At 41.0% G+C, this 144,179-nt stretch overlaps 3 protein-coding genes and 1 non-coding gene across 6 annotated transcripts in view; 1 reads left to right on the plus strand and 3 right to left on the minus strand.

The window, feature by feature from the left end:
* The first annotated feature begins 24,088 nt into the window (after positions 1-24,088).
* Positions 24,089-37,751, plus strand: MARVELD3 (MARVEL domain containing 3). 2 transcript variants are annotated; one of them, XM_029211510.1, is made up of 3 exons: positions 24,089-24,530; positions 27,020-27,147; positions 36,145-37,751. In XM_029211510.1, the coding sequence occupies exons 1-3, from the start codon at positions 24,142-24,144 to the stop codon at positions 36,780-36,782; spliced, it is 1,155 nt and encodes a 384-aa protein (XP_029067343.1). In that variant the 5' UTR covers positions 24,089-24,141; the 3' UTR covers positions 36,783-37,751. The 2 variants fall into 2 exon arrangements, with proteins under 2 accessions (XP_029067343.1, XP_029067334.1); XM_029211501.1 differs by lacking the exon at positions 36,145-37,751 and adding an exon at positions 30,929-31,539 and having other exon boundaries at positions 24,113-24,530.
* A 2,132-nt stretch (positions 37,752-39,883) lies between these two features.
* Positions 39,884-112,734, minus strand: PHLPP2 (PH domain and leucine rich repeat protein phosphatase 2). Its single transcript, XM_029211522.1, has 19 exons — positions 112,671-112,734; positions 104,934-105,211; positions 94,149-94,282; positions 80,727-80,917; positions 74,899-75,024; positions 73,071-73,225; positions 71,160-71,306; positions 70,553-70,783; positions 69,103-69,305; positions 64,103-64,163; positions 60,314-60,409; positions 58,848-59,003; positions 56,324-56,524; positions 51,285-51,447; positions 50,948-51,078; positions 49,460-49,570; positions 48,427-48,621; positions 46,769-47,000; positions 39,884-44,601 (listed from the first exon to the last, which is right to left on the minus strand). Exons 2-19 carry the CDS (start codon positions 105,203-105,205, stop codon positions 43,447-43,449), a joined length of 3,960 nt encoding a protein of 1,319 aa, XP_029067355.1. The 5' UTR covers positions 105,206-105,211; positions 112,671-112,734; the 3' UTR covers positions 39,884-43,446.
* A 4,065-nt stretch (positions 112,735-116,799) lies between these two features.
* AP1G1 (adaptor related protein complex 1 subunit gamma 1) overlaps positions 116,800-144,179 on the minus strand; it is an 80,124-nt gene continuing 52,744 nt past the window's right edge. For both annotated transcript variants that reach the window (XM_029242555.1, XM_029242546.1), the window contains 14 exons: positions 141,556-141,611; positions 140,362-140,475; positions 137,848-137,988; positions 137,056-137,110; positions 132,232-132,354; positions 131,971-132,060; positions 131,230-131,357; positions 130,120-130,224; positions 129,065-129,206; positions 128,746-128,872; positions 124,872-124,979; positions 124,591-124,751; positions 121,849-121,947; positions 116,800-120,985 (listed from right to left, as the gene is read on the minus strand). In XM_029242555.1, the coding sequence (XP_029098388.1) occupies positions 120,884-120,985; positions 121,849-121,947; positions 124,591-124,751; positions 124,872-124,979; positions 128,746-128,872; positions 129,065-129,206; positions 130,120-130,224; positions 131,230-131,357; positions 131,971-132,060; positions 132,232-132,354; positions 137,056-137,110; positions 137,848-137,988; positions 140,362-140,475; positions 141,556-141,611 (1,551 nt within the window). In that variant the 3' untranslated portion in view covers positions 116,800-120,883. The remainder of the gene's footprint in view (positions 120,986-121,848; positions 121,948-124,590; positions 124,752-124,871; positions 124,980-128,745; positions 128,873-129,064; positions 129,207-130,119; positions 130,225-131,229; positions 131,358-131,970; positions 132,061-132,231; positions 132,355-137,055; positions 137,111-137,847; positions 137,989-140,361; positions 140,476-141,555; positions 141,612-144,179) is intronic.
* LOC114890066 lies at positions 140,004-140,089 on the minus strand. The gene has a single exon (XR_003792206.1). It is a non-coding gene; the product is annotated as a small nucleolar RNA SNORD71 (small nucleolar RNA).

Below are 144,179 nucleotides of genomic sequence, written 5' to 3' on the forward strand. Positions count from 1 at the left end.
CCTGGGCATTTGGTTTTCCCCATGTCCTGCTCCAAATCACGTCAGTCCCCTCTGGCAAGGTAGCTGTTACTTTATAGCTTAGCTCACTCTGGTGGAATTACCAGCCAAAAGAATTGGGTGCCAGGGTGGGAGTTGTCCCAGACAAGAAAGTCATAAACTCTCATTGCTCATACCTGATGCCGACTAGTTTTTCCTGAATAAGCATTTCTCAATTTGTTGTTCACCTTTGGTCAACTTTCAGAATCCTTAAGTGGATTGTTTTTTTGTTTTTTAATTTTATTTATTTATTTATTTATTTATGGCTGTGTTGGGTCTTCGTTTCTGTGCGAGGGCTTTCTCTAGTTGCGGCGAGTGGGGGCCACTCTTCATCGCGGTGCGCGGGACTCTCACTATCGCAGCCTCTCTTGTTGTGGAGCACGGGCTCCAGACGCGCAGGCTCAGTAGTTGTGGCTCAGGGGTCCAGCTGCTCCGCGGCATGTGGGATCTTCCCAGACCGGGGCTCGAACCTGTGTCGCCTGCATTGGCAGGCAGATTCTCAACCACTGCACCACCAGGGAAGCCCCAAGTGGATTGTTTTTGACAATTTTCTCAGTTTTATTATTCCTTTGGGGGAAGAGGATTTGCCATGCTCCTCACTCTGCCATTCCAGAAGTCCTGCTCCCCTCACTCTCAGATATCATCAACCGCCCAGTCCTATAGCAAATTTGCTTGTCATATCTCTCTGGTATCCATTCCCTTCTCTTTATCTCCACCACCTCCTCCTAGCCCTAGTTACCATCATCTCTCTCTTTTTTTTTTTTAACATTTTTATTGGAGTATAATTGCTTTACAATGGTGTGTTAGTTTCTGCTTTATAACAAAGTGAATCAGCTATACATATACATATGTCCCCATCTCCTCCCTCTTGCAACTCCCTCCCACCCTCTCTATCCCACCCCTCTAGGTGGTCACAAAGCACCGAGCTGATCTCCCTGTGCTATGCGGCTGCTTCCCACTAGCTAGCTATTTTACATTTGGTAGTGTATATATATCCATGCCACTCTCTCACTTCGTCCCAGCTTACCCTTACCATCATCTCTTGACCTAACTATTTGTAATCACCTCTTTGGAAATCTACCCTCATTTAAAACAATTTTTTTTTAACTGGACCATTTTTAAAGTCTTTACTGAATTTGTTACCATATTGCTTCTGTTTTATGTTTTGGTTTTTTGGCCACAAGGCATGTGAGATCTTAGCTCCCTGACCAAGTATCAAACCCTCACCCCCTGCATTGGAAGGCGAAGCCTTAACCACTGGACTGCCAGGGAAGTCCCTACCCTCATTTTAATCTCTTCTCCATATTGTAGCCACTCATACTGTCCAAAGGTATTTTCTAATCATGTCACACTCATCTCCTTCACCCTTTGCTTAAAATCTTTGACTGACTCCCCATTGCTCTTAAGATAAAGAGAAAAAAATCCCTAACACTCTCTCAGAAGACCTGAGTTGTCTGACTGCCCACTGTAGAGCTTCTTTTTCTAGACTCCACTGGTCGTCCGATCATTCTGGGATTGTCCCATTCTCCTTTTTACCTTAGGGACTTTGCACGTGCTTTTTCTTCTGCCTTGAACTCCCCAGTCCTTCTTCATCAAACTAAGCCTCACTCTTATCCCACAGACCTCAGTGCAAACATCACTTCCTTGGGGAAATCTTCCCTGACATCTCCTATGTCAGCTCCCACTATGGTTTACTTCTTGGCACTAACTGTAAGCGCAATATCACATTCATGGTGTGATTATTCCTTTGATTTCCATTGTCTCCTCCACTGAATTGTATGCTCATGAAGGTAGGAACCATGTTTTACCTCTGCATCTCCAACACTTAGCTCATAGTATGTGCTCAACAAGAATGAATGCATTCTTAGCTCAATAAGAATGAATGCATGCATGCATCACCCAAAATACACTGCTTCATGACAATTCAATTTAATATCAAAGGAGATATAAAAGCAAAGTTCTAAACCTTACATTATTGAGAAAAAAAGATTTAAAATATATATTCTAAAGGAAACTTGTAGAGAAAAAAGACTTGGTGAACAAAAAATCCAACTATTTTTATCACACAAAAATTACTCCTGATATATTTTTAATAGACTATATTTTTTAGAGTCATTCTAGATTCACAGCAAAATTGAGCATAAGGTATGGAGATTTTTCATATATCCTCTGTCCCTACATATGCATAGCCTCCTCCATTATCAACATCACTCACCAGAGTGGCACATTTTTTTTCTTTTACCAAGAATGAACCTACATTGACACATCATAATCACCCAGAGTCCATAGTTTACATTATGGTTCATTTTTGGTGCTGTATATTCTATGGGTTTGGACAAATATATAATGACATGCATCCATTATAGTATCATAAAGAGTAGTTTCATTGTCCTAAAAATTCCCTGTGCTCCACTTATTCATCCCTCTCTGCCTAACCCCTGGCAACCACTGATCTTTTTACTGTTTCCATAGTTTTGCCTTTTCCAGAATGCCATATAGTCAGAATCATACAGAAAGTAGCCTTTTCAGGTTAGCTTCTTTCACTTACTAATATGCATTTATGTTTCCTTTCTGTCTTTTCATGGCTTGATAGCACATTTCTTTTTAGCAATGAATAAAATGCCATTGTCTGAATATATCCCCCAGTTTATTTATCCATTCACCTACTGAAGGACATCTTGGTTGCTTGCAGTTTTGTGAATTATGAATAAAATTGCTATAAACATCACTGTGCAGGTTTTGCTGCGACATAAGTTTTCAGCTTGAGTAAACACCGAGGACAGTGATTGATTGCTGGATCATATGATAAAAGTAAGTTTGGTCTTGTAAGAAACTGCCAAAAACTGTCTTCCAAAGTGGCTTACCAGGTTTCCCTGGTGGCGCAGTGGTTGAGCATCCGCCTGCTGATGCAGGGGACACGGGTTCGTGTCCCGGTCCTGGAAGATCCCACATGCCGCGGAGCGGCTGGGCTCATGAGCCATGGCCGCTGAGCCTGCGCGTCCGGAGCCTGTGCTCCGCAACGGGAGAGGCCGCAACAATGAGAGGCCCGCGTACCGCAAAAACACAAAACAAAAACAAAACCAAAGTGGCTCACCATTTTTCATTCTCTTCAGCAATGCATGAGATTCCTGTTGCTCCACATCCTCAGCAGCGGCTGGTGTTCAGTGTTCTGCATTCTGGCCATTATGGTAGGGATGGCCTGGAGCTACCTCACTGTTGTTTGAAGTTCCATTTTCCTGATGACATGATATGGAGCACTTTTTCATGTGCTTATTTGCCATCTGTATATCTTCTTTCATGAGATATCTGTTAAGGTCTTTGGCCCATTTTTAAATCAGGTTGTTCATTTTCTTATTGTTGAGTTTTGAGAGTTCTTTGTATGTTTTGGATAACAATACCTTGTCATATGCATTTTTTGCAACTATTTTATCCCAGTCTGTGGCTTGTCTTCTCATTCTCTTGATACTATATTTCTCAGAGCAAAAGTTTTAAACTGTAATGAGGTCCAACTATCAATTATTTCTTTCATGGATCATGCCTCTGATGATAAAAAGTCATCACCATACCCAAAGTCATCTAGGTTTTCTCCTGTTATCTACTAAGAGTTTTATAGTTTTGAACTTTGCATTTAGGTCTGTGATCCATTTCGATTTAATTTTTGTGAAGGGTGTAAGTACTGGGTCTTTTCATTTTTGCCTGTGTGTGGATGTCCAGTTGTTCCAGGACTGACAGTTTGACAGTGTTGACTCTTCCTACCCATGAACATGGAATATCTCTCCATTTATTTAGTTCTTCTTTGATATTATCATCAGAGTTTTGTATTTTCTTCATATAAATCTTGTACATACTTTATTAAATTTATGTCTGCTTCATTTTTCTGCAGTACTGACTTAAATGGTATTATGTTTAAATTTCAAATTCCACTTATTCACTACTAGTGTATAGGAAGGCAGTTGATTTTTGTATATTAACCTTGTATCCTGCAACCTTGCTATAACTGCTTATCAATTCCAGGAGTTTTTTGTTTGATTCTTTTGTATTGTCTACATAAATAATCATGTCATCTGTGAAAAAAAAGACAGTTTAATTTCTTCCTTCCCAATATGTATACCTTTTATTTCTTTTCCTGTCTTGTTGCATTAGCTAGAATTTTCAGTATAATTTTTTTTCTTTTAATTTTTGGTTGCGTTGGGTCTTTGTTGCTGGGCACGGGCTTTCTCTAGTTGCGGTGAGTGGGCTTCTCATTGCAGTGGCTTCTTTTGTTGTGGAGCGTGGGCTTCAGTAGTTGTGGCACACGGGCTCAGTAGTTGTGGCTCACGGGCTCTAGAGCTCAGGCTCAGTAGTTGTGGCACACAGGCTTGGTTGCTCTGCGGCATGTGGGATCTTCCCAGACCAGGGATCAAACCCGTGTCCTCTGCACTGGCAGGCAGATTCTTAACCACTGCGCCACCAGGGAAGTCCCAGAATTTTCAGTATGATACTGAAAAGCAGTGGTGAGAGGGAAAATCCTTGCCTTGGTTCTAATCTGTAGGAGTACAGAAAAGTAGTGGTAAGAAGGGACTTAGTGGGAATGCTTCAAGTTTCTCACTATTAAGTATGATATGAGCTGTAATTTTTTAATACATATGCTCTAAGTTGAGGAAGTTCCCCTCTAGCCTAGTTTACTGAGAGTTTTTACAATAAATGGGTGTTGCAGTTTCTCAAATGCTTTTTCTACATCTATGGATATGATCACGTGGTTTTTCTTCTTTAGCCTATTGATGTGATGGATTACATTAATTGATTTTCCAAATGTCGAACCAGCCTTGCATACCTGAGATAAATCCCACTTGGTCATGGTTTATAATTCTTTTTATATAATTGTTGGGTTCAATTTGCTAATATTTTGTTGAGGATTTTTACATCTGTGTCCATGAAAGATATTGGTCTGTAGTTTTCTTGTAATCTCTTTATCAGAGTTTGGTATTAGAGTAATGTTCATCTCATAGAATGAGTGAGGAAGTATTCCCTCTGCTTCCACCTTCTGAAAACAATTGGAGAGACTCGATACAATTTTCTTCCATAAACGTTTTGTAGAATTCACCATTGAACCCATCTGGGCCTGGCACTTTCTGTTTTGGAAGGTTATAAATTGTTGGGTCCATTTCTTTAGTAGATAGAGCCCCATTCAGATTGTCTATCTTCTTCTTGGCAGATTGCATCCTTCAAGGAATTGCTCTATTTCACCTAGGTTATCAAATTTTTGGGTACAGAGTTGTTCATAGTATACCTTTATTGTCCTTTTAATGTCACGGAATCTGTAGTGATATTGACATGAGTCATATTAGATTACAGGCCCACTTTGCTTCAGTAACTTAACAAATTACATCTGTAATGAACCTATTCTGAATAAAGTCACATCCTATGGAACTGGGGGTTAGGGTTTCAGTGTATTACATTTGAGGTGATATCATTCAACCCATAACAGGGAGCAATCAGCAGTGTTGGTGTGACAAGATGGAAAGATACCACAGAATTTGGGTTCCAGTCTTAGTCTGTCAACATTGTGCTGCTGACCTTGAGCAAACTGGGCCTGTCTCCTCACCTGCAAAAGAAGGGAGTTCCTACAGAAGGTATCAGAGTTTCTGTGCTAGTCCTGTTCTCAAAATAGCACTGCTGTGAGAAGACTTAAAACATAAAGCTTTAAGTTAGATTTTGGATTTTAAGAAAAGCATCAACTCAAAATTGAGGACTTTTGAGAGGATTGCGGTATGAAGAGGCCCAGAAGGTGCAGTGGTCTTGGGACTGATTTGTGAGAAGGGCTGCCCTCATGTATGCGTTGTCACAGGATCATTGCCTTCAGACTGTTATCATTCCCAACTTTTTTGGAGTTGCAACACCCAACATGTCATGGTTGTTTACCTGGTTTTGTGACACTTCCCATCACCCTCCACCTCCTACAGCTTCCTTCTTCCCCCGAGCCCCAGCCCCAGCCCAGAGGAACTGCCAAACATGGATTTATTAGGTCTTGCAAATTTCATTACACCCTAAGATAATTCTACCCCTCTGTCAAGGATGTAAACAAAAGCAGATCACCAATGGGCACAGGAATGGCTGGAGGAAAGAATACTTGGGACCACCCTAATCAGCATTTTTAGGAAATTATGAATTATTATTATTTTTAAATACCACCTTACACTTTAAAAAAAGCACTTTAAAAACACTTTCACAATAGCAAGTATATAGGATTGGATGTCAAAGGGAAATAACGGCAAAGTCTCATTCAGCTCTATGTATCAGATAGTGTTACAAATGCTTTAGATATGTTAATTCATTCAATCCTCACAACACCCCTATGATGTATCATTATCCTCATTTTGTAGATAAGGAAATTGAGGTATAACAAAGTTAAGTTATTTTCTCGAGGTCACATGGGTAATAAATGGTGGAATCAGGCTTTGAACCCAGGCAATCTGGCTCCAGAGACCATACACTTAACCTTGTCACCATACTGCAAAACTTGAAGTTATGATTCCAACAATACTGAAATATGCAAAAAATATTTTTGTAGATGGAGCCTTAATAAAATATGCAAAAGCAAAAGAAGTTTATAGTCAGGAGAGGGATTATTTTTTATGTGACATTACTTTTACAGTTAACATATGCACATGCTTTTATAGAGTTTTTCTAGAAACAGAGACTGCTGTGAAAAAGCCTTCACAATCTGGGAAAATTCTTAAGGATACCATACACCAAACAATGAGTGATGAAAACCATTAGGATAGCCAGTCTCCAAGATGGCCCCAGTGATGCTTGCCTTCTGGTATCCAAGCCTTGGTATGGTCCTTCCACATTCAATAAGGGCAGACTTGTGTGACCAACAGAATACTGTGGAAGTTATAATGTATGACTTCCAAGGCAAAGGTCAAAAAAGGCAATGCAGCTTCCACCCTCATCTCTTGGATCTCTTGCTCTGGGAGAAGCCAGCCGCCCTGTCATGGTGACACCCAAGCAGCCCTATGGAGAGCCCCACTTGAAGAGGAACTGATGCCTCCTGACAGCAGCAGCAACTTGTCACCACCTGAGTAAATGACCTTTGGAGCAGATGGACTAAGGCCTTGTGGGAGACCCATGAGCCATCCAGCCCAGCCACTCCTGAATTTCTGACCCACAGTGTGGTAAACAGAATAATGGCCCCCCCAAAAATGTCCACATCCTACTCCCTGGAACCTGTGCATATGTCACCTTACATGGCAAAAGTGACTTTGGAGATATGATTAAAGATCTTAAAATAAGGAAACTATCCTGGATTATTTGGGTAGGCCCAGTCTTTTGGACTTGAACTCTAACCTGCCTGAGTTTAAAGCCATTGCAGCCTTTGGAAATGGTGGATATTATGGGAGGGATACATCTTTTTTTTTTTTAATATTTATTTATTTATTTTGGCTGCGCCAGGTCTTAGTTGCTGTACTTGGGAACTTAGATGCAGCATGCGGGGTCTTTAGTTGCGTCATGCAGACTTCTTAGTTGTGGCATGCACATGGGATCTTGCTTCCCAACCAGAAATCGAACCCAGGCCCCCTGCATTAGGAGCGCAGAAGCTTACCCACTGGACCACCAGTGAAGTCCTGGGGAGGGATAAATCTTAATTATGCCAGTGGATGGCTTACACCAAGAGGAGTCCCCCAGGCTCAAAGGACCGAGCTTGCCCTTGACAACTTCTCTTTCCTCTAGAGAAATGGGTATTTGTGGATGAGGTGTAGAAAAATTATTCAACACTTGGATGTAAGGGGGAAAATAACTGTATGTCTTCAATGTCACACAGAGCACTAACAGGCTGGCCAAAAACTATTGATTCTCTAGGGTAGTGCACCTTTGTTTGATTTATCACTTGCTCTTGATTCAGGCTCAGGCTCTGTAAAGTTGGATGCTCTTTTAGATTTGCCAATTATAAGTGCTTTCTAAAAAAAATTTTTTTTAATTGAAGTATAGTCAGTTTATAATGTCGTGTTAGTTTCAAGTGTACAGTTGCGTCAGGTCTTAATTGCAGCACACAGGATCTTTTGTTGCAGCGTGCCTGCACTTTGTTGTAGCGCATGGGGTTCTCTCTAGTTGCGGTGTATGGGGGTCTCTCTAGTTGTGGCACACAGGCTCCAGAGCACGTGGGCTCTGTAGCTGCGGTACGTGGGCTTAGCTGCCCTGCGGCATGTGGGATCTTAGTTCCCCGACCAGGGATCGAACCTGTGTTCCTCTGCATTGGAAGATGGATTCTTTACCACTGGACCACCAGGGAAGTCCCTACAATTATTTTTTGTAAAGTAAAGATGCAAATGATTTCTTATCTAGTAGGAAGAATAACTTCAAAATTTATAACTTATTACCATGTGTGTTGGGTGACCAACAGTTGCCATTTGCCCAGGATTGAGAAGTTTCCTAGGATGTGGGACTTCAAGTGCTAAAACTAGGACCATCTTGGGCAAACAGGGGCAGTTGTTTACTCTACCTGCATGACTTAGGCAGTTTGGGAACTGACTTGGCCATCTTCTTTCAACATTCTGTCTTGCATTGGCCAGAATTGCTTTGGTCTCTCCCATATGCCTCTGAACCAGTTTTCTCATCTTCCTGTTCTATCATTAATGAGCTAAATAAATCTTTGACAAATATAAAGACTCACTTCATATTGGTATAAGACATGTTTTTAATGGTTTCAAATGAGTATTTTCAACTCAACAATGAGAAAAAGACAGTCTCTTCAGCAAGTGGTGTCAGGGAAGTCAGACAGCCGCATGTAAATCGATGAAGTTAGAACACACCCTCTCACCATACACAAAAATAAACGGAAAATGGCTTAAAGACTTAAACATAAGACATGACACCATAAAACTCATAGAAGAGATCATAGGCAAAACATTCTCTGATATAAATTGTAGCAATGCTTTCTTAGGTCAGTCTCCCAAGGCAATAGAAATAAAAACAAAAATAAACAAATGGGACCTAATCAAACTGACAAGATTTTATATAGCAAAGGAAACCATAAAAAAAAAAGACAACCTACAAAATGGAAAAAAAATTTGCGAATGATGAGATTCACAAGGGATTAATTTCCAAGATATAAAAACAGCTCACACAACCCAACAACAAAAAAACAAACAATCCAATCAGAGGGAGACCTTCAAGATGGCAGAAGAGTAAGACGTGGCGATCACCTTCCTCCCCATAAATACATCAAAAATACATGTACATGTGGAACAACTCCTACAGAACACCTACTGAACGCTGGCAGAAGACCTCAGACTTCCAAAAAGGCAAGAAACTCCCCACGTTCCTGGGTAGGGCAAAAGAAAAAAGAAAAAACAGAGACAAAAGACGAGGGACGGGACCTGAACCTCTGGGAGGGAGCTGTGAAGGAGGAAAAGTTTCCACACACTAGGAAGGCCCTTCACTGGTGAAGATGGTGGGTGGGTGGGGAGGGAAGCTTCGGAGCCACGGAGGAGAGCACAGCAACAGGGGTGCAGAGGGCAAAGCGGAGAGATTTCCACATAGAGGATCAGTGCTGACCAGCATTCACCAGCCTGAGAGGCTTGTCTGCTCACCCACCAGTGCGGGTTGGGGCTGGGAGCTGAGGCTTGGGCTTTGGAGATCAGACCCCAGGGAGAGGACTGGGGTTGGCTGCGTGAACACAGCCTGAAGGGGGCTAGTGCACCACAGCTAGCTGGGAGGGAGTCCAGGAAAGAGTCTGGACCTGCCTAAGAGGCAAGAGACCATTGTTTCGGGGTGCGCAAGGAGAGGGGATTCAGAACACTGCCTAAACAAACTCCAGAGACGGGTGTGAGCCTATCAGCGTGGACACCAGAGATGGGCATGAAACGCTAAGGCTGCTGCTGCAGCCACCAAGAAGCCTGTGTGCAAGCACAGGTCAGTATCCACACCTCCCCTCCCTGAAGCCTGTGCAGCCTGCCACTGCCAGGGTCCCGTGATCCAGGGACAACCTCCCCAGGAGAACACATGGTGCCTCTCAGGTTGTTGAACGTCACACCAGCCTCTGCCACTGCAGGCTCACCCTGCATTCTGTACCCCTCCCTCCCCCTGGCCTGAGTGAACCAGAGCCTCCTAATCCGCTGCTCCTTTAACCCACTCCTGTCTGAGTGAAGAACAGACACCAGAGGGCGACCTACATGCAGAGGCGGGGCCAAATCCAAAGCTGAACCCCAGGAGCTTGCAAAGAAGGAAGAGAAAGGGAAACCTCTCCCAGCAGCCTCAGGAGCAGCAGATTAAATCTCCACAATCAACTTGATGTACCTGCATCTGTGGAATACCTGAATAGACGATGAATCATCCCAAAATTGAGGCAGTAGACTTTGGGAGCAACTGTAGGCTTGGGGTTTGCTGTATGCAACAGACTAGTTTCTGATTTTTATGTTTATCTTAGTATAGTTTTTAGCGCTTCTTATCGTTGATGGATTTGTTTATTGGTTTTGTTGCTCTCTTCTTTTTTTTATTACTTTTTTTTACATTCCTGAATAATCTAATGAATTCTAACATGGTAAATTTTCATTACTCAGTTTCAGTACTATTTTTACCAGTAAAATGGGGAAAATGCAGTTAAATATTTAGTGATAGTTATAACCATCATATAGTTATATCACACAAAACAGACTTCAAGGGACTTTCCTGGAGGTCCAGTGGTTAAGACTTCGCTTTCCAGTGCAAGGGGTGCAGGTTCAATCCCTGGTCAGGGAGCTAAGATCCCATATGCCTCGTGGCCAAAAAACATAAAACAGAAGCAATATTGTCACAAATTCAATAAAGACTTTAAAAATGGACCACATTTAAAAAAATCTTTAAAAGAAAAAAACAGACTTCAAAATAACACTGTTACAAGAGACGAAGAAGGACACTACATAATGACCAAGGGATCAATCCAAGAAGAAGATATAACAATTGTAAATATTTATGCACCCAACATAGGAGCACCTCAATACATAAGACAAATGATAACAACCATAAAAGGGGAAATCGACAGTAACACAATCATAGTAGGGGACTGTAACACCCCACTTTCACCAATGGACAGATCATCCAAAATGAAAATAAATATGGAAACACAAGCTTTAAATGACACATTAAACAAGATGGACTTAATTGATATTTATAGGACATTCCATCCAAAAACAGCAGATTACACTTTCTTCTCAAGTGCCATGAACATTCTTCAGGATAGATCATATCTTGGGTCACAAATCAAGCCATGGTAAATTTAAGAAAATTGAAATCATATCTTTTGAAAGATACGATTGAAAAGTATCTTTTCTGACCACAACGCTATGAGACTAGATATCGATTACAGGAAAAAAACTGTAAAAAATACAAACACATGGAGGCTAAACAATACGCTACTAAATAACCAAGAGATCACTGAAGAAATCAAAGAGGATATAAAAAGATACCTAGAAACAAACGTCAATGAAAACACGACGACCCAAAACCTACGGGATGCAGCAAAAGCAGCTCTAAGAGCGAAGTTTATAGCAATACAATCCTACCTCAAGAAACAAGAAAAATCTCAAATAAACAACCTAAGTTTACATCTGAAGCAATTAGAGAAAGAAGAAGAACAACAACAAAAAACCCCAAAGTTAGCAGAAGGAAGGAAATCATAAAGATCAGATCAGAAATAAATGAAAAAGAAACGAAGGAAACGATTGCAAAGATCAATAAAACTAAAAGGTGGTTCTTTGAGAAGATAAACAAAATTGATAAACCGTTAGACAGACTCACCAAGAAAACAAGGGAGAAGACTCAAATCAACAGAATTAGAGATGAAAAAGGAGAAGTAACAACTGACACTGCAGAAATACAAAGGATCATGAGAGATTATTACAAGCAACTACATGCCAATAAAATGGACAACCTGGAAGAAATGGACAAATGCTTAGAAAAGCACAACCTTCCGAGACTGAACCAGGAAGAAATAGAAAATTTAAACAGGGCAATCACAAGCACTGAAATTGAAACTGTGATGAAAAATCTTCCAACAAACAAAAGCCCAGGACCAGATGACTTCACAGGCGAATTCTATCAAACATATAGAGAAGAACTAAATCTTATCCTTCCCAAACTCTTCCAAAATATATCAGAGAGGGAGGAACACTCCCAAACTCATTCTACGAGGCCACCATCACCCTGATGCCAAAACCAGACAAAGATGTCACAAAGAAAGAAAACTATAGACCAATATCACTGATGAACATAGATGCAAAAATCCTCAATAAAATAGTAGAAAACAGAATCCAACAGCACATTAAAAGGATCATACACCATGATCAAGTGGGGTTTATTCCAGGAATGCAAGGATTCTTCAGTATACACAAATCAATCAATGTGATAAACCATATTAACAAATTGAAGGATAAAAACCATATGATATCTCAATAGGTGCAGAAAAAGCTTCTGACAAAATTCAACACCCGTTTATGATAAAAAAAAAAAACCCTCCTGAAAGTAGGCATAGAGGGAACTGACCTCAGCATAATAAAGGCCATATATGACAAACCCACAGCCAACATGGTTCTCAATGGTGAAAAACTGAAACCATTTCCACTAAGATCAGGAACAAGACAAGGTTGCCGACTCTCACCACTATTATTCAACAGAGTTGTGGAATTTTTAGCCACAGCAATCAGAGAAGAAAAAGAAATAAAAGGAATACAAATTAGAAAAGAAGAAGTAAAACTGTCACTGATTGCAGATGACATGATACTATACATAGAGAATCCTAAAGACACTACCAGAAAACTACTAGAGCTAACCAATGAATTTGGTAAACTTGCAGGGTACAAAATTAATGCACAGAAATCTCTCTATTTTTGGGGGGGGGGTATGCGGTCCTCTCACTGTTGTGGCCTCTCCCGTTGCGGAACACAGGCTCCGGACACACAGGCTCAGCGGCCATGGTTCACGGGCCCAGCCGCTCTGCGGCATGTGGGACCTTCCCGGACCGGGGCATGAACCGTGTCCCTTGCATCAGCAGGCAGACTCTCAACCACTGCGCCACCAGGGAAGCCCAGAAATCTCTTGCATACACTAATGATGAAAAATCTGAAAGAGAAATTAAGGAAACACTCCCATTTATCACTGCAACAAAAAGAATAAAATACCTAGGATTAAACCTACCTATGGAGGAAAAAGACCTGTATGTAGAAAATTATAAGACACTGATGAAAGAAATAAAGATGATACAAATAGATAGAGAGATATACCATGTTCTTGGACTGGAAGAATCAACATTGTGGAAATGACTCTACTACCCAAAGCAATCTACAGATTCAATGCAATCCCTATCAAACTACCACTGGCCTTTTTCACAGAACTAGAACAAAAAATTTCACAATTTGTATGGAAACACAAAAGACTCTGAATAGCCAAAGGAATCTTGAGAAAGAAAAACGGAGCTGGAGGAATCAGGCTCCCTGACTTCAGACTATACTACAAAGCTACAGTAATCGAGACAGTATGGTACTGGCGCAGAAACAGAAAAGAGATCAGTGGAACAGGATAGAAAGCCCAGAGATAAACCCACATATATATGGTCATCTTATCTTTGATAAAGGAGGCAAGAATATACAGTGGAGAAAAGATAGCCTTTTCAATAAGTGGTGCTGGGAAAACTGGACAGCTATATGTAAAAGAATGAAATGAGAACACTCCCTAACACCATACACAAAAATAAACTCAAAATGGATTAAAGACCTAAATGTAAGGCCAGACACCATCAAACTCTTAGAGGAAAACACAGGCAGAACACTCTATGACAGAAATCACAGCAGGATCCTTTTTGACCCACCTCCTAGAGAAATGGAAATAAAAACAAAAATAAACAAATGGGACCTAATGAAACTTAAAAGTTTTGCACAGCAAAGGAAACCATAAAAACGACAAAAAGACAACCCTCAGAATGGGAGAAAATATTTGCAAACAAAGCAACTGACAAAGGATTAATCTCCAAAATTTACAAGCAGCTCATGCAGCTCAATATTAAAAAAACAAAGAACCCAATCCAAAAATGGGCAGAAGACCTAAATAGACATTTCTCCAAAGAAGATATACAGACTGCCAACGAACACATGAGAGGATGCTCAACCTCACTAATCATTAGAGAAATGCAAATCAAAACTACAATGAGATATGATCTCACACCAGTCAGAATAGCCATCATCAAAAAATCTACAAACAATAAATGCTGGAGAGGGTGTGGAGAAAAGGGAACCCTCCTGCACTGTTGGTGGGAATGTAAATTGATACAGCCACTATGCAGAACAGTATGGACGTTCCTTAAAAAACTACAAATAGGGCTTCCTGGTGGCGCAGTGGTTGAGAGTCTGCCTGCCGATGCAGGGGACACGGGTTCGTGCCCCGGTCCGGGAAGATCCCACATGCCACGGAGCGGCTGGGCCCGTGAGCCATGGCCGCTGAGCCTGCACGTCCGGAGGCTGTGCTCCGCGACGGGAGAGACCACAACAGTGAGAGGCCCGTGTACCGCAAAAAAAACCAACAACAACAACAAAAAAAAAACAATACTACAAATAGAACTACCATATGACCCAGCAATCCCATTACTGGGCATATACCCTGAGAAAACTATAATTTAAAAAGAGTCATGTACCAAAATGTTCATTACAGCTCTATTTACATTAGGTAGGACATGGAAGCAACCTAAGTGTCCATGAACAGATGAATGGATAAAGAAGATGTGGCACATATATACAATGGAATATTACTCAGCCATAAAAAGAAACAAAACTGAGTTATTTGTAGTGAGGTGGATGGACCTAGAGTCTGTTATACAGAGTGAAGTAAGTCAGAAAGAGAAAAACAAATACCATATGCTAACACATATATATGGAATCTAAAAAAAAAAAAAAAATTGGTCATGAAGAACCTAGGGGCAAGATGGGAATAAAGATGCAGACCTACTAGAGAATGGACTTGAGGATACGGGGAGGGGGAAGGGTAAGCTGGGACAAAGTGAGAGAGTGGCATAGACATATATATACTACCAAACGTAAAATAGATAGCTAGTGGGAAACAGCCGCATAGCACAGGGAGATCAGCTCGGTGCTGTGTGACCACCTAGAGTGGTTGGATAGGGAGGATGGGAGGGAGACACAAGAGGGAGGGGATATGGGGATATATGTATACATATAGCTGATTCCCTTCGTTATAAAGTAGAAACTAACACACCATTGTAAAGCAATTATACTCCATTAAAGGTGTTAAAAAATTTTACAAACATATGAGAAGAAAAAAAAACCCAATCGAAAACTGGACATAAGACCTAAATAGATATTTTTCCAAAGAGGAAATACTTATGGCCAATAAGCATATAAAAAGCTGCTCAACATCATTAATTATTAGAGAAATGCAAATCAAAACTACAGTGAGGTACCACCTCACACCGTCAGAATGGCCATCATCAAAATCTCTACAGGGGCTTCCCTGGTGGTGCAGTGGTTGAGAGTCCGCCAGCCGATGCAGAGGACGCGGGTTCGTGCCCCGGTCCGGGAGGATCCTGCATGCTGCGGAGCGGCTGGGCCCGTGGGCCATGGCTGCTGGGCCTGCACGTTCGGAGACTGTGCTCCGCGGCGGGAGAGGCCACAGCAGTGAGAGGCCCGCGTACCGCAAAAAAAAAAAAACTCTACAAATAACAAATTCTGGAGAGGTTGTGGAGAATAGTGAACCCTCCTACACTGCTGGTGGGAATGTAAATTGGTACAGCCAGTATGGAAAACAGTATGGAAGCTCCTCAGAAAATTAAAAATAGAATTACCATATGATCCAGCAGTCTCACTCCTGGGCATATAGCTAGACAAAACTCTAATCCAAAAAGATACATGCACTCCTATGTGCATAGCAGCACTATTCACAATAGCCAAGACATGGAAACGACCTAAGTGTCCATCAACAGATGAATGGATAAAGAAGATGTGATACATATATACAATGGAATACTACTGAGCCACATAAAAAGAACAAAATAATGCCATTTACAGCAACATGGATGCAATTAGAGATTGTCATATTGAGTGAAATAAGACAGAAAGAGAAAGACAAATAACATATAATATCACTTATATGTGGAATCTAAAATATGACACAAATGAACCTATCTACAAAACAGAAACAGACTCATGGACATAGAGAACAGACTTGTGGTTGCCAAGTGGGAAGGGGTTGGGTGAGGGATGGAGTGGGAGGTTGGGGTGAGCAGATGCAAGCTTTTATATATAGAATGGACAAACAACAAGGTCGTGCTGTATAGCACAGAGAACTATATTCAGTATCCTATGATAAACCACAATGGAAAAGAATATTTAAAAAAAAGAATGTATGTATATATGTATATATATATATATATAATGGAATCACTTGGCTGTACAGCAGAAATTAACACATTGTAAATCAACTATCCTTCAATTTAAAAAAATCAAAAAAAGATGAGTATTTTTGACAAGACAAGGGATTTCTCTGGTGAGGGGGCAAGTGGGGAGGTGCTGCTGGGAGAACAGGCCCTGAAGATCTGTACCAGAGATGCCGTTTCTACTTTTCATGCCTTTATTGATCCCCTTCCTCTTGAGCCTATAAATATGATTCAGTCTCATCCTTCCCGAAAAATAGCCTCCCTTCCTTCTGGCCGTGGCCTGCCTCCTACTCTTCTCATCCAAGAGTGCAATCTGGTTCCTTGTTAGCAACTTCATGATCTAGCCAAACTCACTGACACCGTCCAAATACAATGGACACTTTCCAATCTTGAAATCACTTAACTTCTCTATGATGAAAAATGTTTATAGCTACCAATATCTGACTTTCATTGAGCACTTGACATTCTTTGAGTATTTGTCTTTCATTGAGTATTTAACATTCAGTGACCATGCTCTCGGCCACTTGGCACTACTTACTGATCTGTTGCCCCTTCTTTTTTATAAACAATATACTTCCTTAATATTGCCTAAATCCACTTCCTCTCCATCCCCAATGCCAAGGCCTTGGCTTGAACCAGCTTTCCCTCCCAAACATCCTGGAAGGTTATTTCTATAACAAATTTGACTGAGGTACTTTCCTGATAAAAAGCCATCTCTGATGGTTCCACGCAGCCTGTAGTCACAAACCTAGCATGCACGCCAATATGCAAATATTTATTTATAAATTATATCCGTGTACCACTGTACTAATATATTGCTTATATTTACATATCATAAATCAGATATGGAAAAAGAAATTCCCAAAGAAATGGCATTTACAAATTAAATAGACGTTCTAATTTCTTTCCCTACACTGTAGTGGAGGTTGTATGCGCTTTGCTCAGAAACCACAGACCCACAGTGGCTAAGTCCAAATACATATGGCTGACTTTCAAGGATTCTCATGATCTGGCCCCTGCCTATCTCTTCTCTCTTCTCCCTTTGCTTCCTCTCTTGCTCCTAATGCTTTGGTCCTAATGGAAGGATTTGAACTTAAAGCTCCCCAAATCTGCCTGCTTTCTATTTGTTGCCCTCTTTGTTTAGAAGGCTGTCCCCTGCCTTGGCTCCCGAAGCCCCAAGCCCCTCTGTCTTATTTATTCCTAAAAGCTCTCATCCGGCACTCCTTCCTCTAGGAAGCTGTTTTTTGGTTACTTCTGCCTCACACCCCACCTACACCCCATGCACATCTTTTCTTTTGCAGTAAAACACAATGTTTACTTCTCTGCCTTTTTCATTAAGCTGTGAGCTCTGTAACAAACTGTCTAGCTCACTTAGGAGTCCAGAGTGACTGATAAACAATAACAATGACAATAATAACAGCTAATACTTATTTTTTATTTTTTTGCGGTACGCGGGCCTCTCACCGCTGTGGCCTCTCCCACTGTGGAGCAACAGGCTCCGGACGCGCAGGCTCAGCGGCCATGGCTCACGGGCCCAGCCGCTACACGGCATGTGGGATATTCCCGGACCGGGTCACGAACATGTGTCCCCTGCATTGACAGGCGGACTCTCAACCACTGCGCCACCAGGGAAGCCCAACAGCTAATACTTCTATAGTGTTAATATATGCCAACTACTGAGTCAAGTTTGTTGTAGACATATTTGCTTTATTTAATCTTATGATATGGGTATAATTATCTCTGTTGTGCAAATTAGGACACTTGGGCACAGAGAGGCTAAGTAATCTCCCGAGGTCATTTATGTAGTATGCAAAGTTCAGAAAGTACTGAACTAAACTGAACTGCATCCTTTCCATCCACCTGTGATGAAAGAAGTAGAGTCACCCAGGCCCAGGAGAGGGTGTATAGTGTGGGCTGCCCCAGCCTGAGCCTGCGCTGCCCCCTGCTGGCCAGCTCTGCCGTCTCTGCAGGCTTAACCAGCTCAGAAGTGCCCCCTGCCACCTGAGCTTGAGGGAGAGAGGGAGCCAGAAGGTCACGTGGAGAATATACAGGGATTTCCCCTGATCTACACACCTGAAGGCCATCTCCCTGACAGGGATGCTGAATGAAACCTCTCAGAGTTACAACTGGGAAAGTAAACTCTCTGCCACCAAATGCCATAGAATTTACCCAAAACCAATACAAATGTTTATTTTTTAAGGAAAAAATTAGGTAACTATTTGGATTATTCTTACATTAGGCTCTTCTTTAGGATAAAAAATTGAATGCTAACTTATATTAACAGATTGGTTCGCATATGGATTGCCCCATGGAATGAGTGAAAAATGCAGACGCCCAGGCTCCACCTCAAGCCTGGTAAGCCAGAAGCACCAGTGCTTTACTATTTCTCCTCATGTCACATTTTTCCAAACCCCCAAATCTCTAAGACCATTTAACATCCCACTTTTCCAGTTTAAGCAAAGGCAATGCCTTTCCATTTGTGCTTCAGTAGAAAAGGATGCTAGTTTTTCAACTCTGTAAATTGCAGGTAATTGATAAGGGATGAAAAGAAAATTCTTGCCTGTAGACACACAAATTCTACCCTGTCTGATAAAGGTTCACTTGACTTTCCTTTCCCTCTTTGGAAGAAATCAGTTTTGCCTCCTTTGTACGTTGATTTCCTTATTCCTGATTTATGATGAGTCTATCTTCAGGTTCTCTTCTGAACCTGCTGTAACATTTGCCTGATTCCCTCACTGATTATTGAGTTAAATAAAATCTTTAGCATGTGTTCATTTTACATCTGAATGACAGTTGTCATTTTACCTTTTTTTGGAAAATTATCTTTAATACACAAATGGCAAGTATTTTCCTTTTCCCTCCTCTTCATTCATCTGCTACTTGTGCTCTTTGCTTTAGTTGAAAACTCAAAGGGTTTCCTCAGAAAAGAGCCGCTACTCTTATAACCTTCTACCATCTGCATAAGGTCTAACCAAGCATTCCTGGAATAATAGTGGAATGACCAAAAGATGTTACATTTTTCAGGGCAAAAGTGAGGTCAGAGCATTGGTTCCTAACCTCCTACAAAAACTAAAATAAAAGGACATAAACTTTAAATTAAATAAAAACACCATATTTTCATTGGTCTCTAACTCTGAAATATCTTATTTACTTATTTCCTCCTTACCTGTGTTGTTGATGGATTTATTAAAAATTACACACATTAGGATTGTTTTACTTTTAATGCATTTTATGCCATCTTGTACCTTATTCAAGATGTTACGGAAAATATAAGGTCCCTGTCATCTTCCTGAGTACACAGATTCATCTAAGAACTAATGTTATTCACTCAACAATTACTTATTAAGCAGCAACTGTGTGCCATGTATAATGGCAAAGACATCGTCCCAGGGGGCTGACAGACTAGAGAGAGGAAGAGACAACACAAATAAATGTAAAATTTCAAAGTTTGAGACCCACAGATGAAATGCATGTTTTCCATTCTTCCCCTCACTCTCACAGCTTTATGCCCAAATTTTTAGTTGGGTACCTTTGCAGTTACCTATGGTCATGTGACTATCTTCTGGCCAACAAGATGTGAGCAGAAGTGATGTCTCCAACTTGTTGGTCTCGCTCTTAAAGAAATGAGGAGAGCCCTTACCAATCCCTAATTTTCTTCCCTTCCTATGGGCTGAAATGTCAACACAGTGTTGACATTTTGGACCTTGTAGATGAGGGCAGCATCTGAAGAGTGACAGAACAACAACATAGAAGGGGCCTGGACTTCCAAGAACTTCAGAGAGCAGAGCCACCAAATGGGCTTGGGCTTTTCCAAGAGAGAAATAACTTTCTATCGTGCTTAAGATACTGTTGTGTTGGGTCACTGGCTCATCCAGCCCATCTTATAACCTAACTCTGACAAGCCTCAAAGGAACAGGGGATACTCTGAATATGGAAGTTAACAGAACATTCCTATGTGGGGCTCAGGAGCGAGCATTCTCCAAATGAGGGAGCATCAAGGGAAGTGAGATCTTCAGGGAAGAGGCAGTTCAGGCCATGAGGCACAAGATGAAACCACAAAGACTGATGAGCATATCAGCATGTTTCTCCTGGCGTCAAAAGCATGTCAGAGGCAGCTTGAAGGGACTCCCACTGGCCAAATTCAGGAAATTTTAAGTATCAAAAAAATTAATAGATTATAACACATTATTAGGGAAAAATTAATATCTATCAAGTTAATATAATAGTTTGACTCCGTTTTCGACATCTGACTGCTGACATCTTTCAAGCCCCATCACTCCCCTTCCCCTTCTGTCCCACGTCTGCGCAAGCTGATAAGAAAGCCCAGGTACGCCCTTGACAATGGCAGGAAGTTCACACCATGCAAGTTCTAGCCCACACATAAGAACCTTCACCCCAGTCCTATTCCCAAATTACAGTAAAACCCCAAAGCTAGTCACCTCTTCCTGCTTTCTCAAGCCATTTTCAAACCAACCTGGGAAACTGTTCTGCTCTCACCAGAAAGCCTCATCATGTGAGCAACAAACATACCCCATTGGTGCAGTTTTGACATCATGAGTCTTGACATTGGAACCAAATTGGGGGTCGGGTGTACAAACTGCTTCTGCAGGATGATCACAAAAGATGGAAGGGAAAGTTCTTCATTATAGAAGAATGCCAATAAATCAATAAATATAGAAAGATTGATAGAGTTAGAAACTACACCTCTGCAACCACCATTGTAATAATTCATTCAGGCAAGAAAGGTTAAGAAGGAACATACAGTCTCAAAGTTATTAAATACAAATGGGAGGGGTTTCCTTTAAAATGGAGAAGCTGATGGACACCACCTTATCCAAGTGATCAAATGTAACATCACCAATAATGGGACAAACTGACATCTGTGCCTCCTGATAGAACATACAAAGAAGGATATAACATCACCTATTTTAATATTCCTGCCAAAAGTAGTAAACTAGAATTTAATCATAAGGAAATGATCAGACAAATTCAAATTGAGTAAGTAAGTATTCAGTGGGGAGAGTCATGTGTCTGGAACTTACACTCCAATGTTTCATCAAAAAAAGTTTATAGCTATATAGAGAAAGATAGAACAAATGTGGCAAAATACAATGTTTATCAAGGTAAAGATACAAAATAAAGCAAATGAAACAAAAAGGTAAGCTGGTATAAGGGTTTGTTTACTCAAAAAGAAGGTTCCAGAGGCCCAGAGGGAAGGTCTGAGAGAGAAAGGACCATCCTGTGTCTGCTTGTTCACAGAACTCTTCTCTAGCCATAGTTGTTCCGGGTTCAGAACAGGGTTTTGTGCAAATAAATATTTGTAGAAGGTCCCAGGATTTGGCCCCACCTTCTCCACTCTGAGAAGAAAGCTGTTGGAGCTCACAGGAGTGCTTCTGTGGGATGGGGGTTGGTGTCTGAGCAGACAGGCCTGGTGACCCCACCCACCTGGGTTTCCTCCTGTCTCACTCCTCACTTCTTAATCCTCTTGCTTTTTAGCTCTAAATGTTAGTTTTCCCTGGGCCTCTATCCTAACTCCGTCTCTCCTTAAAAGAATAACATAGCTGTTGAGGATATGACAAAAACTAGTTAGACCCTACTAGGCCCAAGATGGCAGAAGATTCGACTTCCAGTAGACCTTGAGCCTCATTATATGCTTATTGTAATATGTTAGCATACGCTAAATGACACACTCACAGGCGCCATGACAGTCCTCAGACCAACCATAAAAGGCCAAAAAGTGGGCAGCGGCCCAATTCCTGGAAATCCCCACCTCTTCCCCCCAAATAGTTCAAATAATCCTCCCACTCGTTAGCCTATGAAATCACCCAGCCCATAAAAACTAACCGCCCCATATTTCGGGGCTGCTCTCTCCTTCTGAGATGGACTACATTCTGCCTATAGAATAAACCTGCTTTCACTTTACCATGGCTTGCTCTTGAATTCTTTCCTGCAAGAAGCCAAGGATCCTTACTTGGTGGCCTGTCCCAGGAACTCGCCTGAGACCTGGGACATGACCATCCTCTCCCATTTTCCTGCAACATCTTTATACAAAGGACGAGGAAGAAGGTAGTCTTCTCTCCCTCCCTGCTTTTGCTTTGATTATAAATATGTAGCCCACTTAGTTCTCGAGGCAGAGCCCTCTTGCCTGCTCGCCTGTATCCTTCACAAGCATCCTATATTAACAAATCTACATCTTACCTACCGCTTTGCCTCTCGCTGAATTCCTCCTGTGCCGAGACATAAAGAACCTGAGCTTCATTAAGTCATGGGACGAAGTCGTGTGGTTTCAACACATCCAACACGGAACTCTCCAAGTTTCCCCAAACCTCGTTCTCTCCAGTCTTCCCATCTCAGTAAATGGTACCTCCATCCACCCATCCTTTAAGTTATTCCTCCAAACTTCAACCCAGATCTGTCCACTTCTCACCGTCGACTCAGCCACCATCACCCCTCACCTGGATTTCTTCAGTAGCTTCCTAAGTCATCTCTTGACTGTGCTCTCAGGCCCAAGCAGTCCATCTTCCTCACAGAAGCCAGAGTAATCTTTATTTTTTAAAAACGTAAATCAGAGCAAGCCACTCAGTGTTTCAAAACACTTCAATATTTCCCTGTTGCTCTTTGAAAATGAAGATTCTTCACCATGAAGACCCTACACCATCTCCTGCTCCACTTCTCAGCCTCATCTCATGCCCCCTCACTCTGCTCGCAGTGACATTCTCTTTTTTTTTCATTTAAAAACTTTTGGAGCATAGTTGATTGCAGTGACCTTCTTGCACAGCTCTCTGCGTAAGTCAGGGTTTCTCTCTTTCTGGAACATTCTCTCAGCTCTCCTCAAGGCTGCCTCCTTCTCTTCTAGGACTCAACTCAAATGTCCCCTTCCCAGATCTATATAAAGAAACCTGCTTCGTCAAAATTTAGACGTCAAATTGTCTTCTCTGTTTCTTGCCAGTTCTCCTTTTCCACACACAGTAGAATGGACGCACGGTACAAGGAGAGTTCATTGCTGGATCTCCCGCGCCTGCTAGGCTAGGGGCTCACACATATTCGTTGAAAGAATTCATTAATAGATGGCAATTTTGTATGTTTTTAAATATCCTTCCTTGGCAAAAGAAAAGGCTGCCAATTCTGTGTGGTTCATCATTTTTAAAAAAAAACATTTATGAATCCAGGACTCTTGGATGAACTGGCCTCAAGTCCCCCAAACATAGTTGTTGTAAGGATAGCAGGAGAGGGAGGAAGAGACGGACAGTGGCTGGGGGGCCAGCTGGGTGGCTGTGGACGGATGGGTGAGAGAGCGGATGGGTGAACACTCTGGGGAAGCATACCCAAGGTGCTAAGTTGAGAGCACAGTTCCCTAGGCAGCCCATCTTGAGGGGTCGCGAAGCGGATACTTCAGGGCCGACGGGGCACGGCGGGAGGGCGGGAGTCCCCTCCTCTGTGTGTGAAGCAGCAAGCCCCTCCAGGCTCGCACCCCATCCAGGCGCACGCGCGCCCAGACCCCGGGCCGCGCTCAGCAGCGTCCCCTGCCGGCGCGCGCGCTCAAGTGAACGCTCTCCTGGCCCGCAGCAGGGTTAGTGCGCGTGCGCGCAGGTGAGCGTCCCGTCCCGCCCCGCCCCGCCCTGCCCCGCCCCCGGGCTTGGCCACCTGCCGGGGAAACTTGTGGATTGTTGCCCTCGGGTCGCTCAGGGGCGGGGACGCGGAACAGAGCCATGGAACAACATACGTCGGGGAATCGCGAGTCCCGGGCCCGGCCGAGAGAGCGGGACCCAGACCGGCACCCCCGCCCGGACCGAGAACGCCACCCCGAGAGACAGCGGGACAGAGCCGGGGACCGGCGCAGGGAGAGAAACGGGGGCGGGCGGAGGGACGAGGACCGGGATAGGGGGAGGGACCGGGAACCCCGCCAGGACAGACACAGGGCCGGGGACCATCGTGGCGGTGAACAAAGAGTTTGGGAACAATCCCGCCAGAGTCGGACGCGGGACGGACCCCGGCGGCCCACCTGGGACGCGGCCCCGCCCCTCTGGCCCGCGCCTTGGGAAACCGCGGAGCCACCGCCCCTGCGGAAGGAGCGCCTCGGACGCCGAGGACCAGAAAGGTGAGGTGGGGCAGCGAGGGCCCTCTACCTCGCCCCGGAGGAAGCCTGGGTCTGAGGCCATTCTGCGCGGTTCTGCTGTCCCGGCTACTTGTCCTGGGAAGCTGGTTTAAAGGAAGTGCCATTCTTCCCTTTTGAGCTCTTAGAGGTGACCTGGGAGGGAAGGAAGACCTTACAGTGCCCCCCCCACACACACACACACTCCTTGACCTGAACCTGATGAACAACGCAGAGACCTACCCCCCACCTCCCTCCACCCTCCACCCCCCTGCCCCCCACTCCCCCTTTAGCAGTGGAAGGACCGGGGACCAGGTAAAGAGGAAGAGAGGACTTCAGGACTAGAAAGGGAAGGGGTGGGAAGGAGATTGGGTGGGTTGGCTTAATCTGAGGCCCCTCTCTGACCCCCACCCATGTGGTCACAGGACTGCCCCTTGGGGCTTCAGACCCTTGTCCTGTGCTCCACAACCAGCCCTCCCCAAAAGTCCCGTTCCCTGGAGGCCCGGGCCTAATAAAAGACCAATGAAAAGCTAATAGCTTAATGTGTAATCCCTTCCAGGGGTATATGCATTTCAAAACCAGACAGCTGGGAGAAGATACACTTTTAGCCAAAGAACTGAGTGTACCTAAAACTCTGCACAAAAGGGCAGAGATTTTTTTCCCCCCTTTGTCAGTGAGGTCTTTCTGGGCAGCCTCATTCAAACCCCATGATTGTTTCAGACCCCACCCTCCTGAATGAACAAACTTTGCCATCACTACCTTGTAGAACAGAGTTCCCATAAGGCCTGTGGGGTGAGAGCATCATGACGTTCTGGAAGACTGTGAGCTGGGAGAGGGTAAGGATGGAAGGAAAGAGAGGTGGTGGTCCTAGACCCCACTCCCCCTCTAGGGAAGTGGTCTTTTTTCCATTGCACATTCCATCCAACTCCACAAATATTACTGAATGCCCAGATTAGATGCCAGGCCAAGAAGGAGACAGGCAGGTACTGGAGTGATGACTGCCTTCTGGTTTTTGCCCTCGTCCCTAGGAGGAGTCCAGGCTCCTCTCTGCTATGGAACTTAGAGGCTTAAGCCCAGTCTCTCTTCTGGTTGTGTCCACACAGCGGGAAAGCTATTATCCTGAGTTTATGTTACATTATCTAGAACTAACTAGCCAAACTGTGACAAAGGGTGTGCCCAGTTACAGTCACAGGCACTGGCTACTGTCTCCCTGCCTAAAGCCACACTGCATTGCAACTGCCAGGCCTGGGAGAATCCAGAGCTTCATGTTTAGGTTTCCTTCTAAACTGGTGTCCTGGCCCCCTGTCCCCACCCCCGCCAAGCCCCAAAGCTAGTGAAGGGAATACTTTTGCTTCTTTTGCTCACAGTTGGTGGTTTAAAACCAAGAGCAATTTATTTCTGTCTCTCCTCCACATAATAAGCATGTATTTAATGGATGGGAGGTAGGGCCAGGAACTACAGAGATCTACTCACGGTGTCCACAGGACACTGACAAGTAAACAGACCAATTTGCAGCACCTGTGAAACGTGCCACTCCAGTGGGGGGACAGACACAAAGAGAACAGAACTGGGGCCCTGACTGGGCTCTGGAATGTTTTCTGGAGGAGATAGCCTCAAAGCTGAGTTCTGGAGAAGGAGCAAGAGGCTGTCTCAAGCAGAGAAGTAGTTTCCACGGTGACCTGGAGGCATGGGAATGCAGGTCATCTTTTGGGGCGGGGAGAGGGGCAGTTCACTATGGCTGGGTCTGTGAACATGAGGTTGTGAGTGGAGAGAGATGAGCACGGGCCCTCCCTTGCTGTGCTTAAAGTTTGGACTTTATGGATTTCAAATGCAAAAAATACATGGTGAGATCTATGTTCTAGAAGGATCCCTGGAGCCCAGCTAGTAGAATGCAGCCCCCACCGTTCACCACTGAATCTTGGACAAAGCCCAGGATGTGCTGGATAAAGTGATAGGGAAGGGTGTGGGGGGGGGGGCAGTGAGGAGAAGGAACAGAATATTCCAGGGCTGGCAGAGGAAAAGGGAGAGATGTGAAGATGTCCAAAGTTGTCTGTACCACCCATAGCCTAGAGAATGATTGTGGATTCAACTCTTTCCAAAGTAACAAGGGAAGGAAGAGAATGCCAGCCTGGGCATCAGTCTTGTGAATGCAAACTAGTTTTGAAGAGGGCCTAGTCCTCACTGAACTGAAAAGCTCCCCCAGGTGGCTCCCAGCTACCTGTTAGATATCCCCCGCAGGCCAAGCCAGCATGGGAGGCGGGGCTCAGAATTACTGAGATAAGTGACGTGCTTAATTAGTAGAACTCAGCCAAGTGTTTGCAGGCCTTGTATAGCCAATAAACCAGAAAATCCTCTGGAATATGAAATCTGTGGCAGATTTTCTGTTCTGTGCATTCTTTAATGTCTGAGCCCAGCGTGAGGTGTCCAGCGTTCTAATGCTGAACAAGCTATTGAATTTGAAGCCCGCTAATGGCCACACATGTGTTTGATTATAGTGAGCCCACTTCAGGGAGAGATCCGCTTTCGACCCCCAGGCCTGGAGTGCAGGAAGTGGAATATTACCAGTCAGAGGCTGAAGGGCTCCTGGAATGCCACAAGTGCAGATACCTGTGCACCGCGAGAGGTGAGCCATTTTGAAGGCAGTTTGACCAATTGCTTACCGTTGCTGGTGGTTCTGGACGGGGTCCGAGATGATGGAGCAAAAATTCAAGCCGACTTCCCTTTTGGTTTCCTCGTATTTTCGTTTTCATACCTGCGTGAAGTTCACACTTTCTAAAGAAGGGTAGGAACATCTGAAAGGGGCGGCTAGGTTTCCCGTGTTTCTCCTCGGATGGGCCCGGATGTGGTGAGGCAGTCATGCCTGCAGTTTTCAGAGCCAGCTCTGAGTTGCCGGCTGTCAGAGGGGGACCCCTCTGGCAAGGCAGGCCGAGTTAAAGAGAGATCACCGGAGATGGCAGCCAGGTTGAGCTCATGCCACAGGACAGGAGATCTGATGCCTAAACCTGCCATCATGGCTTTTAAATGTTGTTGACTGAGACCCACAGTAAGAAATAGGTTTCACATTAAGAACAAGTTCACATGTGCGCGCATGTGCACACACACGTCATGAAACAACACGCCATCACCTACGAAGGGCAGTAACTTCTATTTCATTGAAAACAAACAAAAACAAAAAACCACACTTATTAGAATCCACAGTATGAAGAACACTTAAATAATATCATGTGTCAGCTCCAAGTGTGGTTTCCCAGAGTTCCCATCCTAGCACCAGGCCTGGCCTTGCCAACAATGAAGAAAATCTGGTTTGTCAGGGTGAAGAAAATCTTACCCTTATGGCTCACATGATTGGGTAAGAAATTTTCCTCAGCTACCTATGACTAAGAGGGGAAAACTTCTTGGCCTAAGGGGGAGAAATCATGGAACTTATACCTGAAGATGTCTCTTTTTTATTTATTTATTTTTGGCTGCATTGGGTCTTCATTGCTGCGTGCGGGCTTTCTCTAGTTGCGGCGAGCGGGGTCTGCTCTTCACTGTGGTGTGCAGGCTTCTCATTGCGGTAGCTTCTCTTGTTGTGGAACACAGGCTTTAGGTGTGCAGGCTTCAGTAGTGGCACATGGGCTCAGTAGTTGTGGCTTGTGGGCTCTAGGGCATAGGCTCAGTAGTTGTGGCACACGGGCTTAGTTGCTCTGTGGCATGTGGGATCTTCCCGGACCAGGGCTCGAACCCGTGTCCCCTGCATTGGCAGGGGGATTCTTAACCACTGTGCCACCAGGGAAGCCCCTGAAGATGTCTCTTAGAGTGATTACAATGAGATAAATTATTATGGGATTATGTAGAACTTTCATGGAAGAGCTCTAGGCAATCCAGGTACAAGAATCCTCGCTCTAGTTTACGTATGTTGGCACACCCCGTTGCTTTTAATTCTCTCAATAACTCCTGAGGCTCAGAGAGGTACAGTAAGTTATATAAAGTCACACAGCAGTTAAGTGGAAGAGCTGGAATTGAAAGTTAGAGCCTGACTCTAAGGCCTGAAGTGGTTTACGTGCTTGACCTTCTTTTCTCGATGATATAAAGAATAGGAACAAGCCAGACACTCTTTAACAGGTTTCTCTCTAGAGGTATTCTTCTTCAGCGATTGATTTACCAAGAGGAGAGGGCAGAGCTTGAGGCCCCTGATTTAGCTTTGATTGCTTCTGGCTATTTGGTTGGGCCTAGATGTTGGGTTTCTGAGTCAAGATAGTGAAAGGATAGTTCAGCAGTCAGAAGCTAACAAATGAGGGCTTATAAAGATCTCTGGACACGCAGGGACCCATATAAATACACAATGCTGTGTTGTGTTGAGAGCAACAGCCATTAAACACTGGGAACTTGTCTCAAACAGGAAATTCACACCTGGGTAAAGGTCACCTGAAGATTTTCAGCCTCGTCTTAGAGTAGATCTTTTGTGATTTCTTTTCCTCATCAGTAAAATCATGTCCTCCTCCAGCAAACTGGCAAAAATGGGAGGCAGCTGTGGCTCTCTCTAACTTCCTAGGGAGACCCTGCAGTTTGGGCTGAGTCACCCTTAGGAAGTTCAGTGGAACACTGACAAAAATAGATAAGCCCCGAATTCACGGTTACGGGCAAGACTCCTCAGCTACTAAAATCTTTAAAGGCTGAGGATAAAGATCAGATAAACAGCAAGTACAGACGTCACATGTGCATATCAGATCACTAGGAATCCTGTCATATATAGGTTGTGTTATAGGTTTATTATTTGGAGGGACTGGTGAGGAATTACAAGTTCCCTGGGGAGAAGGTACATGGCCTGCTCCCCTCCTGGCTCCCTCCGATGATTTGCATTTGGAGCAGCTTCCCCTTTCCCTTTTGTCCTTTTCCTCTTTCTTTAGACCTTTGGTGCTCAAATCATGATGGAGAAGATTGTAAAAGGAGAGCTAGGCCAGTGTAACAAGGAAATTGTGAAGAAAAAAGAAAAAGGGTGATGTGTGCATTCAGCTTCATGCAAGGGCTTGATGTTTCCCTTACTTGCAAACCATCCTTAAAAATTTAATTTCATTCTCTCTCCAAACGTTGTAATCTCTATAGTCAGTGGTGCTGTCTCTCACTCAGAGCCTGGAGGTTTAGGTTTTGAGATGGCTTCTCACTGCCAGTGGCATTGACTTGTGACCACACTGAAAAGGTTCAGAGGGCAGTGGTGGGGGTTTTGCCCCCCAACTTGCATTCTCCCTCCCCCTTTTATATGCTTATTTAATACCCTAACTCAGTGCTTATGGGACTGAGCCTATGTCAGCACGTACAACTCCCAGCTCAGAAGCACCCAGCTTTATATTATGCTGAGAGAAAGAAGTAACACACAGAAGAGTACATTAACTGTATGATTCCATTTGCATGAAATTCGAGAAAGACAAACCTAGTTCCTAATGACAGAGAGCAGATCAGTGGTGGCCTGAGGAGGAAGGTGAGGGGTTGACCACAAGGGGTGACTAGGGAACTTTCTGGGGGGATGAAAACAGTCTATATCTTGATTATGATTACATGGCATACACAGTTGTCAAAACTTACTAAGCTGTTTGCTTAACGCGGGTCATTTTGTTGTGTATAAGTTATATAACAGTAAAGCTGACTTTAAGGAAAGTAGCCAGCTTTGGTGGAAGATCTGGGGCTCTTTCATCGTCCAAGATAAAGCAGCCAAGAGTCCTGAAAAACTCCAGCCCTGGTAAAATATCACAGCCCAGATTTGCTCTTTAGGGAAACGAAAACAAAATTAAACTTTAAAACATACTTACTGAATTAAAGTCTAAGAACAGTAAAACCAATTATGTTTCTCTAATTCAGTAAGCCTTATAGGTTTAATTAACTTAACCTTTCCTATCCCTAATATATGTGAACCACGGTTAACATTGTGATGGATAACTTCTATGCTTTTTTTCTAACGTCATTATATTTTTTAAGCACTATAAGTTCCTTCAAATTTGGAGAAATTTCCTCTTTCAAACTGAAGATGGACACAAAACGTATCTAAAGAGGATATAACTATTTTTCAGTCTTCTTGGCAGGGAAGGGCTAGGGCAAAGAATGTTCTTGGCTTCCATAAAGGACACCTTTCTTTCTGCTCACTGGCCTGATTTCTGCCCCCATCGTCCTGCAGCCCACCTGGAGCAGGCTGCTTTGCTCTTTTGAGAGTTACCCTTTGGAGTCCAAAGTATCTCTGACATCATTGGAGACCACAGTTCCCTGCTACCATCTAATGCTAATCATGTAGCTTTGGCTGCTCAGGCCTTCCAGGGGGCAGAATAAAGAGCTGGCTGTGGTGTGAGCTGCCATGGGGAAGATAAGCCTCAAGGTGGAAGTCTCCAAGTGCAAAGTAGCATCTCTCAAAATGGTAACACGCCCTTCTTTTGCAGCCTGCTGCCAAATGCTGGAGGTTCTCCTGAACTTGCTGATCCTGGCCTGCAGCTCTGTGTCTTACAGTTCCACAGGGGGCTACACGGGCATCACCAGCCTGGGGGGCATTTACTACTACCAGTACGGAGGGGCTTACAGTGGTTTCGATGGTGCTGACGGGGAGAAAGCGCAGCAGCTGGACGTCCAGTTCTACCAGCTAAAGCTGCCCATGGTCACCGTGGCAATGGCCTGCAGCGGAGCCCTCATGGCCTTCTGCTGCCTCCTCATCGCCATGGGCGTCCTGCGGGTTCCGTGGCATTGCCCCCTATGGCTGGTGATTGAAGGCTTGTTGGACGTGCTCATTGCCGGGGCATACATCCCAGCCTTGTACTTCTACTTCCACTACCTCTCGGCTGCCTACGCCTCTCCCGTGTGTAAGGAGAGGGAGGCGCTGTACCAGAGGAAAGGATACAGTGGCTTCAGCTGCAATTTCCATGGGGGAGACATAGGTGCTGGAATCTTTGCTGCCCTGGGCATCGGGGTCTTTGCCCTGGGGGCCGTGCTGGCCATAAGGGGTTACCGAAAGGTTAGGAAGCTGAAAGAGAAGCCTGCGGAAATGCTGGAGTTTTAGGCTTTTTAAAACGTTCCAGGGCTTCCCTGGTGGCGCAGTGGTTGAGAGTCCGCCTGCCAATGCAGGCGACGCGGGTTCGTGCCCCGGGTCCGGGAAGATCCCACATGCCGCGGAGCCATGGCCGCTGAGCCTGCGCGTCCGGAGCCTGTGCTCCGCAACGGGAGAGGCCACAACAGTGAGAGGCCCGCGTATTGCAAAAAAAAATAAAAAAGTTCCGAAAAACTTGGGTGATGGAAATTACTCTGAACCACTGTCTTTCGTGTAATATTTTGTTGCAGAACTTGCCAACCCCTGGAAAGTAACAGACCAATTTTAGTTTGCTGGGCCTAGCTCCAGGGTACATAGAGCAGCACTGCCTGATGTAATAAACCCTGGTCCTGGAGCCCTCTGTTGGCGAGGGACCAACCAAAATTACTTTAAAAAACAAAAACAAAACAACAACAAAAAACAACCAAAACTAGAGCCCAAGACCCACAAGGAAAAGGCATATGCTGCAGCAAAATGCACTTCTTGAGTGAATAAAGGGAGATAACCAAGTGAATTTGAAGAAACTTATCCTCAAAGTTCACGAAAAGCCACACAGACATGAAAAAACATTTCAGCCTGAAGTTCTCTAAACACAGCGGTCTTAAGCAGATTAGCCTCGAATTTTTTCCTCACTGAACTCTAGGCCCTTCACTTCCTTAATGCTCTGGATGGCAGGGGATAGGGATGCCTGGGAAACTGCTGCTGTAAGATGTAAGCTGGAGGGAGACGTGGGCTGAGGAAAGAGGAATCAGATTAATTCACTGGGTTGCAAAGGAGGTATTCTAACAAGCCCCTTACAATGGGCTTGAAAGCTCAATAAGTGTTTTGTACCTCTTGTAAATGTACCATTGTACGACGAATTCAACCCGACATCTGGAATTCAGGATCCATCCAAAATTAAAGAAAGTAAAATCTTTCCCAGGATAAGTATGCTACTTCTGGCCAGACAACTTCATGGGTTCTTACTGCATGTTAAATTAGGACTTATGGCCCATTATAATATATTCTTGGTACAAGTGAATATGTTCTTTGCTTTATGTGACTCCAATAAAAATCCAAAGAAAAATTTTAATTTGGAGGTGATGGTTCTCTTTACAATATGTTTATAATATTATTTTCTTGTCACATTTAAAAGATGAGTTCCATTTGGGTTTACAAAAGGAAATACATACTGTTGCTTGTATATGATTAGAAAACTTCTTGAAGAATATATAAGAATGTATTAACAGTATTTGCTTCTGGAGAGGAAATTAAAAATTTTTTTTCATTTTATGTTAAGACTTGACTGCACATGTCTTAGTTTTATTTTAGAAAAATATGTTTTAATTTGATTTGCTTTCCTCAGTTTTTTCACATTTACAGTGAAAAGGCAGATAGTAGATGTTTAGTTAAGCAGAGTATTAAATGATCAGCCACAAAAGCAGCCTCACCCCAAAAGATGCTATTTTACAATAAAAATCTCCTGTCTGTTTCAGTTTCCACTTCCCTCTACAGTTTATCCCTCCATAGGGATAAACCGCTAGCTCTAGTAGCCCACTCTTTTCTTTTCTCCTGATGTCTGTGAATCTTTCTGCACTAACAACATGCTTGGAAATACTTGAACCTGTTCAATGTTTTCAGCAAAGCCAGGTCAGGCCTGGCTGGTGCTCTGATAATATCCAGTGGCCATATTTCTTCATCATTGGCCCCAGCAACAGACCATTATTCCTCTTGATTGTTGCAGTCAGTGGAGTGGTTGACAAGATCTATCAATAGATATATTACATTTCAGCCTGGCAGATATGGGCTGCGTGGGTTATGCCGCTGCTGTTTTGGCAGAATCTTGTCCCAGAAGGAAACATTCAGGTTGCCCACATCTTGTAGTAGCACGGTATCCCTGCTTCCCTTCAGGGGGTGAGAGATTAACTGCATGCAGAAGGAAAACCAAGGCAGAGAAAGGTGTTGGGTGGGGGAGATAGCCACTCCCCGTGAATTAGAATGATGTCTGGGTCAATTAATTTGCGCTGCTTGTAGGGAGAGAGTAGCCAGTAGCTTATGGTGCCTGGGAGGAGAGTGGGCAGTTCTGGTCTGATGTTATTTTCAGATTTAAATTAGAGGAATGTAGCTTCTCAACTGTCAGAGCCCGTAACTGCTGCGTTCCGTGGACCTCCTAGGAATTTGTGTGGGCCCAGCAGGAGATGGAATCAGCAAGCTCAGTAGCTGTTGCCTAAGTACATTAGACATACTGGTCTTTAGCTGCCCAGTTTATAATCGTTGTGGTACCCCCTTGTGTATCAGAGGGTTTTCCTGACTTCTGGGAAACCATGCTTTTCATAAATTTGTCCCTTTTCTTCTTCTTCTTTTTTTTTTTTTTAATATTTATTTATTTTGGCTGCACCGGGTCTTAATTGCGGCATGCGGGATCTAGTTCCCCAACCAGGGATTGAACGCCAGGCCCCCTGCATTGGGAGCGTGGAGTTTTCCCCACTGGACACCAAGGAAGTCCCTGTCCCTTTTCTTCTTAGATCTCTTATTAATCCCCTTTATTATTATTTTTTTTTGGCCGCATTGGGTCTTCATTGCTGCGCACGGGCTTTCTCTAGTTGCGGCGAGCGGGGGCTACTCTTCATTTCAGTGCCCAGGCTTCTCATTGTGATGGCTACTTTTGTTGTGGAGCACAAGCTCTAGGCGCCTGGGCTTCATTAGTTGCAGCATGTGGGCTTAGTAGTTGTGGCATGCGGGCTCAGTAGTTGTGGCATGCGGGCTCAGTAGTTGTGGCATGCAGGCTCTAGAGCACAGGCTCAGTAGTTGTGGCTCACGGGCTTAGTTGCTCTGCGGCATGTGGGATCTTCCTGGACCAGGGATCAAACCCATGTCCCCTGCATTGGCACGTGGATTCTTGACCACTGCACGAGCAGGGAAGTCCCCTCCCTTCCATTTTATATATGTTACTGGGTAGCATCACCGTCCACTTGTATAACATTTTATAATTTTCCAGGTATTTTCACATACTTGCTTTCATTTGGGCCTCATCCCAGCCCTGTGGGATAAGACAGGGAGGCATTACCTTCATTTGTCAGATGAAGTGTCTGAGGCTTAGAGTCAGTGACTTGGGCACGGTCACAAGGCAGTAAAGAGCGGGGATGCGAGCCTGGCATTCCCACTCTAGGTTCATATGCTTTTCTCTTCATTCTCATCTCTGACCCCTGAGAGAACAACAGGAGACCTTCTCCCAGGAAGACGCCTAACGAGAGGCTGGGGCCCCTGTCAGTGACAAATGAAAGGTGACTTTGGACAAGTCGACATTCATCTCCATTCACCTCTTGGCTTCCACTGCCTCATGGCATTTGCGGGTTCCTTAAACTTGTAAGAACCCCCCCAAGTGAAGAGGCCAAGTATCCAGCAGGAGGATCCTGGCTGAATAGACTGGTCCACCCACACAGCGGGCTTGGAGGCCACGTAACAGAGCATGTGGACACTGTAGGAGCTGATCTGAAAACATCTCCAGGAAGAGTAAAGCACAATGCAGAGCAGTGTGTGTGGTGTCCTCCCTGTGACACAAGCAGGGAAAGGGGGGATGAGATTCAGATTTGAGTGCTTTTACTTGCATAAACGAACGCTGGAAAGTTGTATCAGAAAATAATGAAAGTGGTTGGGGGTAGAGAACAGGGTGGACAGGGACATGGGTGATTTTTCTCAGTTTATGCCCTTTTATGTCATTTTGATTTTTTTTAAACTTTAAAATTTGAAATAATTATAGATTCACAAAACGTTGCTAATATAGAACAGAGATCCTGTGTATCCTTAACCTGGTTTTCCCCAGTGGTGACTACAGTACAAAATCACAACCAGGAAATTGACACTCTCCAGAGCTTAGTTAGATTTTACCAGTATTACATGCACTCATGTCTGTGTGAGTGTAGGTCTGTGCGGTTTTATCACCTGTGTAGATTCGTGTGACCACTGCCACAATCAGCTACAGAACTGTTCCATCACTGGAACTTCCCTACGCTCCCCATTTATAGTCACACCCATCCCCCTCCCGCTCCCCCCAATCCCACTCCTCCCTGACAACCACTAATCTGTTCTCATTTTGAGACTGTTATGTAAATGGAATCATACAGTATGTAACCTTTTGAGACTGGCTTCTTTCACTCATCATGAATCCCTTGAGATCCATCCGAGTTGTTCCGAGTATCAGCTGCTCATACCTTTTCATTGCTGAGTAGAGTTTCCCCCGGGGATGGCTGTACCAGATTGTTGAACCATTCGCCTGTTGGAGGGCATTAGGGTTTACTGTGACATCTGTGTACATGTTTTTGTGTAGACCGAAGTTTTCATTTCTTTAGGATGAATGCTCAGGGGTACAGTTGCAAGGTCACATGGTAAATGTATGTATAGTTTTTAAAGTAACGGCCAAAAGTTTTTCCACAGTGGCATTTTGATTTTCAAACATGAGTATTAAAAAACAAAAACCAAGGATGTTAATGTTGAGTCTGACCATGTCCTCACAATCAGGTGGTATTTCTCTTGCCTGACCTAGAGAGCTTTCCTGGGTAAGTGACGTCAGTGTTAAATTCCCACTCTCTCTCCTCCTAGGTGTGATACAGATAGTGGAGGTGATATTGAATGGGATGGTTCTCATGTGTATTGTGGCCTCCTACTTTGTCCTTGCTGGATTCAGTGCCAGCTTTGCCAGCGGCGGTGGCTTTGGGAACGGCTATTACTCACCGTTTGAGGGCACTGAGCTGGAGCAGGTTCGGCAGCTGGACCAGCAGTACACGATCCTCCGGGCGCCCCTGATATACAGCGGCGTGGCTGTTTCTCTGGGGCTGGGTGTCCTCACCTTGGGTGTTTTACTCCAAGGAGCCAAGAGTCTAAACAAACTGCCGGGGAAGTGGCTCCTCTTTGAGGCCGCCTTCAGCCTCCTCGCGGCATTGGGCTACTGCGTAGGCATCGGCCTTTACCTCCACGCGGCCTTGCGGATCAATGCCACAGACACCTGCAGGACAAGAGAGAGGGTCTATGCCCGCAGGGGTCTCACCTGGATGAACTGCCAGCTGGCAGGCACTGATGGAGCAGCAGCCACCTTTGCTTGTCTTCTGGTGGTGATGTATGGCGCCAGCGTGGTGCTGGCCCTGCGGAGCTACCGAGAACAGAAGCACTACAAGGACAGCCAAGAACAGCACAGCAATTATAATGATGCACCAGAATACCTGTGGTCTGGGATACTCTGAGATCTACTACTGGAACCTAAAAGTCAACCCAGCTTCCTTATTTCTCTCAAAAACCACATTACATAAATGTGGTTTTCATGTACTTGATTTTACAAATGTTCCCTTTGGCACCAATGCAAAGCTAGATGATCATCCCATTTTTCTATCAATGTCTTTGTTGGCTGAGAGCTAGAAAAAAAATACCTCCACCTTCGCTACAAAGATCAACATTGGAAGTTTGCATATACGCTTATGGTTTGACTCTCTTACCAAATGGTAAGGTAATAATACTAAGTAGCCAGAGAAATTCTGAAAGATGAGAACAACACATCAGGGGTAGCAGGCCCAGTGTTACAGTGGAAATAGCTTGCCTGACCAAACTAAAGTCACTAAGAAAAACATGCCGTTTCCCCCTGTATTTGATCCCAGGGGAATGATTATAAAGCATTTGTGTGATTAGATTCCAAATGAGTAATTACATTCTGGCTCTCTCCTGGAAGAAAACTCTCCTGCCCATTCGACAGTATACCATGACTGTATGGGTCCCAGAGGTTGGATCCCTGAAACCTGAAGACAGGTAGGTGCTTTTAGCATGCATGTTCCTCCTCGGGATTCCTGGGGTATGGCTCAGATAAAATGGTTTTTGCCACCTTTCCAAGCTAGTTGCTTTCTTGTTTCAAGTCATTTGATTGGAATTCACTTTCCTGAAATATTTTATAATTTCCTGAAATATGACGCCTCCAAATAGTGAGAAATAAAATTCATAAACTTCTTAAACGTGTTATTCAGCTGAGTACAAAGATAAAGCAGTTGATTTTACTAGACTATACAGGCATTTTGGAGCCTTCTTTATTTCTGCATCCCTTCCAGCGCCCTACAGAGTAGGCCTTCAAAGGTCGATTGTAATCTCTCACAATTCTGAATTGTTTCCATAATGTAACAGATCATTAACACTGAATCTCAAAAATAAAGTTCTTTCAGTAATTTTAACCTAAAGTTTTATAGCTGTGCTTATACTTTACAACTAGTCTCAGATATTCCGTTCATGTAAGATGCAACTAGAAATATACATGTTCTTATTATAAAGGGTAGTTTTTCTAGTTGCCATCTTTTTTTATAACATTGTTTTATTTTCATATTACAAATGAGATTAAACTATTAATAAGTTCAAACCAAATTTTTAGTACACTTCTAAAAACAGCAATTTTGACAGAAATCTCAGACTGTCTATACAGTTAGTAAGAAATCAGCAAACGTAAGCCCGTTTCAATGTATGCCAAAGTGGCTATTAAAAAAATTCAGTCAATGTCATTTTCCTCTGATGTGTGTTGGCCGTTTTTACCCCTGCATGTTTGCTGACTCTTTTCTCTGGAATATATTACCTTTCCTCTCTCCTCTTAAATCCTTCCTATTGCTAGTTCTTATAGAACCTATCCAAGGTGAAGGATCAAAACTAAACCTCAAACAGAAATGAGAAAATATCTAGATTCTACTTTTACAAAAAGTAAAGCTTGGAGGAAAACAACAACTAGAAGTCTACACGCTAGCTTAAAATACAAACACCAGTGCCACAGAAAGCCGCTTCTGCTCCACCACCTTAGCCCGAGGCAGTGGCTGGAGTCCCGCAGAGTTTTCACTGAGTGGTAAGACAAGTCTAACAGCAGCAAAAATCAAACAACCCATTTCCCACCCGAACCCCCCCAAAAAACTTCCCAACACCCACTATTCCCACCTAGGATTTATTCCCTGAAACATACCCTGAGTAGAGCTTTGCCCGTGTCTGGGTCCGGGGCTTGGAAAAATGAGGACTTTGGCCACTGCGACCCCTGTGTGGTGCACTGGTCCAGCTCAGCTCCTCTCAAATCACTGTAGCGACATTCAAAGTGCCTTAGCAAAACTTGCCTTAGTTACTACCACTTGGCAGGTTGGCAGGTCAAGATTTCTTACTCACATTTTACAGATGAAATGAAGGTTCAAGAAGGCTAAGTGGCTCGCCCAATGGTTGACATTTCATTGAGTGCTCACTGTGCCGGTTCCAGTACTGAGCTAAGGAAGCATTTGTTGACATCATCTCATTTTAGCTCACAGCTGTTGAGAGAGAGACTATTATCTCCATTTAACAATCGAGAAAAAAACACCTGCCTTGGAGAGGTGAACTTGCCTAAAGTCAAATCTTTTTAAGTAGCAGAGGAAAAACTCAGACCCAGTGAATCACACACGGGAAAGTGTTCTGAGTGACTAACGTGCTCTTGTGGTGCGTGATGTACCAGGGAGACAATATCACACGAAGGAGAGAACACACTCAGAGAAGTTCACTTCTGCCACCCTGTAGGCAGGTGTGCGTGTCATGGAACCGAGGTATGAAAGTAGATGGTGGCATTGAGCCCAGCACATTGGAGGTGCTCAAGGAACAGTTGGTGAACCAAGTTTTCAAAATTTCATTCTGCTAAACGAGGAGGAAACCTGCAAAATGATTTCAACTGGGCCTTTATTTGGAGTGAGAGGTAGCTAATCTTGCTTGGAAGTCCAGAGATTATGGGAGACAACCAATGGGGAGAGGGGAGGGGAACAATTTAGAGGCTTAGCTAGATTAGATGTACTGTGTGAGCCAAAACTCACCACTGTCTTAAACTCTAACACCAAAGCCATTAGGACAGACAAGATGGCCAGATTACCCACTTAGTTCCTCTGTATCACTGGTAGTTCTGTGGTTTGTTTAAGAGGAGCTGTAGATTATTTACAAATTAAGTTCCCTCTAGTCAGCTAATAACCTGCATGGAAATAAGGACCATGCTTCCTGTCTTTGGGACTTCTTTAAACATATAAACCAAGTTAGAATATAATATTTCTTAATGTAAAATATCTTTATTGCTATTTCAGCTTAAATGGTGATCAAAAATATTTATTCTTGCCTTAACTCATAGCTTCATAGAGTGTTATGGAATGTGGTTTCATTTGTTATCTTCCCCTACAACAAGAAAAAGCAGAAAAATCCTAAAGGTGCTTTTGGTTAAGAAACTAATTTCACATACAAGTTAGAGAAAATTACAGTTTCATGCTAAAATAAAGTACTTATAAAATAACAGGTACTCCATTTTAAAACAAAGCCATGAAAAAGATTCCATTTTATTTTATTTATTATTGTTATTATTATTATTTTTTTTTACAAACAATAGATTTGCTGCAACATGCTCTGGCTCATATTATTGAATTAAAAAATTTAACACATTTCAAAAATATCAAAAATACACTATAATGAGTCTTAGGACTACAATATGACAATGATTGCACAAAACCATAAGATATGAACTCACTGTCTGGATGACATCCACTGGCAACAGTGAGAGAAAACCCTACAGCTTCTGAGAGATGTGCGTGAAATTTCAAAGGAGCTTATGTGTGATTGAATGATCATCAAATGAGGGAAACAGAGCAGGATTTACTGTAGCTGCTTTTCTCAACCCAGGAAGTGCTTACCCAACTATGGGGCAAAAGTCACTAACTGGAGAGAAAGATTAACTTGCCATTGGGGGAGTCTGAAAGTCCCCACCCAGAGGGAAGTAAAAAGTGACACAAGACAGTTCTATAGTGATGCTGAGGACATCACTGAATGGCTTGGAGACTATTTAATAGTTGGTACATTTATCAATAACAGCCAAGTGCTCCCTTATGGAGGTCTCTTCATTAGTAATTATTGAGTAGATAGAGAAGGTGAGCCTGTGGCTTCCAAGTACCTGCTTTTGCTGAAAGCCTACATGGAAAGAAGGGCATCATTTGATATTCAGTAGATCAGCCAAACCTCACTGGCTCCATCTCCTAGAAAATAGCACCCAATGATCACCAAGCTGCTCGTGTTGGCTCTTCTATACACCAGGAAAATGAATTCATCAACTTATTGCACACATACACTCTACAGTAGTATAATAAAGCCCTCTCTTGTAATGAGGAGTGGTAATTCAATGACTCTATGGTAGCACGGTAGATGTATGACATACTAGCATTCAAATTTTCAAATGTATTTTCGATCCATTTGGATAAAAATAAAAATACCATGGCTGCCAAGGCTTGTGTATTTTTCTTTCTTCCATGGGACTCCTGGACTGCTCCCATTAAGCAGGAGTGATGTTCTTTCAGAAATTCTCTTAAACGTCTCTATTAAATGGGAGGTACTCACAAGGACCTGAGAATCATGCAGAGGCCGGGATCTCTGGGCTAGAGGTCAACGGGCCTCTGCCCACCTGGGGAACACATCTCTGGGTGAAGTCCTGGGAAGTAGATTACATTCACCTGGAGGCAGATTACTGGCTTTCACCACCTGACAACCTAATCAGATCACACAATAACTGTAAATGACTTCATAGGTCAAAAGAGTTCTGTGTATTTTTGGTGATGGGCTATGGCCTTTTCATCCTCTGTTTTAACAAAGAGCAATTATAGAGGGAAATGAATCAAAGGAAGTTACAAAAAAGAGTAGTCAGTTTTGGTGTAGCCTATATTAAAGGTTTTAATACAACCTAACATTTCCTGAACATAAATCTACCACATAAAAGAACATCTGGAACTTTAGGGTCCTTCTGACTAAAAAGTAAATACATTTACTTTTAGTAAAGTCATTTCATAACTGGGTTTTGTGGTGGTTCCAATTAGTAGGGTGGGAAGCTAAGACAAGAAAAGGTTCACAGATAAAGGATAATTTTTAAAAGACTATACTATTGAAGTGGTATATTCCCAAAATAATTTCCAACACTGTCATCTTGGGTTTTTTCCGTCATTTTCATTCCCCCTCCCAATTTTTCTATTAAAAAATAAGGCAGCAACATACTACTGTTCCCGTCTTTCTTACAGCACCTGAACTTTGCATGAACCACTATGTTCCCCACTTCAAATCAAGACCTGAGTTCTAAAATTTTGCAGTAGCTAACCAGTAGTTTGACACAGAAAAGCTGTGTTCCTGGTAATTTGGGGACTCAAATTCAGATCCTTGATGGGTTGAACACTAGACAGCCATTGGTATGGAACCCCCCCAAGAGTGTACCCCACTGACACACGCACATGGGTACGGGGCCTCTGAGAAGATGAGGATACATAACCATTTGTGGAGTGGTCATCTGGTTTTCTACCACTGCTTTAACAAAACTTCCCTCCGCCCCCCCAAAAAAAAAAGACAAATATATGTATAGATTAACCTTATCTTTAACATTTTGTTTCTCATGAAACAAATTAAAAATGGTTCCACTCTATTTTCTTTTTAATTGTGAAAGTATTTAAAAATTCAAAGCACATTCCCCACTGGGTAACATTAAGCAATGTCAAAACTTCGCAGGAATAAAGAGGAATTAATTTTCCTAAGTACATCTTCTAAAAGAAAAGGCAACAGAACAGAATTATGGAAGGAACTGCATTTTGCAAGGGTTACATGGAATGTGCAAAAAAAATCAGTAAACCAGGTTTTCTGTAAGTTTAGGATTTTCTCAATTAAGTCTTTCAGAAATTAAGCCCAGTACTGTGAAACCATGTGAGATGGATAAGCATTTTCAGAAGAAGACTCTGTTAAACATTAAGAGGTGAACCCTCAACTCACTCCTGATGTTTTAGAAAACCATCTCTCTGCTCTAGAGTAAGAGAAGAACCTGCCTAACCCGGAAGCTCCATCCATCCATCTGTGCTCGTTCGGCCTCAGTCTGTTCAGAGTCATCTATAACTCAAGGTTACTTGCATGTAAGCAGCAGCAGCCTTGGCCCTACGTGCTAGGAGGCTGACTGCCACCTCCATCACATGTTATGGAAAGAGGCCAATCCCCAAGTGCCTCTCTTGTGACCTGCTGGGAGGTTCCTAGCAGGTGTCACATTTGTCAAGGAGTTATTCTCTTTTTGTGATTTGGGGGGAAGTAGTCTTAGTCCTCACTCCTTCCCCATCTTCATTCCCAAAAGAAGGTCCTACTCCCCTGTGTCTCAGGAACGTTCACAGCCTGACATCCAACAGTTAAATCAATTTCCCAGGGCCCCTCCTAGAACCCTCACAGCCGGCGCCAACACCCGACGACCATCCTGCCTGTGGACAAAGGCGCTGGGCTGCCTCTAAGAAGACTGGCTCGAGTGCAGATTCAAAAATAAAAAGTTCACAGTCAATGAAAAGTGCTCTCACTACATCACATACATAAATTATCTGTTTGATTGGTTCTACATTTCCAATAAACATCATTTTGATAGGCTGTATTCTCGTAGAGAAGAAGGAAAAGCCATGTGACTAGTCACGTTGCATCCCGTCAGGTTGAGATATAAGGTGATTTCTCTGTCACAGAGATCCAACAGCAGCAATCAGTAAAGGGAATCAATCTTCAGTTATTTCCTCCACAGAAATAGTCCCTTTCCTGCCCAGGCAGGCAAATTCTCAAAATTATCCTAGGAGAGAAAGGGTTAATGGCAGGTGGTAGGACTGGTACAGGGCAATGCCTGCCTGCTCCCCAGTAGCCCTGGGGATCCCAATGCAGGTTAAATGTGAAACTGAACACTGATGGTGTTTATAGCTTATCCAGAGCAAGACCCTGACAGCTCTCACCATGTCTGGCTCCGAGTTCTACCCCCCTCTCATCTGTGGTTTAGAAATGCAGAGGCAGAGTGCCCCTGGTAGGGTGCCCTACCCCACACCTCACAGCCTTCCCAGCGCCGTGGCCCCCAGGGGAGTACTACAGCGCCGTGTCAAACTCCTCTGCGAGCTCGGTCCGACCCTCTTCGCTGGAATCAGGCTCAGGCCTGCTTTCCTGGTGGTGTTTCATTTGTTCCTTCACTTCTTCTTCGAGGTCACGAGGTACAACGAACTGGTCCTCCGGCTCCAGCTGAGCAGGGGCAGCAAAATAGCCAGTTTTCTTCCTGGGTGCTTCTGTGGCCACTTCGATGAGGTTCAGGCTATCTCCCAGGGGCACAATCGAGCCATTGGAGAGCTTCTTTCCGTAGAGACAGGAAGTGGAGGGAGACTTCTGTAACTCCGTCTTGTCTTTGCTCACTGGCAGAAGGATGCCACTACTCACACTGTTCTGTCTTCGGATCCCAAAAACTAACCCTCTAGCACGTTCCTCGAGGCATGGGGTAGGAGAATTCTCCCTAAGAGTGGGAGAGTTCTCAAGCTGCCTGCCCCTACAGCAGTGGATATCTACTTCTACTTCCACCTTGCTGCCATTTGTCATGACCCCTTCAACGGGCTGGTCGTCATCACTGTCCAGGCCGTTGTCGGACTGGTTACTGGAGAAAGTCGCACAGGACGGCTGGCGCTGAAACACCCCTGATGTGGGCGTTGGGTGGAGGCTGCAGCGCCTCTCTGGCCTTGAAAGCAAGCCAGCGTCCAGGCCAACAGTGTTATGTTCGTCAGAGGCGGTGGATCCCACCTCACTGCTCACCTCTGAAGTAGACATCTCACTGCTGAACTCAGAGGCAATACCACTACTGGAGGAAGGAGTGGTTGGCTTGGGCGGGTCCTTGATGGCGGCGGTTGAAGCAAATCCCACAGGACCTGGGAGGGTGAGCCCATTCATTTCACAAGTGCAGCCCTCCTCGCCAACGTTCAAATAAACCACCATCGCACCCACATTGTCCTGACAACCATAGCTCTGTGCTAATGTGCACAGCTTCTTGGCAGCCGCTAATGGGTCTTGTACATGGCATACTGCGTTGACTGCTTCTGTGTATGACAAGTGTTCCCACAATGCTTTGTTTCCCAGAATCAGCAACTCATCCTGAATGGTAAGTGGAGTGGAAGATATGTGGGGCTTGGGGAGGATCCAAGGGTAGAGGTATGTACAGCCCAGCAGCCGGGTACAGCAGGTTACCCCATTCACTTTGTTGTCCTAGAGACAAGCAGAATGCAAACTCTGAGAAACAAGCAACAATGACACCGAATTTTATATCTCTCTAGATCACAATGCTTAGGGCTCTACAATAAAACAGAATTGACATGTTATGTGGTTTTTCCTAGGATCTGTGTAATTTTAAGTGGACTTACGAAAAATAAATGTATAGAATTCTAAAAGGACAAAATATCAAATGGGTATTATTCTGCAAATAGTTCAGAGGACTGAGTTAAAACCAATTAAAATTAAGTGGCTAAAAGGCACCTCCGTCTCAAAAGATATTTGCTCTAACATGAAGTATAGGCCTCAGCATGTTCTTAAATAGAGAAACATCTGTTAGAAAAACAATAAGCAAAACTATCAATTCCCCATCACTAGTATTCTTGGAAGGGCCAAAACTCAGATGGGTCACTAAATATGACTTCTCATTTAAAGGCAGAGTTGGGACTGAAGATACTGAATGGCTAAGAGAATTTTTATAGCTAAAGCACTGAATAATGCCTAAAGTCTGAAATCTGTGGCATAATTTACCTACTCTGTAATGGTTGTACCAAGAACGATGTAATTCTAAACTCAGAGGAAAATAACCCTGGTTGCAGGCTGGGAATGTTTATCTGCCAGATGCTTCATATTGATTTCTTCTCAAGATAAAACCAAACAAAACTGCTAAAGCCCTCAATATACTAATTTCATAGTTGCAGTCATTCTTTGGGTGAAAATCCTGCCTCATTTATCAGAATTTGTCACAAATTCTCGAAATTTATAATCTTATTTTCCTTACCTGTAAAATGAAAATAAAAGCACTTCTTTCATGGGGGTTATTGTGAAGCTTAAACAAAACAGTCAAAGTACAATGCTTAGCAAATAACAAGAAAACAATAAATGTCTGTAGTTATAAAAGTGTTTCCTACTTGTCCAGGACTCCCTAAGAAAAATCTGAACATTATCTAAATTCTGTAATAGACTAATCAAGCAAAAAGTTATCTTTTATCTTTCATTTGTCTTGACTGAAAGACTCTCCTAAGACCAAATTTCCAGAATCTCCATAGCATCAACCACATTATAATGATACTTTTTTTGGTTTTGTGCTTCCTTGGATGGAATCTTTTATAGTCCTTATTACAGAATTCTGACAGAACAGACAGCCTAGAAGTGGACCCACACATATAGTCGACTGATCTTTGACAAAGGAGCCAAGGGAATTCAGTGAAGAAAGGACAGTCTATTTCAAAACATGGTGCTGGGTCAACTGGACATTCACATGCCAAAAAAGAAAAAATACCTAGACACGGAGCAGCTTACACCTATCACAAAAATTAATTCAAAATAAAACACAGACCTAAATGTAAACTTCTAGAAGATAACACAGAAGAAAATCTAAGTGACTTTGGGTTTGGCAATGAGTTTTTAGATACAACACCAAAAGCATGACCCATGAAAGAAGAAAACTGGTAAGCGGGACTTCATTAAACTAGAAACTTCTGCTCTGCAAAAGACAGCTAAAAGAATGAAAGACAAGCCACAGACCGGGAGAAAATATTTGCAAAACATTTCGGATAAGGACTTGTATCCAAAATACACAAAGAACTCAACAATAAAGAAACAAACAATCCAATTAAAAATGGGCAAAAGATCTGAACAAAATTCTGCTTTGCAGTAAACAATGTCCACATGTAATTGCTAAAGTCTTTTTGAAAGCAAAAAACGTTATGCTAACTTCTGAAAAGGGAGAAAAGTTATAGAGATACTGATGCTTCTTTATTAAAAAAAAACAATACCAGAGTATACTAAGCCATATACAATATAAAAAGGAAAAATACTGTGAAACTTTTCATTTCAGAACAGGGATGTCAAACTATAAAACTTTTTTTCTTCTGTTTGGAATAACAAACCAGATGAAAATTAACCAAGGAGGACATTTACATTTATTTTACATGCTATATATGTCTCAAGGACCACAAATTAGGATTTTTCATTTCTAATTAATTTGATTTTTCTTTCTGCTCGTCATTAGCTGCTCATTAGATTTTCTTTTATTACTATTTTCAGGATTGGATACAATTTACAGGGCTTGATAGGAAGAAAATGGACGTTCACTGTTCTATGCAGACCAGCACTCATTAGATTCGGGGAGCGGAAGTGACCGGTGGAGAGCAAGATTCACCTCTGTTATGATGGCTTTTTGGTCCTTCACCCTCTGAGCCTCCTCTGGGTCCTGTTCCAGGCTGAAGACTTTAGACAGGGGCAGTGGCTTCCCACTTCGGCACAGGACTGCTTGGCACGTGCCAACGTTGGCCACGGTCAAGCTAAAGCTACTTGTTGGATCGGCAGTGTCAGGGCGGATATAACAAAGGAGAGCAGAAGAGCCCAGCTTCTGGCCAGCCATTCCTAATTTCCTGTTGAGAAAGAAAAGAAAATGAAAACATGGCAGCTAGTTTTAGAAGAAAGCAGCGGTCCTTCCTGTCCATGACTCCCTCGTTTTTTGCCGTGTGACTGAAGCCGCTTCACCCTCCTCCGTCTGAGGGCAGCCTCTTGATGTGGGTGATGATGGTGAAGACAGCCTTGCCTTCTACTCTTAGCTGAGAAATTTTACCAAAAGGATCTGGGTAGAGGAGACAAGGTGCGGCTTTCTCTGTTGCTTCTGCTTGTCTGATCATAGACTACAATGACCTAATTCAGTGGCTTCCAACGGTAGCAAATCAGAAACACCTGAAGGGCTTGTTAAAGACAACTCTGGGCCCACCCCCAGAGTTTCTGATTCAGTGGGTAAGGGGCTGGCCAATAAGTTTCTGGTGATGCTGAGGCTGCTAGTCCTAGAACAACACTTTGTGAACCACTTACTTAGGCTGTAAGTTCCCTGAAGGAAGGCCCATAATTTTCCTTGTATTTCTCCCATACACATGGCATCCATCCCCCTCAGCGCTTGGTACACAATGCTAAGTACAGATGCTATCAGAGCAGATGCTATCAGAAAGATCTGGTTTCAAATTCCAGCTCTGCCATTTATGGGCTATAGATCCTCAGCAAGTTGATGCTCCGAGAAATTTTTCTGATTAAAATACCCACCTCCACGGCTTGTTTTGAAAATTAAAGATACAGTATGAAAAATGCTTGGTACAGTGCCCAGCTCTTGGGAAGTGCTTCATAAACTGAGTTTCCTTTCCCACACCCTTTATTTTGCAAAGTCCCTAGGCTCAATTCTATTACTGAAAAATAGAATCCTTTCCCAACGTCTTTGTGTTATAATGACAGATAAAACCACCTCGGGCTCCAGGTTGTTCCGTTTCAACCTCGATTATACGAAGGTACACCCTCTCAGTTGTACGTACCCTTTATGCAGCCCACCTGATGTGCAAGATGCTCTATTAGCCACTAAGAGATTTTCAACAGTTTGGTTTATAGGGTTTTTGCCCTTAAGTGGCTTAGATTTCAGTGAGGAGATTACTTGGTAAATCCCCAATAATAAGTATTTTAAACACAAGAATCTGATGAGTGCTTAACCTTTTGTAGGTCTCTTATAAAAGATTACCACCTTCCTTCCCCGAAATGCGCATACACACACACAACCTTTTGCGCATGATTTCTGGGCTTTCCAGCTTCTCAGCAGCCTTCGGTTTCAACAGAGAAAACAGATGCCTCCACAGGCTCTTCAAAGAGCCAAAGTCCCCACATTCCATGCTGATGGAGAGAATGGTCACAGAACAAAGAGCAAGATCTCACCTTGCCCCTGTACTTATAACTGAGACCCTGACCTTCTGGCTTAGTGAGATTTATTTTTCAAAAGCAGGGCCGAGTTAGGAATTATTCAACCCACCTGCTTACCTGTGAGATACCAAGAAGGTGTGAGCCATGAAAACTGTGTCATTTGTTGACTGCTGTACCTCTTCCAAAAGCACATCTGCCATGGTACACTGGAGTAGGCGAGGGAGCTCCTCATTTCGGTCCCCATCAAACATGCCATACACAGCTCCCACGCCCTCTGCAAAGTTATCCACAGCTAGAGCAGATATACATAGCCTATCACAGAAACAGGAGAAAGACAAACAACGAAAAAAGTTAGTGGTAAAGCATTCTTATCCAGGGAGGCTTCTTTAAAAAAGTAAGTATTGATTGAGGGTGGAGAAGAACAGTAGTAAATCCTAATCTACACATGAAAAAAGTGTTACAGAAGATAAGTAAGCAGCATCTTAAAGAGTTGATGCCATAAGAAAAGGGGGAATTCAGCCACATTCAGGAGCAGTACATATTAGCTCTGCAATGCTGTGGAAGGCTGGGAAAATTAGATGTTTTCTCTTTGTAGTGATTAAGGACTAGTATCAACACCCTTCAGCCAAACACTCCCCCAGGTGCACAGCATACCTGTGGTTGCAGAAGTTGAGTTTATTATGCCTTGCAACAAGAGAAAGCACACCATGGGACTCTGGGGTATATAAGAGGGTATTGGAAAACTCTAGTACAGGATTTGTGTCTGCCTGGGTCATTTTGGGGAAGATCTAACAAAATGGGGGATCATACTAGATTGGGTGCTGTCAGAAAGCAGGGCTATTCTATGGTTGGGTACCTCAATAAATCTTATCTACAGGGAAAGAAGATTAGCATGGGGGCAAAGCTGTGATTGATAAAGAAAGTAGCAGTCACCCATCTTAGTCATGAGATGGGGTGTGGGTGTTTTGTGGACTGCACATTCATTTTGTTTTGTCTTACTGGATCATGGTCTCAGAGGAATCTTATCTGATGTTGGCATTCTGTGATTTGTTTATGTCCAACAGGAGAACAACATAGCCTAGCTTTCAGCACCAGATCCTTTCCCAGATGTCAGGGGAACTTTCTCAGTCTCCATGGCCATGATACTCACTTGTTTCTCTGCCCTGCCATCTCAGCCAGTCCATGGCTCCAGAAGGTTGATGTAACTGTAGAATCAGTGGTTGGCAAAGGTTTCTGATCAATTTTCAGGGTGGTGATATGGCTGTGGGAAGTGGAGGAAGGGAAGTTTAAACCGTATATGCTTCTGTACTTTACAGAAGCTATCCCAACAATAATTTACGTTTTTAAAAAATAATCTGTTGACAGACCAAGACTAATTACCAGAGAGACCAAAGAAAGTAGTATGCTGACCCACTGGCCAAGAAGAGAGAGAGGGCTTCCCTGGTGGCGCAGTGGTTGAGAGTCCGCCTGCCGATACAGGGGACACGGGTTTGTGCCCCGGTCCGGGAAGATCCCATATGCCGCAGAGCGGCTGGGCCCGTGAGCCATGGCCGCTGAGCCTGCGCGTCTGGAGCCTGTGCTCCGCAACGGGAGAGGCCACAGCAGTGAGAGGCCCGCGTATCGCAAAAAAAAAAAAAAAAAAAAAAAAAAAAGAAGAGAGAGAAAGGAAAGGGGTAGGAGGAAGAAATAGGGGCCAATTTTGTTATAATTGATGCCGTTCATTTCAATGAAAAACTAAGCACAACAAAGATTTCTAAGTTTCAACTGTCTACTTATTTTAAGTATTTTGATACAGTGAAGCCTTGGTACAATGAATGAGCTTGCATTGTCTTAGATGTAATGTAATGCGATCTGTGCCACCTAAATTACCTATGCCTGCTGTATAATCACACCCACTCAGGATGGCTGTTCTCTTGCTCTCTGTATGACCCTGCCCAACCAGTGCGTGCCTCACCCACACCCTACTCGCCTGCTGACCTTCCCTCTGAATCACAGAGCCTGATCGGTAAATGCCTGCATACCTACCTCCCCACCCCCACTTCACTGGGCCCCAGCTAGTGACTGTCCTCATCTTTAGATCAGAACTCTCTCTACTATGAGTTTATCAAAGGGCTGGCAAGGGGGCGTGCCTCTGCTCGTTTCCCAGGTAACTGATGAGCCAACCTCCCTCTATAACTGGTAACCTCCCTCTCCCCCAGTAGTAAAGACACTACCATGTCCTGCCCACCAGATGCTGCACACGGTGGGGTGTTGCTCCGGGACCTTGCTTCAGACATGTAAGATCCTCCTACCCGTTAAAACATGATGTCTCTGTTGCTGACTCTGGGCTCTTTCTTTGGTCTCGAGGTTGGGCAAGTACAGGGCTTGCAGGCCTGTGGGGTGCAGCCCCACACCTGCCCTGTAAAGATACTGGGGTACGGCTGAGCAGTACCCACGATGTTGAGTTCGAATATCTATGGGTTGACTGCTGGACAGAACACCCATCGAAAACTGACTCGAAGAAGAGAACTGAGGGGCTTTATGATCTAATTCATTCTACTCCTTTAATGAACTGAGGTCTCCACAGTCCTTAAGAAGAACCACACAAGGCTGGTGGGAGTTACAGCACATGTGGATTCAACTTCATAAGTCTTCCTACCTAAATGTGTCTAGCGTCTTGTGTTCCAGAACCAGATTTGTATTTCCAGTTAGGTCCAGGTCTTGTAAAGTAGCAGGCAGAGACTCTGGAATCAGGATTTCGGTCAAGTCGTTGCAACTTAGGTCTACAAACTGAGAGGAAAACACAGAGATTAAGTTAATTCTTAACTCCCTAAGGGTCAATGTCCTACTATATCCTCAAATTTAATTTCTTCTCAGAAGTCAATTAAATATACTGTGATCCCAAACCGCCACTTTCCTCTTCCTTAGGAGAAGAGAACCGTCTCAGTCACACCCCTCCCATCACCCCCAGACACCATTCCAGCGCACAGAAGTACCTGTATCTGAGGCAACTGCAGTATTTCCGGGAAAATGCTAATGTGGTTGGAGTGCGCCACCAGAGTGTGCAGCCTTTTGCAGTTTGCGATGGTCGTGGGGATGGTTTTAAGCTTGTTGCCACTTAGGTTCAGTTCCTCCAATTGCTCCAATTTATTTAGTTTGCTGTAAAGGAAACACCAAAATACCATACTGCACCCAAATGAGCAGCTGCCAAACAAGTTCCACAGCTGCCAGAGTACAGAGGTGACCGACCTGCTGCCCAATGACCAGCCAGAATGAAACAGCCACGAGGGTGAACAAACACTCTCGCCGAGCCTCAGCCGCATCTCCCTCCCTCTCAGTGCATTTCAAGGGCTGAACCCTCCTTGCGCTTCTACTGCAGCTGCTGGATCTTTAGGGCATGAACATCTTCCTATTATCTGACTTCTAGGAAGTGGCTGAATTGGCATCAGCCTAGGGTTGGTCGACCGTTACAGTACTTGCTTTGCCACTAACTAGTTGCAAAATACTGGGTAGATTAGTGTCAGCGGACATCAATAGCCTTGGCTATAACGTAAAGAAGTTGTACTAAATCATCACTAAGATTGTTTTTAGTTTTATTTATTTTTAATTTATTTTTTAAAATTTAATTAATTAATTTAATTCTTGGCTGCTTTGGGTCTTAGTTGCGGCACAGCGGGATCTTTGTTGTGTCACGCAGGCTCTTTGATGTCATGCACAGGCTCTTTGTTGTGGCGTGTGGGCGTCTCTCTAGTTGTGGTGCGCAGGCTCCAGAGAGCATGGGCTCTGTAGTTTGTGGCACGCGGGCTCACTGAGGTGCGAGGGCTTAGTTGCCCCGAGGCATGTGGGATCCTAGTTCCCCGACCAGGGATTGAACCCGCGTCCCCTGCATTGGAAGGCGGATTCTTTAGCACTGGACCACCAGAGAATTCCCTCCTTTTAGTTCTAAATTTCTAGGGACTTCCCTGGTGGCACAGTGGTACAGAGTCCTCCTGCTAGTGCAGGGGACACGGGTTCAAGCCCTGGTCCGGGAAGATCCCACATGCCGCAGAGCAACTAAGCATGTGCGCCACAACTACTGAGCCTGCGTACCACAACCACTGAAGCCCACACGCCTAGAACCCGTGCTCCGCAACAAGAGAAGCCACCGCAATGAGAAGCATGCACAGCGAAACGAAGACTAGCCACCCGCTCGCCGCAGCTAGGGAAAACCCTTGCGCAGCAACAAAGACCCAACACGGCCAAAACTAAATAAATAAAATAAATTAAAAAAAATTTTCTACAGTTATTCATAACATAATCCACCTTCAGTAAACATTTATCAAGTGCCTAGAATGCACACAGTGCTGTGCTAGGGACTGTGATGCAGGCGATTCACACTGTTCCTCCAGTAAGCAAAGTTTTCTACACAGTAAGCAAAACGTCTTAAGATGGCCTAACACCTTTATCAGATTATTACAAATTGCTCTGATTTCTCTTTATCTACCAATTTTAAACACTGTAAAAATAATAAACTGTTGTAACATAGAAAGTTTAGCAAATAAAGAAAATAAATCAATGATAATACCAATTTGGAAAAATTACTATTTTCATTTTGCTGAATTTCCTGCTAAATTTTTCATATGTAGATTTTACATGAAATTTATATCCTGTCCTTTTCATATATCATAAATATTGATAATTTTCATTGCTAGAAAATTGATAAATAATTTGTAATAATTAAGCTCAGTAAAATTGTTTTCTTTCTTATTACAATAGTAATACTCACTGAAAAAAATTGAAAAATAAAGATGAACATTAAAAAAAAAAACCTTTTAATCCCACAACCAGATTTAATCTCCGACAACAATTTGGTGGAGAGTAGTCTTGGCCTTTTTAATGCATGAAACTCTATGTTTCCAATTAAAACATGATGCTTATCATATGTATTGTTTAATAACTTTTTTTTTTACTTAATATATTTTTAAAATATTCCCACGTCCAAATTTCACGCTTTTCTCTTACACAATTCCGTACTTGGATCCTTCTGACTTATAGATAGAAATGCAGTATCTCATTCAGTGTCTTACTGAGCACCCAGAACTGTGCTAGATTCTGAAAATAGTCCAAAGGAAACAGAAGACTTGGGATTGTGCCTGTGCAATTATAACATTGTTCAGGAGATAACTTGACAGGAGATTTATTATTCAGTACGGAACATACATTTTCTTTAAAATAATGCTCTAAATTCCATTCATTCATTCATTTATTCATTCATTTAGGCTCTGTTGGGTCTTTCGTTGCTGCGCGCGGGCTTTCTCTAGTTGTGGCGAGCAAGGGCTACTCTTCGTTGTGGTGCGCAGGCTTCTCATTGCGGTGGCTTCCCTTGCTGCAGAGCATGGGCTCTAGGTGCACAGACTTCAGTAGTTGTGGCTCATGGGCTCAGTAGTTGTGGCGCATGGGCTCAGCTGCTCTGCGGCATGTGGGATCTTCCTGGACCAGGGCTCGAACCAGTGTCACCTGCACTGGCAGGCGGATTCTTAACCACTGCGCCACCAGGGAAGTCACCCATTTAGTTTTATCATCTGTATTCAGATTATTCTAATTTTGTGTAATCTCCTGTTGATCCTTGTCCTTACTTCTAACTTCTTAGCTTCATATTCTTAGGTGTGTTTTAAGTTTTCTATCAGCCTGCTTTTGACCACTCCAACAGTAAGAGTGTCGTCAAATTAGGTGGAATTCATTAGTTTCAGAGTATTACATCTGGTATCTCCCAACAGCTTCATAAACTAATGTAACTTGTCAGTGGTGCGTCACTTGCACTTTATATGAACATATTTGAGGCCAACTGAATTAATCTGATAGGATTTCAAGAGATCTATCACATCCTGAAATTAAGATTCTGTATTCACTTTAAAAGCCATTGTTCAGGGACTTTCCTGGTGGCCCAATGGTTAAGAATCCGCCTGCCAATGCAGGGGACACAGGTTCAAGCCCTCGTCCAAGAAGATCCCACATGCCCCAGAGCAACTAAGCCCATGTGCCACAACTACAGAGCCTGTGCTCTAGAGCCCGCGAGAAACAACTACTGAAGCCCGCAAGCCTAGAGCCCATGCTCCACAACAAAGAGAAGCCACCACAGGCCTTCCCTGGTGGCGCAGTGGTTGAGTCCACCTGCCGATGCAGGGGACATGGGCTCGTGCCCTGGTCCAGGAAGATCCCACATGCCGCGGAGCGGCTGGGCCCGTGAGCCATGGCCACTGAGCCTGCGCGTCCGGAGCCTCTGCTCCGCAACGGGAGAGGCCACAACAGTGAGAGGCCTGCGTACTGGAAAAAAAAAAAAAAGAGAAGCCACCACAATGAGAAGCCCATACACTGCAACAAAGAGTAGCCCCCACTCACTACAACTAGAGAAAGCCCCCACGCAGCAATGAAGGCCCAATACAGCCGGAAAAAAAAGAAAAAAAATTAATTAATAAAAGCCATTGTTCAAATTCTTTCAAGGAAGCAATCAATATCTCCAAATATCTCATTTTATAATCACAAAAATTACAGTTTCTACGTTTTTCTACTTTAACACATTTCTAAGAAAATTTGTGAAACAAAATTAGAATAAAAATAGTTTTCTTTTCATTCAAATTGTATCAAACATGATATAATTTTATATGAAATATATATATAAAATTTCATTCAAATTATATCAAATGTCATTTCCCTATGTTCTTAGTTTTTGAAAACATGATTTTTAATGACTACCTTTATGGTATAAATGGATTTTTCTGGTGTCAAATTTTCTTTTTCTTAATAATTTGTTTGTTATTTTGCGGTATGCGGGCCTCTCACTGCTGTGGCCTCTCCTGTTGCGGAGCACAGGCTCCGGATGCGCAGGCTCAGTGGCCATGGCGCACGGGCCCAGCCGCTCTGCGGCATGTGGAATCCTCCCGGACCGGGGCACGAACCCGCATCCCCTGCATCGGCAGGCAGACTCTCAACCACTGTGCCACCAGGGAAGCCCCTAATATATTTTTTAAAAAATATTTATTTATTTGTCTGTGCTGGGTCTTAGTTGCGGCATGCGAAATCTTCGTTGCCACGAGTGGGATCTGCAGTTGTGGCATGTGGGATCTTTTAGTTGTGGCATGCAAACTCTTAATTGTGCCATGTGGGATCTAGTTCCCTGACCAGGGATCGAACCCAGGCCTCCTGCATTGGGAGCATGGAGTCTTGGCCACTGGACCACCAGGGAAGTGCCTCTGGTGTCAAATTTTCTAAAAAAAAATTTTTTTAATCAAATGTATTTTGGAAGATACTTATTTCTCCACTGACACTGTTTAAAACTTTGACGAGGGATATATGTATATGTATAGCTAATTCACTTTGTTATAAAGCAGAAACTAACACACCATTGTAAAGCAATTATACTCCAATAAAGATGTAAAAAAAAAAAAACTCTGACAACACTAAATATCCCTCTTATGTCTGATAAATGTAGCCTGGCTAAATACTATTCATCTCTTCAGTGCAGCTACCCATGCATATCTTTAACATCCTGCATTTATTACACTGCATTGCAACTGCCTATATACTTGTCTATTTCCCTAATTTGACTGCAAGTTCCTTGAGGACAGAGACTATAACTTAATCACCACTGTTTCCCTAGTACTTACATAGTACTTGACATACAGTAGGCATTCAACATATATAAAAATGAACAAATTAATGGACTCAACAGTATTTTATATATCAGTGCTGAAAGGAGAAAAGAAAGAATTATCTTCAGAATTTAATTTATTTCATAAGCCTGTACTTTCTAGGTTGAAAATTCTCACTCCACTATTAAGTAAATAGAACTAAGAATTAAACACATTTTAACCACAATGTCTGTAGTTACTGATACTTAACAACAGGGTACAGATTTTCCCATTCAAGTAGTAGCATCACAGCACCAGTAAGTCGGTCAACATAAAGCAAGAGTACCCAGTAAAATAGCTGTGATGTAGTCTGACAAATGCAGAATCATGTTATGTATCCGATACGATCAAAGTTCGCGTTTGCTTACCTTGCGGGAAAAGTCTGTAGCTGGTTGTTTGCAAGATGCAAGATTCGCAGGTGCGGGTGCCCCACCAGGACAGGCACACACTGATCTGTCAGGAGGTTGTTGGTCAGGTAGAGCAGCTGCAGTGCACTCAGACTCTCCTCCCCAGTGCAAGCAGAGGGCAGAGACTCCAGACTATTTGCAGATGCATTCAAGTATCTGAGACTGACAGAACACATGCAAATCATTTCCTTTATGGCTACTGGTTGCCTTCTTGTGTGGAAACCATCATGCCATCTCAGTATGTAACACTGCCTTTCCATGCTCCCAAACTCATGACAAAAGTAATTTCCTCCAGGTAGTTTTCTGATTGATCCTACCCAAACAAAATTCCTTCTACTCAACTCATGTAAGCCAAGTAGAGAGGGAAGAATGCAGGCTTAGTTGTGTTCCCGGGATTCTGTGGTGGTCTAATTCTAACCCAGCTTCATGTTTTACTGTCTGCATGACCACCGAAACGATGTTGTTGAGTATCATGTGCACAAATATATGAACTGTGAGGACACCCTTTAGAAAAATGTTTGTCTGATTTTAATAGGATCATATTTATTTAGCCAATCCCCCTATAATCCCCTAATAATGGGCATATTGGCTGTTTCCAATTGTTTGCCATCATAGACATTATAATGAGCACCTTCGAGTCCTCACCCAATTATTTCTTTAGGCCATATTCCCAGAAGCAGAATATGTGGGGTCAAAGGCTACATATATCTTTAAGGTTTTTATACATATACTGCCAAAATGAGCCCCAGAAAGGCTATATCAAAGTATACTCCAGAAAGGCTATGCCACTAGAAGGATATACGATTGCATTTGCTCACACCTTTGTCAACACTGAGTATCATAATTCATTTTAATCTTCACCAATCTAAGAAGTAAAACATGGTATGATTTAAAAAATCTGCCTAGCATGGTGTTTGGTACATACAGAACATGCTCAGCAAAAGGCAGCTAATATTATTAAACTTCTGTGTTCTTAAGTCTTCTTCAAACTGTATGATCCACATTGCTAATTAGCTTTTAAGTTGTTGAGGGAACTGTGTGTCTGTTTGTGTCTTCATATATCCCAAAAGTGCTCCGTGCAGAGTTAGTGTTAAATATTATTGACAATTTGCTACAACTGCTAGGTAACTTCCTTACTAAAGATTCTAGAGCTGAAACTAATTTTATTCAGACTGTCATCAGAATGAAATGCACTGTAATGCATTACTAACAAATACTTATTAATTAACAAATGTTACTGCACTAAAACTTTCCAAAAAGAAAATTTCCCTCAAATGTTTTTTTAGAATTTCCAAAGATTTTATTTTTAGGAAACTCCACCCAAGCATATTACACATTAAGAGATGTATTAACTGCCAGAGAACAAGCCAGACACTTGAGGGCTAAATGCTTTTTGTGTGCCTCCTGCCGCCCAGTTAAACTACCACTGTTTCTCTCTGCTTTCTCCACGTCAGAACTGAAGAACAATACTGCCTTCTCCATATTGCAGAAAACTATAATTGAAAACGAATTTTCATTTAATGGTGACATATGTGTTAAATAAACCTGATTACAGGTATTAAAATAGGAAGACATACTATCTATTTGTTAATTTACAATGAGAAAATAAATAATACTTTTGGAACAACATAACTTTAAATGCACAGTTTTCAAAGTAGGGAGTAAAAAAGCCCTGCAAATAAAGAATATAACTTAGTGATAGCTTAGCAAAGCTAGAAGCAAAAACTAAATTAACTTCAGTGGTATGCCCATTTCTCCTAATGCAAAAGCTGAAAAGTACCCAAAGAAGCTGTATTAGAATGCTGAAACCTCTAATTGAAGATCAAAGAGGCTTTCTGAGATGAAGGCCTGAACCTTCCTAAGCTCTTTAAATCTGTTTACAACACTGTAACTTCCTAAGTACTTGATGGTTATTTCACCTTTTGAGTTGAAGATTCCTGCCTCAAAAGGCAGTGTCATGGGGCTTCCCTGGTGGCGCAGTGGTTGAGAATCCGCCTGCCAATGCAGGGGACACGGGTTCGAGCCCTGGTCCGGGAAGATCCCACATGCCATGGAGCAACTAAACCCGTGTGCCGTAACTACTGAGCCTGTGCTCTAGAGCCTGTGAGCCACAACTACTGAGCCCGTGTGCCACAACTACTGAAGCCTGCGCGCCTAGAGCCTGTGCTCCACAACAAGAGAAGCCACTGCAGTGAGAAGCCCGTGCACTGCAACGAAGAGTAGCCCCCGCTCGCCACAACTAGAGAAAGACTGCATGCAGCAACGAAGACCCAACACAGCCAAAACTAAATAAATAAATTTATATAAAAAAAAAGACAGTGTCATATTTTATTCCATACAAATTGCAACTAAGTCTTCACCCATAGCTGGATTATGAGATAAACACTTTGTAAAGATGGTTCCAAATGTTACTCCAATGACAAGTCCAGGCAATTTGCTTAGCCAATGATTCTCTGCTCTTCTAAATAAAATCTACAGTACTTACTTTAAGGCCTTAGAGAAGAGGGTATCTGGCAGCCTGGTGAGCAAGTTATGCTGAATATCCAACACCTCGAGAGGGATGTGCTCCACCAGTGCTGGAAGGTTCTGCACGTGATTGTGTCCCACCATTAGTTTTCTAAGACTCAAGCTACTAAGGATTCTAGGAGGATAGAGCACAAAGAAACAACAACAAAAAACGGACTTAAATCTCTCTTCCTGAGTCTTCCCTTGGCTCTTTAACTAAAATCAGTAAACTAATAGAATTGTGTTCTTCTAGACAGTATAATCACTGACAGGTACCTGAGCCAAGAAAGCAGCCACAACCATATGTTTACCCACCACCCACCAGGAAGTCATTCAGGTCATTCTGGGAAAAGGTGAATTAATGAAAGCACACAGCCCAGAACACATCTAAACAAAAAAAGCAATTTGTGTAATAAATCAATTTAGATTTTAGGTCTAGACAGATAGCACCAAAAATTCAGTGAATTTGTTATTATTAATATAATTGATTATCATAAGCTAATAACAAAATTTATTATAACAAACACTACTCCTTATTCAATTCTTAAAATGTGCCAGGACATTTAACTATTAGGTCCAGAAGGGTTAAGTGACTTTGATTTGCCAAAGATCTCACATCAAATGTAGTAAATGATATAGTCAGGATTTGGATTAAAGTCTGACTCCAAAGCTGTGTTTATACCTACTATGCTACAAACCCTCGAATTTACTTTTAAAGACTCCACTAAGTAATAACCTCACATTTCACATCTTGGTACTTTTTAATATACCCCCCCACACCTCCCAACACCTTTATCTTTCCCCTCCACATACAGAAATCCTACCATCTTATAAAGGTCAATTCAAACAGGCATTCTCCATGGAGCATTCTCTAATTATCCAAAGTTCTGAATTTCTAAAACATTTTATTTATATAGTGTAGTGACCAAGGGTGAGGCTTTGGAGTAAGAATGACTACTCCATTCAAATGCCAGCTCCTATCACTTCCTAGTTAAGTGCAATGTTGGACAAATTACCTACCCACTCTAAGCCTTAGTTTCGTTATTTGTAAGAGGAGGATAACAGCACTTATAAAATAAGGTTGATACAGGATTAAATAAGATAATGAAAGTGAAGGTCTTAGAACATTGCCCAGTTCATAATAAATCATCCAATACAAATGTTCTATTATCACTATCATGTCACCGACCTATGCCAGCAACTCTTGTTACATTTTATCACAGTTATCTCTGCACAAGTCAACCCAACTATCTGTTTACTAAGTTCCTTGCAGGCCAAGACTATGCCTTAGGCGTTACTGTATTCCTTACGGCACTCACGCTGCCCTGCACTTAGCAGATACTCAATATTTACTGAACAAATGAATCGAAGTACCCTTGAAAGGCAACCCAAATATAGGAAAATTAATTAAATACACACATAATATATACATTAACACATGCATACCTCATAGGAATCTCTGTCAGGAGATTATAGCTCACATCTAATATTTCTATCTTCTTTGCTTCACAGGCCCAGTCAGGGACACACTCAAGCAGGTTTCTGCAGAAAATAAATAATTAAAAGGCATCATTTAAGATAATGAGTGGAACTCATTCCATTTCACTAGTCTGTAATGTACCGTTAATGGTCCCCTGAGCTTCCTGAGGGCAGAAGCATTTATCCCCAAGGCATCCCTGATGCACTGCCTGGAATACAGTAGGTGCTCAATGAATGTCACTGATAGAAACGTGGAGAGAGACAAGCACACATACATACCTGACACTGGATCAAGCGTGCTGCGGGCTCAATGAAGATACAAAAGCCTTCGGTATAGAAAAGCACACAGGTGGTGGGGTGGGGTGGGATGGGATGGGGAGGAAAGCCTTAAAGGAAGAAAAGGCATTTTAAACAAATCTTCAAAGATGAGTAGGATTTCCTCAAGTAATGATGCGGGGAGAAGAGAAGCAAATTCTGGGAAAAAATGAACCAAATGAATAAAAGTGAGGAAGTAAGGACAAAAGATAACTAGTGGGGGAAAAGTTCCGGATCATTTAGAATGTGAATTCAAATATTTACTAGAGCACTGGGCAGATATTCAGTCACAGGAATTTATTTTCAGATGTTACTTAGCTTCCCCAAGCCTCAAAGTACCTACTGATCGATGGATCAATACGATGAGGCAGAATGAAATAAGTGCTGTAAGAGAAGTGCAGATGCTGCTCTGACTGCTTAGTGAAGGAAGCACTTCGAGGCAAGCTCCCTAAGAAATATGACATCTGGGGTAGAATTTGAAGAATGCTGTACACACCGGAGGTGTGGTGGACATTCCAAGCAAGAGGTGACAACATGAGCTAGAGCACAGAGGCAAGAAAAGAATAATAAGCAGTTTGGTGATGCTGGAACAGCCAATACGGAGCACAGAGTGGGAAGAAACAAGGCTAGAAATATCTGATCATGTCTAGGAGGTTGTGACTTTATCCTGCAGACATAGGGGGATCGCTGAAGGGTTGGTGAGCAGTTTTGCACTTTTAAGAGCTCACTCTGTGCATACACGGAGGTCTGGTTGAGGTGGTGATATTAGTAAAAGGAAGCGTAATCAGGAAGCTGTTATAACGAGAATTCCAGACAGGTAATGATGAGGGCCTCAATGAGTAGTAACACACCTGGAAGGGAGGGGAGGGGCGCCAGAAACATGTAGGAGACAAAAATCAAAATGACTTGGAGATGGATTAGACATGTTAGTGGAGCAGAGGGAAGAATCAAAAGTGGTATTTAGGCTTTAGCCTAGATGACCAGAGAGGAAATCCTATCCAGAGAAAGGACTGATAAGCTCCAAATGAGGTTGGGAATCATGAATTTCAGTGGTGTCCATCTGGATCTGATTGTCTTATGATAATACCAAAAGCCAAAACAGAAAACAAGATCAGTTAAAGTACGGGTGGAGGGGTGGATAATAAATTTAATTTTGCACATATTTGAGGTACTTGGAGAAGTACAGGTTGAAACATCTGTTATGAAATTGGACATACAGGTCTGAGGCTGAAGGAAGGAGGTCTGGACTGGTGATCTGGGTGATGCTGACATGAAGTGTAGTGAAATCCTGGGAGTAAATGAGATCATGTCAAATGAGAACCGCAGTGGGCCAAAGAGAGACCCTGGGATAACTGACCTTTAAAGGGCTAGCTAAGAAAGAGGAGTTAAGGAAGAGACAGAAGAAGTGGTTAGAGCAGCATGAAAAAAAATCACACTGTCTCAACCAGCCAAGGCAACAGCACATTTGAAGAAAAGAAAACAAGATGAACAGTGTCAATACAGAAAAGTTCCACAAGAGGAGATCTAAAGCCAGTTGTGGTGGGGTGAACAAAGGGGAACAGGAAATTGAGCCAAGAAATGCAGATAATTCTTGAGAAATTTGGACAAAAAGGGATGAGAGGGATAAGGGAACAGACAATAACTAGAGGGGTTGCAAGATAAAGGGAACATTTTTGTTTGTTAAGACAGGAGCTATGAGTGTGCGTAGAGACCAAGGAAAAGAAAAACACCAGGGCTTCCCTGGTGGCTCAGTGGTTGAGAGTCCGCCTGCCGATGCAGGGGACACGGGTTCGTGCCCTGGTCCGGGAAGATCCCACATGCCGCGGAGCGGCTGGTCCCATGAGCCATGGCCGCGGAGTCTGCGCGTCCGGAGCCTGTGCTCCGCAACGGGAGAGGCCACGGCAGTGAGAGGCCCACGTACCGCAAAAAAAAGAAAAAAAAAAAGAAAAAGAAATAGAAAAACACCGAACACGCGTGAGAGGAGGAGGAGGAGGAGGATGACTAACAGAGCAAGGTCCAGAGCAGTGGGAGTGCACGGGATCAAAGGCACAGATGGCTGGACTGGCCTTGAACAGAGGAAAGAAGCAGAGAACGGATATGAATCTACATGAATTTACGCAAGGGGGTAGGAAGCTGAGAGAGATCACCCATGATGACCTCTATTTTCCCAGTCAAGTGGGAAACTGAGCCCTGGAGCCAAGGAGATGAGGGGCAGTGGGGCTGAGAGAAGCCAAGCAATTTGGAACAGATGTCAGGACACTCGAAGGAGCTGATGGCAGAAGAGACTCCAGATGAGGCTGGAAACTAAATACATGATCTTCTTCAGTAATGATCAAGCTCAGTGGGGAAGGTCAATCTTAGTCTTGATCCATGTTGGGGTTTTGATGGGAAGATATGACAGAAAGAAATGGATGGAAGGGAATCTACAACAATAGCTTAATAATAATGATGATAAAGTAACAACAACAAAAAGAAACCTGGCTATCACAGCTAATATTTCTTGAGAGACTCATTTTATGCCAGGCACTATGCTACATATTTTGCGTTTACTGTCTCCTTTAATCTTTTTTTTTTTTTTTTTTTGCGGTACGCGGGCCTCTCACTGTTGTGGTCTCTCCCGTTGCAGAGCAAAGGCTCCGGACGCACAGACTCAGCGGCCATGGCTCACGGGCCCAGCCGCTCCGCGGCATGTGGGATCTTCCCGGACCAGGGCACGAACCCCTGTCCCCTGCATCGGCAGGCGGACTCTCAACCACTGTGCCACCAGGGGAGCCCTCCTTTAATCTTTATGAAAACCCTGAGCATATAGGACTCTGTCCACTGCCCCTTGTATCTGCTTCTAGCACTCTATACTCACAGCACTTATGATGCTGCCCTCTTACCACTTATCTGATGGTCAAACTCTCCACTAGACTGTAAAACTCAGCCAGTGATTCCTGAATGCCTAACACAGTATTAAAAATGAATGAAGGAAAGAAAGCAAACTTCATTTACATTTGTTCTTGACCACCAACAGAAGAAATAAAATCCTGAATATAATTAATATCTCTCTGAAAATCAGATTAACATGGGTCACAAGAGTATCAAAAAAATAAGAGAACAACATTTTAAGTCACTAAAAACCAAGAATTATCTGATTCCAATTGGAAAAAGAAAATCACTGCCACGGAGGGGAAAGAGATCTTTGTTTACAACTCATGCTAAATCCACAAACTTTAACAACGAGTAATTCAGAGGCACCTTCCTGTTTCAAGAGGACCTTCCTTTATCTAAATAGCATGGCCATTAAACTTATTCCTTCACTCAACCTTTGCTCTTCTCCTGGTTATCCAAATATTTCAATGTATTAGCATTTCTTGTACCTCAAAACTGTCAAAGTGCCCACAGACATCTCTTAAATACAGGAATCAAGCAAGCACCACCCTCATGAGACACACTCACCGGGAGAGTTCTAGAGAAGTGAGCAGACTGGGTACTGGATAGACATTCACTGCTGTCAGCCCTAATCAGAAAACAGATTGGTGTTAGTGACGTTCTCCAAAGAAGAATGTAACTGAGAGTAAACAAGGGGGAAAGCTAATGAAAATTGATGTCACCTACTGACATGAACTAAAGATGAAAACCAGTGGGTATCGCAAAGCACCAAGCTGATCTCCCTGTGCTACACTGCTGCTTCCCACTAGCTACTTTTAATTAATTAATTAATTTATTTTTGGCTGTGTTGGTTCTTCGTTGCTGCACTCAGGCTTTCTCTGGTTGTGGTGAGCGGAGGCTACTCTTCATTGTGGTGTGTGGGCTTCTTATTGAGGTGGCTTCTCTTGTTGCAGAGCACGGGCTCTAGGTGCACGGGCTTCAGTAGTTGTGGCACGTGGGCTCAGTAGTTGTGGCTCGTGGGCTGTAGAGTGCAGGCTCAGTAGTTGTGGCACACGGGCTTAGTTGCTCCGCAGCATGTGGGATCTTCCCGGACCAGGGCTCGAACCCATGTCCCCTTCATTGGCAGGTGGATTCTTAACCACTGGGCCACCAGGGAAGCCCATTCCACTAGCTACTTTACATTCGGTAGTGTATATATGTTGATGCTACTCTCACTTCGTCCCAGCTCAAGAGGGAGGGGATCCGGGGACGTGTGTATGCATGTGGCTGATTCACTTTGGTGTACAACAGAAACTAACACAGTATTGTGAAGCAATTATACTCCAATAAAGATCTATTAAAATTAAAAAAAACAGTGGGTAACTCACATTGACTAACTTTATTTAACTGCTTGGTCCCCATTTGAAAACCAAATACAACAACTAATTGGAGGATTTTGGGCACTGCAATGGAGTCACACTGGATCAGGCAGCTGTTAAATGTTAATAATAATTGCTTAGCTTATTAACCTTAAAAATGAATAACTGAATTTTCCCTGGCAACATTTTAATTTTTTTTTTTTTGCGGTACACGGGCCTCTCACTGTTGTGGCCTCTCCCGTTGCACAGCACAGGCTCCGGACGCGCAGGCTCAGCGGCCATGGCTCACGGGCCCAGCCGTTCCGCGGCATGTGGGATCTTCCCGGACCGGGGCACGAACCCGTGTCCCCTGCATTGGCAGGCGGACTCTCAACCACTGCGCCACCAGGGAAGCCCAACATCTTAATTTTTAATTAAAGCAAAACAAATAAAGAAAAGTACAGTAACCTTAAATGTATAGATCAATGAATTTTTACAAAAGAACACACTGGTATAACCAGTAGGCAGATCAAGAAACAGAGCAGTACCAGCTGCCCGGAAACTTCCCCTCATCCCCCCTCCCTCTAGTCACTACCCCGCATACAGATTACTTTTACCTATTTATATAAATATACACACCATTATATATAATTTTTTTGTCTGGCTTCATCGCTGAACATTGTGCTTGTGAGATATTTGTTCATATTAGTGAATATGGTGGTAGTTCATCCATTCTCATGGCTGTATAAAATTTTTCCTGGGAATATACCACAATTTATTTACCCATTGTAGAGTTGATGGGCATTTTAGGTCTTGTCTAGCTGGGGCTGCTATGAATAGTGCCTCTGTGAACATTTTGTCCACGTCTTTTGTGGACTAACATAAGCATTTATGTTGAACACAAGCTTAGGAGAGGAACTGCTGAGTGCAGTGGGTGCGTATGTGTGACTTCAGGAGATACTACCATGCAGTTTTCCAAAGCGGTTGCAACAATTTACATGCCCAACAACTGGCACTGGTATTTTCAGCCTTTTTTATTCTAGTCATTCTGGTAGGTGTGCAGTGGTGTCACAGTGAAATTCCAATTTGCATATCCCTGATGACCCTGGTGTGATGGCACTTCCCTATGCTAACTGGCCATTTGGAAAAATTCTTTTGTGAAGCTGAAAGCTGAGTTCTTTACTTTTGAGGTGTCAAAACTTCAAGTGTTGATGTGAATTCTTCCAGGTTGTACAATTTAAGGATTCTGTGAACAGAACAAGCCCCATTAACAGTACTGTGACAGAATCTACTAAGAAGGCCTACATGTATGTCAATGGGTCTTCTCCCAGAGGGCCAGTCATTCAGAGTCTCTAGATACTTTAAGAATACACATTAGGCCTGATAATAAGTATTTCCAGGACAAAAGAACTACTACCATCTCACAACATGTATAAACAGCACGACTCAACAAACAGCCCTAACAATTAATCTAAGCTACAATTTGAAGCTTCTATAACATGATAAAAGGCAATGAAAAGAGAAGTCTTAACTCTCTTTTATCCTAATAATATATTTTAGCGATACAGAAAAGGGAATAAAGTAATGAATATTCTTTCACCCATCACCTAGCTTTTAACAAATCGTGACATTCTGCCTTATATGCTTCAGCCTTTTTAAGAATTAAAACACTGCACATACCAAGAGGCAAACACCATCCGGAATATGATTTTTATCGTTCCCATGGATTCTTTCATACTGTCATAGCATACTTAGAGCTAAGCAGACAACATTTTTATGTGTTTTAAAATTTTATATAACTATCATAGTGTACTCAACCACTGACTCCTGAATACCTAACATAGTGTTAAAAATAAGAAAGCAAACCTCATTTATGTTTATTCTTGACCACCAGTCGAAGTAATAAAATGCTGAATATAATTAATCTCTCCAAAAATCAGACCAATATGGGTCACAAGAGTATCAAAAAGGGGAACAAAATTTTAAAAAGTCAGAAAACCCAAGAATTATCTGATTACAATTGGCCAAAAGGAAATAACACCAGGGAGGGGTAACAGATCTTGGTATCTCATTCTAAATCCATAGGCTTTTTTTTGTTTTTGTTTTTTTAAATAAATTTATTTATTTATTTATTTTTGGCTGCATTGGGTCTTCATTGCCGTATGCAGGCTTTCTCTAGTTGAGGCGAGCGGGGGGCTATTCTTCGCTGCGGTGTGCGAGCTTCTCACTGCAGTGGCTTCTCTTTGTTGTGGAGTTCGGGCTCTAGGTGCACAGGCTTCAGTAGTTGTGGCACGTGGGTTCAGCAGTTGTGGCTCGTGGGCTCTAGAGCTCAGGCTCAGTAGTTGTGGCACACAGGCTTAGCTGCTCCATGGCATGTGGATTCTTAACCACTGCACCACCAGGGAAGTCCAATCCACAGGCTTTTAGAATGAGTAATTCATAGGTACCTTTCTGTTTCAAGAGGACCATTCTTTTCACTGCTGGATATCAAAATATGCACTTTCTTTTTTTGCTCAAAAGATTTCTGAGATTTATCCATACTAATACACAAAGCTCTAGTACATTCATTTCCATTGCTGTGCAATATTCTATTATATAAATTTATCATTGCTTTGTTTACCCATTTTCCTATTTATAGTCATATTTTTAGTTTTTTTCACTATAACATACAATGCTGTGATAAACATTCTAGGACACATCTCCTATGTGAGTGTCTGGGAGATATTCCAAGCAGGGAAGCTGCTAGAACACGGGCTCTGCGTATCTTTGCCTTCTCTGACACCATCATGCTGCTCTCCATGTTGGCTTTACCAACTCCCCCTGGCAGCGTCTGAGAGGTACTGCTTCTCCACATCTTCAGTAAGCACTTAGTGTTATTATTTTTATTTGATGAGTATAAAATGGTATTATCTAAATTTGCATTTCTTTGACTGATACTTAGTGAAATTAAACATCTTTTCCTTTACTTCTTTAAACACAGAAAAAGTAGTTACAGTTGACCCTTGAACAATGTGGGGGTTATGGGCACTGACCCTCTGTGCGGTTGAAAATCCGCATATAACTTTATATACATATATGTAAATACTACAATACTACACAATCCGTGGTTGGTTGAATCTACAGATACGGAATCACGGATACAGAGGGCTAACTGTAAAGTTATACTCCCACTTTTGACTGTTTAGAGGATTGGTGCCTCTAAACCCTGCATTATTCAAGGGTCAAATGTATTTACTATTGAAAAAAATCCATGTTTAAGTGGACCTGTGCAGGGAATCCCCTGGCTGTCCAGTGGTTAGGACTTAGTGCTTTCACTGCTGTGGCCCGGGTTCGATCCGTGGTTGGGGAACGAAGACCTTGCAATCCGCACAGTGTGGCCAAAACAAAACAAAACAAACAAAGCAAAAAAAACTGTGCAGCTCAAACCCATGTTGTTCAAGGGTCAACTGTATAATTTCTTTGGTAAAGAAGAACTCTCTATAAACAGAATGGCCTCAACAAATATGTGGCCTTTTACATTGAAAAATATTCCTGGGGCAAACAAATCACTATTGAAATGAAGGGCTTCTCATTCTGGAACTGAGGCAGCACAAGGTTTTAGACTAGAGATTGGCAAACTTTTTCTGTAAAGGGCTAAATATTTGGTAATATTTTGGGCTTTGTGGGCCACGTGGTCTCTCTTAAAACTACTCAATTTTGCCACTGTAGCATGAGAGTGGTTAATATGTAGACAAATGAATGTGGGTGTGTGCCCATCAAACTTTATTCCCTTAAATTTGAATTTCATATAACTTTCCCATGTCAAAATTATTCTTCCTTTGATTTTTTTAAAATCCAACCATTAAAAAATGTAAAAACCCATTCCACGTGAGCCATACAAAAACAGATGGTAGGCCAGATTTAGCCCCTGGGCTGTAGCTGGACAACCCTTGTTTTAGACCATCACTGATATTCTCTTTTGAACGTGCTTGCCCACCCTCCTGACTTCCTATCATTTTGCAGAATGCCTCTTATTATTATGTTCACTTAGTGAATCTCAAATTGTCCTGCAATGTCTTTTTATGCATATCTCAACCACTGAAGTGTTGACGGCAAACATAAAGCTAGGTCTCAGTGAACCTCAAACTCCGCTTCGCAGAGTATCTGAGGAACACCCCAGATGCCATCGTTCTTGGAAAGCTTGGACAAGAGCTACAAGAGGAAATACAGGAGACTGGGTAGAGAACTCACTGTTTGAATTGGCGTAGAGAGTTCGAAGGGAGAAGCCACTGAGCGTCAGCTCCCTCAGCTGGTTCCGCTCACAATGCAGCTGCTCCAAGTTGCACAAGGAGCTAAGATCTAAGTCAGTCAGCTGATTGTCCCGCAGATCCATGTGGGTGATGTACTTATTTCCCTCCAGATTCTCAATAACCATGGTTTTCAGATGGTTCATCCTTAATATTCAGAAATAAGAAAATCATTAGAAATAAATTTTACTAAATGTGCTGACCAAAAGAAAAATAGAAGTATGATCCTTTTTTCTCTTTCCTAAACAGCATAAGAATTTCACTACTTGCCTCATTTTGCAAGGTACTAAGTAAATAACCACAGATAGCTGTACCTTGAGTTCTTTGTTTATAAACTAAGTCAGAGACAATCCAGATTGGCAAATACATGTACAAATTAAATAAAGAGAAAGGAAAGGGCACCATGCCCACGAACAGTTTAAAACTTGCACCCAAATACCAAGTACATTAGGTAGGGATGAAGGAATAGGACAAAGGAACAAGAAGATGAACATAGTCGTGTTAGGAGTAGCAAGGCATTCATGGAGTAAGTACCGGGTAAGAGCAAGAGGAAGCAGTCATGCTTCCTCTCACTGCTCTGCCTACTCTCTCTAGTGCTAAGATTCCCATTACCTCAATTAACGAAGAGGAAAATACTCCGTATCAATATGGAATAGTTCAAGGGCAAATTATAGAAAATGACTTCTTTGTTCTCTTCTATATAAGTATCTGATTTAATGCATGCAGGCCTGTTCATTTTCCTGCATTTCAATAAATTTTTCTGTTACTATGTCTTTATAAGGGACATCGATGACTTACTGTAAATGACAGAACATCCAGTATGCATATTTTACTAGCTTCCTTTAGGAAAAGATTATAAATAAATAATAAATAATATATTTTAAAAGGGAATAAAACTCTTATTAAAAATTGTTAGTAGTAAAACTGTTAACATTTTAATTATAATACAATAGATATCAAGAAGCAACCCAATGATTCAATAGAAAAATGGTCAAGTTTATGGAAAAATACAAACTACCAATAAGTATACAAAAAGACACTCAACTCACTCACCATAAATGCTGATTAAAACAATGAAATACCATTTTCTACCTACTACATTGACAACAAGGGAAAAGACTGCTAAAATCCAACGTGATAAGAATGTGACGAAATCGGAGTTCTCATAAAACATTGCTGGGAGGGTAAGTCAGAACAACCTTTGTCTCTACCACATGGTACACCTACCTCATTCATAATCTCTCTGCCATTGAGTGAAAAATGAAGCTTAACTACAGCTTTGAAAACATACAGTGTTCTAAAATCCTAATGTTTTAAAAAGTCTTCATAAAAAGAAAACGTAAAGGTCTATTACAGGTCAGGCGAAAGGAAGGCACGGTGAAGAATGACCTCACCTCAAATCCACATGTTTGACGTAGCTCATACAGTTCAGCACCTCCAGGTTCAACACTTCCAGTTGGTTTCCTGCCATAACCACTTTATCTAACATAGTGAGTTTCTCATAAACCTTGGGAATTTGACTAAAGTTGTTGAAGGAAATACCCAGGGAGGAAAGCTGTTGCAGATTTCCCAATTCTTCAGGTAAAGTAGTCAGAAAGTTGCCATCAAGACAGAGGGTTTGAAGACTGCAGGAAGAAAACAAAACTTGATGAAAAGTTTTAACTGGAATGGATAGAACTAGAATCATGGATTTTGACTTGTCATTAACTTATTATGAATCCAATAATGATAAAATGCCCTAGGTCTATCTAAATAGTCTTACTAAGATAACTGAAATACAGATGGTCCCTCTAACATCAAGGGTAATCAGAGCCTCTGCTGTTAAAACTGAGGGACTAGTTACTTCTGTAGGCAAGTAGCTGCTGCTGACCAGAATCCTCATAATTACATGATTTATTTCACTGCAAGAGCTCATGGAACTACCTTCATTCCAAATGCCAGACAAGTTCCTTACTCTGCAAACACAGGAAAAGACAAATCTAGTAAAAGTCAGATACTTACTTCAGCAGATTGCCAATCTGACTCGGCAGGTCGTGGAATCCATTACAGGAAAGGTTGAGCTCGGTCAGGGTAGAAATTTCACATAACAATACAGGAAATGACCCAAGCTTATTATGCGACAAGTTCAGGCCCTTAAGCTGAGAAAATCTAAAAAGCAAAGGCATATTATAGTACTGAATGAAAAAGCGATCTATTTTAAATGTCCATCAAAGAATTTGTTCTGCAAATATTTACTGAGCACTCAGTATGTGCCGAACATTATGTGTCGCATAGACACTAAGATAACTAATACCCAGTGCAAGCTGTTGAGAAAACCAGGTCTGGTGCGACAGGAGTTGTTCTCTCTTCTCCTTAAAAATGCAGAAAATCTTGAAAAGCTCACATTGGTACAATTATCTTCTATCAAAGTGAATCAATCATTATTGATATGCTTCAAATCTTTTCCTTTATTAAATTTCTACGTGCGATATACGAAAGCCTTAACAATAATTAATCAACCCATGGACACAGGAATAGCTAACAAACCTTCAGATCAAATCCCATTATAAGCAATTTCTTTTTTTGTACTGAAACTATGCTGGCTCAAAAGTCACTTGAAATGAATGGGCCAGTTAGAGCTTAAAAATATGTAGGTGATACTGAGTTTTACTGTAATGTGATGATATACAACATGAACTAACTTTTAATGCTTCAATTTTTTTTTTGTAGAAGTATCTATATAATGTCTCACTGAGAGACAGTATCATCATAAATTGGATCCACTTCTGTAATTCTACTTAGAAGTATTATACTTCATTACTATACTATTACAAGACGGTAAGGCTGAGGTGGTGTTCTCCACGATGATGAACTATATCATCTGCTTCTAGATTTGAACCCTTGGTACCTCTCTCTAACGTTCCTCTTCCAAAATTTCAGCTTGAGTACTGATTGTTCCTTTGGCTTGGCACCTTGACTTCCAAATTGCTAATCCAGCCCTCAAACTAGATTAACCCTCTTTTCATAGAAACAGAAGGAAATACTAGAAACCCACTTCCTTAAAATTATAGCTTTTTATTTTTAAATATCAATATTATTAAAATAATTATTTCATTACTAAATATAGGCTTATATTTGAAAACCTTTGCAAAACATTTCAGATGAGGTAAAAATCATGCTTTCTGAAAATTATTCTAGAAATATTAGTTACTAAGTATATAAAATATGTCATTTCAATGTGCATTTATCTTTTTAATCACCATATAATTTGAACGCTTTAATTTCCAATTTCTCTCCTCCCCACAAGAAGCCCAGACAATTACTTACACCATATATTTATTCACTTCCGTCCATTTTTAAAGGGAGGAAGGAGATGAAATGGGTGGAGGGTGGAAATGGGGAATATATTCTAACAAAGGAGATGGGAAAATATATGGGTCATTGCCCCTTAGGACTGAAATGGTTCCTGTATTAGAAGAGAGAGGTTTCATACCTGACAAAAGACTTCAGAGTTGGCAGTAGCAGGTGTAAAGGAAAGATAAAAGCCCTAACCTTGGAGTGGAATTCTTGAAATCTGGCCTATTTCCTTTAAGTTAGTTAAGTTTGAAACTTCTGATTCAAAAACTTCCCATATACAGAATCTCTCGATTTACCCTGGAGGCAGATCACGCATTGCTGTCAATGACATATAGAAAAGGATTATCCAAACCAAGGGCAGCTCAATGTTGCCTCCGTAACAGAAACTGTGCATCTACCTTCTCTTGTACAGAGGGGAGAAGGGGAGTGGGAAAACTGTTAATAACAATTCTTACTTCCTCTTCAAAACGGAGGGGAAGTTTTCAAATATATATATGATGGTAAACACGCTCACTTATAGGTACTGATTACGATTCAGTTTTAGTAAGCTAGTCTGGAAACCTATGCCCCACATACTTGTAGAAAGTGTCAAGGCCCCCTGGTCTTTCTAATTGCATGAAGTTGTGTCGCAAGTTGAGGTAGGTGATATCTTGACTGTAGAAGAGATGCTCAGGAACCTCCTCAAGGCTGTGACACGAGAGGTCCACGGTACTGATACGCTGGGACACCACCTGGACAAGGTCAAAGAGAAGAGCCATCTGAGCCAGCCCCAAATGTTTCCCACCCAGCAGAGGACAGAACGGCATTGACACAAAAAGGCACCGATTAAAAAGATGGGAGGGACTTCCCTGGTGGCGCAGTGGTTAAGAATCCGCCTGCCAATGCAGGGGATATGGGTTCAAGCCCTGGTCTGGGAAGAAGCCCTTAGACCACGTAACAACTAAGCCCCATGCACCACAACTACTGAGCCTGCACTCTAGAGCCAGCGAGCCATAACTACCGAGTCTGTGTGCCACAATTACTAAAGCCCGCATGCCTAGAGCCCGTGCTCCGCAACAAGAGAAGCCACTGAAACGAGAAGCCTGCGCACTGCAATGAAGAGTAGCCCTCAGTCGCCCACACACAGCAACGAAGACCCATTGCAGCCAAAAATAAATAAATAAATTTATTTATTAAAAAAAGTAAGATGGGAAAGAAAAGAAAGGTCATGAGATCCGATTATTCATTTGTAAGAAACAGTTAATTTTTACTTTTTCCTAAAACCATGAGATGCTTGAAAAACAGAAAGGTATAAGCTTTACAAGCAAAAGGTAAAAAAAAAAAATACAAATCATAAAGATGGAAAGTTAACAGTTCATGCAGGAAGTTAAAATGATTCAAAGTAACTGTACAAAACTTTAGGAGGGAGTGTGATACTGAAAGACACAGCCTTTTGCAGCCACACAAGCCCTGTTCCTTACTTGTGCAATTTCTTCATCTGTCACGAGGAAAATTAAATAACCAAGCACACAGCACCACTGCTTAGCATGCAAAAGGTGCTCAAAAAATATTAATTTCTCTTTACAAGGGCAGAAGAATGAAATAGCTATTTAAAATTGAAACTAGTTTTATTCAGAGATTTTATACCACCACAAGTACAGAAAATACAATAAAGCCAAAACAAGATTTATATTACTATAATAGTAGGCTAATACAACATGGACTGTGAAAATGGGTCTAAAACAAACAAAATATCACTGCAAAAGTCATTCATGTTTTGATGGCATGTCATTATACTGAAACAATCCTTCATGAAGCTATTTAGCTCCATAAAGAAAAATGTGTTTAAATTCTGAAAAGATGGCTAGGAGAACAAGAGAATTTGGAAAATGAAATACAATTTTAGAGCACTTCATCTTTAAAGGCTAGGAAAGCAGAAATTATGCTAAAAAGCCAATTATCCTCAGCATACAGGAATAATGGTTTGTGACAGGATCACAGGCCATGTTCCATCAATAAGTTCAAATTTAAAGTGGTTCATCAAAGCTGTGCTAAACACATACAGATACACTAGGCTATGAGTTAGGGAACAGCTCCATCTATCATTGACCACTATGGTCGAGGGAGAGTCATTTGAATTTCATTGTGTCTCAAATCCTTCAAGGCCCTACCTTTTTCACAGAGATGGTATAAAGGTAAATGCACCTGAAAACACTTTTGTAAGCATTCTGTACTTTGCAAATATAAATAATAGGTTAAGGATCTGGGAGAATTCCATTTCATTCACTATGTACTCAGAAAGGCCTAGAGTGATGTGCATAAGAATTATAATTTGATCTCTTGGGAGTAAGTTCAGTTTCAAAATATACTTCTGTTGGGTTTCTCTGCTCTTATCTCCACATCAGGACGTCTGACAGCTTATCACCTTGGATGATTGCCGCTGCCATCTCTGGTACTCAGCCAAAGTCTCAAAGCTGACGTGATAGGTCTGAGCTTGGGCGCCAGCTGAGCTGAATGCAAGGCAGTACTGACGTCGCTTCACTTCTTCTACCTGAAGAAGAGAAGGGGAGAAAACCAGAACCAATTAAAGTAAACAATCCCAATCAAAATCAAAGGACAATAACAAGACAAACAACTCAATTTTTTAAAATAGGCAAAAGATCTGAACAGATATTTCTCCAAAGAAGACAGAGGAATGGCCAATAAGCACACGATATGATGTTCTACATCATTAGTTATTAGACAAATGCAAGTCAAAACCACAAAGTACCATGTCACATTCACTAGGATGGCTAAAATCAAAAACACAGATAATAACAAGTGTTAGGTAACAAGCATTAGCAAGCATACAGAGAAACTGGAACCCTCATACACTGCTGTGGGAATGTAAAATGGTGCAGCCACTTTGGAAAACCGCCTGGCAGTTCCTCAAAAGCAACCATGCGACGCAGCAATTCCATTCCTGGTATATACCCAAGAAAAGACGCATCCACACAAAAATTTGTATGTGAATTATTAGCAGCATTATTCATAATAGTCAAAAAGTGGAAATACCCTCAATGTTCATCAACAGGTAAATGTATAAACAAAATGTAGTACATCCATACAATGGAATACTACTCAGCCGTAAATGGGAATAAAATATTGATACACACTAAAACATGCATGAACCTTGAAAACGTTATATTAAGAGAAAGAAGTCAGTCACAAAGAACCATATATTATATGATTCCATTTATATGAAATGTCCAGAATCAGTAAATCTATAAAGACAGAAAGTAGATTAATGGGCGCCTGGGGCTGGAGAAGGAATGGGGAGATGACGGCTAAGTAGTGCAGGGTTTCTTTTCAAAGGGTCATGAAAGTATTCTAAAATCGATTATGGTGATAGTTGTACAACTCTGTGAATATACTAAAAGTCACTGGATTGTACACTTTAAATGAATTAATTGTACACTATATGAATTCTGTCTCATAAAGCTGTTTAAAAAAAAACCAAAGGGGGAATTCCCTAGTGGTCCAGTGGTTAAGACTCCACGCTTCTTCCACTGCAGGGGGGCACGGGTTCGATCCCTGGTCAGGGAACTAAGATCCCGCATGCCGCACAGTGCGGCCAAAAAAAAAGAGAAAAAACCAAAGGAATACTTATTTAACAGATATGTTGAAGGAGTAGGATCCATAGGGCATAGCCATAAGTAAATTTATTTATTACTCTTTAAATCACAAAACAATCTCAGTTTGATAATTATCTGCTGAATGAATACTTTTTACTATTGTGGGTGCTGGGGACATAACAGGGGAAAAAATTAACAAACCCTCTGGCCTCAATGGAGTTTATATATCAAAATGGTGACATGAGAGCTTCCCTGGTGGCACAGTGGTTAAGAATCCGCCTGCCAGTGCAAGGGACACAGGTTCGAGCCCTGGTCGGGGAAGATCCCACATGTTGTGGAGCAACTAAGCCCATGCACCACAACTACTGAGCCTGAGCTCTAGAGCCCACAAGCCACAACTGCTGAGCCCGTGTGCCATGCACCTAGAGCCTGTGCTCCACAACAAGAGAAGCCACCACAACTAGAGAAAGCCTGCACGCAGCAACGAAGACCCAATGCAGCCACAAATAAATAAATAAAAAATGGTGACATGATATAGCATAATATGCTAAAATACAGAATGAGTAACATGAAGAAAAATAAAGCAGGGTACAGGCTTGGAGGGGAACAGGGTAGGTGATCTGAGTTATGAATAGGACAGTCAAGGAAGGACTCACTGAGGAGGGAACATGTGAGCAAAGACCCCACAAGTCTTTTATTTTATTCAGGAGCAAGGTGTGGAAACCTCCTGGGGAAGGAGCATTCCCAGCTTAGCAACAGTCAGTACGAGTCCCGGTAATGCAAGAATGCATGCCTGTTTCAGAACAGGAGAGTCTGCAGGCCCACATGATAAAAGCCAAAGTTTCCACTTCAAGGGTAAGATTGCTCCAACCCTTTCCCCACCACTGCGGCACACTGGAGGTAGCTGCCTGCCTGCAAGGGGTACCTTGGCCTACTTTTTGGACTCACCTCCCCCCTTACTTATTAGGTGCTGGGATAGAAGCCATTACTGACTCCCTCCATCATTGAAGTGGGGCAGGAGGAAGGACAGGGAAGACGCAAGCCCAAAGGTTCTTACTAGACTAGGAGAGTCATAACCTGACTTCACACTCTCTGGGCCTACCAGATTTTAAAGGGGATGATCTTCCTCAGTAGGTCCTTTTGAGGATTCTTTGGATACCCGCCCCCCCCCGAATCCAACCAATGATGGCTTCTCACGTACAGATCCGTTGACCAGGCTAATGCATGCTATTCTAGCAGGTGACCACTCCCTCCTCAGACCTGAAGGAATCTGGTGGTCCACTGACAGCCCACCCTCCAGTGAAGTCTGTTTGCCCCTCCAGGTGGCCCCACTGGACATATTCTAAGAGAATCCACCCACCTACCCAATGGCTCCTGCTCTCTCTCAACCCATCTGGGTCACATACTAACAAACCCAAAGAGTACACAGTGATCCCAACACATGAGTTAGGCGCTTTGCTCTATCACCAAAGCAGCCGGCAGCTTATCTTTCGTCCTCAAGACTTCCTGGTTAGAAGGCAGGACACCAGCGCACTATGTCCCCCTTACTGCAGGGGACCCATATCAGGCTCTCTTGGGTCCTTTTGAAACCTCTTTCACTAGGCTTGAGGAAAGAGGCAGAAACCTCCCTCAGTACCATTTGGGGTGGTGGCAGGGATTCACTGCACAACAGCTCTCTTCAACAACCCAACCTATATAGCTTTGATGAGGATGAAGTCTTTTTATAGTTATGGAACCACTTACATCTTTGTCTGACATCTCACTTTAGTATGTCATAGCTACTGAATCTTGGTGAGTCAGCTGGAAACTTCCAAGTTATACTCATAAATCACTTATCCCAAAACTGCATCACACTTTCCTTACTGAACACACCACCACATCTTGAATACTGTTCAGGATAGTTTGAGCTTTAGTTGTTTAAATTTATATTTAAAATATTAAAAATTTTAAACGTTTTTACAATCAATATTAAATTTACTACCATATTTTGTCAGTGTCTGCGCTCATCTCCTATTTATCTCATGCCTTCCCTTTGAATTTACTTTCCTTTGTTGTTTTCTTTTTTTTTTGTTTTTTGGAAGGGTGTTGTTTTGTAATTTTTTTAAATGAAATTCATGTCCACTCTTTTATTTATTTTTGGCTGCATTGGGCCTTCGTTGCTGCACGCGGGCTTTCCTTAGTTGCAGTGAGCGGGGGCTACTCTTCGTTCTGGTGTGCAGGCTTCTCACTGCAGTGGCTTCTCTTGTTGCGGAGCACGGGCTCTAGGTGCGCGGGCTTCAGCAGTTGTGGCGCACGGGCTTAGTTGCTCTATGGCATGTGGGATCTTCCCAGACCAGGGCTTGAACCTGTGTCCTCTGCATTGGCAGGCGGATTCTTAACTACTGCGCCACCAGGGAAGTACCAGTCTTTTTTTCTTTTTTTGGCTGCACCGCGGCAGTGAAAGCACCCAGTCCTAACCACTGGACTGCCAGGGAACTCCCTCATTAGTCTTTATATGCCTGAAAATGTCCTATTTTGCCTTGACTTTTGTAAAGTAATTCAGCTGGATATAGACTACAGGTTGACATTTATTTTCTCTCAGCAATTTTGCAAATAGTCTTCTACACATATTGTTGATGAAAAGAAAGCTGTTGTCAGCCTGTCAGTTCTTTGCAGGTAATCTTTTCTTTCTGGAAGCTTCTGTGATTTGCTCCTTCACGTTCTGCAATGTTTCTACGTGTCAACTTATTTTTATTTATCCTGTTCAGTACCCAGTGTCTTTTCAATCTGAACACTCATGTCTGTCTTTATTTCTAGAAAAATCTCAACCGTTATTTCTTCAGATATTGCTTATCCATTCTCCTTTACTCTCCTCTCTGGAACTGCTATTAGATGTATACTGGACCCTCCCTTATGGGCTCTCTTATACGTTTTATCTGTGAAATTCTTCAGTACGTTTGTTGGTTCATTACATTCAGCTGTGAAGTAGTGGCTTAAAAACACAGCATCAGTTCAGGAGTGCTACAGCAGCTCTGCCCTGCCACCAGGGGCCCAGGCGCCTCCTGCTTTCCAGAAGGCCACACTCAGCAAATGCCTGCAGTTTCCAGCCACCACATGACTGCTCCATCTCCAATACCAAGAGACTATGTTCCATAAAGGAAGGAAACGCAGGGCAAAGGGTCAAGCCATCCACGTCTCTCCCACTTTAAAGGCCTTTCCCAAAAGTCCCACCTGCAAACTTCTGTTTATATTTATTAGCCACCACTAGCTACAAGGGAGGCTGGGGAGTTTTTGATCTTGGTCACATCACCACCCTGAACACAATTCTATTCTGTTAGTGAGGGAAGAGAGAGAACGGACAAGAATTACGTAAATGGGAGGTTTGTTTTTCTTTCTCTTTCTTGCTCTGTTTCCCACTTCCTCTCCGCCAATCCTCCAACCTTGTCCTCACTCACCTTCTCCCTTTGGAGAAATTTCACTTACTTTCTTCACTATCCTTCAGCCCCCAAGAATAGAACCAGGTCTCATATTGGTAGTAGTGGGTTCCTGCTCCACGGATGATACTGGAGTGACACACATTCATTTATTAGGCTAGGTGGGGCTTGTTCATTTCCTAGTCACAGGGCATACAACTGGGTCCACCCATTTGTTTAGAACCACAGCCAGGAACAAGCCTTGGTTCCAGTCAGTGGTTTACAGAAGTTTTTTGTTTGGGTTTTTGTTTTTTTCCAGCTTTTTATCAGGAACAAAGAATACCACTCATTTCCTAGCTTCCAGCAATAAGCTTGGGCCAGGTCCCCCATCATAACCAGAGTACTTTTAGACCCAGATACTTATAGGAGCTAAACCCCTAGGCTGCCACCTTTCAGACCCAGAGCCCAGTAGGCCCTCACCACTTACATTTCTATTCCACATTCCTAAGTCCAGCTATGTCCTTTCATATGTTTATTTTTTAAATATATGTATTTTATCTATATTGCTGTGTATCTGGATCAAACTGGCTATCTCAAAGCATGATTCACAAAGTCATTTTGTCTGGAAGTTCTCTTCAATTCAGATTGTTTTATGATCTTCAAGATTCAACATAAAGGAAATAAAATTATGTATAACTTCCTATAAACATTATCTGTTTTCCAGACTTGGAAATGCCTTTCCTATGATGGGGAATTCTCTAGTACAGATGCTGCTGGGTAGGAGCTTACGACCACTCCAGACTCTGAATTTCAGTCTAACGGGGGAAAAAGAGAAACAGGAAAGAATCTATTTTGGAGGGGATGCTAACAGCTACTTCTAGTTTACAAAGGCAGCTTCTAGTGGTAGCATCCTCTGTCTACTCTTGGTGGTACCAATGAGAGAGCATTTAGTGCCTAGCAGTGGACGCAGGGCTTTCTCCAACAGACGGGTCCTGCAGCAGAATTTGGGGCATGGATAGTCTTTGGACCTCCCAGGGAGTCTGTGATGTACATGAACTTGTTTTATGCTTAAATTAGCCTGAGTGGTTTTGTTTAAAACTAAGAACACAAAAACTTTGTGACGTAATCTTTAATAATGCTCATATTCGTTTATTTGAAAAGATGTGGAAAAAGCTCTGAAAAGCATATGTGATATTTTTTTAATTAAGATGATTAGAAGAAGAATAATTCATCTTTGTGAGTCTTACCTTTCCCCCAACCAGAGGCAAAATGTGCATCTTTCCAGTCTGACAATCCTTCACTGAGGAAACGATGAGGCAGGTGCCACAGAGAACAACCAGGCGTTCAGCCCACTTATGCAGCTGGGTCTTTCCCTTTCGTACATTATAGATGCCAGACAGAAGGATTCGATCCAGATGATCCATCTGGCATGGTTTTTCTGAAAAGAAAAGAGTACTTCAAAAGCCACCATTAAAGTAGCATAAAAATAATGAAAGGGAAAAAGAAAGTATTACACGTTAACATTCAGCAACCCTAGTATAGATTTAGGTAACCAAGCAATAAGTATTACAAAATAAGCTCTCAGTCTTAAAATGTTGTCCATCCCTAAGTTATATAATGGAAGCACTACAAGTTGTGGTCTAGAGAACAACATGTTATTTTGGATGCCATTGTTAATCCTTCTTCCAACAGTCATATCTCCCATGTACACAAAGACAGACAGAATGACAGAGTGGTTAAGATCATGGACTTGGGAGTCAGACGCTCAAACCTGAGTTTGAATCTTGGTTCTGCCACTCACTTTGTTTCATTGAACTAGATAATCTCACTGACCTTGACTTTCCTCATTTATAGAGTTTGGATCTTAATACTATCTACCTTCAGATGGTTCTTATAAAAAATTAAGATAATGAATGTAAAATACTAAGCACAGTTTTAGATACAAAACAAGTATGGAATAAGTGACAGCCACTATTGTGCTTAGTCTATTCTGGAATGAAGAAATGAACAACTAGTTCTGTACACAGCTAGTTCTGTACAAAGAACCCCCTAAGGGTTAGGGTTAGGGTTGGGGTTAGGTTTAGGTTTAGGGAACGGGGACGGTTTAGGGTACTGCTGCTCTTTGTGAAGAAAAGCTTTCGGCTGATATTTCAGTCAACTATCCCAATCATGGTGGCAGAAGCAATACATGCATGCAAGAGCTTCTCTATTTTTTGCCACCTTTTAGAAATCTTTATATGACTGAGGTATAGTGAACAAAACAGAGCATTATGACAGAAGAGATGTTCTTGGTTAAAGCACTACTAGAAACAGACAGTAACTCTACACAGAAATGAACAGGATCAGCAACAGTACGAGGCTGTGCAAACACCAATAAACAGGGAACTGAGAAAACTGGGTTGTACTCAGTATTATTACATAATTGATTATGGAACCCTGAGCATTGCTTTGCCCTATTAACTATGTTTTTCCCATATAAAAAAAACGAAGAAATGGGCTAGCTTACTTCAAAGCTTTTAAAACTTTGTATGTTAACACCAGATGTATGGAAGAGTCATTTCTCCTTCTATTCTAGGCCAATCCTTTCATCTCTTTTCTAAATTCCACCTTCCTTGGGGAGTTTGGTTCTTCATTCTTCTTACTCTTCAACTCCACCCTCCCTATTGTTTCTATCAAAGCTACAAAAGCACTCAAGTTTTCTCCCATTCCTTCTCATTCTCAACAGAATTCCTTTAGTTGAGGGATTCTCTAATTCCTATGTGCCCAAGAATTATCTAAGAATTAGTTTAAAATGCAGAACACCAAGACCTACCCACAGAGAGTCTAATTCAGAGGGTCTGGGATGGAACATAGGAAAATGTATTTTTAACAAGTATCCCAAGTAATTTAAATGCAGATGGCCCACAGACGATATTTTAAGAAACTATAAGTTTAACCTTTTGAGGCTCTTTTCTTCTCATTTGTGCTTCTATATTAGCTATCTCTGTTACCTCACCTTTTATTTACTCAATTTACTTCAATCTGGCTTCCACTTCCCAAAAACTACACTATTCATATGTTGATAAGGGCTTTCAAATTTCTATCTCCTGCCCCAATCTTCCCTTAGTTCTGATCTCATATATCCAACTGCCTGCTAGACATGTCCAACAGGTGTCCCCATTCACCTCAAATTTACAGATTCATAGACTCATAGACATAGAAGACAAACTTGCAGTTGCCAAAGGGGAAAAGGGCAGGGGGGGGATAAATTTGGAATTTGGGGTTAACAGATACAGACCACTGTATATAAAATAGATAAACAACAAGGACCTACTGTATAGAAAAGGGAACTATATTCAATATCTTATAAGAATCTGTAGTGGAAAAGTACCTGAGGGGAGTTCCCTGGTGGTCGAGTGGTTAGGATTTGGCTCTTTCACTGCCATGGCCACAGGGTTCACTCCCTGGTCAAGAAACTGAGATCCCACAAGCCACGTGGCACGGCACCCCCCCCACCACCAAAATAAGTATCTCAAAAAGAATACACACACACACACACACACACACAAAACCGAATCACTTTGCTGTAAACCTGAAACATTGTAAATCAACTATACTTCAAAAAAATAAAATAAAATTTTACAGATACAAAACCAGTATCAGAATGAAAATAAAGTAAAACTATCTCTATTTGAAAATATGATCTTGTATATAGAAAATTACCTTCCTAGGTAAGCCACACCAAAAAAACACTATTATAACTAACAAATGAGTTCAGAAAGGTTGCAGGATACAAGATTTTTAAAACACCAGTTGTATTTCTATGCACTAGAAATAAACAATTCAAAAGTGAAATTAAGAAATCAATTGCATTTTATAATAGCATCAAAAAGAATAAAATGAAAATACTACAAAACTTGTATACTGAAACTATAAAACATAGTTGTAAGAAATTATAAAAGACATAAATGAATGGAAAGACAGCCAGTGTCCCTGGGTTGAAAGACTTAATATTGTTAAGATGGCAAAACCCCCCAAATTGATTTACAGATTTAATGCAATCCCTATCAAAATTCTAGATAACTTCATGACAGAAACTGACAAACTGATCCAAAAATTCCCATAGAATGCAATGGACTCAGAACAGCTTGAACAGTTGAAAACAGGCTTTTCAACTCAAAACAATCTTGAAAAAGAAAAACAAAATTGGAGGACTCATATTTCCCAATTTCAAGACGTACTACAAAGTAAGGAGCTGGCATATAAAGTGCAGTTCTGATATAAGGATAGACATAAAGCAACAGAATAGAGAGTTCACCAAAAAAACCCCTACTTTATGGACAACTCATTTTTGACAAGGGTGCCAAGATAATTCAATGGGGAAGGAATAGTCTTGTCAACAAATGGTGCTGGGAATTCTGGATATCCACATGCTAAAGAAAGAAGTTGAATCCCTAACCTCACACCATATACAAAAATTAATTCAAAATGGATTATAGACCTAAACGTAAGAACTAAAACTATAAAACTTTAAAAGAAAAGATAGGAATAAATTTTGTAAATTTAGAATAGGCAATGGTTTCTTAGATTTGACATAAAAAGCACAAGTGACGAAAAAGAAAATACAGATAAACTGGACTTTGAAAATAAAAGGCTGTGTGCTTCAACAGACACCATCAAGAAAGTGAAAAGAAGACTCACAAAACAGGAGAGAATATTTGCAAATCATATACCTAATAAGAGACTTGTATCCAAAATAAAGAACTATTACAATTCAGCAATAAAAAGACAAATAATCCCATTAAAAATTGGGCAAAGGATTTGAACAGGTACTTCCCCAAAGAAGATATACAAAAGACCGACAAGCACATGAAAAGATGCTCAACCTCATTAGTTATTAGATAAATGTAAACGAAAACTACGAGATACCAGTTCACACCCACTAGGATGACTATAATCAAAAAAGACAAACAATAACAAGTGTTGGCGGGAATGCAAAGAAATTAGAACCCTTCATGGTTGGGGGGATTATGAAATGGTGCGATCACTTTGGAAATCAGTCTGACAGTTCCTTAAAGCTTAAACATAGTGTCACCATATAATCTAGCAATTCTACTCCTACATCTACATCCAAGGGAACTAAAAACATATGTCCACACAAAAACTTGTACATGAATGTTCACAGTAGCATTATTCATAATAGCCAAAAAGAGGAAACAACACAAGTGTCCATCAACTGATGAGTGGATAAACAGAATGTGGTATATGCATACAATGGAATATTATTCAGCCATGAAAAGAAATTAAGTACTGATACATGCTACAAAATGGATGAACCTTAAAACACTATGCTGAGTACAAGAAGCCAGCCACAGCAAGCCAAGTATGTATGATTCCATTTGTATCAATTGTTCAGAATAGGCAAATCTATATAGACAGAAAGTAGATTCATGGTTGCCAGGTGTTGTGGGAGTGGGAAATAAGGAATGGCTGCTAACAGATATGGGGGTCTCATTTTACAGTGATAAACATGTTCTAAAATTGGATAGTGGTGATGGTTGCACAACTCTCTGAATATACTAAAAAGCACTGAATTGTACACTTTTAAAGAGTGAATTTTATGGTATGTGAATTGTATCTCAGTGAAGCTGGGTTTTTTTTAATCTCATCATTTTTCCGAAACTTGCTATTGCATTTATATTCCCCATCCTGGTTAACAGCATGATATATTACAAAGTTAGCTACATCAAATAAAAATGGGACTTCATTACAGCTTCTCATGCTTCCAAATTGTCTAATAGTCTTTTTGAAGTTTACATGAAACAGATGTTAAATCAATGGATGTACAATTCTTTGAGTCTCTCTTTCCTTGGCCTTATTTCTTTATATTTAATCTATCCATCTAAATCTATCCATCACCACTCTCAGAAAGGAACATTCAATTTGGGGAGGATAAGTTATTTATACATGAAATAACATGCTGTTTATTATTATTTATGGAGGGTTTGCTAGATATTCAGAGTGCCTCAAGTCTCTGATCTTCTGAAAGTGGTAAAAAACAGAATGAGGAAGTTCTAATAAATGTTTGGAATGTCTAAGAGTTCTAATTAAAAAACAGACTTATAATCTCGAAAGCCAAGGTTCTAAGTGGAAAATCAGGGATAATTTTAATTTCCCTATACATTTATACTTTGAAATGTTCTATAAAGAAAATGGATTGCTTTTATAATTAAAAAAAAAGAGCTTCGAAAACAAAGCATCAAGGACAACCCTGTAGCAATGAATACGTCTATTGCCCATAGGATAGTCTCTAAATACCATTTTTCATTAAAATGAACCAGTCCTTAGAAAAATAATCTATTCCTGGTGTGAGTCAGATGATGAAAAGATCAAGAACTTAATGGAAAATCTAGAATGCTATCAAAGACAGTAGTTGGGTCATGTTGGAAGGACATAGAAAGCAACCTGAAAGAGCTCCCCCTAGCTGAGATGGGACAAATTGAGCATCAGAAAGAAAAATGGCTGCAAATGAATTGAAACAAATATAAATAAGCCCATGAGCTCATGATGATAACTCAAAACAGACAATAAAAAATGAAGTCACACAGACAGATTGTGAATATAATCTGAAAGGCAAAGCAATATAGCTTCTAGAAAAGAATAAAGGGAAAGACTGTTAAATTGGACTATATCAAAATGAAATACTTCTTTTAATCAAAAGATGCCATTAAGGTTCTGGCTCTGAGTTAAACAGAGAAAGCCCACTCTACCCTGTGTCTCCCACTGAATTCACCTATAAAACCTGGACAGAATACCTGGAGCACTGGTGAACCCCAAGCAGGCTAAACTCAACGAAATTCAAGCCCAGACACTTCATAATCAAACTGCTGAAAATTAAAGACAAAGGAAAAATTTTTAAAGAAGCCAGAGAAAGATGAAGCACTATTTATATACGGGAACAACGGCTCAAATGACTGTATAAAGTGTGTGCAGGAGCTCTATCATTCCAACTGCTCTGAAAATCTAAAGCTAGTTCAAAATAAAAAGTTAAACAGACAAATAAATAAATACTGGCTGATATATTTTGGGGTAAAAATGAAACATTTACTTACATTTAAAGAGTAAAACAGGAAACCTCAAAACAAATTTCAAACTCGCAATAGCCACCCCCCCCCCCACCCAACACAAGAACACACTCTGATTTGAAGTATTTCAGTAGAAAATCTTGTGAAGCAGTGGTGGCTAAGCAATCCCACAATCTGGTTTCGTGACCCTGAACAAGTTCCATATTTTTAGGCCTTAGTTTCCCAAGTTTAAGACCAAGGAGTTGGATTAGATGATCCCTAGTCTTTCCCAGTTCTCACATTTTATGGATCCCTCTTATTCTTCTAAACTGTTTCTCCATCAACTATATGGTAGAGTACCTTAGAGGTTAAGAAGATGAGATTTAGGGTTTCCCTGGTGGCACAGTGGTTAAGAATCCGCCTGCCAATGTAGGGGACATGGGTTCGAGCCCTGGTCCGGGAAGATCCCACATGCCGCGGAGCAACTAAGCCTGTGCGGCACAACTACTGAGCCTGCACTCCAGAGCCCACGAGCCACAACTAAAGAAGCCCGCACACCTAGAGCCCGTGCTCCGCAACAAGAAAAGCCACCGCAGTGAGAAGCCAGTGCACTGCAACAAAGAGTAGCCCCTGCTTGCCACAACTAGAGAAAGCCTGCGGGCAGCAACAAAGACCCAACTCAGCCAAAAATAAATAAATTAATTAATTTAAAAAAAAAAGAGATTTAGAACCCGTTAAGACCTCTCCAGAGTAATAATATCTACCTACATGGTTGTAAGGATTAAATGAGAAAAGGTACATAGAGTGCTCAGCACCTTAGTACATGCTCAGCACATAGTAAGGGTATAAAACAAATGCTAGTTGTTATAATGAAAGTTCTGCCTTAAGCCTCCTTCTTTTCCTATATTTAAGTATTATTTTCAAGATAATCTTAACAACTTCCACGGATTTAACACTCCCATGTACCTGACTCCCAGACTTGTATTTCCAAAGCTCCTAGTTTCACACTTCCAACTACCTGCCAGACATCTCCAACTGGATGTCTACCACCACTTACAATTAAACATGCCTGAAACCAAGTCATCACCATCCCTGCAAACCAGATCCTTCTCACAGCTCTCACAGCTCAAGTCCTGTCAGTCTCCGGAAGCCACCCAGCCTCAAAACCTCAGAGCCAGATTTGCCTCTTAGGTTCTCTTCCTCAACTCCTTTTTTCAATCAACCATCAACACTTACTGACTATTCCTTCAAAAAGTCTCTATACGAATGATTCCTTCCCATTCCCTAGTTCAGATCCCTACTAATTCACGCCTCAATTATTATTCACTCTGGTGCCAGATTCATCTTTCTCAGGCTCACTTGGATCCCATCACTTCTGCTACCATCTGCCAAATGAAGGCTAAACTCCTGATATTGCACTCAAGGCCCAAAACAATCTGAACTCAAATTATCTGTGTGTGTGATTCACAGAACATGCACTGAAATTCCTAATACCCCACCTCTGTCCTCCTTTTCCTTTCTGATTACTGAAATTCTGTCGATTTTTAAAGAACCAACCCAAATACTACATCTTCAGAAAGATCTCTTTGATTCTAGAGATATTCCTGATTTTTCAGAGAAGAAAAGTGAATGGGAACTTCCTTATCGACTATCAGAATCTATCATATAGGTATATTAAAAATAGCATTGGTATTAGCATAAGACAAAGACATCAATGTAATAGGACAGTGTCCAAAAACAGACCCCCACCTGTATAGGAACTTAATAATAATAAAGGTAGTGCTTCAAATCAGCAGGAAAAGGATGAGCTATTTCATAAGTATTGTTGGGACAACTGGCTATCAACAGAGAAAAAAGTAAAGTTAGATCCCTACCTCATATCACATTCTAAAAATATAAAAGTACTAGAAGAAAATATAGAGTATGTTTATTTCCTAGGATAGGGAAGGAACGTAAAGGTATTAAAGGAAAAGACTGACTAAATCTGATTAAATAAAACTTCTGCACAATAAAAAACAATACGCAAAACTACAAAACAAGTTACAGGTTGGAAAAAAAATGTGTCACAAATACAGTATACAGAGGATGTATATTCAGAATATATACAAAAGTCCTTCTGGGGCTTCCCTGGTAGCGCAGTGGTTGAGAGTCCACCTGCCGATGCAGGGGACGCAGGTTCGTGCCCCGGTCCGGGAAGATCCCACATGCTGTGGAGCGGCTAGGCCCGTGAGCCATGGCCGCTGAGCCTGCGCGTCTTGAGCCTGTGCTCCGCAACGGAAGAGGCCACAACAGTGAGAGGCCCGCGTACCACACACACACACAAAAAAAAGTCCTTCTGATCAATATGAAAAAGGATAAACAACAGAAATATCAAGGGTTAATTCAAAGGAGAAGAAAACTTAAAGATCAATGTAAATATGACACAATATTCAACCATACTAGTAATCAGGAAAACAAAATCAAAACAACAAGACCAACATTTAATCCATTAGAGTAGTAAAAGTTTTAAATGCTAATAATATTAAAAGGTGATATTGTGAGCAAAGAGGTACTCTGATATACTGATGGGATATACATTCGTTTTGCAGTAGTAACTATTAGTATTTTAAATGAGAATAAATATCCTATGACCCAATAACTTCATGTTTAGAGATTTACCCTGAAGAAACATAGGTGCAGGGACTTCCCTGGTGGCGCAGTAGTTAAGAATCCGCCTGCCAATGCAGGGGACATGGGTTCGAGCCCTGGTCTGGGAAGATCCCACATGCCGTGGAGCAACAAAGCCCGTGCGCCACAACTACTGAGGCTGTGCTCTAGAGCCTGCAAGCCACAATGACTGAGCCCATGAGCCACAACTACTGAAGCCCGTGCACCTAGAGCCCGTGCTCCACAACAAGAGAAGGCACTGCAATGAGAAGCCTGCACACTGCAACAAAGAGTAGCCCCTGCTCACCGCAACTAGAGAAAGCCCGTGCACAGCAACGAAGACCCTATGCAGTCAAAAATAAATAAATTTTAAAAAATAAATAAAATAAAAATTCTGATTACATCATTAAAAAAAAAGAAACACAGGTGCACAAAGATGCAATTTTACTACAGTGCTATTTGTAATAGTCCATCACTAGGGAAATTGTTATATAAACTATAATACATACATGACATCCAATAGTACGCAACATAAAGAAATGCATATAGAAGATAGTTAAGAAAAGACCTCCAAAACACTGTTGGGAGAAAAAAAGGATGAAGACTAACACCAAATGACAGCATTTATGTAAACAAAATATATTTCTGCAAATACACATTAGATAGGAATAAAAGTTAGAAAATTCTCAACGGGTATATACCAAGTTGATTATTACATCATAATTATCACATTATATATCACTGCTTAATAGATAACCACTATCGGTATATACTTGTATTAACTCAAAAATTCTACTTGTAGGAATCACTTCCTCCCTCTACCCCAGAGGTCAGCCATTCTCTTCACTTTTATAATAGTAATTTCCTTGTTTTCTTTATGTTTTTGCTACTCATGTATTAGTTATAGCAATTTTTAACTACTGTAACAAAAAGAATATACTGGCCCAAACACAAGATAAATGTAATTCTCTGCTAGGGTGGGCAGTCTGGGTTCCCAGGGGTCAACTCTGTCGAGAAACTCCAGCTGATGGTGGCTCTGCCATTTTCAACACATGACTTCAATATTGCTCTTGATGACTGCCTGCCTACCCTACAGAAGAGGAAAAGAGCAAGAAGTATGCATGGGAGGCTTTAGGAACCAGGTATGAAAGTGGCACACAACAATTCCACTCCATACCACTTTAGAAAGTTTTGTCACAGGTGCACACCAAACTGCACAAAAGACTGAGAAATGAGATGTAGCTGGGCAGTCATGGGCCCACCTCTAAGTCTTATTACGGAGGAAGGAAAGAGCAGCTTTGGATGGACAGAGAGTGGTACTGTCACACATCTCTAAACAATACGGCTGAGTTTTGCCTGTTTTCGAACTTTAAATGAATGGAAACATACTATATATGCAATTCTTTTGTATCTGGTTTCTTTTGTTTGTGTTTATGCTCCTTGGATGAAACTGTCTCAAACAACGTGTACAGAGAATACCAAACAGAAAGAAATGCTCAGGCTGGGTGCTATGCTACCTGAGCTATTCAACCCCAGAACTACAACATCACTAGCAAATCACACCTTCTAGATGCCACTTCCTCTTACATAATAAGGAGTTGATTAATGGGCTCTCTTAATCTCTGTGACTGATCATGCTACCCACTCATCTTTAGTTACATGTTATTTCAAGGCTTTTATATCATGAATCTGTACTGAGTCACTCCACTCAGTTTCCCCCAGCACCCCCCCAGAAAGACTGATAACTAGCATTTGCACAATGGCCCCTGGAGTACCGGAGACGTTTCATATCTAGCAAACAAAGCAAAACACTGGTTTGAACTTAGGCCCTCTGACCCTGGCCTCATTAACAGTATATGCTAAGCTAACGCACCAAAGACTCTATGCAAGAAATATTGAAAGCTGATTGCTAAGCTATTTGCTTCAAAAAGAATACTTCAAATTCTTTACAACTCCTCTCTTCAAAAGGAGAGGCCTAAAAAAAAAAAGGTGAGGGCTATTTCCCTTCTCTATATAGTGTGGGCTGTATTTGGTGACTCAATTCTAATAGAAAGTGGTGAAAACAATGGTGACTTATGAGGCTAGGTCATAAAAAACACTGAAGCCTGTGTGTTGTGTGTATGTATGTGTGTGTGTGTTATGTGTTTGCGTGCACATGCATGCATGCACTCATGTGAATGTGTGTGTTTCTCATCACTGGGGGCAGCTAGCTGCTACATCGTGAAGACTCTTAAGCAGCCCTAGAGAAGGGTTCACATAGCGAGCAACTGAGATCTCCTGCCAAAAACTGGTGAGAAACTGGGGCCTTCTACCAACAGCCACATGAGTGAGCCATGTTAGAAGTGAATCTTCCAGCCCCACTCAAGCCTTCAGATGACTGCAGCTTCAGCCAATATAATGAGTACTATCTCACTGAGACTCAACCCAAAACCATCCAGCTAATTCCTCCTAGATTTCTGACCCATAGAAACTGTATGATATAATATCGGGACTTCCTTGGCAGTCCAGAGGTTAAGACTCCGTGCTACCACTGCAGGGGGCATGGGTTTGATCCCTGGTCAGAGAACTAAGAGCCCACACGCTGCGCATGGCACGGCCAAAAAATAAAAATAAATTTAAAAATAAATATTTAATATCATTTTAAGTCACTAAATTTTTTTTTTTTTTTTGGCTGAATTGGGTCTCCACTGCTGTGCGTGGGCTTTCTCTAGTTGCAGCAAGCAGGGCCTACTCTTCGTTGCAGTGCATGGGCTTCTCACTGAGGTGGCTTCTCTTGTTGCAAAGCATGGGCTCTAGGTGCATGGGCTTCAGTAGTTGCAGCATGTGGGCTCAGTAGTTGTGGCTCGCGGACTCTAGAGCACAGTCTCAGTAGTTGTGGTGCACAGGCTTAGCCGCTCCGCAACATGTGGGATCTTCCCAGACCAGGGATCAAACCCGCGTCCCCTGCATTGGCAGGTGGATTCTTAACCACTGCGCCACCAGGGAAGTCCTAAGTCACTAAATTTTGAGGCAATTTGTTACACAGCCAACAGAAAATACCCTTATCTATCTATCTACCTACACAAACATACATACTTTTTTTAACCTTTTATTTCTGGTGCCATATACATATATTGCCTATTTTCAAAAGTAACTAGCTTTAAAAACCTCTTTCTCAAATGTAATTTTCTCACTCAAATCATACTAGCTTCTCTGAATTAAAAGAGCTCACTTTTGTAAATGTTCTGTGTTAATGACTCCCCCACCCCCGCAAATATAGTAAGTACTACGAACTGGTACTTTCTTTTTTTTTTTTTTAATTTATTTATTTTTGGCTACGTTGGGTCTTTGCTGCTGCACATGGGCTTTCTCTAGTTGCGTGAGCGGGGGCTACTCTTCCTTGCGGTGCGCGGGCTTCTCATTGCGGTGGCTTCTCTCGTTGCGGAGCACAGGCTCTAGGCATGTGGGCTGCAGCAGTTGTGGCTCACGGGCTCTAGAGCGCAGCCTCAGTAGTTGCAGCGCACGGACTTAGCTGCTCCACGGCATGTGGGATCTTCCCGGATCGTGTCCCCTGTACTGGCAGGTGGATTCTTAACCACTGTGCCACCAGGGAAGCCCCCCAAACTGGTACTCTTTTTGAGTTTACTGGAAATATCCTCTTAAGGGAATATTAAGATCCTAGGCATGCTACAATTTATCAGGTGTTATTAATAAATTAATGCAATCATGCCAACTGTTGTGTTATAACTGACTTCAAATGCAATCTCACTGGTTATAAAGGAGCTCGCCAGCATCTCAAGGCTCAACTTTCATCCCAGAATGAAAACATGGAGTGAAGAACTTATGTGCAACCACATATAAAGAGCATGTTACTATCCAAGATTTATTGTTATTTTTTAACCAAGCTTTACAGTAATAGATCGGTTGTGTTCCTCAAATTAGTCTTAAAAGATTTTCCTCAGATTTAACATCAACCTAGCAACTATTCTCCCTCCATGAACTAACAAAGGAGAGAAATGAATGGAAATAAAATAAAATGAAACCAACTTTTAAGGGACATGTCAGAAAATATTGTTGTGGTGAAAAATTATAAATAAAATCTTTTGTGAAGTGCATTTAATAAAACTGGCTTGTGACATGTCTCACAAGAGTTCAGATTAAATCAATAATTTGAGGAATGAGAGCAGGAAATCTTAGTAAATGGTTATGCCTACATACACTAATAACTTAGTTACTAGTTCAACTGTTTGATAAATGGGTCATATTAACTCAAAACTGTTAGGTGTTAAATAGCTCTGTTATTTACTAGCTGTATGACCTTGAACAAGTTAACTTCTCTGTCTCTGTAAAATGAGACAACAGTTCCTAGAGCATAAGGTGGCTATACTGAGTAAACTGGGTAATTCACAAGCATAAAAGCACACAGTAAGCACTCAAAAAATGGTACTCAGTAGTATTATTAGTTATTGATGTGTATTTGGAGAGTAATATTCAGAAATATTCTGACTTCCTTAAGGCTAACTTTATGACTAAAGTGATCAGATGAAAAATAGTCAATAAGGAAAAAATGCACCAAAAGAGAAGAGCATGTAAAATATCCAAGATTTAAAGCTTACTAAATTCAACAATATACACGTCTGATGTGTTCATCAAATGTTAAGTCATATATGATAATAACCACCTACTTCTCAACATTCTCGAACTATCCAGAAGTTCATGGACTTTATAAAGAACTTGAAAATATAACTGATACTAAAGCTATGATTTGATCAAGATGCTGACAAAAGTACGTAACAATTCTGTAAGTGAGCAAAACACCAGAACAAAAAGAGCAAAAATAAAAAGGGAAGGCTGTTTTTGCTGTTGTTTTCTAACTACATTAGTAAATTGGCTTAAAAATGGCTTTGGATAAAATCTTTTTAAAAGGCTGAAGACAGACAGAGGTACAAATAATCAATTAAAAGTCATTAATGTATACACACAGCCATGATAAATCCTTACCACCATAAAATCGAAGCATACAGCCAAGGTCAGGATTTGCCGCCTCCTCCTGTATGCGCACAGGGTCATCAAACCCCAGCCTGGACAAGTAATCATAAACAATCTGAAGAGGTCGTTCAGTAGGTTCCAGTCTCCTGCTTATACAATTCAAAAGAAAAATATTTGTTAAGTAATAAACACACTTCATTTGATTTTTAAAATCTTTTAATACGTGCTAGATTTTTACTTCTATATCAAGATTTTCTCTAATATCACATGATACAACTAATCTAAACAAGTGGTGCTCAAAGTTTTTGGTCTCGGGATCCCTCTATAGTTTTTGAGGCCCCCAAAGAGCTTTTGTTTACACGGGGTTTATCTATTGACATTTACTGAATGAGAAACTAAACTTAAGAATTTCTAAATATTTAGTTATTCATTTTAAAATAACAATAAACACATTACATGTTAACAAATATTTTTTGAAAACTATATTTTCAGAATAAAACAAATTTAGTGAGAAGACTTGCATTATTTTATATTTTATAAATCTCTTTAACAGCTGGTTTAATAGAAGACAGCTAGATTCTCAGATATGTAGCGTCTAGAAAACTCCACTGTATACTTACAAGACTGAAAGTGAAAAAGAAAATTAATACCTCATTATTATGAAAGAGTTTTGACCTCATGCACCTCTTCAGAAAGTCTCAGAGACCCCCAGAGGGCCCTTTGAGAACCTCCGTTTCAAACTTAAAGGCATCGAATTGAAATTATGAGATATAAAAGATTGTACCTGGCCATAAGTGATTTCACATAAGCTGCAACACAATTATAAATGGAGACTTTGGGTTGCTGACTATATCCTATATATTTCCTCTGGCTTCACAGATGATTTTTCCATAAAAACTAGGAATGAACTGCCCAGTAATTCCCCAGAAATCATTAGATTACATGGTTCTGACTGAAAGCTAGGTAAAACCAGAATGTTAGTAATCACTTGTGGCTTCTGGTGACACTGCATATTTTAAAATCACACAGACTTAAGGCAGCTCATTTACAATTCTTTTATCAGAAAGCAAAGAGTCATAAATACACCAGCTAAGAGCATGAGCTCCAAAAGTCAGACTGCCTGGGTTTGAGTCTCACTTCTGCCACTTATCAACTGCATGTATGCCCCTAGACAAGTTATTTAACCTCATTGTCTTAAATACCCATCAGTATAATGGGTAGTGCCTAACTCACAGAGTTGTTATTAGAAGTATTTATTTATTTGCTTACAAGAAGATATCACATAGTATATAAAGTGCTTAGCAAATTATTTGGCATGTAGTAGTGTTCAATAATGTACTGACATTATTCAAAAAAATTCTTAGGAATGGAATAAAAGTTTAATTAGAATAAAAATAAAATGTCTCCCCTATCTGAAACAACAACCAAAAAACAAGTATAGGAAAGCCTGTATGTTTAAAAGATCTTGAAGAACATTATTCATATCCTAAAAGGATTCTGTTTAGAAAACTTAAGTCTTGTATTAATCAGAAGAAACATGATAAACCTTCCATCATGGCAAAAAGATATGAAAGAACTCTGTGTTTTGTGGTTAAAGAACTAGAAAATACTGGTTGGTAATATGCTTTAATTTAAAAAAACATGAAATGGAAATACTACAAAGTGGAATATAAACAACTGTAAAAATATGGTAATTTAGGAATGGAAATCATATTGATGAGTACAGAAAGTAAAAAATAAAAATAGGGACTTCCCTGGTGGTCCAGTGGCTAAGACTCCACACTCCCAATGCAGGGGGCCAGGGTTCGATCCCTGGTCAGGGAACTAGATCCCTCATGCCGCAACTAGGACCCAACACAGCCAAATAAATAAACATGTTTTCAAAAATCTAAAATAAATAAATAAAAATAAAGTAAAACCACCTCCTGGCCCCTCCTGACTGTTCAGTTCTGACTTTCAGCTTCCATCAGCTCAGAACTACTACATGGGGAATGACCAAAGAACTAAAAGCCTACAAAGACCAATAAATATTGAATTTAATAGAAATGAAAAATAAACTTTTCAGAATAAAAATATCAGTTACAATTAATCTCTAGCCAAATAAAATAAAAATCCACAAAGGGCTGTGACAATTAGGCACCTTCCCAGTACAATGGTAGAATTCTTCGAAGAAGGATGCATTTTAAGAGAGACTTCTAATAAACTATATCCTGGACGGGTCAATTAGCCATGTAATAGGAAGACTGACTGAAGGATTAACTTGAAGACAAGGTGACCAGGGGCATAAAGAGCCCTCTCTACCTTCCAATGTCAAGAAGGATTAGACTTACTCTATCTAGATTGCTCCAAAGAATAGGACTAGGACCAAGGAGAAGTTGCACAGGTAGAGTTGATTGAAAAATGAGGAAAAACCTTAATGATTAGAGAAGCCCAATAATGAAACAGACTACGTCTCAAAATAGTTCACAGAGAGCTAGAGAGCCCTCTGTCACGGACACTTTAGACGAGTCTCCTCTAAGAACCAAGTTGGGCCAGATGATCTTCAGCATCTTTTAAAACTCAGGGCTCTTTCATGTATTTAAGACACCTTGCTAATATAATACAAATTCTACGTGAACACTGCTATTATTTTTGGATACAGAGATCAATGTATTTAAATATAATTCCATATAATGATGACATATTCAAGACCAAGAAACATTATTAATACTTTCAGGCTAAAGCTCACTGACTCAATTTTCCTATTTCTCTCTGGAAAACCAGGAGAAATGGAAATATCCTAATTCTGACATATTTTACCTGATCAAATGTCCTGGTCTAAAAAGGCTCTGTAGATTTTGGAAAACCTCTTTATATATTTCCACCTAAAGAAAGTATTCTCCCTGGTGGGACAGGGAAAAAAAAAATCAAGAGAATCTCAACATCTGCTCTTATTAATTTAGCATAAATGAGCAAACAAGAAATAGTTCAAGAACTGCAAAAACAAGTAAAACGAGGGACTAATTCCATTTACTCATTAAACTCATCTGCTTAAGAGAGTAGAGTATGGGGGAGGGAAATGCTATAATATGCTTACGGATCAATTTTGTGTTTCAAAGTTCCAAAAGTTTAACAGGCCGCTAATTAGCTGTGTGTTAAATCTCTCACAAATCAAAGGAAATATATATACTGCAAAACAGGTGTAGGAGAGAGTATGTTAGCAAAGAAAGGTTCCATTCAGCATTTGAAATACTTCCACTGCGCTTTAAGAAGAGACAATATGACTATTGTTAGCAGTTTTAGTTTGCTTCTAATGCTTCAAGGAGCACAACAGTCCTTGTAAATCTGAATATATGTGCATATGGTTATTTTTCTCCAAACCAGCCAACCAATACAGTAATGCTATCAACAGTGTTTGCAGCTCTTAGCCAATCTGAACAGCGCCCACAGTTAAGTTAGAGGTAAGAGAAGAGTACATTTCATTCCAGGTATCATTTCACAAGAATTCTAGTTAATAGTGGGAGGCAAAAGTATACATTATTTTTCTTTTTTTTTGGTACGCGGGCCTCTCACTGTTGTGGCCTCTCCCATTGCGGAGCACAGGCTCCGGACGCGCAGACTCAGCGGCCATGGCTCACGGGCCCAGCCGCTCCGCGGCATGTGGGATCTTCCCGGACCGGGGCACGAACCCATGTCCCCTGCATCGGCAGGCGGACTCTCAACCACTGCGCCACCAGGGAAGCCCAAAAGTATACATTATTAAAACCCAACATATTGTATCCAAGACCCTAACAAAGCAGAGCAGCATTCTCTACATCAAAGTCAGGTTAAAACTCAATCTCTGGCCATCTATAAAGGTAAAATCTGCAAAATTTGAAGACCGACAATACAGATCATGATACAAACAACAAGGATACTTCGATGAATGTTTACCCCATACCTGACACTATGCTGGGAAGTATCTCACATTTTACAAAACTAGGAAATAAGAAAAATGAGGTTCAGAGAGTCACACAATTAGTACATATGGCATCAGGGTTTGAACCTGTGTCGGTTTCCTTACAAAGCCTAGCCTCCTTTAGGGAAACAATATTATTTTCTAAATGTAGATTTAAAATGTATGCAGAAGAGAGCTCAAAGCACTTCATATGTTAACTTACACCAAGAAACATAAAAAGTTATGTTTTAAAATTACTGTACGTCATTAGTCTAATACATCATCATTTGAAAGATAGACTATTTTTATGCATCATTGTTGTATGAGAGTCTTTCTAGCCTTCGTGGTCCCTGGTTCCTGTGGGGTAGATTCTAAATCCTCAGAGTTTCCTGAGTAATGGGAGTGTCTTAGTTATTCATGAGCCCCTTGGATAACCCCTAGGTTTATGCTAAGAAATGAGCTGACTCAGGATGGGGGCTGGTCACCAGAAAGACCAACCACGTGAAGACAGGGCTGGGGCTTGGAGTGAGCCCGACCTTGGGGGAGGGGAGGGCTGGAGATTTGAGTTCAAGCACCTACCTGATCAATGATTAAATCAGTCAAGCCTACCCTATAATACCTCAATAAAAACTCTGTACTGAAGCTTCCCGATGGATGAACACACTAATGTGCTGGGAGGGTAACACGGATGCTCCCAGACCTCACCCTATGTGTGTCTTCATTTGGCTGGTCCTGATTTGTATCCTTTATACGAAAATTGTAATCTTAAATATTGCTTTCTTGGGCTTCCCTGGTGGCGCAGTGGTTGAGAGTCCACCTGCCGATGCAGGGGACACGGGTTCGTGCCCCGGTCTGGGAAGATCCCACATGCTGCGGAGCGGCTGGGCCCGTGAGCCATGGCCTCTGGGCCTGCGCGTCCGGAGTCTGTGCTCTGCAACGGGAGAGGCCACAACAGTGAGAGGCCCACGCACCGCAAAAAAAAAAAAAAAAAAATATTGCTTTCTTGTGTTCTGTGAGACATTCTAGTGAATTATTGAACCTGAAGGGGTCATGGGAGCCCCCTAAATTTTTATCCAGTTGGCCTGAAATGCAACCAGAGTGTAAAGTCAGGGCGGTCTTGTTGGAGACCAGGCCCTTTAAATTGTTTGTTTGTTTGTTTAATTTTTATTTTATATTGGAGTATAGCTGATTAACAACGTTGTGTTAGTCTCAGGTGTAATGTCCTTTAACTTGTGAAGGAAGTTTGTGCAAACTCTGCGTGGTTAGTGTCGGAACTGTACTGCAGTAAACCAGATGGCATTGTAACAACCATTAAGAAAGAAAAAACACTGCCAGTTAGACTATGACCTACCAACAACTGTAAGATACACACTGATTTTAGAAGTATTAAAATGTAAAAACAAAACAAAGTTTTAATAAAAACAAATTACTTAATGTGTAACACATTCTTTTAAAGCTTTAAAATACTACAGAAATATGAAACACAAAACAAAAATAATCCTTTTCCTTCCTCAGGGTTAATCAGCTCAGTATGTATCCTGAAACAGGACTTTTCATTCCACTTTTACAATATCAAAATATGGTAAAACAAAACTATAGTGACTGTTAAGAGGTCACCCAGCAAGTCAGTGATAGTAAAGGAATTAGAACTCAGGATCCCAAATGCTGAGGGCATAATTTTCTGTTAGATATATTTTATCTATTCTTAGCTTATCTTAAAAGATAGTGTATCAACCACAGAAATCTTAGTCATTTTGATGACTGAAAATAAAAGTAAAAATATGACCACGAGCCAAAGGGCACTTCATTTTGTTACATGTGATATTTTTACAACTTTTCAAAGAGAAGGCAATGACTACACTAAGCTTCACTACTGAGTCATCTGTCACTTTAACAGTCCAATAAAACAGACAGACCAAATAGTATCATGTAAAGGGCACCGGACTGGGAGACAGGATACTTGTGTTCCAACTCGAGCACTAGCACCAGGCAGCTGCAGGAATGTGCTTTGGACCTGACCTCTCCAGGCCTCTGTTTCACATCCATAAAACGAAAGAAAATGGTTTCAGTGATTCCCATGGGGAAGTAACTGGCCTTTTAGGTAGGACAATTCTTTGCTGTACAAGATGGTCCCACACATTGAGGACATTAAGGCTCCCTGTCCTGAATGCTGACCCTAGATGCTGGTAACCCTCCCCTGTAGTTGTGATAACCAAAAGCCCTGCCCCCACACGTATTTCTGGATGGAAAGGGCAGTGGATGGTGAGGTTGGTAGGTTGGGTTCATTTTACTAGTAGGCAGCGGTCTCCAGCCTTTTTGGCACCAGGGGCCGGTTTGGTGGAAGACAATTTTTCTACGGACCGGTGGCAGGGAGGCTGGTGGGGGGCAGCGGGAGGGGGTTCAGGCGGTAATGTGAGCAATGGGGAGCAGCAGATGAAGTTTCACCCACTCACTGCTTACCTCCTGCTGTGCGGCCCAGTGCCAGGGGTTGGAGACCCCTGCTAGTAGGCATCTCTCTTAGGTTCCTTCAAGTGCTAAAATTCTATAAACTAGTAATCCCTCTGTTAAATTCAAGTGACAAGTCCATGATTAAAAAAGAGTAAGGAAAGAAGGAAATCATGGATGATTTAGGAAAAACATGGGGTAATTTTAGTGCCAGTAATCCCATTACTATGACCTAGTTCACGGAAATCAACAATGTAAAGAGTCATGGGCAAAGGTAGTCATCACACTACTTCTAAGGGTTGAGTGACTTGAAACAACCCAAACAGGTAACACTTATTGAGCACTTACTAGGTCCAGGCATCATTTTAAGAAGTTTACTTCCTTGCTCCTCAAAGTGTAGCACATCACTTAGGAGCTTAATAGAAATATAGACCCACAGGCCCCACCCCAGAGCCACTGAATCAGAATCTGCATTTTAACAAGCTCCCCAGCTGGACATTCGAGTTTAAGAAGCGTTACAAGTATTAATTCACTTAATCTTCATAACATGTATAATCTATTTAATCCTTGTGATAACTCTATAATGTAAATATTACCATCCTCCATTGTACAGATTAGTAAACTGAGGACAAAGCGTTAGGCAACTTGCATAGTAACACAGCCAATTTGAACACACACACTCTCAATCCAGAATCCAAGCTCTACACCATTACTGCACATAATTTCTCAAATTTTAAACAAGTTATAGTATATGCATAAAATAGAATATTCTGTAGTTATTAAAACTGGTATCTAAGGAATTTTTAATGACACAAGGAAATTAATTGAAGTAAGCAGTAAATAAAATTGAATATATGGTGTGGGTCCAAATACGTAATTTTAAAAAATTACACACACACACACTTATTCTGAAAAAGATCTGGAAAAAAAAATGTCAGCATGGCGGGGGAAGGGGGAGGTAATATATGGAATCTGGTGTCAGAATGCCAGAGTTCAAATTCCAGCTCTACACTTACCAGCCAAGTGATTCTAGGTGAGATGATTAGCTCTTTTAAGACTCATTTTCCTCATCTATAAAATAGGGAAAGTATTTACCTAACAAGATTGTTATGAGGATTAAGTGAGATAATCTACAAAAAGCATAAGCAATGAAAATTATTTCTCTTTATACTTTTTCATTTTTCCAAAATTTCTACAATGAATATAAATCACACTTCATTAAGCAGCAAAAAATGTTATTAAAAAAAGATATTGTGTTAGACTGTCAACTATCTTATGAAGGGCTATTACAAAGAAAGTACCTATTCTTCTGATGCGATAAACGTAAGACTGAACTCAAGCAATTAACCGTTGAGTAAGAGGTCTAAAAAAGATCTTTAAACAATTATGATTAAATAGTGAAACTGAGCAAGGCACACTGTGCCAGTTCCCCTCCGGGAGGGCCTTTACTCGGAAGGAAGTCTACCATCTATCATGAATGATGTCAACATTCCAACTGCTTGGCAGTACCTGCCTGGCCTTGAACAAGTTACTGGACCTCTCGAAGAGCCTCAACTTTCCTCATTGGAAAGGAATAACCCTACCTCTCTTAGAGTTACTGTGAGGATTTAATGAGAAAATGTGCATAAAGCAGTAAGCCCGTTAACTAGCAAAAGAAAGCACTTAGTGTTAGCTAAAATATATCATCATCATTTCTTTGGCTGGCTGAGGCTTCTTGAGCTCCTATTCCAGCAATGAGAATATATTCGGATCTCAAATAATGTATGATCGCACTTCTATGTGGAATCTAAAAACACAACAAACTAGTGAATGTAGCAAAAAAGAAGCAGCCTTGCAAATATAGAGAACAAACTAGGGGCTACCAGTGGGGGGTGGAGGAGCAACACAGCCAGGGCAGGGGGGCGGGGGGAGTGGAGGTGGTAGTGGGAGGCACAAACTACTGGGTGTCAGACAGGCTACAAGGATGTAGTGTACAGCACAGGGGATACAGCCAATATTTTATAATAACTGCAAATGGAGTGTAACCTTTAAAAATTGTACAAATTTTTTTAAATTTTTTAAAAAAGAAAATATATTCATATCTTCAAACCACAGTTCAACAGTGTTTTCATTATTTTATAATCAATTATGTTTTCAAAGAGCTATTTCATTAGAAATTATCAAGGCTACAGGACTAAAAGGAGACAAACTCTCCATTTTAAGTACAGTTTAGATTCACTAAAGTAAATTGTATCACATTTGGATTCTTAACTACACAACTAGTAGTAGCAAGCCAATTCAAGTGGGGTTTTCTCCACTTTTCTAGTATTTTTGTGTATACACACATTGGTATACAGATGAGTAATAAGTCTTAGGTTTAAATACTTGAACTCCGTCAATCACTACCAGCTATAATGTAGGTCAAGGCTTTCCACCTGATAAAATTAGATCGGAATCAGTGTTAAGATTTAGAAAAGCCTAAGGGTCACCCAGTCCGATCCTTTCATTTTACAAATGGATTTAGGAAATGTAGTTAACTGGTGAACAAGGAAAACATTCAAGTGCTAGTCTACTTTTTCAGGAATTAGTCCAAATCCTAAAGGAAAATAATAATAAACCCCAGTTTAGACTTTAAAATGATATCAATGTTTAGCTCAGCTAAAGGTGTTACTATCATTGCCACATTTTTAGGTGTAAGTGGGAGCCTCCTTTCTCACTTTCAACAGTACTGAATCCACAGTTTTGAATTCTGTTTTGAGACATTTATTTATTACAGGGAAAGGGGAGGAGAGAAAGTCAATGGTCAGGCACTTAAGGAGCTCTTATTTGAGGTCTAACTCAAAGAACTAATAGTTTTTTTTTAAAAACTGAATCAGGGCTTCCCTGGTGGCGCAGTGGTTGAGAGTCCGCCTGCCGATGCAGGGGACACGGGTTCGTGCCCCGGTCCGGGAAGATCCCACATGCCGCAGAATGGCTAGGCCAGTGAGCCATGGCCGCTGAGCCTGCGTGTCCGGAGCCTGTGCTCTGCGACGGGAGAGGCCACAATAGTGAGAGGCCCGCGTACAGCAAAAAAAAATTTTTTAAAAGATTTTAAATAAATTAAACCTATGAAAATATGCTCAACCTAACTCATTAATATAAATGAAAATTAAAACAAAATAACAAAATTCCTATCAGATTTGCAAAAATCTAAGTCATCAGCCTTGAAAAAAGAGTTGTCCTTGGAATGCTGAATTTATGATTCTCTAAAAACTGTTGACAATCATTTCTATTCACAATCAAGTATGTGCTCGTGCATGAGGATGTGTCTGTATATGTAAAATTTAACATATTCTGGAGAAAGTAAGGGGGAAGTAGGTATACTTTTATATTATTCATCGAAGTATAAGTTCTATGAAGAGGAATTTGACAAAATCTCTCAAAATTAAACATGCACATACCCTTTGAGCCAGCAATTCCACTTCTAGGACTTTACCCTACAGATGACTTCCACATGGGAGAAATATCACAGGTACAAGGATATTCACTGCAACAGTACTTGTAGTAAAAAAACTGGTAACAACTTACATGTCCATTAACAGGAGACTAGCTAAAATTGTGGTAGATTCATAAAATGAAATACTATTTAGCCATTAAATAAATGAAAATTATATAAACATTAATATGGAAAGATTTCTAAGAGATATTAAGTTGACATGTTGCATGTAGCACCATTAGTTTTAAAATTTATATACAAATAATGACACATACTCATGCATGACCATAGGTACTTCTCATTCTATTTCCTTTTATACATTTCTATTTCATTCTGTTTATATGTATTGCTTAAAAACTTTAAAAATATTTATTTTGGGCTTCCCTGGCTGCGCAGTGGTTAAGACTCTACCTGCCAATGCGGGGACACAGGTTCGTGCCCTGGTCCGGGAGGATCCCACATGCCACAGAGCAACTAAGCCTGCAAGCCACAACTACTGAGCCTGTGCTCTAGAGCCTGTGAGCCACAACTACTGAAGCCCGTGCACCTACAGCCCGTGCTCCACAACAAGAGAAGCCACCGCAATGAGAAGCCCGGGTGCCACAACGAAGAGTAGCCCCCACTCACCGCAACTAGAGAAAAGCCCGCACACAGCAACGAAGACCCAATGCAGCCAAAAATAAATAAATTTAATGTTTAAAAAATCTTTAAAAAAAATTTATTTTAAATTTAGATATCCGACCTATGATATAATCCAAATGAAGTAATTATCAAATTTTCCTTCCCTTTCCTTTAAAAACTGACAGTTTTTAAATTCAAGAATCCTAATGTCAGATTTCTCCAGGGAGAAATCTTTTTTCAAGCCTAGTGACCCCATAACCATCATCAGCTCCAGCACGAATGAAGTCCTAAAGCCCACTTCCAAGCAGAAACACATGTGACTTATACTGCAGGAGAATTAGTGGTAAAACTCTGACCTCACCTGACCAGGTCTCCATGAAGCTGCAAATAAAGACGTTCCCTTCCCTCTCCAGCACAAATTTCTGACGCTGGCGTGTCTACTGTGCAAAGGACAAGATGTAAGTCGGAGGAGGAGGAGGCAGTGGCGGAGGCGCTGGCTGCAGTGGCCGTGGCGGTGTCTGCTCCGTACAGGTAAACACAGCCTCTCTTCACATCTTCTCGCAGCCAGTCTCTCTCTCGAGAACCAAACCTACTTCTCCTATTCAGACAATGTCTGCTCCCATTGCGTTTCATAGTTCTCTAAAAACGTCAGGAAAAAGAAATCATTAGCTCAAATGTCTGACTGAATTAGACACATTCAGTCCTCAGCCCACCTTTCCACTCCGTAGTCACCAATACTTGACTCAGTACCGCCTCCTCTCACAGAGCCTTCTGCACCTGCCATGCCCAGCCCTAAACTGAAAATTTTCATTCTCTTTACTGCTAGCTGTTCATGTCTCTGTCCATCATCTTTTTTTTTCTACTTTTACTTTTTTTTTACTTTTTTATTTTTGGCTGCGTCAGGTCTTAGTGGCGGCACACGGGAACTTCACTGCGGTGTGCAGGTTTTCTTTCTCTAATTGTGGCGCACAGGCTCCAGGGCATGTGGGTTCTGTAGTTTGACGCGCATGGGCTTAGTCCTCGTGGCATGTGGGATCTTAATTCCCCAACCAGGGATCGAAACCCATGTCCCCTGCATTGGAAGGCTGAGTCTTTACCACTGGACCACCAGGAGAGTCCCTGTCAGTCATCTTCTGACCTTTTTTTTTCTTTATGTTTTCATAAAAATGTCAAGAACAGTAGTGTACCTACTATCTAATTTTCACAAACTTTAATATTTTGCCATATTTAGTTCAGATCATTATTCTAAAGAACATATATATGATATATCCTTACATATATAGCTAAAGCCACCTATTACCTAAAAAAAATCCCATTCACCTCCCTCTCTCCCCAGAAATAAACACTCTACTATAGTGTTTATCATCCCATGCATTTTTTTTTAATTTCTGATTTTTATTGATTGATTGGTTGATTGATTTTTGGCTGCGTTGGGTCTGTGTTGCTGCGCATGGGCCTTCTCTAGTTGTGGCGAGCGGGGGCCACTCTTCGTTGCGGTACACGGGCTTCTCATTGTGGTGGCTTCTCTTGTTGCAGAGCACGGGCTCTAGGTGCGTGGGCTTTAGTAGTTGTGGCATGTGGGCTCAGTAGTTGTGGCTCACGGGCTTAGATGCTCCATGGCATGTGGGATCTTCCCAGACCAGGGCTCAAACCCGTGTCCCCTGCATTGGCAGGCGGATTCTTAACCACTGTGCCACCAGGGAAGTCCTCCCATGCATTTTTTATGTTTGCCATATACGTATATATCTATAAACTCTATATAGTATTGTTTTACATGATTTAAAACTTTATCTAAAACCTAACATACTTATGTTTCACCCTGCAATTTTTTTTGTTTGATTCAACATTGGTTTAGAGATGTATCTATGATTAATACACCCTGCTCATTCTCTTGAATAACATTCCATTATACGAATACACTGAAATTTATCCATTCTCCTGCTGAGGGCATTTAGTTTGTTTCTAATTTTTCAGTGTCGGAAACAATGCTGCAATAAACATTTCCGTATGTCTCCATATGCAAACTGAAAGTTCCTCTAGGGTCCTAGTCCTCTGCCTCATATCCCAAATAAGGAACTACAGAATCAACACAATACTGCACAAATATTCTTTCCATTATCCTCATGTTTCAAAAGAAAAATTACTGTTGCATTTGATAACTTAGGTATGCATATACATTGTGAAGTCACATTATCTCAGAGCAAAAACAACTGCTACAGCAATATAACAAGTTTCTAAAGATCAATATTTACCTGCTCTATTTTTTTTAAATGGGCCATTTCTATTCCCATTAATAAAAAACTAATTTCCACAAAGAATTACACTGACCCACCTTTCTAGGGCCACTCCCCACTGTATTTCACTCTGTTTGTCATATCCAACTCCCCGAACACACCAACTATTCCACAATTCTGTGACTTGCCTGAAATGTCCTTCTCCATCTTGTCCATCTGAGTAGTTATTCTTCAAAATTACTCAAACGTCACCCTCTCTGTGGAGCTTTCCATGTCTCCCATCCCTGCTTTCTCCTACTAATTAAAAAGAATTAATAACTCTGCACTCTCCTCCACAGAACTTCTTCACCTTAAACATACTTCCATTCCCATGTAAATCACAATGAGTTTTTAATTATTTATTTGGTATTTCTTCTTCTCTTATACACTGAGAACCTATTACAGTACCTTAGCACCTGGGTGGCCCAGAGATGCATGCAGAACTCAGTGATGTCACAGACATTTATTCCCAGTCTGTACTTTAGCCTAATTAGCTTTAGCAAGAAGTTGAACAAACTTGGGGAAAAAAATCTCCATTTTTATAGGAAACCCTATCACCTTTCCTCTGTATCAGCCACAAAGTAAATAAAATACTTTTGCTACTATTCCTCATTGGAAAACAGAAATATCTATAAAGCAAATATTATTTTTGTAATTACTGAGATTAAATATTTGAGGATAACTGTAGCGCCTAAAATTAAATCTCTGAAGATGATAAAGAAAGGGGAAGGAAAAGTTAGAAGGTATTCCCCACATGGAGAAAAAGAAAAACAAGAAATCGAGAATGGCTTCATTGTTTAAATTTATGATAATAGGTGAATCAATCATTTTACAGATCTTAGGGATTTAAGTACAGCTAATCAAAACCATGAGGATTATTACTGATTCTAACTTTAGATAAATAGGATAAACCCCTGCTACAAGTGGGAACTAGGCGTCTTTCTTCTCATAAAGAGCATTTTCTCAAAGCTGAACATCTCAGAATTAACAAAGGGCTTTTGAGCACATATTTTATAAACACAGGGACCATCATATTTGCACCACTAAATAATCTTAACCACTGCATAATTAGACAGTGATTTTAAATATTCCTTATTTTTTAATCTTTGGTAAAGGTCAACTGAACCATCTGAAAACAGTATTCTATACAGTGCAGTAACATTTATACAAGGAAGCTCTGCATTCTGCACTCAGTGGAGAGAAATTTTGCTCACTGCTATTAAGAGAGGGCCAGTGGACACCACTCCACACATCCACCAAAAAGCTTCTTTAAAAAAACTTTTTAAGGTCAAATAATATCCCACTAACCTTATCAATCTTAGAAAAGTCAAGGCAGACCCCAGGAAGTATTACATTAGTTCATCCATGATTTTTCTTCTGTGAGGATTTTTAACAGTCATTTTTTAATGTGTATATCTATTTCCCTTAAGACTATACATAGGGCTTCCCAGGTGGCGCAGTGGTTGAGAGTCTGCCTGCCGATGCAGGGGACACGGGTTCGTGCCCCGGTCCGGGAAGATCCCACAGTTGTGGAGCGGCTAGGCCCGTGAGCCATGGCCGCTGAGCCTGCACGTCCGGAGTCTGTGCTCCGAAACGGGAGAGGCCACAGCAGTGAGAGGCCCATGTACCGCAAAAAAAAAAAAAAAAAAAAAAGACTATACATAAAGTTTTAAGAACTTTACACTGTTGAAACCCATGTGTTGTTGGTCAAAGAATGTATCTCCTGTTTATATGATATATTCCACCCCATGAAAATAAACTGCTGAGTTAGAACTTTAGTAGATATCATTCTCTTAAACCTGTTCAATGGGCATTTAACGGCCTAGATACCAAGCAAGCATAGCCTTCTGGCAACAATCTAGATGGACTGTTTAGCTATCATTAGTTACTGCTGAATTACCTAGTGCTTCCTTCTCCACTGCCTAAACCATCAGGTAAATGTTGGAAAGGTCACTTCTGTCCTCTGAGATGCTTGCAGCTTTTAGAATCACCATTCCACTGGAAATGCTAGATGGAGAACACTTTATTTCCTCCCTTTACTCTTATATAAGAACTATTGACAAGTTTCTCTAAAAGGGAACATAACTATAATCACCCTCACATCAAACAAGTGTATAAAGAGCACATTTAAGACTTAAAGATATTTCTAGAAAGCCGAAATCTTCAGAGTAAGCCATGATTTAAGCACCCACTTCAGTTTTACACTTTTAACCCTCTAAAAATGAGGGCTCTGATCAGTTCAAAGGTGATAAACTATTAAACGCCCAATGAACTAACTCTAAGGTATGTATGGTAGAACAGGATTTACTGAAGTAACTCTTCATACTCAGTGAGTTCTACTAGACTGTGAAATATCCTAAAGTAGGAGATATGTTTCTGCATTCAAAACTTTAGAATATGGGCTCATCTCTAGGAATATACATGCTAAGGAATATTTTGGAAGGGGTGGATGAGATAAAGAGGGGAAGAATATTTCAGTTCATTAAAATCTTTTTGGTAGTAATTGATTTTAAAAGCCATACAAACACATTATTTTGATAAAAACCTGAAACTATTATTGAAGAAACACGTCTCACAGAATCCACTGAGTAGATTAATTATAACTTCATTTCTTCTACAGACTGAGTAAAAAAAAAAAGAAAAAAAAAACCTCTCCAAATTTCCAAACATCTGGAAATTTCTGCTTCAAGGATACTCCTAATAATCTTAAAGAGTATTAAAAATCTCATACTTATATTCCAACTACAGTTATAAAGGACTATATTCTAAATAGCAATTTGCTGTGGAGAATAGGGAACCCTCTTGCACTGTTGGTGAGAATGTAAATTGATACAGCCAGTATGGAGGTTCCTTAAAAAACTAAAAATAGAACTACCATACGACCCAGCAATCCCATTACTGGGCATATACCCTGAGAAAACCATAATTCAAAAAGAGTCATGTACCAAAATGTTCATTGCAGCTCTACTTACAATAGCCAGGACATGGAGGCAACCTAAGTGTCCATCAACAGATGAATGGATAAAGAAGATGTGGCACATATATACAATGGAATATTACTCAGCCATAAAAAGGAACAAAACTGAGTTATTTGTAGTGAGGTGGATGGACCTAGAGACTGTCATACAGAGGGAAGTAAGTCAGAAAGAGAAAAACAAATACCATATGCTAACACATATATATGGAATCTAAAAAAAAAAAAGAAAATGGTCAGAAGAACCTAGGGGCAAGACGGGAATAAAGATGCAGACCTACTAGAGAATGGACTTGAAGATACGGGGAGGGGAAAGGGTAAGCTGGGACAAAGTGAGAGAGTGGCCCGGACATATATACACTATCAAACGTAAAATAGCTAGCTAGTGGGAAGCAACCACATAGCACAGGGACATCAGCTCGGGTGCTTTGTGACCACCTAGAAGGGTGGGATAGGGAAGGTGGGAGGGAGATGCAAGAGGGAAGAGATATGGGGACATATGTATAACTGATTCACTTTGTTACAAAGCAGAAACTGACACACCATTGTAAAGCAATTATACTCTAATAAAGATGTTTAAATAAATAAATAAATAGCAATTTGCTAAATAAATCTGGGGGCAGATTTTGAATCAAATTTTCCAGTAGGCCATACGGTGGACCTAGATCTAATGTGGCTAAAGTTACACCAGTTTAGCTATATTAGCCTTTTTATGACGATCTATACTCTTTGACAATAATGATGTTCATGATTTGGTATTAAGTATAGAAGAGTTACAGAAAAGAATGGTAAACCTTTTTAAAACGGTTTTCAGAGAAGAACATGTAGGAAACTATGGCTTTCTTCCCGATTCTGAAAGTCTTCTACTTACATATTCCTTTCCACTTTCACCTGACACAAAATTCAACCACTCAGCTACTGAAGGGAACTTCTGTCTGTAGAACACACCGCACCTATTCTTCATAGCCAATCCCATTTATTTGCAAGGATGCAAAGGTCTAAAACACTGTTAGCCTCCCACATCACCAGCTCAGCACTATAATCAAGATTAATTTCTGGACTCTTTCTAATCGTCCCCAGATTGGAACCCCACGGAACCAGTGGTAGGTTGGACCACTTCCTGGAAGTGCAGGAAGGTCGAACCCTTCAAAAAAGATCCTCATTTCTCAATTCCTTCCCTCCCACAACTCACTCTCTCTTCACCAAAAAATAGTTGTAAAAATAGCCAAGGCTGTTTACCTTCTAGGCCAGAGGGCATTACCTATCTCTCAGACCTGCCTTTTCCTGATAAGCCAGGCCAGCAGAACTTTATTAAGTTCATTCACAATTTACATTTTTGTGACCTTACAGTTTTAAGTAAATATCCAAAAGCCTTTGAGTAATTATATTTAATTAAAATATAATTTTAATATAAATTATATTTAATATAATGTAATTATATTTAATATAAAACATGATTAAAGTAAATATGTATAAGGTCTATGCAGAAGTAGAGATAAACTATGAAAAGTTATTTCTTTAGTTGCTGCATTAAGACTGGGAGGTAGCAGCAGAAAAAGTTTTATATTTTAGAGTTCTAATTTATGTTGTTTCATGGATTCACCAGATGCTTCAAATCTATTATTTTTTTCCAATGTTGTTGTTTCTTTGTGATGCCCTACGTATAATCTTAGTAGCGAGTATACAGTCGCATCCTCAATCCCAAAGAACAACTATTACTTAATGAATTTTTAAACATTATGTATTTTCATTGTTTTGCAAAGTAGTTTTGAAACACGTCAAATCTAAATTTTCTTTTCTCTCTTCCTTTTCTCTGGCAAGTTTTAAAGGCTGCTGATTCCTCTTCTAGAACTTTAGAAGGAATTCCACTCCATCTCCAGGACACCTAGTTTACATATCTGACCTACAGAAAAATTTCTCTCCAACTATTTCGAAGGCTAGTAGAAAACTCCATCCAGTGTGTATCCCACAACCCCTCCTTTTAACCACCTTCACTGTCCCCTTCCCACCCTACACATTCCTGTGCATTTCAACTTCTTGTCATCACCTTCAAGACTCCACTCCCCCCCTTGCCTGCATCTGCCTTCACTTCCTCCTACTCCCCCCCAATTCCTGCCAAAAGCCCCGTTAGCTGCCTGTTGCATAACTGCTCCCCCGTCACCGTCTCTCTGGATTGTCAGCCCCACTCCCGCCAGCAGGAATGCCCCTTTTTCTCCAACCCCTCCTCCCTTCTGCAGCACGCCCAGCGATTCCCCGAGATTAAGCTCCTCCGGGGATTCTCCCTCCAGGCCCGCGCTCCGGAGCGAGAAGCGGGTCTTAACTTCGGTGGTAAGCTCCGAGGGCAGAGGCGGCCCACTCCAGCCGGCGCAGCCCCAGCACACCGCAGCGCCCGGCCAATCACCGCCGCCATCCTCCCGCTGGGGTGATGTCTTCAGGTGTCCGGGGAGAAAGCCCTGCGTACTATCAGCTCCGCTGTCGGGCCAGGAGCCGCCGGCCTTGGGGCCCCGTGCGCAACCGGGGGAGGCAGAGGCGGGGCCCGGGGTCCCAAAGGAGCCGAGTGGCGGCGGCGACCGGGTGGACGCCGGCCCCAAGGCGTGGGCCTGCGAGGCGGGTGGCACGCGGCCAGGGATGGACAGCAGTGGGGACGGAGGCGGCCGCGGCCTCGGCGGGGGCCAGCTGCAGAGGCCTCCGCGGGTGCCGCGGCCCCTCCAGCCGGGTTCTGGGGGCGACTGAGCCGCAAGGCTGACTGACCGACGCGAGGTGGGGGTCGCCGGCTGCCTCGGCCACCGCGCGGGGTAGGGGCGGCCTCTGCCCGCTTTCGCTCCCTCCCCAACCCGCCCGCCCACCTCACCTTCAGGACACGGATCCCGCCCGGCCGGCGGCTCGCGGGCGCTTCGGGCGGCTCCGGCGGTTCGAGCGGGCCCGCGGGGCCCGGCTCCACCTCCCCCATCTGCGGCTGGTGGAGGCTGCACAGGGACGCCCGGCCGGCGCTACGCCGCACGGAGCCTCGGCGGCGAGCGCGAACAGCCTGCGGCCCCGCCCCCCGCAGTCCGCCGGCCCCGCCCCCTGCCGCCCTGCCGGCCCTGCCACCCGCCGCCCCGCCGGCCCCGCCCCACCCGCAGCCGTTTCGGCCCTGCGTAGCCGCGGGCCCGGTGCGTCCTGGGCGCTGCGAGCCGCAAGCCGCTGGGCGGGCTGCCTGGGACCTCGCGGGCGGAGCCCGGCGCCACCGCAGGGCTGGGCCTCCGTTGTCGGCCGCCCTCGGTTTGGAGGACTGAGGTACAGGGAGGATTATTTGCTGCTGTCCCCGCCTCCGAAGTATGGGCTGGACAAGGAAGGGGGGGTGGAGGGCTGCACCTGTCAATAGTGACGCGAGGACGCTGCCCTCCGCCAAGGGTGCCTCTTGTAACTGACCTTTCCCAGACCTTCCCTCTGTACTTCAAAACCGGATGCCTATATTCAATATCCTATGATAAAACATAATGGAAAAGAATATGAAAAAATAATGTATATATATTTATAGCTGAATCACTATGTTGTACAGCAGACATTAACACAATATTGTAACACAACTATGCTTCAATTAAAAAAAAAAAACTGGACTGTCACCCTCACGTACAAAGCCATTGAACGAATTGTTGAGAATACTCACCTTAGCAAGGCCCTTTCTCTTCCTTATTAGAGATGCTCACGGCCTTCTTCAGCAAATTCGACCCCACCTCATGTACAAAATGTCATCTCACCTCCCAGCCACATTTTAATTTCTCCTCATTTAGTAAAATTATCAGAATATTGTTCTCTGCTTCAAGCAGTAACGTGGTCTGGTCTGAAAGCCATTTTATTATTTGCAATTCTAGTTCAGAAAATTTTTATTATTTTCTTTTAGTTCCTGCAGTGATAGTTTTGTGACTGGTCAGTGGGCCAAATCAGACAGCCAGATTCCAAATTTCAGCTCTACCTCTTATTATTAGATCTATACCCTTGTGCTATTTTATCTAAGCCTTTGGTTCTTAGCTGTGAAATAGAAATTAGTCTGTATAGTAGTTATTATGAAGATTTTGCAAATGCATACAAAGTGCTTGACACATAGTAGTGATTCATAGGTGTCACTATTATTCTGAATTTCCAAATTTAAGAGACACTCAATTCCTTAGAGTTCTCTTGTTAATTCTGCTCTAAATTGTCTTAGGAAACCTTCTAGACCTCTGGATTTTTAGGTCTCCCCCTCCTACACAGGTGTTGAATCTTCAGGCAACTTCTAAGGAATTAGCAGAAAAAAACAATTTCTTGTGCTTTGAATAATTGGTATCACCTATTAACCATTGCTTCAGCTTGCCTAGTACAGACCAACTATATGTTAAGAATATTTTAATTGTAGGTTTAGAACAAGAGAGTTTGACATCTGTCAGTGCAGTCTGTTCCCCTCTTCTATGTATGTGTTTATAGATATTTTAAATTCCAAGACAAAATTTGACTCTTGCAAAGATTCTGACTCTGTACAAATTATTTCTTCTGTGAAAGTTTGGTCACTACCTTCTCCCCTCTGAGTTACTTTGTATATACCAAAATTCCAATCTCCAGTCATCTTCATTTCTTTGTCTCATTCTAGTGAATTTAAAATGATGTCTCTGTGAGTCTGGTGTAAAGTGAAAAAAACTCTTTGTCTACCTCCTGGGTTTTCCTTCTACCCTGAAATTACTTTCAAGAAAGCTACTCAAAGTAGTTGGATTCCCATTTCAGTGCTTATTGGGTAACTTCTTCCAGCAAGAACACTGGTATGTAAGGGGTAAGCACCAATATGGAGACAGAAGTGGAGTTGACCAAGGGCAGACAGGCAGAGAAAAGAATGAAAATGTGGTTCAGAATTAAGTGCTTCTAAAAGCCTGTTTCTTGAGGTACTACACATTACATTTTCCAGATCTCATGAGCAGAAGCTCTTTATTAGTTTATCATCTGAAGGGGAAGGATCCTGTCACACGACCAGCATTTGAGTTCATGCTGGGGAACAGCAGTGGTAGATGATTTTTATTTTTATTTTTGTAATTAATGGGAGAGTGGGCTAAAGCATCAATTCAGAATACAAGCATATGCTAAAAGTTATGTATTTACTACTTCTTCAACAACAGTAGTACCTCTTTCAAAAAGAGAACAAAAAAGCTAGGAGCCCAGGTGTTGCAGGGGATAATTTATGACGCAGCTCTCTTTAAAGGTCTCCATGGTTTAAGACCCAATTCAGTTAAGTGGTGACAACCAGTTGATTCTGAGTTTTCTTTTCAGATCATGTATTGCCATTAACATTTTATACTGTTTCAAAGGTCACATATTCATGTTCTCCCCCAGTTCAAGGCAGTGTGCATTACGTATGCCTAGGGTTATGTAACTACAATTTCTAGAAATGGTAAACAGCTCAGACTAACCCTAAAAATAAATTCCTCTGGGATTTTTTGTGCAAATATCCATCTGCCCTCACTGCAGGTTCATCATTACAAAAATCAGTTTGAATCAAGCCAAGAGACAGAGAAGTCATTAGACTCCCTCCTTTCTGTATCCTTCCTGTAAGTGCATACCTCTCTTTCCACCTGGAAGGGGTTGGGGAGGGACACACACACACACACTTTATCCCAGGAGCTCTTCCTAATCTTCACTACAAAATGGAAAGAAGGTCTGGAGAAGGAGAGTTCACGTCTGTAAGATTTTGGTAGAGGAGCCATAAGAGCTTACTACATTTGCTTCTTTATAGCTAGTTCCCATTCCTTTGATGATCACAAGTCATCTTTAGGCCTAAATCCTTTGTTATTTCTACCACAGATTGAGCAGATTTAGATATTCCTTATTTTAGTTTCAAATAAACAGGCTGTATTTACCTGGCTTCCAGGTTTGAAGGATTTTTTTTCCTTGAACACTTTTGTATTGTTGAATATGGGGACAACTGAACTAGGGAAGGAAATAGCATGAAAAATACTTTAAAAAAGTGATAAAAATTGGGCTTCCCTGGTGGCGCAGTGGTTGAGAGTCTGCCTGCCGATGCGGGGGACACGGGTTCGTGCCCTGGTCCGGGAAGATCCCACATGCCGCGGAGCGGCTGGGCCCACGAGCCATGGCCGCTGAGCCTGCGCGTCCAGAGCCTGTGCTCCGCAACGGGAGAGGCCACAACAGTGAGAAGCCTGCGTACCCCAAAATAAAAAAGTGATAAAAATTAATTTGGTCCTTCTGGATGGAAGTTCAAATCTGAACACTATTCACTGTATTAAGTAAATGTCTAGAGTCTATTACTGGCTAACATTTTCTACTGCAGCTTTTATATTTTCCTCTCGTTACATGGAGATGAAGGTGTCCAGTAAATTTAATATTAGAAACAAAGATGAATTTTAACTAAGCCACATATAAGATTATAGAAATGTCACTTATCAAACAGCACCAAAGGGCACTTCTGCATAAATTAGATAATTGCCAAGGCCTACTTCCTCCTACTTCTCAGTTAGGGGACTATCACACTCTCCCTCTTTTCAATAAGGGACTATCAGGGATCATCTGAGTACTAGAACACATAAGCTCCCAACTTTCAACCACTCTCACTTCTATGGAAGAGTTCATATAAAATAGATCATGAAACAGAATTCATTTGGCTGGTCAAGCCTTCCTCTTCTTAGACACAGATAAACTTGAACAAGTCACAAATAGACGCTTTAAACTAAAAGCTCATGACCACCTCTAACACACAATTCATCTTGACATGATTTATTTGCCTTGTTTGAGAATTCACCCATGTGGAGAATACCAGCATGGAAACAATCACTAGTTAAAATTTCCAATTGCACTTTTCACTGTCTGTAACTTCAAGTTTTTAAAAATTTGTTCAAGTTCCTCTTTTGGTGAGATTTCTGTGTAAAAGGAACATTAACAGGCAAGTTTAGCTCAAAGCTCTGGAATAAGAACTCATCAAAGGCTTCTCTAATCCACTTGTAAGAAGTGAGGAAGCAAAATTTAAATCATTGACTATTGACTTTTTATTAGTCACTGTTCATAATTTGTTTCAACCAAAAGACAATACACACAGCAGAATTCTAATGCATCCCATGTAAATGTTTACATCCATTTTATTCCTCTCGCCTCTAAGACTTATCATTTAATTTAAAATTTTTTTTACATCTCAAAAATATGTCTGCAATAATTAGAACTTCATTAGCCGTCCCGCTTGGAAACAGCCTTTTAATATCTTTACAGTAAAGAAGATGTGATGGGGCTTAATGAAAATGTAACTTACAACATTATGAAAGAAAAGGGACTATACAGGGACACAGTGGGAGTTCACAAAGGAAAGAGTTCAGAAGCTCTTTCCCATGAAGCCCCCAAAGAGAAAACAAAAACAAAACACACAAAGCGCAACAGCAGGTTCCAAAAACAAAAACAAAAACAAAACTCCAATGTTCCATGTTGAAGTCAGAATCAGCCTCGTGGAAGTTCAAGAAGCAACTGTGCATGCTGCTTCAGCCTTTTCTTCTGTTTGAATGTTCCAGGTCCTGGAACCCTGTAGATGGGACCCACTCACTGCTATTGCTTGAAAAAGAGTTATTCACTTCCAGTTCTACAAGCAGGCCCACCCTCCTGAGCCAGAGCTGGTCAAAGTGTTTTAAACTTCAGGACTTTCTGAGCACGTCTCTTTTCAGTGATCCTCCCCATTACCAAACTCCTGAGTGCACAGATGTGTACCACCTCTCCACCAACCACAAAGCTCGTGAGTATCCACTTTTTGCTCTCTAGCTCACTCTCTGTTTAGGACAATGTGGGTAATACACATTCACTAGAAAAAAACATACGCATTCAAACTTTCCTTCCCCTAGTTCTCATAGCCCAAATATTTTCCAACGCAGAAGATAATGAAGTTGAACCTTGAAAACAGTATCCCCTAATTTCCAACCTCTCAGAACAACATGAAAATGGAAAGCATGTTATATAGTAGACGAAAATACTCAAACCGTTAGTGCTAGACAGTTTTCTTATATAAATGGGACAAACAAGGGGTACGAAGCACATCTTTAATCTACAAGAGGGAAGAATCCCCTCCCAAATGTTACAGTGAGGAATGTTTCTTTAAATTAGAAAGACCTTAAAATGAACAGATAATCACTATACAAAGCATGAAACATTCCATGGCTGTCCAAATTACCTCGAGGTAACAGCACCGGAGCATAGTGGGAGAAGCTTCTCGGGTAGAGCACCCTTCCTACAGTTTTCTGAGATTACTTAGACAAATTCTCCTTTAGGATTACTGTGGGGGTGGGGAGGGAGTACAGAATAAAAACTACTCTGGAAGAGGGGAAATAATGAGGTAAAAGTGCATGTGAAATTGTCCAAGTAAGTGTGTTTAGGCTCACTGCTTATCACCCTGGAGTTATGAAAACAGCCATGGAAATCACCCTTTCCTCACAATGGCTCTGAAGTTGTAAATCTAAACAATTTTGCTCCCCCGTGAATGGTTATACTAGGGAAAGAAATAACTGAAATGTGCAAGTATTCATAGAAATTAAGAGATTTCTCCTTTAGCAGCACGGCCAAATGAGAGGAGAACGAATTCTGATCCTAGAAACTAAGGCACACTGAAGCTTTCAAAGATCCAATCATTTGAAACAGTCTTCACAACCATCAGTATCCTAGGCAGTTAGTTACCTGGCCGCTAGTCCTTCAATACGGTGCTCAGGTTCACTCTCTGGAATCATTTCATATTCTACACAGCACCCTTTGTGTTAAGGCCATGATTTTTACTCTGCCTAGACAAAGCTATGGATGATCACATAACTCTAGCTCAAAACTACATTCACCCAAGGAGACACTTTGTTCTGAGAGTAGACCCTTTCCAGCCCCATTCGCTAGCACTGTCTCATAGCATGATCTTCAGCAGATTTCTGAGATTCAAATCAGTTCAACTAAAGAAACTTGAGCTGGTTAACTATAAACGTGAGAGAGAAAATAAAGCCTCAACCACAAGAGGAATGTTAGACAAATTCTATTCAAGAAATCCACCAATATTATGTTAATCCTATCACGTTTCACAGCATTAAGTATCCATCCAATGAAATCAGTCTGCAAAGAAACCTTTAAAGACTATTTTTCATCACACAGGCAGAGCAGTTGTTTGAAACACACACTAGACCACACTTACTTTACTGAAAACTACGCACAAGGTAACATCCTGTTCTTGACTCAGTCAACCATTTACCCAGTAGAATAAGTTTTAGCAAATCTTGCTCTTAAATACTAAAATAAGACCAGAAAGTTCCCCCTTTGGAGCCTTTAGTTCAACTCCAGTTTGTCAAATGTTAGGAATAATCTAGCATCTGATACAGAGCTAGATTTGACAAGACACTGAAGATTTTAAGTAAAGGCTTGGTGAAATGGAGGGGGAAAAAATGGATATCTGTATCCAGTTTTAAGACCAAAGCCAAAGTGGTCCTTATACTGTACTCAATACAGTAATGATTGCAAATGTTTTAAGAGCAAGGTGGGCCTGACTTTTCCTTTTCTTTAGTACATCAGACATGGCACCTGTGCACCTGAACATACACAGTACATTCAACACGTGCCACAGGAGGGTCACCTTACCTCATGCCAGCAACTCAGTGTTAAGGTTTGATAACATGAGGGTCCTTTCTAAAAGCACTCGGCACTCTCACTAGTTTAAAAAGCTCCAGATCTCAAGTCTTTGATGCAGATACTCATAAGATTGGCCTCTCTTGAAAGACCAACTTCTCGCACTCAGGAAAGGATATTCCTACCCTATGGTGTCTGTAAGACTTCCTCTGACATAGGGGGCAAGGAAGCTACAAGGCTTCATTCCAACACCATAAAGTACGATATAGGAAAGATTTCTTTAACTGCGTGGTCTTTATTTCAGTGCCAGTGTTACAGATACAACACAAATGTTCCAGTTAGAAGAAGGAATTCAAACGGAATGCCAAGGTCAAGCCAGGCTCAGGAAATAAAAAGGGAGATTTTGAGTAATGGAGAAGATGACTCCAATATGCTCTAGAGTGAATCAGATACTCACTCTTCCTGTGGGCAAAGGTGCTTTTGTTAAGGAGTCTGTACTTTAAAAGTGGCAAACTCCTCTTTCCACCCATTTACCATAGTTCAGGCAAGTCATGGGTTTGGGAGAAACTTTAAAATTTGTAGTGGGAATAGGGGCATTAATAACTATTAATATACCTTTTGTAAATTGTCCACTTTGCACTTTAAGGGGAATCAATTTTGAAAATCATGGAGAGTACTCATGACTACAGCTAAAGAATGCAGAGAAAGGGGGGCTGGAAGAGCCTTTGAAGTTTCTATTACAAATAGAGCACCATATCCTTCATGCCAAATCTAAACAAAAGCTCTTTTTAACTGCATCTGTCCAGTGTTTACAAATAACCTTTCAAGGTCTGACCAGTTCTTGGTAACAAACATACATACATGTGTGTGTCTGTGTGTGTACAGCAATGCACAGAAAAGGCTACCAGGAGCCTAATGCCTCTTTCAAACATCGGGGGAACCAGTAGAAAAAGGCAGGGCTCCCTGATGTCCACCGTTACATTTCCGTTCTCAATGCCAGATGTAAAAAGCGCCTGAAGATGGTAACCCAGCTAGTGAGGAGTAAATACCCCACCTCGCCCAGTCCACAGAGAAACACAGTAAAAGGAAGGGGCAACTCTTTGCTGCAGAGACAGAGTGAGTGTCTTCTTGCCATGAATTCCAGTCCTCTCCTCCAGACCAGCTGCTTATTTCCTCAGGGGCTCAGGGAATGTTGATTCTGGCTGTAAATGTAGGAGGGGTGGAGAAGTGCAGAAAAAGGAGAGGAGGAGGAAGAGTGCAAAGTAGCCTCCAGAAGCAGCCGGCCTCAACAGTGGAGGAGAGGAGATTAGTCTTTAACAACGCTTCAAGGTCAGCAATAACTTTAGGAAAATCCTCCTCAACAGTTCTCTTCAGCTCCTCATGCCCATGGTACAGTTGGGGGGGACTTGCAGCGATCATAATCTCCTTCCCAGAGTTCCTTTGATTGAGTGGGATAAGAATGAGAATGGTGCTGGACCCTCATTGCCAGGACTGAGGGGGAAAGTTGTTCACCTCTGCTAGATCTTGCATTGCTGAGCCCTTGTGATTATATGTGAGCTTGATCCGCATTCGCAGCTGTTGCTGTCAGAAGAAAAGAGAATAAAAAATTACACACTGAAATAAAATCTTTAGAATCTGTAGTCTACAAATAGACTTTTAATCTTAGAAAACACACATTATTTTAAAGCAGAACTCTCTTAAAAATGAAACACAGGCAAAAAACAACAACAAAAACCACCTAATACTCTAGCTATTAGCCAACATCATGCAGTCAAGTAGAGAAAATGCATCTCCAGAACTCACTGTTGGCTTCAATCCTAGAACCACATTAACAGGACAGAACCACTCAGGAGCATTTTCACAGAAACATTTGCTAAATGCTTTTCTCAAAGATTCAACCCTTGTATCCAATTTTCTAGAAAAATGAGGTAAACGTACTCATCTTATGCTCTACATTCAGATATACTGGTTGCTTTGTCCCCCTCCCCATGCAAAAACCTAGACTTTTAAGCCTCTAAATAGAGAACTCTTTAAATGTGCATTTTAAAGATTTTTTTTTGATGTGGACCATTTTTAAAGTCTTTATTGAATTTGTTATAATATTGCTTCTGTTTTACGTTTTGGTTTTTTGGCCATGAGGCATGTGTGATCTTAGCTTCCCGACCAGGGATCACACCCGCACTCCCTGCATTGGAAGGTGAAGTCTTAACCACTGGACCGTGGGGAAGTCCTCTAAGTGTGCATTTTAATGAGATGCCACTAAACCATTTTGTGTGTCTGGGCTTCACTTATTATCTACAAAAGAACAAGGAGGTTAGACCAGACATTTTAAAAGATTTCTTTTCTGCTGTGAGTCAGAAAAAGCTTTGAGAAACAAAGCAAATTTTATTTCAGGGAATATGCTTACACCTTGCTCAGATAATGTCTTCAAATGTGCTACTCACCTTCTGTGGGTTCAGAACTTTAATGACTTGTGTGATGGTCCCCGTATTAAATGCTGGGACAATGCTGCTGCTAGGAGACAGAAGCTGCAGCTGGAATGTCTGGGGGGAACAAAGGGCACTCTTCAGAAAAATACACTTAACACTATGTCAGAGATGTCAACAAATACAGTCAGACACGCAGATGATGGTTCAATTACCAGATTTACCTACTACTAAATTCTATTTGTTTTTCAGATATCAGCAATTCACAGCATGTGGGCTATCACTTCATGGCATTTATAAAACGCCATTGTTTCTAGCAATGAGCTACTCTTTGCTTCCTGGTAGAAGCAACTTTAGCCTACCACTTTTCAAAAAGTAACCAATTCTTGTTCTGGCAACCTCACTTAATAGTAACTGATCAACTATGTAACTAAAAAAACAAAACAAAACAAACAACAGCAACAAAAAAAATGGGTCCCTGCGGTTAAAAAAAAACTAGAAAGAAATGAAAAGCTTTCTAAAAATAGTAAACCAGCACACTAGTCACCAACTACACGCCTTCAAACTTTTGTGTATTTGGATGGTTGCGATCAGAGACTTGAACCTTTGTTTTCTAAAGCCTATATAATCTGGAATGTGTCAAGGGTTACTCCTACAGGACAGAGGTAAAGGAAAAGCTGAAAAAAGCCAGTTTGTTAATACGTATGTGGAACACATCAGGATCTCTACATTGGGGACACAAAGCCCTAACAGAAAAATTATGTGCAGAACTAACCCATACAGCAAAAGACCTGGAAAAGCCAAACACCATAATTTATTGAGTGCTGGTGGATTTTGTTTGTTTGTTTACAGGGAAGAGAGATAAAAGTGCTGTGAGCAAGACAGGTAAGTCATAGTTAGCACTATATAGTACGTATGCAGCTATTTTACAGACTAGGGTTACAAAAATTTTCCTGAAAGTTTAGTCTCCTAAAATATTAGAGAGAGAGGAGAATTAGAGAGAGAGAAAGAGAAAGAAGAGAAGAGGGGGAGAGAGAAAGAAAGGGATGGAGGGAGAGAAAAGAGAGAAGGGCAAAGGGGAGAGAAAGAGAGGGAGGGAAGGAAGAAAGGAGGGAAGGAGGTTCGTGGGTCTAGGTCTTCTCTAAGGCCAAAAATTATAAGAGCAGAAATTTAATCTCAATGCACAGGTTTATTACTTTGGGACTTATTCATAAGTCTACTGTCAAGATAAATTATGTAAGCTAAAATTCATTTATTTACATTTATTTCATTAAATGTTACATGGCATCAACTGTAATTCACACCATTATTTTATATACCACTGAGAAAGAAAATAGGCTGTCAATGAAACTATGACAAAGGTATCAATTTTAAAATGTACCCCAATTTCAGAAATAACAAAAAGTAAAAACAGTATTAGAAGAATCTACGAAATACAACGTTTTGAAGTTCAAGATACATCATGATATGCAAATAGGCATTGTATAGTACAACACCAAGAAGAAGGCCATACTTTAAAGCAGAGACAGTATGTTGCTAGAACCGCAGCGTAAAATAATAAGTATAAAACTCTAAGTTGTAGCAACTAACATTTACTGAGCACCGAACATACAAAAAGTGCTTAAAACAGTACCTGGCACATAAAACTCATTTATTCCTCAAAGGAACCCTATGAATTAGATATCACGATGACACACCCCCTTTGCAAATGAAGAAACTGAGGCATAGAGATTAAGTAACCTGCTTAATGTCATACAACTAGTATTGAAACCACTAACTACTGCTTGTAAAACATCTACATTATTCTGACTCCTAAAAATCCAAGTAAAGAAGGTTGCAAAGTCAGCAGTAACCACAAGTAAAAGGTCTTCAATTTCCAAAATTGTGTTGTCTGAATGTCATACTTCACATGTCACTGAAAAGATCAGATTAGCCTAATCTATCCCAGGGGTTGGTAAAATATGGTCCATGGGCCAAGAATGAACTGACACCTCTTTCTGTAAGTGTTTTATTGGAACAGAGCCACCACCTTTATATATCGCCCATGACAGTTTTGGCACTATGACAGCATATAGCCTAAAATACTCACTATCTCGTCTTTTGCAGAAAAATTTTGCCCACTCCTCATTCTACATTTTCCTTTTTCAAAACTTTTCATTATTCAATGATGAACATAAACACTCCTTAAACTAAGATTTGGTATAAACAAAACTTCAATTTACAAAAACAAGCAGTCATTGCATCAATAGTAAACTAGATGTTAATGAAGGAGGAATGTTTCTCTCACATTATCAAGAGGCAAAAACTTTTAATTCTGATCCAGTGACTAGAAGAGAGTATCAAATACATGAAGTCTCTCATCTTGAACTTTAATTCCACATTACAATTTGTGCTTTTTAGGTCTTTACCACTGTACTGCTGAACCCCAACCTATCCTCAGTGCCCTGAGCATTGATGAATCACCTTGTAGAATTCTGCTCTGTCGCTATTAGGCCGCCCTTCCTTTATCCATTGTAGACAATACTAACTGTAAGAATATTTTTGACTAAGCAGAAAGTATTCATTAAAAATGACATGCTTAGTTAAAAAAAAAAATGACATGCTTCAATGAACCATAATAGTTAATTACTGTTAGTTTGAGTTAAATCTGCAAATTTAGTTTAATCTCTGAACATTAAAATATATCCCTTACCAAATACATAAAAAATAATCAGCCAATTTTTAATTCAAGGAAAAAGGCCAAGAAGACAATTATAGTACCTTTGGTACTGCAGCCTGGAAAACAAAGTCCGTCATGTCCAGCTCTGTGCTGTTGGAGGCCTGTATTGTTATCACTGTGACACTGGGGTTGGTGTTTGACCGTTCAAAGGTGAATTCTATCTTCAAGCCATTCTTACTGTATGCTGTGATGGAGGGGATGCCTGGGAAAGCACAGGGAGATCAGTCTAATTGTAGTCAGCCTAATGCTTCCGAAATTATTACTTCCTTTCTTCAACAACTATCTCTCATTGCTCTAATGATGATAACACCAGTGATCGTACCTGTAGCAATGTCATTGAAGAGAGGCTGTGATGAAAGTCCATCCAACAAGAAGGGGGGCTGGGATATCTGTGGGACTGAGGCAGGGGCGGGAGCAGCAGCTGGAGCACCTAAATGAAACATCCCAAAGTTAGGTCAATCTTAGCCAGAATGACAAATCTCACCAAGAAAATATGGAAGAAAATTATCATGATCTCAAATTAAGGGAAGGATGCCTTAAACAAGATGCAAAAATCATAAACCATAAAAATAACTAAAAATCCAAATACTTTAAAATGAATAACTTCTGTTCATTTTAAAAAAACCATAAAAAAATAGACCAAAGGCAGAAGAAAATGTATGCTACAAAATCACAAATGGATGATTACCTAGAACTATAAATATCTTTTACAAATCAATAAGGAAAAAAGTTAACCTAATTTAAAAGTGGTAAGAGAAATGAAGAAGCATTTCACAAGAGAAGGAATGCTTTGATTAATTCTTGCATATTTACACAGGGAGACATGTTACAAAAAGTGTGCATAGCAAGATAATTTCTAACAATGAAATTCTGGAAACAAAATGTCCATCATCAAAATAATGGGTAAGTAAATTGTGGTACACTGACAAAATAAAATACTATACATATACAGCAGTAAAAATGTGAATGCACTAGAAATGCACTTAACATGGATTATTCACAAATACAATGTTTAGCAGAAAAAAGCAAGGTATAAAAGTACTCATGCAGTTGGATACCAGTTCTAAAAAGGCAAAAAATGGCAAAACAATACTACACGCTGTATCATTCTAGAAATACACATGAATGGTAAACACCAAAGCTAACACTATTTTAGAATAGATAGTAGTTACCTCTGGGATCAAGAGGGAAGGAGATAAGGGGGCAGTACACAGGGAATGTCAACTCTCTTAGTAACATTTTATTTTACAAGCTAAGTAGATCAAGGCATTTATTAATTTTAACACACACACACACCCTGGGAGAGGTGGTGTGGAGTGGGGGAAAGAAATCATCAGATTATGATACTTATTTGATCCTTCCAAATAAGAACAAGTTAAGGAGGGCCAGGGATAGAACGTGATCATGAACTAACAGAAATCAAGATTCTAAGAAGAGGCATAAGAAAATTCAGCAAAAGAAAGAGAATGCATTTTATGCTTAAATAGATTTCAAACTACTTATAAAATTAACTGAAATTACACCATTTAAAAGTTCACAAAATGAAATAAAGGCTGAATTAGCTTAAAAAAAATAATGCTCAAGTACACTCGAAAAAAAATCACATACTAAAAATTAGCAAGGAAGGTAGAAATACATATGGCTAAGCAAAGCACAAGGAGCTAAAACAAATGTGGACACTACAGGATGTGCAGTCAAGCAGATTACCAATGAAGAATATAAACAAATATTCATATAGTTATCCTAGTTTTTATAAATCTAATCTAGTAATTTTCCCCCAATTTCCATTTTCAAAACAACTTTAGAAACGTGTTCCCATGGAAAATCACAGGCTACCCAAGACACACAGGCAACATATGAGTCCCTAAGTCCCCCAAATTTTAGCTTTTTTCCTCCTGCAATGGTACAATACGTAGTTTTGAGAAACAACAGAAACTCACTGCTCCAGTTCCTCTAAAAGCTCATACTAAATTTATTTCCTACTTTCTACTGATTTAAATTACTGTGCATTGCGATATGACTGTAATGATGGCTTAAAGAATCTAGAACTCAAAATTTTTTTACTTAAAAATTAAAAAAATAGGAAAATGTGTTTAAACTCATTATGAATAAGGAAAGGAAAATCTAGACTTTTTAACATTTTATCATTTTACTTTTTCATTTAAGACTAGAAAAACAAGAAAGTCAGAACAAAAACAAAACATTAAGACCCCATGATAAATGAGTTAAAGGATACAGAAGGAATGTACGAAAAGGAAATTCATGTATAATGCACATATGGATAAATATAAAACATTCCCTTGAATGAAAAAATAAAAATTAACAAAATGATAGCATCAATCTTTCAACTGTTAGGGCTTTTTAAAAAAGATGATAATATTTATGACTATACAGTGAAACTCATGGCCATATACATTGAGGAAACGATAAATAACATTTACCAAGTGCCTACTATGTGTCATGCATGTACTAAGTCACTGTTCCTCACAATACCCTATGACGTTAAGTATTTATCCTTCTTACTTTAAACAGATTCAGACAGATTAAGCCTAACTTAACTTAGCCTAAGAATGTAAACCCAAAATAAATTTGGACAAATTTATGTAATAACGATATGTTGAGGCATCAGTTATGATAAGAAAAATCTGGAAACAAACAAAACGCCCAATAGTAAGGAACTGAATAAATAATGGTTCACACTTCTTAATGAAATATTAGACAACCATTTAAAATTATAATTGGTAAGATTATGTACTAACATGGAAATGCTATTATGTTAATAAATAAAGCATATCATCTATACACTACGGTTTGTTTTGGCCATGCCACACAGCTTGCAGGATCCTAGTTCCCTGACCAGGGTCTGAACCCAGGCCCTAAGCAGTGAAAGCACATAGTCCTAACCACTGGACTGCCAGGGAATTCCCCATACACTATGTTTTAAACATGGGATTGTTTTTGTTTTTCCATATATCTAGGATAGCTTTGGCATCTCAAGATTTGAAAATGACTATTTGTAAATGGCTCTAAGTACATGACAAGTAACATTTTTAAATTCTGTTAAGACGAATATAAACCATAAGCTCTGGGAGGCTGCTACGTTAGGAAAAATATCATTTAGCTTGCGATAGCCAGTCTAGATGAGCATTCAACAACTTTATCCTATGGCTGTTTTCTACGTAAGGTCATGTATGCTGTAACTCTCCATTATACTTTTAAAGAAGTCACTTAAGATAGAAATTAAATGCTACAGTGATACTCTTGGACTCTTTTTTTTTTTTTTTAATTTATTTATTTTTGGCTGTGTTGAGTCTTCATTGCTGCACGCGGGCTTTCTCTAGTTGCAGTGAGTGGGGGCTACTCTTTGTTGCGGTGCGCAGGCTTCTCATTGCGGTGGCTTCTCTTGTTGTGGAGCATGGTCTCTAGGCATGTGAGCTTTTGTAGTTGTGGCACACAGGTTCAGTAGTTGTAGCTCGCGGGCTCTAGAGCGCAGGCTCAGTAGTTGTGGCACGGGCTTAGCTGCTCTGCAGCATGTGGGATCTTCCCGGACAAGGACTCGAACCCATTTCCCCTGCATTGGCAGGCGGATACTTAACCACTGTGCCACCAGGGAAGCCCTCTTGGACTCTCTTGAACTCTTGTGTTCACAATATCTCTGAACACATTAATTACAAATGTCTACTACATATAAATAAAGATAAGAAAAGATATTCCCAAATGAAAAGTTATATTTGAATATTATAACCATGGATGACTTTCTCCTTCCATTGCTTTAATACCAAGGAGAGAGACAGGGAGAGAGAGGGAAGGAGGAAAACAGCTGACATCTCTCCACTCTCTACAAATGGCCACAGTTCTTGGAAACTAACCATGAGTAGAAAGAAACCTAGAAAAAGTAATGTATTTCTTGGGATGTATTTCTTTTCTAACCTGAGACAGTCCTTTCTATCTTAAAATGCTATGAGTAATTTACTCTCCAAAAAATTAAAAATTAGACTTTAAGGAATCCCTATTAATTATCTCTAGAGTATTAGTATGGCAACATATCCCAGATGTTGTGAAGACTCTTGCTTTTCACTTAGCCTCTCCCATCTTCAACTGTTTCATGTGCTAGATAGAAAGGCTATGTTCAGTACAGTTTTTCCCTAAGGCCCTTATCCCTAACAAAGCATGAAATAACTCTAGTCTGGCCTCACCTGTAAGATTGATGTCTCCCAGCAAATCAAGAAGTTCTCCACCAGCAGAAGCTGGTTTGCTTGTAGGTGCAGTTGGAATAACAGGTGTTATGTCATTTCCTCCCAACAAATCCAATAAATCATTGGCCTAAACAAGGAAATAAAATCTTATTCATTAGTCATTGCCTTATCTGTATCTGATGCAAAGCCCTTTCAACACTTAAAAATAAGGAAGAGAACCATCAATCAATCCAGGAACACTGAAAGGTATCAGCTAAGAGACAGGTTCTAAGGAACTATAAGATCATGAAGATCCCCAGATAAGCAAGGGAAAAGCTACCTGGCTGGTGGGCTGTGGCCCAGAGGGTGGTGGCTTGGTCTCTAGAGGAGCTGGTTCTGTCTCTCCATTTGTCTGCACAATCTCAGTAGGGCCATTTGTGGTTACTTTTTCCATGACAGGCATTCTCTCAAGCAGAGCAGACCTGAAAGAATCTGAAGTGGTTAAATTCTAGGCAGTTAACCTAGCTTCCCTACCCAAAACAATCACTGTAACTATATTGGAGCCAAACATGTAGAGACATCTCCCCTCCCCACATCCCAACACAGACACTAAAATAGAAGCTGGATTACAAGAATACATGACCTAAATTCCTGGCTGGATTAAGGGCAGGCAAGAAACACTGAATGGACAAACTGTCCCTCTAAATCCCGAGACACTGGGAATTCTCAGTAATAGAGAAATTGGAATGAAAGAACAGCAAATAAGTACGTATTAGCAGTTTCCAATTAAGAAGATACTGGGGCTTCCCTGGTGGCGCAGTGGTTGAGAGCCCGCCTGCCGATGCAGGGGACATGGGTTCGTGCCCCGGTCCAGGAAGATCCCATATGCCGCAGAGCGGCTGGGCCCGTGAGCCATGGCCGCTGAGCTTGCGCGTCCAGAGCCTGTGCTCCGCAACGGGAGATGCCACAACAGTGAGAGGCCCGCGTACCGCAAAAAAAAAAAAAGAAGATACTGCATAACAGAAGAGGGAAAAAAGATACTGCATAACAGAAGACACTGCACACCAAAATGTTAATAGTAATGATATCTGAATGCGATTCTCTTGAGAAGAAAACAACTCCCACTTCTTCACCAAATAAAATGGAAAATGAAGCAAACTTTCTCTACCAAAAGAAAGGTGAGAAGGGGACTAAAGGAACATAGTTCACTTATTTCTTTAGAGGCTAGGCAGAATAGAAGATGGACAAAACACAAGGGGCCAAGCAGTTAGAACTAAACAGAGTTGTGAAGTCCGGCTAATAAAGCACGAGGGATGAATCTCCTTTACGGGTTTATCGTGACAATTTGTTTGAGATGCTAAGAGGCACATGCATTGTTTACTTTCTTTTACTTACCTCATATGGTCATATTTCTTAAAAAGTGCATTATATTCTACTGCCCTCTGCTGGAGCTCCACATCAATGCTGCTTCCATAGATGGAAACCACTTTCTTAATTCGGCTTTGGGATAAAATGACAAACAAATTCAAATACCCAAAAGAAAGTTCATAAACAAGCAGAGAGAATAATGTTTGAAACAGAGGGTTCTGGTTAGAATTTTGAAATGCTCTTTTCTTAATGTACATAACTTTTCAAAAACAAAACACTTTTCCTTTATGTTCATTCATCTGACATATAGCTCAAGACCATCATACTTATTACCATCATACTTATTCTAGTTGTAATACTAGATTTTGTCTGTTAAATATCTCATACCCTAAAATTTGCTAGACAAAAGTACCGATTATTAATTTGCTACAAAAGAATAAATTTATAGTGTTCACTCTCTTCTTTAATAACTTTAAAATAAGCTTTTATCAACAAATGGGTCATGGCATCAGACTTCTTTCAACAAAAGGTCATTACCTGACACCAAATTCTTCTACTTCACAATTTAAATAGTAAAAAATACCATTCTTCACGAGGCTTAACATTAAAAATTAAAGCAGAGGGCTTCCCTGGCGGCGCAGTGGTTGAGAGTCCGCCTGCCGAGGCAGGGGACACGGGTTCATGCCCTGGTCCGGGAAGATCCCACATGCTGTGGAGCGGCTGGGCCCGTGAGCCATGGCCGCTTAGCCTGCGCGTCCAGAGCCTGTGCTCCGCAACGGGAGAGGCCACAACAGTGAGAGGCCCGCGTACCACAAAAAAAAAATTTTAAAGAGTTAAACACCAAAACCTTCACAATTTTCTTCCTATTCAGACATCTCAAAATATTATAATAAACCAGAACCCTTATATGGGAAAATAACTTCGCTACTTTAAAAGAGAAAACAGGCATGGGGGATGACAGGGAGCAAAGTATAGATAAAATAAGGATTAACCATGAAATGATGATTGTTATTGAGGAATAAAGGTATATGCAATTGATTTTACTATTCTACTTTTGCTTTTGCTTGAAATTTTCCATAATAAAGTTTTTAAAAATTACAAAACAACATGTTCACCCTACTTTTTCTCCATACTCACTTTACAGTACAGGTGAATCGAGTAGAAAGCTTCATAATGGCAGTGAGGGCATAACCTCGTGTCACTGAGGTGGACATATTAGAGATTAGGACACTTTCTAAAATATCCAACACTTCATCCTCTGTTACCTGTGCAGAAAAAAAAAAAGACAATGTAAGATGAATTTTAACTGTAAATATCTACATCTGATATTAAGTCACAGGATGTCACTAGAAAGACAATCCTGCCATCATCATTACCAAAGCTTCTAACATAACCTGTGCTTTGCCAGGGTAACTGTACAACCTAACCCACCAACCAGAAGCATGTAGGAGGAGGTAAAAAGGATGGAAAATACCCATTGGGGGCTGAGAGGCATTTTATGACTTTCAAAGGCAGAAGGAGAGGAAGAAAGGAAAAAGATACATAGGGTTAAAGTGTTGTTGCCACAACTTCTCTGAAATCCAGTCCTTTAATGAGCAAATGGAAACATGGATACACTCTCATTTCTTATCAGCCAGAGGGTAAGAGAAACAATGTAAGTCAGTCTGATGGGATGGAGGGTAGGTCCTAAACGCAGTTTTAGTATCTCACAATGGCCCAGTAAGTTCCAACTCAAAAATCAGCAGGTTTTCCAATGTAATTCTGGAATTGCTTCTTTAAAAGGTTTTCAAGGAATCAATCTCAACTGATTAAACACTACTCTCTTAAAACCAAAAACATTGTTTTTCCCCCTCCTTAACCAAGAGTGACAAAGGGTACCTGAATAGGCTCTTCCTCTTCACATTGGCCAGACACAAGAAGATCTCCATATTCACCTATACACCAGGCAGCTACTTGCACCAAAGGTTGCTGTCAAAAGAAAGTCACCGTTTGTCAAAGATTTCAGTCCTTTAAAGGATTAATACAAATCACAGGTCATCTAATCATAAAGGTCAAAACTGAGGCACCTCTAGAGTGACAGCAGTAAGAGCATATCAGGAAAATAAAGGGCAACTTCCCCCCAAAAGTGAAAGTACTTACCTGAGAATAATCACCAAGAATTGCTTTGTACAAGCGCTGGACAGTATAGGCATGCATCTCCACGCTATTGGTTATTAACTGGATCAAGTTGGGAACTGCATCATCACGAACATAGCTTCCTGCCTAAAAGGAAATGCGGACAGTTATCCCTAGAAACACACAGTAATAAGAAGAAATGTTAGCTAGTATTGTTGCTGTTCAAAGGAGACTACTACAAAACACCCTCAAAGATAAAGTTGTTTCCAATTCTCATGTTCATAAGCAGTTCAAACTTCAAAGCCTTTTTTTTTTTACTGGAGTATAGTTGATTTACAATGTTGTGTTACTTTCAGGTGTACGGCAAAGTGAGTCTGTTATACATATACATATATCCACTCTTTTTTTAGATTCTTTTCCCATACAGGCCATTTCAGAGTATTGAGTACAGTTCCCTATGCTCTACAGTAGGTTCTTATTAGTTACCTATTTTATATATAGTAGTGTGTATATGTCAATCCCCATCTCCCAATTTATCCCTCCCCCCTTAAAGTCTTATTTAAATGAATATTCTAAAGTTTTAAGATTTTATAAAAAATAAAAACTTCTCTTTGTCCAAAGTAAAAAAAAAAAAAGTTTAAAATTTAAGAAGCCTTCTCTACTCAAAACAGGTAAGGTCTACGATTATAAAAATTTAAGAAATACATTCACTGGGAACTTAATTACAACAACCTCTCCCTTCCCACAACTCCCCAACACAGGTGTTAAAATCACATGAGCTAGCTATAGTAGTCACGCTACTCTGGGGGATGGAGAAAGGAGTGTACATGAACAGTTCAAAAAGGCTTGTTAAATAAGATGAGACTGAAATAAATAGTAACTTTTAAAAAACCTGAGTTTAGGGGACTTCTTTGGTGGTCCAGTGATAAAGAATCTGCCTTCCAATGCAGGGGACGTGGGTTCGATCCCTGGTCGGGGAAATAAGACCTCACATGCTGCAGGGCTTAGAACTAAGCCCGTGTGCCTCAACAAGACAGCCCACATGCTGCTAACTACAGAGCCCACGCACTCTGGAGCCTGCGTGCCACAACTAGAGAGAGAAAACCCGCACACCACAACTAGAGAGAAGCCCTTGCACCACAGTGAAGAGCCCACACGTCGCAACGAAAGATCCCGAGTGCCTCAAGAAGATCCTGTGTGCTGCAACTAAGACCCGACGCAGCCAAATAAATACATAAATAAGCAAACAAACAAATAAAAAATCTGAGTTTATTCACACTCCTTTAAAAACTAGTTTATAAATATACAACCAATAAGTAGTCCCAGGAATAGGAAATATTTTGTATTTAATTATCCACATTAAAAAAAAAAAAAAGAAAACCTTGATCTCTTTATTGTCCTCTTTACTAGTGGAATCTTGAGATTTACAACCATAAAAACAAAATACAGCTACTTAACCTATGAGGAAACTAAATTTTGGCCTTATCAGAGCATGATGATAACCAGGCTGCACAGGACATATAAACAGTGGAACCTGTGCCTAATATCAGCCCACCTTGGTCAATCTCCCATTACTGGACAGAAGAGTTGATCGGATTTACAAGACTGAGACCAGGCCTACCCATGTGTACTTTAGAGAGGAAAAAGACAAAGAAAAAATCCTAGGTGGCTGGGATACCCACTCCTGTTAAGAAACACAAAGACAAGGCTTCCCTGGTGGTGCAGTGGTTGAGAGTCCACCTGCCGATGAGGGGGACATGGGTTTGTGCCCCCGTCTGGGAGGATCCCACGTGCCACGGAGCAGCTGGGCCCATTAGCCACGGCTGCTGAGCCTGCACGTCCGGAGCCTGTGCTCCGCAACGGGAGAGGCCACAATGGTGAGAGGCCCGCGTACCGCAAAAAAAGAAAAAAAAAAAAAAAAAAAAGAAACACAAAGACAGAGGGAGAAGTTTAGGGAAATGGTCAAAAAGGAAAGGTGAGAAGCTAAAAAGCAGGTAATTAGTGGTGTGACTTAGATATTTACATTCTTCCCTAATAGGAAAAAGCAGAGTGTTTTGTTTTATTATTTTTTTTAATAAATTTATTTATTGTATTTATTTGTTATTTTTGGCTGCATTGGGTCTTCGTTGCTGCGAGCCGGCTCTCTCCAGTTGCAGTTAGTGGGGAGCTACTCTTCGTCGCAGTGCACGGGCTTCTCATTGCAGTGGTTCTCTTGTTGCAGAGCACGGGCTCTAGGCGCGGGGGCTTCAGTAGTTGTGGTACGTGGGCTTCAGTAGCTGTGGCTCGCAGGCTTAGTTGCTCCATGGCATGTGGGATCTTCCTGGACCAGGGCTCGAACCAGTGTCCCCCTGAATTGGCAGGCAGATTCTTAACCACTGCTCCACCAGGGAAGCACAAGCAGAGTGTTTTAAATAAGAGAACTCATCAACATGATCTAATTGACATTTATAGACCACGTCATTCAACAACAGCAGAATACACATTCTTCTCAAGCTCACACAGAACATTCATTAAGACAGATCACATTCTGGGCCATTAAAAATAAATTTAAAAGAACAGAGGGACTTCCCTGGTGGTCCAGTGGTAAAGAATCCGCCTTCCAATGCAGGGGACACGGGTTCGATCCCTAGTCGGGGAACTAAGATCCCACATGCCGCGTGGTAACTAAGCCCACGCACCACAACTACTGAGCCTGCACACCTCAACTAGAGAGCCTGAGTGCCACAAACTACAGAGCCCACACGCTCTGGAGCCCACGTGCCACAACTAGAGAGAGAAAAACCCAAACGTCACAACTAGAGAGAAGCCTCAGTGCCACAACTAGAGAGAAGCCCAAGCTCCGCAATGATGAGCCCCTGTGCCACAACAAAAAGATCCCGTGTGCCACAATGAAGACCCAATGCAGACCAAGATAAAAATAAATAAATAAAATAAATATTTTAAAATAAATAAATAAAAGAATAGAAATCATGCAAAATTAAACTAGAAATAAGTAATATAAAGATGGCTGAAAAGTCCCCAAATATTTGGAAATTAAATAACACACTACTAAATAACACATGGATCAAAGAAAACATCGGGAACAGAAAACTACAGACCAATATCTCTCATGAACACAGATGCAAATATCCTTAAAAAAATTAGAAAATCAAATACAACAATAATGCATTAAAAAACCTATATGTCACAACCATGTGGGATTTATTCCTGATATGGAAGGCTGATTCAGCATTCAAAATTCAATTAACATAAGCCAACTATACTTCAATTAAATAAATAATTTTTTAAAAAATCAATTAACTTAACCTAGCACATCAATAGGCTGAAGAAGAAAAATCATATGATCATATAAAAAGAGAACATAAATTGATTGGAAAACTGAAAAGTTGGAGCAATTTTTTAAAAAAGGTTTTGATTTCGATAAACATTTTTCTTCAGGAGCTCTAATTTTTCCCTTCTTTTGAGCCTTATAAAAACCATCGTATCTTTTGTTAGAATATAATTTCCCAATTAAGTATACTGACTTTTAAACTTTTACAAAATTAATTCATTGTAGGTAAACTATTTAATTGAAATTTTAAAAATTTCAATGGTATCATTCCCTCCTACAGATGTTTCATAATTTACTTAACCCATGCCCATTTGGAGACTCCTGGTTGTTTCCAGCTTTCCCCTATTATAAATAAGATTAGGATGAACACTTCTGTAATATACATTTTTGTACAGTGTCCTTTTACTTTTCCAACAGAAAGTCCTAAAAACATAATTAATAAAGTACTGCCTGTTCTCTATTTTCTAACTAGCACTAGGAATTAGATTAAAAAGTATGACAAGTGAAAAATGACACCTCACTTTTATTTTATTTAGTATCTCTTTAAGAGTAAGGGTATTTTTCACTGTTAACTAGCCATTTCTTCTTTTGTCAAATGTCTGTTCAAATGCCAGTTTTTCCTTTAGTGTTTCACTTTTTCCTATTAATTGTAAAGTATTTATAGATTAAAAATATTAACACACTGTCATATGTTACAATGGTTTTTCCCCTAACTGTCATCTGCCTTTTAACTTTGTAGATTTTTTTTTCCTTCTGCTATACAAGTTTTAAATTTTAATGTGGTCAACTTTGTCAACGTTTTTTACTTCTGGTGACATAATTAGACATAGATAGTTATGCCACTACATTTTCATTTTTACTCTTAAATCTCTAATCCCTGTCTATTAATTGATCGACTGAGAAGCTCCAAAATTCTGGAAGACTACCAAAGAAAGGATATTCTATAAAATCATAATTTAAAATCCAGAATTTAGCCATTCAAAACTTTCCAATGATTTCCTATCATATTCAAAATAAAATCCTAACTCCTGTAAAGCCTTATAGAATCTAGCCCCTGCATCAAGCTTACCATTCTCTGCCTCTCTCACCCTACTGGCTTCACTGGCCTTCTTGATGCTCTCCAGACAGGTCAAGATTGTTTGCTACCCTAGGGCTTTGCAACACTTACTGTTCCCTCTGATTTGTACACTCTTCACCCAAATCTTTGCACAGCTCCTCATTTAACCAAGTTCTCTACTCAAATGTTACCTCCTCTGAGTGACCTGCCCTATTCTACCTAAGACACCTGGCCCACTGCCCCATATCCCATCCTCTTCTGCCATCAATATAGTCCCATATGCTACTTTAGTATTTTTCATAGCATTTTCCCCTGCCTGACAAGAGAGTGTTACATATTTCCCCATGAATTTCCTACCTCCCCCACTAGAATATAAGCTTCATGAGAACAAGGGCTTTGTCTGACTCGTTAATTGACACATCCAGCCCTTAGTATATGTTGACTTAAGAACACTACTTACCGTTGTCAGAACGCGCATAATTGTGTCTATATGCCACCGTTTGGAAGGTGCATACCTGAGAAAATAATGGCACTAGGTGAAAACACTGGAACCTATAAACTAAGCTCTGCTCAGTGACTTTCAAAAATCCTGTCCTACAGCATTTTTTAGATTCACAGGTTAAGTGATTATATCTGGACCCATTTCACCTTCAAAACTAGCAGCAATTCCCATTTCAAAGGGTGATGAAGTGGTACATAGTCAAATTCAGATGTTCCATGTAATATGCAATAGGAGTTGCTGAGCTGAGAACTAGGGACTCTGTCTCCAGTTTTTCAGAAAATAAATCATAAAGTCAGGACAGGAGAGGATAGAGAAGAAAGAAGAAAAGGGACTCTTCCGAGACCCAGGCACACCAGGACTAGAAACTTGCTCCCTTAAATTCACAGTGAAAAGAGGTGAAACAACCATACTACCAAAATCTTGAGGTACTTCTTCCTAAAAGTTTTACACAGAACCACCATCCAGATGCTGTAACTTTTCTATTCTTTTCATCAAAAGGACATCATAGATGAGAGGTTAAAGAACAGATAAAAGAGGAGATTTTATAAAAGTGGGATTATTTTGGTCTTAGCATAAGGCTTAACATTAGATACTGGCCAGAATGGCCTTCTCAAACCTAATTTCTAATGGGAAGCCTGAAATAAATGTTACATGTTTAAACATGTTTACAACATTCCCCCCATGTTTTAAAGATGCTTTCCAAAAAGTTCCAAGCATTTTTTACCCATGAATATAAAAATTAAATCTTACTTTTCTGCAGCAAGGAAGATTCCAGATGCACAGTCTGCTTTAAATTCTGGCTCACATGAATCCAGAAAATAAAGCAATTCCTTCATCATGCCTCGAATATTATTCCCATTTACCAGGGCAAAACTCAATTCCATTGCACGCCTTGCAGGGGGGAGGGAAAAAAAGTTATGATATTTACAGTGGGAATGAAACAAAGACCCAGTATGTTGTCTTTGAACACCAAGCACTAGTGGATGTATTGATGTCTTTGCATGATCTTATGATCCCAATCTTTGCACATGAGATAACCAAAGTTATCAAATTTATTTTGAACGTTCATCAACACTTTTCTTCAAAAATCCCCAAGAGATATACTACTAAAGACCAAAAATGCAGTTTGAGTTCAGCAATCTATTCTATGAAGCTGAGATTTAGAATACTTAAAAGGCTCAAAAAGAGAGGCAACAAAATTATTACCCAATGATAATACCTCTGCGTTATTCACTAAAAACATGATATATAGTCACCATACTCTCCTTTTATTACATCCACTTTAGTCCAAAGATGATGTAACATAGTTTACATCAAAAGGTACATAGAAGAGTAGAATAAAAACAAACCTTGAGAGCTAAGTGAAATAAGTTAGAGAAAGACAAATATTGTACAGTATCACTCATATGTGGAAGCTAAAAAAAGCCGAATGCATAGAAACAGAGACTAGAATGGTGGTTACCAGGGTCTGAGGGGTGGGAAAAATGGGGAGATGTTTGTCAAAGAGCACAAACTTCCACCTATAAGATGAATAAGTTCTGGAGATTTAATGTATAGCATGATGGCTATTGTTAATAACAATGTATTATATACTTGAAAGTTGCTAAGAGAATAGATCTTAAATATTCTCACCATGAAAAAGAAATGGTAAGTATGTGATAGGATGCAGGTGTTAACTAATGCTACGGTGATAATCATTTTGCAATAGATAAGTGTGACAAGTCAATGTGATGGACATCTTTAACTTACACAATTATATCTCAATAAAGCTGGGAAAAAAACTGAAAAAGAGAATAAGAGCCATGAAAAGGAAAAAAAGGGTATGTGCTATGAGAGCAAACAGGAGTTTCTAAAACCGCCTATCAAATTTGGCAATGAAGGCAAATATGGACATGTTTTACATATAAAAGTTATAAGGTTACTACAGGCATCTTTTCACATTTGGTCAATAATGTCAAACATGGCATATAATTAACTTTCAAAAATCCCAATTTAATAATACTTTCATCTTAGTTAATCTACAAGCAACAAAAACTCAATCCTTACAGAAATGCAATAATAACTAATTCTTACACAGTGCTTAAGTACTTTACATATGTTAATCCAGTTAATCCTGCATATAACCTTTTGAAGTGGGTGCTCTTGTATCCACATTTTGCATATGGGACAACTGAAGCACAGGAAGGCTAAGTAACTAGACAAAGTTTGTTAAGGGCAGAGCTAGGATTCGAAATGAGGCTTTCTGGCTCCAGAGTCTAAGCTCCTACTGTTATATAACCTGTCAAAGAGACCCAGGTTTTACTTTTGAAATGCAAAGCCCAGTCATGAGCTATACAGAAACAACACAATAGAAGTCAGAAAGTCTGATTTCTATTCCCACGTCTGCCATGTCCAAGGGGTAAGGTTTGGAGTAAGTCATTTGATTCCTTTGGTACTATATTTTAATCTGTTAACTGGGGATAGAAGTAATTGCCTAGTCTCTCTTACTGGCTTGCTCTGAGAACCAACTGAGAGTGCTTATAAATCCTTTGCAAAGCACTATGTAAAAGTTGTTATTACTGACTCTAGGTCTTATCTTTAGTTTGCCCAAGCACTTAGCACCTGTTCTCTGCAAATAAAAGGAACACAATTATCAATGAATGTTTGTTAAGTGAATAGTTTCAGAGATCATTTCAAATCTAATTTTTTCTGGTTTGAACAGTAAACCAAAAGTTCACTGAGGCCAACTATAACTAGGTTTTACAAACAACTACAGTTATTCTAAGACGAGAACCAGTAGAATTACTACATCAAGGAAAAAATATACATGCCTTTTCTAAGTCCTATGTGCTGCCTAGAAGTCATTCCTAGATGCACTGTTCTAAGAAACACGGCCGCCTCTAGTATCTTGAAGTACTGTGAGAAAACGTGTGCTGTCAGCAATTTGAGTTTCAGCATTGTGATAAAACACTCAGCCGATGGATCACTCCGTATTTTCATCCTCCAACACACAGAACACAGTACCTCTGTTGAGTAAACATATGCCCAGCTTATCTGTACCTGTTTTACTCATCAAAGAACCAAGGACAACTTCAGTGTGCACTTCAGTATTCCGTACTGGCCTCTTTCATTAATCTAAACTTCTCCCTGCCAATCCTTTCGAAAAAAAGGATTTACTCTGTGAAAATAATGACTAAATATATAAATGCCTACATTCTCCCTCTCAAAACTATTACAAAGTTATCAGGTGATGGGTGGGGAGCAGAATTTTCAATAATCTGTTACCGTTTTATTGAGACATCCAAATCTTTTAGACAGTCCACAATGGTACTTCTGTGCCTCTGTACTGCGTTATGATCTGTCTGCACAGTCTTCAACAAAGATGTTAAAGCTACATATCTGGATGACATAAAGTTGCAGAAGAACAGAATTAAAATGTAAAATTCAGGATAATTCTCTGCTTAACGACAAAGAAGATGTCCAATGACTAAGGGAAAGCATACATTGTTAAATATTTAAAAGACAAGACAGATTAGTGAGTAAAATGGAAACACAGTAAAGCCATAAAAAATACTATAATCTAAAGCTGTGGCAACCAGAAGCCTTGGATTTAGATTTGTATTCATGGTCAATTCCATTTAAACTTCTAAAAGTGACTGACTTGATTCTTCCAAACTCTTTCAAATAGTACAACAAAATAAGTATATAGTATGCCTTTTCAGGCTGTCTGAGCCCCAAAACACAAGAGGAAATTATTTCAATTTTACCATTTATATTTCCTCTGCTTTTGTTTGATACCAGTACCAAAACTGCCGCTGCAAAAATCTGAGTTTATGATCCAAGTATTTAAAAATTCTTCTGGAAGGAGAAGATAATTCAGGGTACCATAATGATTATTTCCACATTTTTTCAATCGTTAACATGACGAGAAAGAATAGAAGGTAATACTGATAAATTCATCTACTTTAAAAAAGTAGCTGGAGTTCACAAACATGTTCCAGGTTTGCAACTGAAATGTTATATTTTTCTTCTTAATTTAGAGCAGGGGTCAGCAAACTACAGCCTATCTGCAAAAACCCAGTCCTCTGCTGTCTGGTTTGGTAAATCAATTTTTATTGCAATACAGCCATGCACATCATTTACACAGTCTATGGCTGCTTTCACACCAAGAGGCAGAGGTGAGTGGTTGCCAAATAGACCCTAAGGCCCATGGAGTCTAAAATACTGACCATCTATCTGGTCCCTTACAGAAAAAGTTTGCTGACTCCTAATGCTAAAGTATAAACAGGACTAAAAATTAACTCATGAGGCAAATACTTAAATTCTTATCAAAACGGTTTTAAGACCAGACTAAAAATAAAAATCCTGAGTTGAAGTTCTAGGTATGTCACTCAATACATGTGTGATCTTGAGCAAAGTCACTCTTGAGTACACTGAGTTTATAATAGCCAGATACAAGACATTTTCCAGTTGACTTACCTAATATTCTTGTCGTTGTTCAATAAGAAACGACCCAGGATATTTATGGCTAGGACCTACAGAGAAACAGCATAGCTTAAAAATTTAGGAAAATCAAATATCTATATTGTTTAAAGGTCACTTTCTGGCCTCTGATAGGTGCAAACTATTTAAAGTTGGTAGTTTAGTTAGTACTTCTATAGATTGCTAGCCAAAAAAAAATTCTGAAGGTAAACTCCTAAAACCATATTTTACTTCTGCTGAAAGATTGTTTTAAAGTTTTTATATCGTTAGCAGAAAAATAATATTGTTACAGCCTCACTGGAGGGAAACCTGGCAGTAACTATAAATATTTAAAATGAGGAATTCCCTGGTGGTCCAGTGATGAGGACTCGGTGCTACCACTGCAGGGGGCATGGGTTTGATCCCTGGTTGGGGAACTAAGATCCCGCATGCCACATGGTGCGGCCAAATAAATAAATAAAAGCTACAAAATGAAACTATATCCTCTGCTTCAACAATTTCACTTCTAGGAATTTAGCTGACAAATGTACTTGTACATATGCACAAAAATCTACTGCAACACTATCTATAATCACAAATGATAGGAGAGTCCATTAATAGCAAATTTGCTACATGTACCATGGCACATCCATACAACGGAATACTATGCGACCATTAAAAAGAATAAATCCTGACACATGCTGCGAAATGGATGTACCTTGAAGACACTATACTAAGTGAAATAAGCCAGACACAAACACCCCATATTATATGATTCCATTTATGTGAAATGTCCTGAACAGGCAAATCCATAGAGACAGAAGGTAGAACGGTGGTTGCCAGGGGCTGGGGACAGGGGATAAGGGAGAGTTATTGTTTAATAGGTACGTAGATTCAGTTTCGGAAGGCCAAACAGTTCTGAAGATAAATGGCTGTGTAGGTTGCAAAACAGTGTGAATGTGCTTAATGCCACTGAACTACAGAATTAGAAATGGTTAAAATGATAAATTTTATGTTATGAATATTCTACCACAACCTTTTTAAAAATGAGAATGGTCTCTATACATGAATATAAACTAGCTCCAACATAATGTTTTCACTTAACATGAAATGTGTAAGGTGCAGAACAACCCAGATGACAAAAAGAACTATATACAAATACTGTAGTGTAGTTAGTAAATTTGTTTCTTACAAAGCTATGGGTTAGCAATTATTATACTAATAAATGGTTGAAAGAATGAATAAATTCTTGAGGGAGAGTTTTTCCTTATAGAAGAATTCCAATTATTTAATGAGGAAAAAATGAGGGAAATAGAAAGGTATCATTAGAACACCACCCTAATAACTGTTGCAGACAAGATCCTCTGATGGGTACTGAAACGGTAGGTAAAAGTCTGAGGAGAATAGAATATCTGCATAGTGTCAAAGTGTTTCCTCCAAAATATTATAATTACAAAGGGGAAAAAAAACAATTATACAGTGGAGAGACACCACCTTAACCAAAAGATCAAGCTTAATATCACCAGTAATGAGACAAACAGATAGCAGGTACCTCCTGAGATGAAGCTGAGAAGGGCACACCACTTTTGTGGTAGTCTTGCCAAAAAAGCATAACCTCAAACTAATTATAAGAATGTATCGGGGGCTTCCCTGGTGGTGCAGTGGTTGAGAGTCCGCCTGCCGATGCAGGGGACACGGATTCATGCCCCGGTCCGGGAAGATCCCACATGCCGCGGAGCGGCTGGGCCTGTGAACCATGGCCGCTGAGCCTGCGCGTCCGGAGCCTGTGCTCCGCAACGGGAGAGGCCACAGCAGTGAGAGGCCCGCGTACCGCAAAAAAAAAAAAAAGAATGTATCGGGGTGGGGGGACTTCCCTGGTGGCACAGTGGTTAGGAATCCGCCTGCCAATACAGGGGACACGGGTTCGAGCCTTGGTCCAGGAAGATCTCACATGCTGCAGAGCAACTAAGCCCATTTGCCACAACTACTGAGCCTGCGCTCTAGAGCCCGCAAGCCACAACTACTGAGCCCGTGTGCCACAACTACTGAAGCCCCGTGCCTAGAGACCGTGCTCCAAACAAGAGAAGCCACTGCAATGAGAAGCCTGCATACCGCAACAAAGAGTAGCCCCTGCTCGCCGCAACTAGAGAAAGCCCGCATGCAGCAACAAAGACCCAAAGCAGCCAAAAAATAAATTTAGAAAAAATTTTTAAAAAAAGAATATATCAGGGACTTCCCTGGTGGCACAGTGGTTAAGACTCCGTGCTCCCAGTGCAGGGGGCCCGGGTTTAATCCCTAATGAGAGAACTAGATCCCACACGCATGCCACAACTAAGAGTTCGCATGCCACAACCAAGGAGCCCGCATGCCACAACTAAGACCTGGCACAACCAAATAAATATATAAATATTAAAAAAAAAAAAGAATATATCAGACAGAGCCAAATTGAGGGACATTCTACAAAGTAACTGATCAGTACTCTTCAAAAGTGTCAAAGTCACAAAAATGAAGGAAAGACGAAGGAAATGTCATAGTTTGGAGGAGACTAAGGAGACATGACAATAAATGCAATGTGGGATCAAGGATTAGTCATCAATAGAAAAACTGGTGAAATCTGAATAAAGTCTGTAATATGGTTAATG

This window comes from Monodon monoceros, unplaced genomic scaffold, assembly GCF_005190385.1.
Source record: "Monodon monoceros isolate NGI ecotype Baffin Bay Population unplaced genomic scaffold, NGI_Narwhal_1 Super_Scaffold_10, whole genome shotgun sequence".
Lineage (NCBI taxonomy): Eukaryota > Metazoa > Chordata > Mammalia > Artiodactyla > Monodontidae > Monodon > Monodon monoceros.

Excerpts from the sequence above, each read along its gene's own strand:
- PHLPP2 (XM_029211522.1), bottom strand. The coding sequence starts at position 105,205 with ATGAAACGCAATGGGAGCAGACATTGTCTGAATAGGAGAAGTAGGTTT. Across the intron at positions 75,025-80,726 it reads TGCCTCTGGTTGGGGGAAAG|GTAGAAGAAGTGAAGCGACG; the intron begins GTAAGACTCACA and ends TCTCTTCTTCAG. Across the intron at positions 47,001-48,426 it reads ACCTTCTTGGTATCTCACAG|GAAATTAGGAATGGCTGGCC; the intron begins GTAAGCAGGTGG and ends CTTTCTCAACAG.
- MARVELD3 (XM_029211510.1), top strand. The coding sequence starts at position 24,142 with ATGGAACAACATACGTCGGGGAATCGCGAGTCCCGGGCCCGGCCGAGA. Across the intron at positions 24,531-27,019 it reads GGACGCCGAGGACCAGAAAG|TGAGCCCACTTCAGGGAGAG; the intron begins GTGAGGTGGGGC and ends GTTTGATTATAG. Across the intron at positions 27,148-36,144 it reads ATACCTGTGCACCGCGAGAG|GTGTGATACAGATAGTGGAG; the intron begins GTGAGCCATTTT and ends CTCTCCTCCTAG.